The sequence below is a fragment of the Scaptodrosophila lebanonensis genome, unplaced genomic scaffold (genome assembly GCF_003285725.1).
Source record: "Scaptodrosophila lebanonensis strain 11010-0011.00,11010-0021.00 unplaced genomic scaffold, SlebRS2 tig00000110-arrow-arrow-pilon, whole genome shotgun sequence".
NCBI classification, from domain to species: domain Eukaryota; kingdom Metazoa; phylum Arthropoda; class Insecta; order Diptera; family Drosophilidae; genus Scaptodrosophila; species Scaptodrosophila lebanonensis.
In genome coordinates this window covers 678,834-823,012 of record NW_022060573.1, presented here as the reverse complement: position 1 = coordinate 823,012, position 144,179 = coordinate 678,834, and the positions used below count along the sequence as shown (strand labels likewise).

The window sequence follows — 144,179 nt, the reverse complement described above, 5'->3', positions numbered from 1 at the left end:
TTCTGGACGTTTCGAAGTAAAACTTCCTTTTAAACGAAACCCTGATTTGCTTGGTCATTCCTTTGAGACAGCAAAAAGGCGTTTCTTATCATTAGAGCGAAGGCTGCTTAAAGATGAAAGCTCACATGACATGTACAACAATTTCATGAAGGAATATTTAGATCTCGGTCACATGTCAGAGCTTGTTGGTACTCCTCCAGAACCACACTGTTATAGTGCGTTCTGAGGCCTGAAAGTAGCACCACTAAGCTGCGCGTAGTTTTCGACGCGTCTAGCAAAACTTCGTCACTAGTGTCGCTGAATGACATTCTTATGGTAGGTGCTACAATTCAGAGGGAACTATATGCCACTCTAATTAGTTTTCGGCTGCATAGGTATGTCGAAGGTAGTCGAAGTGGCTGAATCAGATCGCAACTTTCAGCTGGTTCTCTGGCGACAGAATGCCTCTAAAGATCTGAAAACGTACCGTCTGAACACGATCACTTATGGAACTGCTTCGGCGCCATTTCAGGCAATTCGATGCCTTTTCGAACTGAGTGATCGGTACAGCAGCTCGCACCCAATTGGAGCGCACGTCATAAAGAACGACTTTTACGTCGATGACATGCTCACAGGAGCTGACACTTTGGCAGACCTAAAAGTCATCTGCAAACAAGTGTCGGAAATATTGGAATCCGGTGGTTTCCAGCTAGCCAAGTGGGCAACAAGTCACGCTGAGTAGTTTGCCAATGGTGGCGACGAAAAGCCCTGCCGTTCGATATGTCAGAATCGGTAAAGGCATTAGGTATGAGATGGATGCCCCAACAAGATACTTTTTACTATTGTTTGGACAATACCTTTGAGTTGCTTAAGCCCACTAAGCGCAATATTCTGTCGGTCGCTTCCCGTCTATTTGACCCGCTTGGGCTGCTTTGCCCAGTTGTTACAAAAGCGAAGATATTGTTGCAAGAGTTGTGGAGGCAGAAACTTGATTGGGATGAGGCAATCCCAATGAGCTTGCATACGTATTGCGACACGTTCAAGTCAAATCTGCTTAAGCTCGACCAAATCGTTATACCGAGATATGTAGGTCTCGCCGGAAGTCGAACCATCCAAATACATGGCTTCGCAGATGCATCCAGCCACACTTATGGCAGCTGCATCTACATTCGAACCGACAATGGCAGCAATGTGGTTTCTGTCTTGTTGACGTCAAAGTCTCGCGTTGCTCCTCTAAAAACGGTGACAATTCCACGCCTTGAATTATGCGCTGCGCACTTGCTTGCTAAGTTGTGGGCTCAAGTGTCGCCTTTATTGTCCCAATTTGATATTTTTATTTTATTTATTTATTTATTTATTCCTAGTGCTACAAGAATGATTCTTACAAGTTAATTCACTAGTCACATTAATTAAATTTCCTTAGATATTATTAAAATTCAAGTGATTTCATTAGCGTACTTAACCTATTTATATTAGATACATTTTAATTATACATAAATTTAAAGTGTATTTGGTTCTTATTTTTAATGTTATTATTATTTTATAATCAGAACAAAAATGTTGCCTACTGAGTGTAAATGTATTAATATTGTGCTCTTACTTTATTTCATTTAGGTATTTTCTTGATAGTGCGCATGAATTCTATTTCTAAAATGCGTTTCATTGCTGATTGTTTTTAAGCCATGCGGTAACTCGTTTCACAGACGAACAGCAAATATAAAAAAGTGTTTTTCGGAACAAGATAATCTATATCTTATGCAGACTATATTATTTGTTCTTCTTTATGAGGTAAATGAAATTTTGTCATACAAATAATTCGGCTCTTTTCGAGTAATGGTTCTGTGTATAAAAATTAGGGTCCTAAGTTTAATCCAGGAGTTAAGAGACAAGTTAAAAATTAGTTTTGCGTATTCCGTTATGGGTTCTCTTCTTTTAATATCAAAGACATAACGTGCAATGCTGTTAAAGGCTACTTTTAGTTTGTTCTGGCTTACGGCGTCACAGTTTCCGAATAATTCTACTCCATAAAATAGTGAGGGTATCAAGTATGTCTTAGCAATAAGGAGCTTGAATTTGGCTGGGAGGAAATTCTGCGTCAAAGAGAGAAACCTAAGTGCACTATACGTTCTTCCTACAGCATTATTAACATGATTGTGCCATGATAGTGTCTCATTAATGATTATCCCTAAATTTTTTGCCTGCCTTACGTATTCAATATGTTTGTCTTTCAGTTGTAATTTCTCTAGATTAAGTAAGTTAATTTTCTTTTTATAAATTACCAGGCATTTAGATTTTTCCGGATTGACTTCCAGACCATTTATTCTCGCCCATTCACTGATTTTCAACAGATCGTCATTACAAGCACGTACACATTCTTTTAATCTATCTAACGGACGACTAACATACAACTGAACATCATCTGCATACAAGTGAATATCGCAGTTTGACACAGAACATGGAAGGTCATTAACATAAATAGAAAATAGCAGGGGCCCTAGCACTGAACCCTGTGGGACTCCACGTTTTATTAACAGAAAAGACGAAAAGATAGAGAGCGTTAATTTTTGGTCAGACTCACAAGTTACTTTGTACTGGATCAAACGAGATCCGTCTTCATTGTCCACATTTGTCGCCAATAGGGTTGCGGATATACAGGCAGCTGCAAGTCAAACGGTTTGGCGTCATGTACCGACCGAATGGAACCCCGCCGATTTAGTGTATAGAGGCACTAATGTTGACGAGTTGGTATCGTCCATTTGGTTTAATGGTCCCGAATTTTTACTACAACCTGTTGACCATTGGCCAAGCTTACATCGGTTTGAGTTAGCACCAGATTTAAAGTCGTCTGAGGATAAAAAAAAGTGTTTCGGCCTACACTGTCACTGAGACGTGCTTAAGCCCTATTGAGTCCCTAATTGAAAGGTGCTCAAATTTTAGAAAACTGGTTCGTATAGTGGCATACGTGAATCGGTTCTGTATCACTTCGAAATGCAATAGCAGAGGCTTGCTTACTGCAAGTGAGCTAAAGTTGGCCTTCCTGAAACTAGTAGAAGCAGTCCAATCAATAGAATTGCGCCAGGAGGTTGAAAAATTAAAGGCGTCCAAATTGCTTCAACCGAAATATCAGCGTTTAAATCCGTTCTTGCATCAGTACAAGCAAAACGGAGTTAACTTGCAACTTGTGCGAGTAGGCGAACGATTGCTCAACGCTTCGCTACCGTACGACACAAAATTTCCTTTGCTGATGCCACGAAATTCACGCTTTGTAATTCTTTTCGTTCGCGCCTTGCATTTTGAAAATCATCATGCAGGTGCCAAAGTCATGGTTGCTCTTCTAAGGCAACAAATATGGCTTATGAATGCTCGAGAGGCATGCACAAGGGCAGTAAAAAACTGCGTGCATTGCATACGCGACAAATTTCGTGGAGCAAGCAACGCTCTGAAGGAGCTTCGGGCAGCGTTCAGCGACCAGAAGTACGGGATGGTGTCGTACGCCGCACAGCGAGGGATAGACTGGGTGTTCATCCAGCCGCGAGCACCCCCCTTCGGAGGACTGTGGGAAGCAGCAGTGAAGGCCGCCAAGAGTCATCTTCTGCGAGGAGTCGGGAACGCCAATCTGACGCAGGCAGAGCTGAACACGCATCTGGTGGAAGTAGAGGCTCTACTCAACTCCAGGCCTATCGCCCCCCTCAGCAGCGATCAAAGCGACGGCGAGGCCCTCACTCCAGGCCACCTGCTAATAGGTCGGCCTCTACGTTCGCTGCCGCACGAATCCGAGCCAGGAAGGGCTGGCAGCAGGACCAGCTCCGGGTTGTTGAAACGGTGGCAGCAACTTTCGGCGCTCAAGCTGCAGTTTTGGCGCAGCTGGTCCAGGGACTACGTCCTCAGCCTACAGCAGCGAACTCGGTGGGACAAAGGAGAGCCCAACGTGGAAGTCGGCGCCCTCGTTCTCATCCGCGAGGACAATCTTCCACCCCAAAAGTGGCTGACAGGGCGCGTGGTTCGCACAACCGTCGGGCAAGACGGTAAGGCGCGTGTGGCAGAAGTTGGCACAACAACAGAAGTGGTGAAACGGCCAATTCACAAGCTGGCCGTACTGCAAATAAGTTAAAGCCTATCGCTTTAACGGGGCCGGAATGTTGGATCAGGAGTTCCTAATTATAAGTTTAATTATAGATTGAATTGTTAGAATGTAGTTATACTTATTGTAAACGTAGTTTGTAAGCCAGTGAATTTTAGTAAACGTAATGCATAAGCTTAAGTTAACATTGTAGCGTAAGGCGCGCTGTTAGGATGTAAGAAAAGCTCGCATTGTCGTAGGCCTAAGCACATGAAAAAACGAATATAACTGGCACTCGTGAAGCAACATCGAAGTAAGCAGCACAAATTTGTCAAAAATAAATTTCGCCTTTTCGCCAGCAACCCAACTGTCTCATTACCGCGGTCGAACTAAAATTTCGTTTGTATGTACATAAACATTAAAAGTTTATGTATATAAAATTGCAAAAACGCTTGCAATTTTACATTGGCGCCCGAGCAGGGACTTCGGTTTTGAGTGTTTCTCGTTGCAATAATTAGTGCATTCGACACTTATTTTGCATATTTCGTTGTTGTTGGGTTTGCTGGTCGCGAGTGGTTGCTGTTTCAACGCTAAGCTTGCTGGAGTGGACGAATTTCTGGAAGTTCCACTAACAAGACGATAGATGTCCCGTGTTGTGCCAAAGGCTAAGAGGGAAGTGTCGAAAAAATCCATGGACAGTTCACAGGTATTTCGTACTAAAAATTGAATGTTTCCTCGAGCAAAAAAGACAAACAAATACTTAGAAACAAAATAATTCAATTTTTGGTACTGTGAATTTTGCATGTTCATTATCGCACATATATTCATATGTATACGTTATATACGTGTATTAATAAATTGAAAAGAGGTTTAAGCCTGACGTTGGCACACTAAACTGCTAGCCCCTTCGCCCCCTTTTCCTTCGATCAAACGCTCTATATTCGTTGCACTTGCAAATCTCTTTGGCTGCTAGCGCGCTGCATAAGGTTTAACTTAGAAAGCTGCAAACTAGATACATACGTGCCTAAACAAACATAATTGTATTTATTCTTGCTCTTAAATCAACGCATAGGCGCGTAATTATTCTTGCACTGCTAACTCACTGTTTTCTTCGTTGGTTGCCGGTACAGTGAAGGCAATATAAAGCGGTCAGTATGGACCCGTCAAAGGTTAATGCCAAACTCACTTTAGCAGTGCAAAGGTACGACAGAGTCGTAAATAACATTAAAAATCTAAAAAATGGCTTTGAGCAGAAGACCATTTCATTTGATAAGGTTCAATTGAAGTGTCGTTTGGTAATTCTGACTGATTACATTGACAAAGCAATGGCAATTCAGGCAGAGATAGATACGCTAGATCCCACCAATGATAGTAGGTGTGCACTTGATGATATTTGCATGACTACGAAACACAATTGTTCGGCGAGCATTTCCCATGGCCACCATTCTCAGTTGCCAAAGATGCGCTTGCCCAAGTTCAGCGGCAAGCACGCTGATTTTAAAAGCTTCGTAAATTTATATGAAAATCTCGTGCATAGCGATCCGACGTTGACAAATGTTGAAAAGTTCAACCATTTAGTTTCATGTCTTTCCGATGAAGCGTTAGGTACAATAAAGGCATTCCCAATAACAGACTGCAATTATGAAAAGGCTCTTGCATGTCTTAAATCAGTTTATGACAATAACAACTTTTCGAAATTTCTGCAATGGCCAAACCGTCGGCATCAGGATTAAAACACATTATCGATACAGTTTCAGCTGTATACGCGTCTCTATTGTCAATTGGCGACGATAAAGAAATCCTGAACGCAGTCTTAATCCATTTGGTGATGTCTAAAGTAGACCATACCACCAAATCACGGTTTGAGGAGCAGCTCGATTATAATAAGCTGCCGTCTTGGGCTGATTGCGCAGCACAATTAAATAGGCGCTATCAGTACTTATCTGCAGAAGAAGCAACTAAGAGCAAAGGCAAGCCAAAGCCAGAATTAGTCAAGGGCCAAGCCAAATCGGCATTTTCTTGTGCAAAAAGTGAAACAAGATCTGCGCACAAGTGCAACTACTGCAACTCAGCAGACCACGACATAGCTGATTGTCAGCCTTTCGCAGCAATTCCTGTTGCAGAGCGATTCACTTTTATCAAAGCGCAAAAGTTGTGTATAAATTGCTTAAAAATCGGTCATGGTGTGTCGAAGTGTAAGGCTTCCAAGTGTCGAGTCTGTTCAAAGGCTCATCATACGCTGCTTCATCGGTATGAATGGCAAAGTGCCAATAATGCGGCAGCATCGCATCCGGCCAGTGGGTCCCAAGTCAACTTCATGTCGGAGTCGTTGGCTCAACGCTTGCGCCTACGCCGAGAAAATGGTGCGCTAAACATTTTAACAGTTGGCCAGTCGAACACTTCAGTTCGGCATAAAGTTAATACTTGTGTTCAGTCACGCACCACGGCATACAGCTTCGTGGCAGATTTTTGGGTACTAAGCTCAATATCTGCTTGTCAGCCAAGCGATGCCGTGCGTCTCGACCAGTGGAAGGTACCACCAAATGTCGAACTGGCTGATCCTGAGTTTTTCAGACCAGCTAAAATAGACCTGCTGCTGGGAGCTGAAACATATTTTGAGCAGCGTCTCCGCTCGACTGGGAACCCAGCGAAAGCGGCACGAGGAACACCCCAAGCTTAGGCAACCAGATGTACATGTGCGAAGGACACATCGTGGCCAGAGTCCAGATAAGCGGTCTAAGCATAGTTGCCACAATAGACACCGGGGCAACTCGCAGTTTCATCAGCGAAACGTACTTTGATACGCTGGCTCGACAAGATGAGATCCGCAGTGCCAGCACGAAAATTCGGCTTGCCCATGGTTCCATATGCGAGATAAACAACAGACAATCGCACTGTTCGCATGACATTCCTGGTTATGCCCAACATGCTCGATCCCGTTATCCTAGGCATCGATTTCCTACAGAACATTGGCACTATGATACAATGCGGGACCGTTTGCCTGAAACTTGGGCCAGGTGAACCAGAAGGCCCTAAGCACAACGAGAATCCTGATCTAGCCACTAGCCGGAGCAGAAGCACAACCAATATCGCATCGCCGCGCCCTGCACCGGCCAAGAATACAAGCGTACCAGTTACTAGCCTGCAAGCCATAGAGAGGTGTTGTCAACAACACGAAGACGACATGGAGATGGCAAAGGAGCCACAGAGTCCTTCAACGGACACGACTACGAAAGCCAGCCTAGTCGACGTCACTGAATTGACTAAAGAACCCGAGGAACCAGATTACGACTCGGTGTTACAAAGAAAACCAGCAGAACCATGGCCAGAGGACATACAGCCCAAAGCCCAACAGTTCCTGGATGAGGAACTACCAAGATTTGACGCGATCAGTGGAGTAACGCATATGGCGAAGCACTCAATCGTCATGAGAGATAATCGCCCAATCAAGCAGCGATACTTCCGAAGAAACCCGGCCATGCAACGTATAATAAATGAACAAGTGGATGAACTCTTGGAGCAAGGATTAATAGAGCCTTCTCGGAGCCCACACAGCGCTCCCATTGTGCTCGTTCGTAAGAAGAATGGCAAGTGGCGTATGTGTGTGGATTACCGACAACTCAATGAGTGCTCAATTCCTGATACGCAATTCTTGATACGCTCTGCCGCGCATTAACCATATACTAGAACGACTACGCAACGCGAAGTTTATAACCACGCTGGACTTAAAGAATGGCTATTGGCAAATACCCATGGCTGATGACAGCCGTGAATGTACGGCATTTACCGTACCTGGTCGTGGTCTATTCCAATGGCGCCTCATGCCGTTTGGACTATATTCGGCGCCTGCTACGTTTCAACGCACTCTCGACACAGTCCTGGGAACAGACATGGAACCTAACGCTTTCGCCTATATGGATGACGTCATCATCATCGGCAAAGATTTTGATGACCACATCAGAAACTTGCGCGAGGTCTTCAGACGATTACGTCAGGCAAATCTCAGAATCAATCCAGGACACGACTACGACACTTTCTTCCAACAGAGACTAAAATACATGTGGTCCATGTGGTCAACAACCAGGGCATTCACACAGATCTCGACAAAGTCTCTGCTGTACGGAATCTAGAGCCGCTAACGAACTTGAAGGAACTTCGCCAATGTATTGGGATGGCATCCTGGTATCGCAGATTCGTTCCAAACTTTGCTGCAGTTGTACAGCCAATGTCCCAACTACTCAAATAGGGAAGAATATGGCGTTGGGGGGAAGAGCAGCAAGCAACATTTAATAATTTGAAATCTTTACTCACCACAGCTCCAGTATTAGCATGCCCGGATTTTAGCCACAAGTTCGTACTTCAAACGGATGCTAGCAATCTCGGGATCGGTGCGGTATTAACGCAGGAGATCGATGGGCAAGAGCGAGTCATTTCATACATCAGTCGCAGACTAAGCAAAGCTGAGGAGAACTACTCTGCTACCGACAAGGAATGTCTAGCTGTCATTTGAGCAATCCGGAAGCTGAGGTGCTACCTAGAGGGCTACCGATTCGAGGTGGTGACTGATCACTTGGCACTCAAGTGGCTAAATACGCTCGAGAGTCCCCTAGGGAGAGTTGCACGATGGGCGCTGGAATTGCAACAATATCAATTCGACATTCTCTACGGGTCACAGGCATCGCCCACCTTTCTTCCAAAACTAGTTTATCTTACGTGCAAACCACACCTGTGGACCGGAATAAAATCTGCAAAAGCTAAAATAATAACAACCAATTCTATCTTTCACAGCAACAACAAATTTTGACAAGCCAAGTTGGAGAAAGAGAATGGAAGTAGTGCATGGCAATCGTCTCCAGAGCGGGAAGACGACAAGTATACGTCCCCGTACCTTCCCCAAGACCAGGACGGACAGTCATCGGATGACCCGTTCCCAGCCACCAACACCCACAGCAACGAGTGGCTCTCCTCACCGAAGCAGGAGTTAGAGAACAACCAGCCCGACACACGATTCGAGGCAACACTGCAGTGGGATGAGTGGGACTGGCAAGAGTCACCACCACCTCGCAGCCCCGACGGCGACACTACACCCGAAAGGCACTACACGGACGCGAGATCTATAATGAGGACGCTCTACCACACCGTTTCCGAGGTCCCTCGTATCCGCCCCCATTCCAAGATCATCCCGCTGAGCCACCAACTGAACTGGAACACTATACAGCCTGTCCGGCCAGCGAGCCCACCAGCGACGACGAGGTCACCTGTTATCGGGAACTAGTGGCGTCCACGGAAGAATATCACCACGCGGTCACGCCCTATGGCGGTCCGGTAACCAGCACCACTACGACCACCCTGGATATTTTCCTTCCCCCAGGAGAGACGATGGCCTCGGTGTTCAACCTGAACCAAACACCCCGAGAACTGGTGATGAGTCGCGAGGAGGTCCGGTGTAGCCCGCAGAGGCGGCGAACACGGCAACCACGACAACGCACACCACCCGAGACTATCCAACGGCTTGTCTGGGAGCCGGCAACGTCGGACGAAGAGGACAACCGTCCCCTGTTCCACCGTCGGTACCCCCAAACCACAACCAGAGAGCCAGCCACAGTGGAGTGGGTTACAGCACCGGCGGAGTCGAAGGTCGACACGAAGGACCGATAGATATCCTAGGCCCTTCTTGAGGACATCATGTCGGGCATATACAGGAGCACCCGAGCCCGCTTTACGAAGGAACTGGGCGGCAAACGGTTCCAGATAACACGGACAAAGGGAAGGGTCTCGATCAGTTCGGCCCCCGAAGAAAGGAGTGGGTGTGACGCAGTTAAATTCTGCGCCACAAACTATTATTATTATATTGAATTTCCTAATTTGAATATTTCACATTTTGTTATTAGCCTTACGATTTCACTATTATTCAACTAGGTCTAAGATTTGCTATTTTTATATTACACAGTTTTGAATAAGGCACGTTTTGTTACCTTATTGCACATTGAATATCGCAGACAGAAGTTAATAAACGGGCCTGCATCACCGCCCACGCTTGCATAGGGATTTTAGAGAAAAAGGGAATAAGGTCACACAAATAAAGGCGAACCATAAAGCAAAGCAGACGTACCTTCGACACCAGCTTTTAGCAACCGAGCACAAGAGTTAACCTAAGTTAACGTAGAGAGTAAGTCTGTGAAATCAAGCAGCGTAGGGCCAACAGTGTTTATATTATAAATAAAAGACAGTGTGCGAAATATTTCAGCGCGCATTGATTTATTTCTTGAATTATTCGTCCCTCTACGTGAGTACAATTTATATACAGCGGACATTAGCCGTGGTATATAAACTGTATCCCTCTGAGCTGAGTCTTGGTAGCTATATTTGCTAGGCCACTAACAGGCAAATACAACACCAAAACCATATGGATGTCGTGAGATCGGCGGATCAGACTGGCGACGTTTTAGAGTTGCTGGGCCATTAACCACAGTTGTAAAACGGCAACAGACTGGTAGATGAGTCGAACTTGCACTTATTGGGCATCAACCAGTGAGTACAAATTCCACGTGTCGCTGCCGATTGTCCCCTACAGTGTGCATCGAGCCCTTTGGTCGCCAGGTCCCGTTACTTACAAATTTCTTCTAAGGGATCCTGGACAGCTGAGCCATTACCCCAGCAGGAAAAATAACTTCTTTACAAATATTTTAAGTTATTATTTTATTATTACATTTTGCCATGATCATAGAAAGTCACCTTTTTAGGTTTTTGAAATAATAACCGTGAATTATATTTAAAAATACTATTCACTGCTTATTATACACAACTTACTTCTTTTTAAGTCAAACCTAGACTATTGCGCTGCATCAAAACTATATGTAATATATACCATTTCTGAACGTATACCTAGGTTAACAAAGTAAGAACCCTTTTTGTTTGTTCAAATGCTTGAAACGAAAACAAGAGGGAACGCTACAGTCGAGCAAGCCCGACTGTAAAATAGCCTGTACTCTCCACAAAAAAAGAAAATTAAAAAAATAAAAAATTATATTAAAATATTTAAAAAAAATGAAAAATGAAAATCAGAATAACAAAAATAAACTTGACCTGCCTAGGGCTTAGGAGATCCTGGATACCAAGGCAATTCTAGCTCTTGTACCTTCTGAGATCCTTGCGACATACGGACAGACGGATGGGCGGACATGGCTATATCGACTGGGCTTGTCACCTAGATCAAGAATATATATACTTTGTGGGGTCTGCCTCCTTCTGCCTGTTACATACATTCGCACAAAACTAGTATAACTAGAATAGCCTTACAGCCTTTGGGTCAGGCTATAAAAATCACAATTTAGTAATGGGTCATAACAATTTTACAAGCCCTTCACCTCATATTTTAAATTACACTAGCTTTAATAAATGTTATGCATAATTTTGGTTGCACAATATTAAATGATGTTCACATAGGATAGGTTAGGTTAGGTTGAAATGGCTGGGGTGATAACGTTCACCCGCCCACTTAGGCCTTAAGGCCCGTTGTGATACCATGTAATCCCTAATTGTGCTGGTCAGTCTTCAGCCACCCAGTGGTATTTAAGAATTTAACTAGATCCGCGAGCTCTACATTTTTCATTTCCGAGAGGTCGCTCAAGAATGGCTTCCCTAGGGTGTGTAGTCTGCGCCTGCTCAGCGCCGGGCAGTGGCAGAGGAGATGCTCCACACTTTCCTCTTCCTCTTCGTCTCTGCAGCTTCTGCAGAAATCGTTAAACGGGATGTTTAGTCTCGATGCATGTCTGCCAAACGGACAGTGACCCGTGAGAGTCCCCACCACCACGGCGATCTCACTCCTTTTCAGCTTCACAAGCTTTAAAGTCCTTTTTATATTAAGGGATGGCCAGGTAAGCTTAGCTCGAAAGCACGAGCTCGTGCTCTCCCAGCGCTGCTGTGCTATTTGACGTGCATGGTTGCGCGTCGAAAGCCGAAAGGATGCTAACGGCATTCCCATACCTTCCCTGTCGGGAAGGATGTCTGCGTTGGTTCCTTCCCTTGCCAGCTCATCTGCTATGCAATTACCTTCAATATTATGGTGTCCTGGCACCCATATAAGGCTGATACTGACTAGTTGGGCCATCTCGTTGAGGGATCTGCGACAGTCAGTGATAACTTTGGAGTTGTCCACATTGGAGTCTAACGCTTTTAGTGCCGCTTGGCTATCTGAATATATATATATTGGTCTACCGCCTTCCATATCAGGGGATAGGTGCCTTGTGACCTCTTGTATCGCAGCCACTTCCGCCTGGTAGACGCTGCAATGATCAGGGAGACGAAATGACCGTCGTATCTCCAGGTCCGGAGAAAATATGCCACCTCCGACTCTCTGTTCCAGTTTAGAGCCATCCGTGAAAAAGTTTATGGCGTCGTTTCTTCTGTGTGGTAGGCTATCCCACTCTGCACGAGTGGGAATCCTGACTGTATATTTCTTATCAAAAATAAGTTTTGGTACACAGTAATCCGTATGGGTCGGAACCCCGGGTTGAAGAAGGAGTATGCCTGCATGTCCTTTTGTCGTGCTTTTCCAGGCAGAGGCCTCTCTTAGCCTTAGGGCTGAGTTTGTAGCAAGTTCCTTTCCGACTATGTCCAGTGGGAGAAGATGGAAGAATATATTAAGAGCCTCCGTTGGTGTAGTACGAAGTGCCCCGCTAATGCATAATTCTGCCGATCTCTGCACCCGACTGAGTTGGGTGAGAACAGTTGATCTGTCCATCGCAGGCCACCATACTACGATTCCGTACAGAAGAATCGGTCTAACGATGGCCGTATATATCCAGTGTACAATATTTGGTGAGAACCCCCATCTGGTGGTTATGGCTCTCTTGCAGATGTAGAGTACATTTGTGGCTTTCTTCACCCGCTCTATTGTGTTGTCACTCCAGTGCAGTTTCCTGTCCAGGATGACTCCCAAGTACTTGGCACTGTGGCTGAATTTAAGAGGAACCCCTTTTAGTGTGGGCGGCTGGAGTTCCGGAATCTTGTACTTTCTTGTGAAAAGTACTAGCTCAGTCTTTGTAGGATTTACTCCTAGGCCGCATGTGGACGCCCATTGCGATAGCGATAGCAATAGCGCCGTCCTCATGAGGTGACAGAGAGTCTGTGGGTATTTACCACTGCAGATTATTGATACGTCGTCTGCGTAGGCTATGACTGCATGGCCTTCCACCTCCATGCGTCGTAGCAGCTGGTTCACCGTCAGCAGCTACAGTAGCGGAGACAGAACTCCACCCTGTGGGGTGCCCCTGCTAACGAACTTGCGGCAGGTTTGTCCCCCTAGTTCGGCACTTACAGCCCTGCTAGTGAGCAACTGACTGATGAAGCCTACCAGGGAGACATCTACCCCAAGGTCCGTCAACGACTGGGTGATTGCCGACGGTAATATATTGTTGAAGGCGCCCTCAATGTCCAAGAAGGCTACCAGTGAGTACTCCTTAACGTGGAGTGAGTTCTCTATTCTAGAGACCAGGGAGTGAAGGGCAGTGTCAGTTGAACTGCCCTTACTGTATGCGTGTTGTGAGTTCGACAGCAGATCCGGGTTGATAGACTGTCTGAGGTATGTTTCTATTAGCCTTTCCAAGGTTTTAAGTAGAAACGAGGATAGGCTGATAGGCCTGAAGTCTTTCGGCGTAACGTGAGACGGTTTCCCGGCCTTGGGGATAAGCACGACCCTTACCTCTCTCCTGCTTGCCGGAATGTGGTTGACTCTTAAACAACTTCTAAAAATTGTCAGAATCCAGGGCATAACGTGTCGCAGAGAATGTTGGAGTTGGGCCGGGACGATGCCGTCCGGTCCAGGAGATTTGTAGGGCTGAAAAGTCTTAACAGCCCAGCAGATGCGTTCTTCGGTAATGATATCTTCTATCAAATGGCTGGGTACCCCCGTTACGTGGTGGATAAGGGGTGTACTACTACTGTCGGTACAGCCCGGGAAATGTGTATTAGTGAGCAGATCTAGAGAATCTCTGCAGGAGTCCATCCACCTGCCGTCTTCCCCTTGCAGAAGAGTTGGTGGAGAGGATGATTTGGCCAGCACTTTTCTGAGCCTCGATGCTGCAGACGTTGACTCAATGCTTGAGCAGAAGTTGGCCCAAGAGGTGCGCTTGGCTCTTCTGATGGCCGACTTGAAGGTGGCAAGTTTGCGCTTATACAGTACCCAACTGGGCTCTGTGCTACTTCTTCGTGCCTCGTTGAATTGTCTTCTACATTCGACCCGAAGACCATCCAATTCAGTAGACCACCAAGGCGGTTTGCATTTTTCTTTATAAACTGTACTTGGGCAGGCTTTCTTGAGCGCACCCGAGCAGGTTTTTGTGAAGGTGTCCACCAACTTGTCCAATTTCTCTCCCGTATTGGGTTCAGAGCTTTGCAGGGGGGGTAGTTTTCTGATAAGCAATCTCAAATAATACCCCCAGTTGGTTTTTTTCAGATTGAAGTTCTTAATGGCGGCAGGGGTGTGGTACCCCAGCCTGAAGTGTATGAGCCTGTGGTCTGAGAATGAGTGGTCATTAAGGACCCTCCAGGCAAGGACTCTGCGTGCGAGAAAATCAGACGCCAGTGTGACGTCTAACACCTCGCTGCGGTTTTTTGTTACAAATGTGGGGTCGCTCCCTATGTTACAGACTAGAAGGTTGCTAGTCGTATACTGACTCACCTCTATCATTGATGTCACTGCTGCCCCATTGAGTATGGTGAGCATTGGCGTCTCCACCTAGGATCGTGCCTATTTTGTTATCGCCGCTATTGCCGACTAGGGCTCTCAACAGCTGCGAGGGGGGGCACCATCTTGATCATGGGCCATGTAGAAAGAAGCCATTCTAATGGTGGTATTTACCTCTCCATTTCTGACCCCCAGTCGTAGACTGATGGTGGTTAGGTCATCATCGCTGAATTGGGGGAGTAGAATGGCATTTAATTGTTTCTTAGCTAGAATACATGTTCTCAATTTACCCTTACCGCTTCCATAGAACAGGGTAAAATTTGGTGAGCCAAGACCCCGGATTGCGTTGTTGTTTATCCAGGGCTCTTGGATCAGGACTAGGTCCGCCTCGCCTGCTGCCAGACGAACCATTAAAGCAGCTGTTGCCACTTTACTGTGATGCAGGTTTATCTGGAGGACCTGCATCATCCGACTTGTCCGCCCTCTCCTCCGTGAGTGTCGCGTCGGCTTCTCCACTATTGTCTTCTAGAAGCTCACGCTCGGTATAGAAACGGCCCAACACATCTCCGTAGTCGGAGTCGGTCGAGATCTCGTCCTGTAGATCCCCGGAGGGTTCATCTACATCGACTTCCATCTCGTCCTCGCTGGGCGGCTCTATCGTGTTTGCGTTCTCGGCGAGATTATATAGTGATCCCATATCCGCCTTGTATATGTTAAGCTTTATCTTGTCAAAGCCGTAGTTTAGTCGGCCTTCTGCCGCATTCAGCTGCTCTACGCATTCGTTGTTTAGCATGAGGACGACCTGCAGAGATGCTCTTTTTGTCGCCTCTGTTTTTAATACCTTCCAGCCTTGAGTGTTAATCTTGGTATTGAAGAGCTGAATGAGTTCCAGAATCTTTTCCGGCTCTGCGGGCTTGGCCGGGATCCAGGCTCTGGCCCTCGGGCGAGATGGTATGTCCTTTGCGTCGACCACAGCAAGCTGTGCTCCCGGATAAACCTCTCCCACCCTACTGATGGCTTGCTTATAAAGCTCAGCCGACCTTTCATCGTCGCATGCTATGAGCTTAACGCCTCCTTGATACCACCCGGCGTCAGTACACTGTGGTGGTTCGCCAGGGTTGTCTTTCAACACCTCCACTGCGACCGTGGCTATTGCAACCTGAATCCACCGCCATTGATGTCTAGGGATCCTTCCCTCGTCACTGTTGCGGTCGATGACCCCTACGACCTTGCGGTCTTTGGCCACTTCCGCAAAGGACTTGGACCAGGATTTGCCTTGCAACTTCGGCCTTTTTGACACCTTATGTTGGTCTTCGTCCATTGAGCGCTGTCTCTTGGAGTTGCTGACCTCTAACTTGTACACGAAGTTGGGTAACACCAGCTTCGCCCATCGAATATCCGCTTGGATTCTTTCGAAGTCCTCCTTCGTTGCATGCTCCGGCGCTATTGGCGTGTCGGCATGACGTCGGAGGATGCGAGCCGCAGCGCGTCTCTCGCTGTATCCAGCTTTCTCTGGATCTGTCCTTAGCACGTTTGTCGCTCTCTTTAAGACCAACGCTTTCCCCTCGGGCGCGACCCTTGCAAGCGCACCAGCAGCCGAGGGCTCACTGATGGATGACATGCTCTGGCCGGCCTTTGGGTAGGCGGTGGAGGTTTGAGCTTTGAGACTAGGCTTGCCATTTTGGTTCTGCTTCGTCATGTTAACGGTGGGGCGTGTATGCGTCACGGCTCCTCTTGTTGCGGAACTTCCAGTTCCTTCCGGCCTTTGTGGAGGGACGGTCTCCAGTTTATTTTTATTTATCGTTTTTGGCGTTGAAGTATTCATTTTGTTTTATTTTTCTTGGGTTCCCACGAGTGGCGGAGAAGGGGCTTGACCACCCGGGCAGAGATCCGCGTACCCGGGCTAGGCTAAATAATCCGGGGGGGTCGCCAGGTACCCCGGATGCTCCGTGAGCGACTGGGCTATTTAAGAGGGCCCCCAGCCAGGCTGATCTTCGGCACGGGTCGCTTGACACCTTGATCCAGCCCTCACCTCGAAGCCATGATCAGGGATCATAGCCAGACAACGTGACTATTGAGGAGTTAGGTTGTGTGACTCTGGTCTCTGATCTTACCTGGACACCGTCAACCGACAACGTACGGGACAATTTGTAGCGCCATTACCAGTCGGCACCCTCTTGGAGGGTTCAGCACGAGGAATTTTTTGCCAACCAAAACACATAGGATGCTTTAGGTAAATTTTTGATGCAAAATACAGTGTTCATTATACCTGAAAGATGGACTATTTGCATACAATTCAAAATCTAAAAAAAAGGGTCAACTGTGAATGCATATATCTCATTGACTATAATTATTTTTCCGATTTCTTTAAGAGTAAGATTTTCTTAATCTCTGGGAAATTTACTTTTAGTTACGTGTACTCATAATCCCCAAAGCGTTCATGTAATTTTTGATTTTCGCAAGCTATTTCAGTGCGTCGTAGACGTCGGACGTATATAGTGCAATTAACGTCAAATTAACCAAATTAATTAGCGAAAAGACGCTCTGGGTATGCATGGGAACTTATGCTCGTGTGACCCATGTACATTGATCATATTTTGTGATTAGAACTAAGAAAAACGAACTAAATTTTGTGAAAAAAATAAAGTAATGCCAACAAGTACTTTTTTATGCGCGCACCCGATGTAACGGTACCAACAACAACTGCATTACTGATAACTGATAAAATAACAAAAACAGCAAAAACACTGTGCCAACTGAGGCGCTGAAAAACAAAAAATTCGCGATTCTCAGTTTACCTGAAGAAGAAAACGCTGAAATAATTAAGGCCAAGCAACTAAAGCCGCCACCTATTTATGTGGGTCAGGCAAATTGTGCAGAATTAGTTAAAAAACTCACTACTAAAATTGGCGAAAACAAATTCTATGTCACGTCTATAAAAAGGTAGCATAAATTAATCTAAAATACAAGTCAGTGATGAAAATAACTATCGATCATTGACTAAATGAAGAAATGAACTACTATACCTACCAACTTAAAAGTAGCAAGGGATTACAAATGGATATCAAACGAATCGAGCCAACAGTTCCAGTCAGCGAAAAAAAATATGGACTTAAAGACAGGGGCTTTGAAGTCAAAATGGCCATAAACAAAATAAATAGAAAGCAGTTTACAAGCTGCAATATCTACTGCACCGTAGAATCACCGCACAAACGAAATGGACCTGTTCAATGCACAAACTGCCAGGAATATGGATACACAAAAACCTAGTGCACCCTACGCGCAGTCTATGTCGCCTGCGGGCATGTACATCTCAATGAGGCCTGCCCTGTGAATAAGTGGTTTGTTGAGCCGATTTGGCGATGCTGTACCTTTTCCCAATTAATTTAACGTTCGCCAAAGTAGTTAGTGTGTATATTTGTTTTTTCTGTGGCGTGCGTGCCGAAATGACTGATACAATGGACGTTCGAAATGCGAGTGAACTTGTTACAAAAAGGGTCTAGCTAATAATGCGTTATGCAGCTATGAGTGCGTTTGTTCTCTTTCGCAGAAGAGTTGAGTGAAAACATAAGCAAACAACAAACGTTAATAAAGTTGCCAGATGGGCTGCTTAACTAAAGCGAGTGACGTTACTTTACATATCAAATAGCGCTTATGTTATTGTGTTGTCCTCCAACATCCTCCCCCCTTGAAAGGATCTACTTTCAAAAGTGAGAATTCGGTAACGGTGCGATCTTGTGAATAGGTCGACGAAAAGGTCCTTTGCTGGTTTTTAGGTCAACCACTCGAACCTTGCCGTCCTCTCCAGGAATAGCCGAAGTAACGCGTGCTAGCTTCCATGTTTGCGGGGGTACGTTGTCTTCATGTACAAGAACCAGTTGTCCCTGTTGAATGTTTGGCTGCGCATAAGTCCATTTCGTTTTCCTTTGCAACGTGTGAATGTAGTCACGATGCCATCTGTCCCAGAATTGCTGCTTTAGAAAGGTCACTTTCTGCCAGCGGTCTAAATAGCGTAGATTGGTAGTGTCCTCCTGATGGAAGAGGGTCTGCTCTGGTGCGGATATCAGCGATGTACCAATAAGAAGATGACCTGGTGTGAGTACGTCGCCATCATTTGGATCGTCTGAAACTGGGGCAATTGGTCGTGAATTCAAAATAACCTCCACTTCAGTAAACAGCGTTTGCAGCTCTTCGAAAGTGAGGTTGGCCTCTGCGACGTTTTTTATCAAAAGAGACTTTGCTGATTTTACTGCTGCCTCCCACAAGCCGCCAAAGTGCGGAGCCCTCGGCGGTATGAAGCGAAACTCAAAACCTTTACAGGAACTAAATTCGTTGATGCTGTGAGTTGCCTCTGAGTTAAGAGCGTCTCTCTTAAACTCAGCTAATTTTGCTGCAGCGCCAACAAAATTTGTCGCATTATCACAGTAAATGCGTTCAGGCAGTCCACGGCGTGAAATAAAACTTCGAATACAAAACAGAAATGCGTTAGTTGAGAGTTCGCTGATCAGCTCGATATGGATCGCTTTCGAAGCGAAACAAACAAATACTACTGCGTAGGACTTGTATGGCGCTTTTCCAAGCGACTTGTATGGCGCGACAAGCTCGCAAGCGATCTGCTGGGAGATTGCCCATTACTTGTTGCATGAGACGAGGCTTGTACTTAAAACAGTGTGTGCATGCTCGTACAACCTGTCGAGCTAACAATCTGTCGTTTACGATCCATACCTTTTCTCGTAAGAGAGAAACAAGTACTTTCGGCCCAGCATGTAAATTTTGACGATGTAAATACTCTACGTATAAGCGACTGAAACGATAGTCTCGTGGCAAAATGGCTTGGAACTTAGCATCATAGGGAATTTCGGCCTTAGCTAGCCTTCCGCCAACTCTCACAACATCTACAAACAATTCTCCTAGTTGCATTGTACAAAAAAATGGTGCAAGGCTTTGCAAGCTTGGCTTTAATTGTTTATTTTTCGCTAATAGAAGAATCTCATCACGATAGACTGACTGTTGTATGTGCGTTACAATGCGCCAGAACGTTACACATAATTCTGAGGATTGTATTTGCGAGATATCTTTAACCTTAAAGTGGCGATTAGCGGAAACTCTGTTGAATACGCGAAATACATAAGACATGATTGTTAGTATTCGTATGTATGACGATGAGCATTCGATGACAGTGTCAATGATTGAAGTTGTAGGCTGCAGCTCTTCTATGCAGATCAGTGCAGCTAGCTTGCGCACTTCTGTAGGTGCAGGCAATGGTTCCTTAAGTTGTGGCCAGTAAATTTCTTCTTTCTTCAATAAGTCGGGGCCGGTAAACCACATGTTGGTTTTCAGTTCCTCAATTGTGCATCCCCTTGAAATTATATCGGCAGAATTTTTAGCAGAAGGCACGTGCCTCCATTTTACGTCTCCAGAATGCGCCTGTAATGCAGCAATTCTATTTGCCAATCCACTGCAGCACAATCTTCGAGTCAGTCCAAAAATAAATATTGTTGACGTATTGGTCCAGTTTACTTTGAAATTTGCGAAAAGTTCTATTGAGCAGAACTGCAGCACATAGTTCCAGCTTCGGTAGTGTTTGAACCTTTATCGGCGCCACCTTTGACTTGGATATTACCAAATGCACGTTAGTGTCTGCGCCAATCTTTGTGCGTATGAAAATGCAGCAGCCGTAAGCACGTTCAGAAGCGTCTGCAAATCCGTGTATCTCACTTCTCGCTATCGGCGATGTGCTTACGTATCGTGGAATTTTGAGACTTGAACTGTTTTCTAAGTCAATCTTGAGTTCGTCCCAAATCTCGATGAACTTTGCAGGAAGTGGGTCATCCCAGTCGAATTTCCGAATGACCAAGTCTTGAAGAAATATTACGTTACAGTATTGAGCTGATAGACTCATAAGTCGTCTTCCTGATTTGATCTCCACAATATCATTTGAAATTGCCTGTCGCGATACATTTTCGTAATATCTCCTGACAGAGCATATTTGTGCAAGCGAAAAGCAAGAAGTGTTGTTATAAGATCTTGCTGTATTGTTGGTCCAGTCATTAGGCAATCGTTTTGTGATATTCCTAAGTTCGTCTTTGCTGACCCATCGAATACGACTCGCAGTTTTGTTGTCAAACTGTCTGGCCGTAATACACAATGGTGTGGGATGAAAAAGTGTTGTTTAGTACGATCAAAGTCAGGGATGCGTGTCATATGACCTAGATCCTCGTACTCTTGCATAAAATGAGCATATGCCTGCTTGAGTTTTGCATCGCGATTAAGTTTTCGTTCGAGAAAATTAAAACGCTTGCGTGCTATATCGTATGACTGAACAAGATCAAACGATTCGACTCGGAATGGAAGACGTACACTGATGCGGCCGTCGCTAAGAGCTGATACGGTTTTGACAAAGTGATTTTCGCATTTTTGTTCTTCATCAGTGAATTTGGCTGGTGAGCTCGTATACTCCTCGACATTCCAAAACTGTTGGACAATTTTATCTAGCGGTGGCTCTTCATTCACGACGTAACATGAATAGTTTTGGTTTCTTGGCTGAATGCCTTGACCGCCTACTATCCAACCATATGCAGTGTTTAATAAACATGGCATGCTGTCGCCTAGCGATATTTTGCCTTCGCGAACCAGCATTTGGCTGGTTACTGCAAATTGACTTTATTACGGCAAACGTTGGTGGCCATTCGAAGTCCGATAGACGCGATTTCAATGTTGTTTGAACTGTGAAGTTTATCCTTTGTGGAACTTCCGAAATACCGCATACTGAGCTTGAGACTCGACTTTTCTCTAGCTTGAGCCGTTTAGCTGTTTCTTCAGTCATGAAACTTACTTCTGAGCATGAATCTAGCAAAGCGCGTACTATGTGATTTGCATTTGCTCTTGATTTGTATTATTGCAGTTGGGAGAATGCCTCTAGTAGCAGCTCGAACTACTAACGATACATTTCCTTGTTGGGCCGATGAAGACGGCATAAACGATGGCGTCGTAAATGATGACGGCATAAGCCCGCTACTCTGATGGACAGCAGTTATGCTTGATGTAGAATTTAAAAACGTCGACTCAGAAACAGTTGTTCGCCTTTTCTCGTTGATAAACGTGACAATAGCAGTTTTTGTTGCGATGAAAAGTTCTTCAATGTTGATGTCCTCGCTTTGTGTTTGTATCTGCATAATCTGACGAAAATAGGACTCCAGTATTTGAAGGTTGCACTCAAGAACTGGTAGTTCAGAACCAGCTCCAGTTGTGGTTATCCTGGACTTTAAACTTTCGATGTTTCTTTCCATTGTAGTTCTCTGCACACGAAGTTTGATCAACCGGGGATCGTTGACGTCGACGGCCGCAGCTTTCGTAATGTGGCGACGTCGGCTTGACTCATTTTAAGTTATTTATCCAAATTAACTACACGCAAAATTTAAATAACGCAGTAACACAACCTCAACAGGTCACCAATAATGCCACTTGAAGCTAAATCTCTTATGCAAATAATTTATTACAAATTTTACTAAGTTTGTGCCACAACAAGAATCACAGCCTAACGGATCTTTCTAGCGAGTACAAATTTGCAACAACAACCACAATATTTGGCTGTACATTAGTTTTAAAATGCAAGTGTATTAATGTGAGCGCGCATCTTACAATTTTCGTTGGCGGGAACAATATGTGGGTTGGTGAGAGGGGATGTGCGGAGCGGCGGGTGTAGACAGTCGAACGGTGCAATGATGACGTCTCTGTGGCTGTTCTATCCATCGGCGTGCCCTTGGTACAGCGACTATGTTGACCACCGTGCCTTGTGCACTAGTCACAGTTGATTTATGTATATGTAGTAGTTACAGATGCAGATTACTATAGCGTTCCAATAGTGTTTGGTAATCTGCATAGCAACTATACGATTTCATGAAATCGGCGAATTTGAACATAAAAATAAACATAGGAATAATGAATCGTCACACATCGCAACAGGGCCCAGAAACTACCACCAAACATATCAAATCCATCCCATATGCCTAGTGGGATTGAATCAATTATGGCAACTCTAACAAATAGAATGGTAGCAATACAACAAACGCTGCAGGAAATTATGCGCAATCAAAATCTCATCCTGGAATTACTAATCAAACAGAAATCTACTTAAATGGATTCACAAAAATAAGTTTCTGGAATGCGAATGGCATTTCACAGCACAAATGCGAGCTCTTGCAGTTCCTCAATCAACATGACATTGACCCCATGTTCATATCAGAGACACACCTAACAAGCAAAAATTATTTTCATCTCAATGGCTACAACTTCTATGCGACCAATCATCCCAATGGTACGGCTCATGGAAGTACTGGCATCCTGATAAAGCTTTGCATCAGGCACTATCCGTTACCATCGTTTGCTACAACTTATTTACAGGCCACAGCAATTCATATCGAAACACAAAGCGGCTATTTAAGCCTCGCCGCAGTATACTGCCCACCGCGCTTCTCCGTTTCAGAGGCAGAATTTGTACATTTCTTCGACCTACTACTTGATCGCTTCATAGCAGCTGGTGACTACAATGCCAAACACACACATTGGGGATCCCGACTCATCAACTTAAAAGGAAGACAACTATATAACGCTATAATAACACCACAAAACAAGCTTGACTTTATTTCTCCAGGCTGGCCTACATACTGGCCCACAGATCCAAAGAAGCAACCTGACTTGATTGATTTTGCTGCTACAAGAAGAGTGCCACAGGCTCAGATTTGTGTGGAGCACTTAACAGATCTATCATCGGATCACTCGCCAATCCTTCTTCACTTTAATGACCACCCACAGTACTCGGAGCGCCCACTTTTTTTAACTTCTAGAAAAACTGACTGGCTTAAATACAGGAAGTACGTAAGTTCCCATATTAATGGCTGCCCCAACATTAACTGCAAAGATGACATAGATACCTCATTTGAAGCATTAGGGTCTGTAATGTCACTGGCGGCAAAACATTCCACTCCAGCAATCACAGCTTATAAGAAACTCTCCCCAAATAGCAAACGATTCCCGTTGTGGAAAGCTAAATCAGGCGTATGTCCACCAATTGACAGGGAATCACCATTATGTACACAAAGAGAAAAGTGGGCTCGCAGCAACGCAGAGAAGTCAAATCTATTTGCCGCCCATTTAGAAAAAGTCTTCAAACCACATCCGGCAACAAATAGCTTTGTGCTCCCACTAACCAATCATCTTGAAGCTACCACGCCTACCGTATTCCAAGCAGGAGAAGTTACAAGAGTCATTAAGAGCTATGTTTCAAAGCAAAAACAAACGCCGGGCCACGATTTAATTTCCCCCAAAATGATCCTTGAATTTCCGAGCTGTGCAGTATATTTTCTCACCATCATTTTCAACAGTATGATAAAATGGGGCTGTTATCCTCAACAATGGAGAAAATCGGTCATCACAATGATTCATAAAGCCGAAAAGGACAGGTCTTAGCCATTATCATATCAGTCTCCAGCCATGCCTATCGAAGATATTCGAAAAACTGCTCCTGAATCGCATCAAACAGCACCTACACACCAACAGTGCAATCCCAAATCACCAATTTGGTTTTCGCGAAAAACATGGAACCATTGTACAAGTCAACGGAATAACACCTCAGATAGGAAATGCATTTGAAAAACGAGAGTATTGCTCCGCTGTTTTTCTGGATGTCACCCAAGCCTTCGACCGCGTTTGACTAGATGGCTTAGTTCACAAAATCAAAATATTACTTCCACAGAACACCCATAAAATACTGGAGTCATACCTACAGCAAAAAAGTTTCGCAGTTAGATGCAAGGATTTGCTCTCCACAAGAGCCATAGAAGAATGGCTAGCAAACTGGCACATACATGTAAACGAGCAAAAGTGCAAATGTCACATTTACCCTAAACAAACAAACTTGTCCTCCATTGTCGCCAAACAACTACAGTATTCCACAAAAAAAAACGATGTAACTAACCATTTGGATAGACGGCTTACTTGGCGTAAACACATCGAAGCGAAGAGAGATCAACTGAAACTAAAAGCTATTAATATACATTGGCTTAGAAACGTCAGTTCACCACTAAAACTGGAGTACAAAGTACTCTTGTACAATGCAGTTCTAAAACCAATTTGGACATATGGCTCTGAACTATGGGGAAACGCTTCCATTAGTAATTTAGAGTTAATCGAGAGAGCTCAATCGAAGATACTGAGAACCATCACTGGGGGCACCCAGGTACATACGGAATGAAAATATCCGAAAAGAATTAAATGTGGGACCTGTTAAAGATGAAATCGCCAAGGTGAAAGCAAAGTACCAGCTTAAGCTTCGGAACCATCCAAATAGACTTGCGCAGAATTTAACTTGGCAGGCTAGCCATACACGACTACGGCGAAGAGACCTCGCAACCCAGCAATAACAGTTAGGGCCATAATTCAAATATTTAATTGTAATTAATTAAAGAACTATATTAGATTAAGATTTGACTACTTATCGTAAGTCTCCGTGAGAGAAGAATCGATAAATACATAAAACTTGAAAAAAATTATATACAAGGTGCGTACCAAAGTAAAGAGGACTTTTTGAATCTAGCGCCCCCTGGTGGCGCTATCTATATGTCGGATGGTGCGTTATAATCTGCTATCTTTATCGATTGTCCAGTGACATTTCATCGATTGGAAGTGAAGTTATTGCGTTTTAAGTGTCAGTATTGTCACCCGATAGAGACATCGAAGAATATTAAATGATCTGGCATCGCGATTCTCATGCTACTCTTTAGTCTGCAACTTCTGCAGAGGAATAGTGTATAGCCGACGTCCAGGCTAAAACATCACTAAATATCATATTACTTAATCTTGTATTATTAAGAATTAATCATTAAATAATTAAAAGTGTTTTAATGTTATAGCTGACATTATCAGATTTGAGCTGACATTATCAGATGTGGGGTGTTTAAATGTTCTATCCGACGTCATGGCAGCGTGCAGCGTGCGGTATAATAAGAATGTAATGAACGTGTACGGAAAAGTGGATACATACATACAGATTGGAATGTGCGTGCGCCGTGCACAACGAAAAAGAAAAGAATGAAGTAAAGAAACGGTTAATGTATGTACATATGTGTGAGTTGACAAAGAAAAAAATGTGAAAATGCCAGGCCAAAAATATCAAAACAAAAAGTCGCTACAAACTAAATGCAGATTAGCGGGGCTTTCGACATCGGGAAACCGAGAAGAGTTAATAAAAAGATTAAGTGCGTTAAGTGACGAGGAATATGCCAATTTCGAAAACCAATCTATGCAAGAAAAAGTTAATGAGTTGGAAAAAACAGTGCGTGAATTGCACGGACGATCGTTTCAACCGTCGCTAATTTCGTCACCATTGCCGATCGCCACGAATGACCTTGGTAAAGAAAATATGCAGTGCGAGACGCTTCGCGAAAAGTAACGGTAGCAGAGGCTGTTTTGCCGACGATGACGCTTAGGAATGCCGAATACCAACCAATTCAGTACAGTGCCGTGCAGGCGGTAGCGTCACAGCAGCAAAATTCAAATGTATTTGTATTTTCACAACAACAACCAATCGTTCACTCTCGTATGCATACGCCCGTCGGTCATGTGGTTGCGCACCATGCGGGAACGTCTTATGGAAATACTATTGCTTCCTCGCAACATTATATTTGTCGTCCCGCTATGATTTTGCCTGACGAAAATGCAGCGTCGTTCCAGCCGCATTCGGCAGAATATAGTGCAAATATTGCGCCGCCTGAGCAATATGTCCGCATCATGGAAATGTTGTTTCGTCTCAGCAACATTTGCGTCGTCAAGATATGTTGTTGCCTGTCGTTAATTCGCCGTCGTTCCAGCCGCATTTGGCAACATATAGTGGCAATATTGCGTCGAAACAGCAGTACGTCCGTCGTCAAGAAATATGTTTGCCTGTCGACAAACAACAACAACAAATTATGGAAATGTTGCTTCGCACCAGCACCATAGCTGTAGTTCAAACACAACGACTTACCCTCGTATCGTAACATCGTCTCAGCAACATGTAACAGCATGTTGCGGAAATCTAACGTCTCAGCAAGATGTAGCAGCATGTTGCGGAAATTAAGCGTCGTCACAGCAACAGAATATTGCAACGTCTCAGCAACACCACATGTATCCAACGAATCATCAACCAAAAATTAGCAGTTCCCCATATGAGCACATACATAATCCATATGGAAACGTAAAGGAGATCGTGACCTTGTTTCCCGAATTTAATCCGTCGTCCGATAAATCTCTGTACCCTCAACAATTTGTAAAACGTATTGAATCCCTACGAAACGCATATCATTGGGATGATCGCGCTCTTATTTTTAGTGTGCAACAAAAGATGCTAGGCGCAGCACGGTATTGGGTCGATACAACCGAAGAAGTCATCCAAACGTGGTCGGACTTCGTAACGAAATTCCTGAGAGATTTTCCATGCGTCGAGAACATGGCTGATATACACATAAAAATGTCAAAAACACGAAGAGCGAACGAGACAGCTCAAGACTACTTTTATAAAAAGGTGAGTTACCAGATTCAGCCATTGCTACACATATCATAAATGGGTTCAACGATTATGACTAAAACGAAAGATCTCCAATAATTATGCATCTTGTAACGAACTACTACGCGATATATTAGCATACGAAGCTCATAACGAAATCAAGCATAGTACTTTCAGCACAACCAAAAGAGAATGGAAATTGCAGAGTGGAAAATCAAATGTAATACCAACGCCCCAACGATGAAAAGGGTGATAACGTAAAATGTTTTAATTGCAGAGAAGTTGGACACTATGCCTCAAAGTGCCCACAGCCACAACGTAAACAACGATGTGCCGTTTGTAATCGTACAACACACGACACCGCAAACTGTTCCGAGAAAGCAAAGACAAGCACTAAAGTAACCCAGATCGTCGAAAACCTCGAAAATGATATTTGTACTATAAAGCCATTTCGGTAAATGGCAACGGTACAAACGCTTTTGTAGATCCTGGTAGTACGCGCACTTTAGTAAGAAAATCGTTTGCCGAACAAGCGGGAGTATCGCAAAGCTGTGCGGTAATACTGAACGGGTTCGGTGGTGGAAAATTCTTCTGTACTCGAAAGCTTGTAGCGAAAATCGGAATTGATGAGAACACTTTTGAAATCGGAATGTTGATAGTCGATGATAACTTGCTTACCGAGAACGTGTTATTGGGCACAGATATTTTGTGTCGCGACGGTAATAAACTAACTATACATGGAAATGAATGCTTCGTTAGGAGAATTCGGAAAATACGTACCAGCGGAAATCAGGTATCGGTCGAGAATAATGTAATTGAGCACGTGGTAACCAAGAATGCTATATGCTTCGCGAACAAAAATGCTCTTTAATGAAAATGGAAATCGAGCTTATGTCCAACGTCCCGGTTTATACGAAACCGTATCGCATACCCTTCGCAGTAAGACCTGCTGTCGCAGAAATCATATCGTATCTGCTTGATGCTGATATTATTCGATCCTCAGATTCTCCATATGTTTCAGGTATCGTTCTTGTCAACAAAAGCAATGGTGAATATCGTCTATGTGTGGATTATCGCAAAATTAATAGCATCATGGTTAAAATACCCTTCCCTATGCCGAATCTGGAGGAACAATTTGCACAATTGTCAGGTAACGCATATTTTACACAACTTGATTTACGTATGGGGTATCACCAAATCGAAATCAGCGAATCATCGAAAAAGTATACTGCTTTTGTGACATCGGATGTGCATTACGAATATAACCGAATGCTTTTTGGGCTCGTAAACGCTCCAGCAGTTTTCCAATGTGTCATGAACGAAATCGTAAAGCAAATGGAACCGGGCGAGGTTCTGGCGTACTTGGATGACGTAATTATTCCAAGCGATTTATTAGAGCGATTTTTATCTATTATTCGAGATAGCAGCATTTTTGGGGCACGTCGTGAATAAAAATGGTATTACTCCGGGAGAAAATAAAATAAGCGCAATTCGGAACTTCAAACGGCCAACCAACATTACAGAAGTCCGTCGGTTTTTGGGTCTTACAGGTTTCTTTCGAAAATTCGTTGAGAATTATACCCTAATCTCACGGCCACTGACCAAACTCTTGCGGAAAACCGAACAACACAATTTTAAATGGACCAATGAGCAACAAGGAGCGTTTGACGAACTCATTGGCAAACTGTGTTGCGTACCTGTTCTTGTCCTGTATGATTTCTCAGCTTTTCACGAGGTTCATACTGACGCTTGCTCAACCGGACTTGCAGGCGTTTTGCTGCAGTCACACGATAAAAATAAGTGGCAACCTGTTTGTTATTTCAGCCGTCATTGTACGGATACAGAAAGTCGATACCACAGCTATGAACTCGAGATCTTGGCAGTAGTCGAAACACTTCAACGATTCAGAGTTTATATTTTGGGCATGCCTTTTCGATTGGTTACTGACTGCTCTGCGATTGCCAAGGCTAAGGCAAATAAGGAACTTATTCCAAAGGTGGCCAGGTGGTGGGTGAAAATTTTGGATTTTGATTTCGACATTTTACATCGCGAAGGTACGAAGATGGCTCTTGTCGATGCGATGAGCCGAGCTCCTGAATTATCGTCATAAAACGAATAAGTAAAAGTTGTAATAGATAACGTCGATGATTGGCTCTTAACGATGCAGTTGCAAGATCAGGCACTCGAAGAGATTATTGGTATCCTGAAGGGTCAACGTAAGAGCGAAAGATTGAAACAAATACAGAACGACTATGTTATGCGGAACAATCGTCTATATCGGAAGATCAACGAAACGTTAGGATTTGTCGTACCAAAAGCCGAAAGGTGGCGTATCGTTAAATTATGCCACGATGATGCTGGATATTTTGGTCTGGATAAAACAATTTCGAGAGTACAACAGAGATTCTGGTTCCCAAAAATACGGAAGTATGTAAAATATTACATATCGACATATATCCAATGCTGTTACTACAAATCAAAGGGAGGTAAACCTGAAGGACGTTTGCATTACGATGATGACGAGCCAATACCGTTTCGTCAATTACACTTGGACCATTTGGGCCCTTTTATACGCAGTAAGCGAGGAAATACTCATATTCTCGCAATTTCGGATTCGTTTAGCAAATATCTGATCGTGAAGGCAGTCAAGAGCACCAAAACGTTACCCGCCCTCAACGTTTTAAATGAAATATCGAGCTACTTCGGCCTGCAGAAAAGTATAATTACAGATCGTGGAACCGCATTCACATCAAAACAGTTTAAAGAATATTGCCAAAATAATCAGATTCAACATATAAAAACAGCCGTTAGAACTCCCTGCGCTAACGGGCAAGTTGAGCGCGCAAACCAAACAATGCTGACTTCGATAAGGACCATGACAGAAGCGCCAAAAGATTGGGATTTGACACTCCACAATCTACAATGGACGGTGAACTCACAGCGAAACGAAACATCAGGGTTCAGCCCAAATAATCTAGTGTTCAACTTCAAGGCGACCGACATCGTGCAAAATCAGCTGACGGCCGCTATACATGCTGATTTAGAAGTCCAAGCTGATGGCGAAAATATTATTGAAAAGCGAAACCAAGCAGCCGTTAATATCGCATCCGAACGATCGAAATGGAAGGAACGGTTCGACCGTAAACACTCTAATCCGTTCTTATATTCCACAGGAGATCTTGTCGTTGTAGAGAACGAACCAGCAGCTACTGTTGAGTCAAGAAAGTTGGAGCCACTCTACCGTGGACCATACCAGGTTACAAAGGTCCTCGGTAATGATCGTTACGTCATTGAAGATATCCCTGGGGTGCAGATTACAGCGCGTAAATATTGCTCTGTATATTCGTCGGATAAGATGAAGCCATGGTGTGCTAGTGTTCCGGAACTAGATGTACAATCCGACGACGACAGCCGAATCGAGGACGATTCTCTGTCAGGATTGGCCGAGCTGTCATCCGATAGAGACATCGAAGAATATTAAATGATCTGGCATCCCGACTCTTGCTACTCTTTAGTCTGCAACTTCTGCAGAGGAATAGTGTATAGCCGACGTCCAGGCTAAAACGTCACTAAATATCATATTACTTAATCTTGTATTATTAAGAAATAATCATTAAATAATTAAACTAATATCCACTGACTACATATTATTTGACCGAACATTTGGGATTACGAAAGGTATGTGCACGGTTTGTTCCGCACAAAATTGACTGACGACCGAAAATTGCTCTCATCGATCGACGCTTCTGATCGATTATTTGACCAAAAATCACATTTTAACCATTAAACACTAGCCGTATTCACCTGATATGGCACCGAGCGACTTCTACCTTTTCGGAAAAATGCATGTGCCCATGAAAGGAAAGCGTTATGCAGACGTAGAGGCCATTCAAAAGGCGACCATACCGGCCAACGAGCTAAAACATTCGTTCGACATGCTTTTGGATAGTGCAAAAAGCTGTATTGAAGCAGAAGGAGACTATTTTGAATAAAATAAATTGATTTTGCCGAAAAAACCATTTGCTCTGTTTTTTTTTTTCTTGAAAGTCCTGTTTACTTTGGAACACACCTTGTACAAGTATAATCTGAATTAAAAAGACAATTAATTACATATTCAAAAATATATAAATTTATCGTGAAGCTAGGGCGTATCAGCTGATAACTACAAATATTGGAAGCGTTAACATGCTTTTTTGTATAAGTTATTTAGAAAATTCGAATAACAAAGTAACTGTAACGTACCCAATATCAGTTTAATCACAATATACAATATACAATTATGTTAAAAAAAAAGATCTGAAACAGTACAATTTCCAGAATTGTTTTAGTCTTGCTGATATTTGCATGTCGCTGATAAAGGAATTGGGTTAAATCCCATTTATAAGCTGAGTGGGTAATATAAAGTGCGTGTCAGGGTAGCTTTATCCAACTAGAATCATAAGTGCTGATATTCGTTCATTTCATACATCGTAGGCATTGCACCGATGTGCAGATGTGAATAAGTCACGACAGTTGGTAACGGAGGCATTTGTGCAACTGTGACCGTTTCTGCGGGGTTGAGGCCATTACTGTCTGTCACTGAAGTTATTGCAACACTATGATGAAGCTGTCGTTGATGATGTTGCAGGCTTTGATCCTGTAAAGTGGATGGTATAGATGAGTGTTGCAATTGGCGTTGATGCAGACTGTTACTGCTCGGCGATAGTTGTTGCTGTTCGTGGATATGCTGTGGCGTGGTTCCACCATGTTGTGAACACTGACTAGGTATTATATTGCCATCTATTTCAGAATCACTAGATGAGTCAAGATGCTGTTTTTCCGTTGAACCACTGTAAAATGTTTTAAAATAAATTTTTAATTTTCAAATCGTATTATATCAAAATCGTTTAAAAAAGACCGTGTAAAAACAGAATTAGGTGTATTAGGTTTTTGCAAGGTATGTAACATGCAAAAGGGAGCATCTGAGACCCCATAAAGTATATCTATATATATAAACCAGTTTGTATTACTGACTGACTGACTGACTGATTGGTGATCAACTTACAGCCCAAACGGTAAAAGCTAGGTGCGCACTAAGAAGGGATTTTCGAAAATTGGAGCTCCAAAATGGAGGAAACAGGCTCCAAAGTTTGTATGCAATTTCTACAATTTGCATCTGTATAAATAATTATATAAAAACTACATACTTGGTTTTTTTAAAGTTTTTCTTGGGGCCTGAAATATGAGTGTTTTTCTGTAAAAACAAGAGAGAACTCTACCGTCGAGCAAGCCCGACAGTGAAATACCTTGTACCCAGGTAAACTTCTGGCACTGAGATATATACGCGTCTAGCAGAAGCAAAAGAAAGAAGAAGAGCGAACTTGAAGTACCGAAGTAAAATTATTTCGCTAATAACTTTTCTTAGAACCAACCGATTTAGATTAAATTTAAAACAAAAGTAGATAATCATATATTCAATCACGGTTTTACACGAACGTGAAAATGCGACAAAAATAAAAACTACACGACCAAAATATAATTTAAAATTAGGATATACTCTAATAATTATTCCAGTTTATATGTATGCATATGTATTTTATTGTTGAAAAAATCAAGGCATTTGGAGAGCATATCCAAAAAATAATAATGTTAATGTTAGCCACATTTGCATAAAATAAATAAATATTTTGCGAAAAAGTAAAATATTATGTAAATTAAGAAGTTCCTGACGTTGGTGATTATTATGTTCGACCGACTAAGGATTTATTATTCAATTAACACAGTGCATTGTTGCACTAATAAAAGACAAGAGCTCGTGTATTCCGAACGGTTTAATATCCAAAAGTCAACTAACTACTAAGAACATTATTTCTTATAACTAAAGCTAGCCCTGTACCTCAAACATGCTGACACTGCGCCTCGTGCATGGTGTCGCATATCAGCTGCTTACATCGCGGAGCGTTTCACTCCTTGTGCAATATCCGTGCTATCCAGCTCTGCTATGTCGATTTGGCAACTTCTTTGTCGCTGAGTGGTCATGTTAACTCCTCCCCCACTTAAGTGGGGGACGTCCTCGGACTTCTGATAACAATCGATGACAGCCAGGATGTCTTGTTGACTTCGAAACGCCTGACGCTTCTTGTATAATTTGAAAGAGGCGTAGCAACAAACCAAAAAGGTAGTCACAGTCAATCCAGATATTATGGTCTGCTTTATCGGTTCATTCGATTTCGCCAATGTAATGCGTGTTTTCGAGACTCAGTCTTTATAAGTATGGTAGGCTTAATATCTCCTGGTGGGATTTTATGTTGACCAACATTGACGCTGCTGGGCCAGGATACACATATCTCTTCAGGTTACGGTATAAAGAACCAAAAAGAAATCTTCGTCGAAGGTAAGGAGGAACGTGCCGGTTACAATTTGCACTTCGTTATCACTAGTCGTGATAGCCGCTGTTTCGTCTTTGATGATGATGACGCCGTCGTCGATGACCGTGCATGACTCGAGATGGCTGGGTCGAGTGGTGCAATGGGCCGTGCCACCAGAGTGTAGTTGTTGAGCGCACGTAGTATAGGGCAATCTTCTACAGAAAGTTGTTGTGAGCGCAGCGCTGCAGTTCCCGATTGGAAATATTTCATTCCCGCAATCGGCTATGATGTTTTCGTCAGCTATGTTAAGGATGCTGTTATTGTGTTGTACAGGGTACAAGGGAATCTTCTTACATATTAAACTTGGCTTAGGGTATTTAATTAGAAAATGTAAAAAATTATTACTTAGTATAACTCTGATTTGGGCTACTTCCATCAAGTCAGCAATGGTTATGTTCGTAGAACGCTCATTGATTATGTTATTTAAATGATTAGTGTCTAATATTGCTGGGTTAGTAATTCCAATCTTTGTGAGTGTAACAGATAACATTAAAGTTTTAAGTTCCGAAATTAATATTCTATTTCTTGAGAGCAAAGTTTCGTATAAGTGTTCTGTGTTTATATGGCTATTCTTTGAATTCTTTATTAGCATGTTTACTGTGTCTGTTAACTTATTTAGCTGTCATTGCGTTTTTGTATTAATATTTACCTATTTGCAAATTCAATGAGCTCCTGTTGCGTCAGTTTCAATTTTTCAAAGTCGTCAAAATCTGGAGTCCCAGCTATTACCTTTAAAACAGTGCCTAACATATTAATGCTTCTTGAGTGCCGATGGTGAATGTCTATTATTGCTAAGAGTGTTCTCGTGTGTAGTATGTCCGAGTCTAGTATCTGTCTCATGTGTGATTAAAGAAAATGATTCCTCAACTTCTCTGTTTCGCCCATCATTTCCGCGTACATTGTTAGATTAGTCGAGTGTTTTAAATATTGGAAATCTTTCCAAATTGTTGTGTCTCCGTCCATGATTGGTATGTAGTCCGCATTCGAGTAGTCAGTCAGTTTAGCGTTTGTCATTGTGACAAGAAGTAGCATAGTCCAGATCTTAAGTAAGAAAGGAAACCCACATTATAGTTACCTTATATTATCCTTATGAACCACCCTCCCTTTAATCAAGACTGTGTTCCCCAAGTCTGCTTCTACCGTTTCTTCATTGTACAAGGATGTTAGTTTATTTCCCAGTCTCCTATTTGATCTTACGAGGACTCTGTCCCCTACTTGGAAATTTCTATTTTGTCTTACTTCATTTAACCTTTGCATTTGTATATTCTGTGCTTTAAGGACTTTATCTCTCATTTCTGCGTCAAGCTCTGGAGGAGAAGAATGAATCACATCAATAGGTCGTTTGAATGTATTGTCCGGTTGTATTCTATAGTTGCCTGAAGTATTAGTTCGGTTGTATCGGCAATATTTCTTTCAGCTCTCAGACATCTTGCGATTTCAACAAGAGTACTATGGAATCTCTCTACCTGTCCATTCGAAGTGCTATGAAGCGGTGGTGCGTTTACAACCTGAACGTTAAATCGATTATTTAGAAGTGATTTTATTGTTTCTGATTTTATGGAAGGTTCGTTATCGCAATATCTTGTTTTAGTGTACTTGTAGAAGTTCATGAGCTGCAAGATTGCCGACTGTATGTCTATTATTGTTTTGGAGGCGATAGGTTGGACAATCGAAAACTTTGAAAGCTTGTCTATACAAGTGAGGAAATATTTCTTGTCAGTTGAAAATATGTCGACGTGCAATATCTCGCCCACACGCAATGGAATAGGTGTCTCTCCAAGTACCTGCTTCTGAGGGTGCCGATCATACTTCTCTTTTTGAAAAATTCTGCAATATGCAACCACCTCGTTTGCAAGTTGGGTCATCTTGGGAAAAAAATAATCTTGGAGAATCTGTTTACGTTTTCTTGAGCGGCCCTATGAGCTCTATTGTGCTCTGTGAAAACTATTTCTTTCTTCTCGCCCTTATTCAAAATATCGGTTACCATATGTTTTGCATAACGGAATGTCGTCGTAGGGTATGTTTCTATTAGTTTATGTTGAATGAATGCTAGTGTTGGTAGTTCACAGAAAATTGCGTTTACTACGTCCTTCTTGACCGCGTTACATACCCTCTGAATTAACGTTTCTCTACTTGAGAAATGTATGAGGTGACGAGTTTTCTCACCAAACATAATAACAGTCCTATCTGAGGCAGATCCACCTTCTTCTATTACTATTTGATTTCGAAAGCAGTTGACTGGTTTGTCTGTTGATTCAACAGTGTAAGTGAGTGACAACTCGTTTTGTATCGTTGCAATATCGGACTGTGCATCTTCCTCCAAAGCGTGGATGCCTTGTCTTGACAATGCATCTGCAACGCAATTTTCCTTCCCTGGCTTGTAAAATATTTGAGCATTATGCTCGTCTCGGTAGCAAGGAGTTGTTCCTAAAAAATTAACTTGGTCGTACACTACAAGGTCATCATTAATGTCATCTGCCTCTTGGTTTGCGTCAGTCTGGTATTCAAAAGTGTCTGGGTCCGGCAGAGAGTCATCTTGGATCAAATGATTCATTCTTTGGTGTTTTGGTCCCGTAAACCTTGCAGTTCCACTGTTTGGTCTTTTGTCAGCCTGTCCCTGAGTGTTAGTATTACCCTGGATTTGATACTGCATGACTTGTCTAAACCTTGATGAATTGTCTACTTCCATTGGTTGAGGTTGTTCTTGCCTCTGAGGAGGTCCGTTAGGAGGTGCAATTCGTTTACTAAAGTGGGGGTTTTTCCAATATGTGTTATTACCGTTTTCCCCTGCCGGTATTCTGTCTCTGGCTTGTTGCCTATGTTCGTTCCTTTGGGCCTTTTCCTCAATACTTCGAGCATAATTACTGGCGAATGTGTAGCGTTCGTGATTAGATTCAACCTCTTGGGCCACAGCCAAAGCGGAAGGAAGATCTTTCGGTCCTGCCGAAAACAGAACGTTGCTCAAAGATTTCTTAGTTCCTGAAATGAACACTCGTAAAGCATCCATTCTATATTTTTCATTCAGTGCGACAGCTATGGTGTTGTCGTAAGTCATGATCGTTTTGTTCGTTAATAAGGTGAGTTTCTGTTCTACTTCGTCGTAGTACTGTAGGAGTGTCAAATTTACCTGTTGGAGTGTCGACATTTCTTGCTCTATTAAATATATGGGGCGTTTGTCCGCATACGTAAAGTCAAGTCGTTTTATAATCGCTTTAAAATTCAGGGGCGTGTCGAATGATGCTAGTACCATGTCAGCTGGTCCCTTAATCTTGTTTCTCATTATACCTAAATGAACTACCGTCATATTTTTCGTAAGTTTTATAGGCGGTGTGTGCCGCTTTCCTCCATGAGACGTACGTCTCATTTTTTCCTTCGAAGTCCGTGAAAGATTTCACAATGTCTAATGTTTCACTGCACTTAATCATTGCATGAATTTCTGCGTCCTTGTATTTTTCTACTTCTGGAGCCCCAACACAGACACTGCCTAAACGTTGGTTCAGATCTTGTATCTGTGCATCAAAACTTCTTTTTCGAGCGGCAAGTACATTGTTGACTGCCGCTTCCATTACTGTCTGTAATTGCTCTAAAGACATAGCCATACCTAACTCTGGTTTGGTTTTTTACACGGACTCTACTATCAAGTTTTTTAAATTTGTCCAGCAAATCTTCTATGTCACTGTCACACATAAGTTTTGTCACTACGCAAATTGGTATTTTAACTTTGTAACAAATTTTATTATATTCTTCTTTAAATTTGAATTGATTAAAAAAAATTTTTTTAATTCTTTTTTTTTATTATGTATTTATTCTTTTAGTTTGTAAATTATCAATGAGCGATCTACTTACATGCTCTTATCTAGATCTAATTCTAGTGTTGCCGCCGCCGTCGGTGTTGCCGTTGCCGCTTCTGTTGCTATTGTTGCCAGTAGAATTTCCTCTTTATTTTGTTGCTGCCGTCGGTGTTGACGCTGTATGCTGCTTCAGTTATTGTTGTTATAACAAATTTTATTTAAACACTTTATTATTTAACTTTTGTTTTCTGTTGCTGCCGTCGGTGTTGACGCTGTATGCGCCTCGTGCATGGTGTCGCATATCAGCTGCTTACATCGCGCAGCGTTGCACTCTGCGATGACGGTTTTCGTTGTGCAATATCCGCGGACGTTGCTGATCTTGCACTATTATCACGCCAGCTCTGCTAAGTCGATTTGGTAACTTCTTTGTCGCTGAGTGGTCGTGTTAACTTGTACATATATCGGTCCTTAAATTTGGACTACCATATACAGATGTATACAATCATAAATTAAATATCGACTTTCTCCTAATTGTTTGATTTACAAAGAATAATTTGTGTACTCATTCACTGCATACGGATCAGTGTTTTTTTTTTTACAGCCAATTACGTGATCGGATCTGACGAGCCGAAAAAAAAGTTGACACATGGCCATCTCTAGCATCTATGTACATCTCAACGTTGCCAGACGTCTCGATTTTTAAATCAAAATTAAATATCCCGCGTGGGACAGGCTCAAAAAGCTGTCAAATTGTAGGTGAGCACCAAGAAGTGGTTTTAGAGAATTCGAAATCCGATTAACTTTAAACTTGGTTTATGTATCTACTCTGAGAAAGAATACAGAATAAACTGCGTTGTATTTTTGTAACCTTTCATTAAAGAGTAGAAGAAATAATTATGATATATGTGAAAATTTATATGATTTTATATAAATTGTTAAAACAAAGAAAAATGGGACGCTTGCTTTAAACTACTTTAATACGGAAATTACGAATGATTTGGCGACGAATGTGCTTCTATTTAGCTCTAGTTTACAACTAACTTCAAATTCGGCTTACATGCTAAACTAAGCCTAGGGCGGCAAAAAAAGGGCGCGAGGCGACGTCCGCAAACGGCCGCTCTCGCGCTCTCTTTTTGCCCTAAACTAAAATTCAAATATTTCTCTTAAACTATCTTAATCTAAAGCAGCATCTGCGCCAACACCGGCCCCATTGGAGGGACATCGTCCTTCAACGGGCAATGGCGCCAGCCGGTGAATCGCCCTCCATAGATTGCCACTACTCGTGGCGACGTCGGCCACCCGCACCTTCCCGTCTGTCCCGGCGTGAGTCGTGGTGACCCTGCCACGTACCCACTTTTGTGGCGGCACGTTGTCTTCTGCCGGAAGATTTTCCATTACTTGGGAGGCCAACTGAGGCTTCCATTTGAAGCAGAGGATGCACGAACGTACTGTTCGGCGACACACTTCCTGAGCGTTAACCAGCCAAACTCGCTCACGAAGCAGGCTCATCAGCGATCTAGGGCAGCATGGCAATTTGACACATGCAAATAAGATACGTACGATCTTATGAATTGCGACTTTTTAGAAAGCAACAACGGAAACTTGGCTTCGTACGGGATAGGAGCATTTAATAATCTTCCCTCCACTCTCAGCAAGGAAAACAAGAAACCGACTTCACTAAACTCATGTAGAAATGGACTCAGACGCTGTAAGTTAGCGTTAAGTGTTCTCTTTTTTCGAACCCTGTCGATTTCGTCACCGAACTCATTGTCCTGGATTACTTGAACAATTTTGTTGAATACCAAATTGAGTTCGCTTGGCTTGGCTATAGGATCGAAGGGCTTCGAGACTTTTCGGCACCTTTGTATAAATCGAAAAACCCAAACGAACACCCTCAGCAATTTTAAATGTGTGCGAGTAAAACTACAGCAGACTTACGAATTTCTAGGGCAGCTGAATTTTTAGGCGGTTCGAAGTGAGCATTCACAGGCCAATTTTCTTCCGATTCCATGAGGAAGGCTGGCCCTGTAAACCAAATGGAGCTACGCAACTCGTCTACATTACATCCTCTGGACACGATGTCTGCTGGGTTGGATTTCGTTGGGACATGTCGCCACGTTGCATTCTCGGACCACTCTTAGATGTGAGAAACCCTGTTCGAAACGAACACTGACCATGCCGACGGATGTGAATTTATCCGTTATTTCCGAGTCAGTCCACATAACTATCTTGTCTATTGGAAAATTAAGCAACGGGCGGAGTTGACGAAAAAGATCTGCGAGAAGGTAAGCTGCACACAGCTCAAGACGAGGCAAAGTTTTCGTCTTGAGTGGAGCTACTTTGGATTTTGAGGTCAAAAGTGACACTTTCCAACCATTCGCAGTCGAAACACGAACATAAATACAGGCGCCATAAGCTCGCAATGAGGCATCGGCGAACGCATGTATTTGAATGGGTGACTGCGTATCTGTATGGACGAATCTAGGAACTTGAATACCGCTGAGGTTCAACAAATTCTGCTTAAATGAGTCCCAAACTGTATGAAGCTGCTCGGGGATGGATTCGTCCCAATCCAGTTTCTGTAGCCACAAATCTTGCAGCAATATTTTTGCTTTGGTGATCAGCGGGCAAAGAAGGCCCAGAGGATCGAAAAGCCTGTCAGTCACCGATAATATGTTCCGTTTTGTCGAGCGGAGATCTAGGAAAGAATTTTCCAACTGGAACTGAAATACATCTTCCTTCGGCAACCACATAACGCCGAGCGTTTTGGTTGGGTTTGAGTCGACTGTGGCTAATGGAATAACTGTGCTATCAAATCACTTTGCCAATTCGAAGCCTGCACTTTGGGGAACGTGCGACATTTCTGCTCGAAGCTTTTTTAGCTGTTCAACGCTTTCAGCACCAGTTAACATATCGTCGACATAAAAGTCGCTCCGAATAACTTCAGCAGCTGTTGGATGTGAAGAACGGACCATTTCATTTCACCATCACCTGACGTTACATTTTTTTAATATCTGCCGCTAAGGCGAACTTTCGCAAACGAAAACAAAGCAGCGTAGAATAAAGCTCCTCCTGAATTGTTGGACCGACAATTAAGGTATCATTCAACGCAATCTGAGTGGACGTGCGGCAAGAGGCATCGAAAACGACACGCAACTTGGTCGACGTGCTTTGAGCCCGCAGGACACACTGATGCGGAATAAAATAGTGTGGAGTATCTGGAATTTTGTTGTCCGTTGATGACATGTGACCGAGCAAAACATACTCGTCCATAAATTCCAGATACATGCTTTTCATTTGACGGTCTTTTGACAACCTCCTTTCAAGCGACAAAAACCGACGTTTCGCAATTTCATACGACGAGTCAAGACTTTTTGGGTCAGATTTAAAAGGTACCTAAAATCGACCAGACGACAAGGTTTTGTATTATCAACAAAGTGTTGTTCACAAAGCTGTTACTCAGGTGAGAGAACTTTCAAATTATTAGGCACGTCCTCAATGGACCAAAACTTTTGTAACGTTGAGTCGAGTTGAGTAACGAAAGTAATTGTTCTTCTTGGCAACTTAAATTCACTGCTCCTTCTATACTCGTTGTAGGTTGAGTAGAGCATCTGCCTGACACTATCCAGCCGAGAAGCGTTTTTTGTAATGTGGGAGACTCAGGGCCTTGTTTTATCTGGCCTACTGATAATAAGTCGAAGAATGACTCTGCTCCAATTAGCATATCAGTTTTTTGCGGTTTATGGAATTGAGGATCGGCCAATTGAACATTTTTGGGGACCCTCCACCCGCTGTTGTTCACCGCTTGATCGGGATGATAACCAGAAATCGATCCAAAGATCCAAAAATCTGCCGAAAACTCGCTACAATTGACACGCGACTTCACCACTGTATGAATTCTTTTCTTGGCACGCGCATTGGTGTCTCCAATGCCGCGCAAGACCATTCACGTATCCTCTCGTCTGAGCTGTAACTTTTGAGCTAGATCCTCAGTCACAAAGTTGACTTGTGACCCAGAATCTAACAATGCTCTTGCTAAAACGAAATCGCCGCTTTTCGTTTTAACGCTCACGACTGCTTTTGCAAGAACCACTCTATCCGAAGCAGTCACATGCATGGCATGCGAAGTGGAAGAGCTATCTTGAAGATGTGGTGGCTGAGAGGGTGGTGGTAACGCAAGATTTGTGCTAGCAGTATAAATATGTAGCAGTGTGTGATGAGAACGTTGGCACACGCTACATTTCTTTGCCTTACACTTCGCTACTGTGTGGCCTCGTCGAAGACAGTTTATGCACAAAGGCGCACCTTTAGCGAAGTCAAACCTTTGCTGCACTGGCAAGGCAATTGCCAATCGAATGGTCAGCTGAATTGCAAAACTGACAAAGGTTATTTTGTTCGTTTTTGGCAGCAACGAACGAATGATTTATCCTGCTAGCATTTTTGACTTTTTGAGTCTGAGTGTTATTGCTCGACTGGCTGCCCTTCGCTTGAGCTTTACTAGCTTCTTCAGCAACAATGTGCTGGTAGCGTCTGTTAAGAGCCGTCTCACAATCTCGCCATAGTGGGAGCTTTGTGTAGTCGAGCTGCTCTTCCCACTTCTTTTTTGTGGTAGGATCGACTTTGCCCATAACTAAATAAATTAAAATGGCATTAGCGATTTTCTTGTCGTCACCAATTGACAGAAGTGAGTCATAGGTGGCCGACACTGTGTCGATCAGGCTTCTCAAAGCTGACGCAGATGGCTGGGAAATCTTTTGCAGATTGAAAAGTGTCGATATGTTATCGAAAAATATTAGGCAGTCATTATCGTACACCCGCTTTAGACTTTCAATGGCTTTGCTATAATTATCTTCCGTAACTTAGAAGGCGCGAACTGTGCCTAAAGCGTCACCAGCCAAACATGATATTAAGTGATTGAATTTTTCAATATCATGCAGTGTGTCATCATTGTGAACAAAAGTTTCAAAAAGACTCATGAAATTTTTAAATTCAGAATGCTTGCCGATAAAAGTTGGAAGAGCGACCGCTGGCAATCGACACCTTGGCTTTTTTGAAGTAGACGGTGCAATACCGTTTGCCGAACTTGAATTGTCGATGCTTTTTCTTCTTAGTTTTTCCAGCTGGCCTTTTAATAAGGATTTGGTCATAATGCAAGTTCTTCCAACTCTTCACGGTAGTCATCTTTTGTATCTTTCGCTTCAATTTTGCTTTGCAATATATTTGCAGTTTCTATATGAGTTGTTAGAAGCTCTAACCTGCATTCTAACTCGATTGGCTCTAACGAAATCGAGCCTTCTTTTAATTGCCGTTGCATACGACATATACTCCTCATACAGCCCTCGCGCTTCCTTTTAAGTTCTTCGATCAAGTCCTTACTCATATGGATTTAAGGTTTTAGACTTTGATCGAACGAAAATTGTCGACTGACAAACGAGAAATCGAAAATAATATGCTGTTCTCAGCAAGTGTAGGAGAGCGCAACAGATGGTCGTCTAGCAGTGCGAACGAAAACGAGAATAACTGCAGTTGACTGACCGTCGAAGGCAATACTTTTGGAAGCAGCAGCAAAAGTGGCGACAAACGAAAAGAATAATTCTAATGCAAATGCCTTGTGTGCGTTAGCAGAACAGCTAATTCTTATGCATGTATTATGCGAAACGCAGGCAAACAAAAAATGCAGCAGCTTAAGCGCGAACACGACAGCAATGTATTAGCTAAGTTATGAATGCGAGTATGTCGGTATATATGTAGTAACAACGGCAACGGCGAATTTGATGAGAACGAGAGCAAGCAACAAACGAAAACTGCCGACGGTTGGCTGAGATTGACGTGGGGGGGAATGCCGTATGTAAAAGTGGCTATGTATATTTATGTATGTATGTATGTATGTATGTATGTATGTATGTATGTATGTATGTATGTATGTATGTATGTATGTATGTATAACAAAATCAAACGACAATAAATTGGCACTTTAAATAATTTCCTATAGCGGTTCACTTTTATTTAATATTAGTACGACATGCAATTTATATTTGTGTTAATTATGCTCAACTATCTACCGTATTATATTATGGTCACGTATGTTCCAAAGGTTGAAAGTTGAAGGTCGAAATAAGCAATTCGCTGGTTAAATTTCACTTTCAAACTTTAGCATAGTACCTTTGTCGACTTTGGCTCAGGAACTTCCCTTTGGTCGACTTGACTCATCCTCCAATAATCCAGTTGACGTGGCAGCAACACAACACAATCCCCAGTGCAGCAACAACAACACGACCGACGCGGTTCCGCACAAATTAAAGTTTTTAATTAAAAAAAACTAGCAAGTCCCTGCTCGGGCGCCAATGAAAATTTATATGATTTTATATAAATTGTTAAAACAAAGAAAAATGGGACGCTTGCTTTAAACTACTTTAATACGGAAATTACGAATGCTTTGGCGACGAATGTGCTTCTATTTAGCTCTAGTTTACAACTAACTTCAAATTCGGCTTACATGCTAAACTAAGCCTAAGTCGGCAAAAAAAAGGGCGCGAGGCGACGTCCGCAAACGGCCGCTCTCGCGCTCTCTTTTCGCACTAAACTAAAATTCAAATATTTCTCTTAAACTATCTTAATCTAAAGCAACATCTGCGCCAACAATATGTACAACTATATATACATATGTGTGTATGCTCATTTAAATGTTGGGCAGTTGCATAAGTTGACTAAATAACTTTGCCAAATTGTACAGCTTTTAATTCTACAAATTACTTGCCTTGATTTATCCCTATCATACTATATACATAAATATACATATGTATGATGCAGTATTTATTGTACTTTATGCCCTAGCTCTCAAATCGTACCAAAGTAATTTGCTATTTGCGAAATGAACTCTTTAGAGAGTGTCGGAAGAGAAATATCATATAGTAAATAAGCTTACAATTGTAAGCACAAATACTAAGCCCAGCAAAGACGGGCAAGACTTGCTGTATAATATGAAATACATGGTCTACCTGTGGCCCAGCCTAGGGCTAAGAACCTGGCTGTCCGAGAGTGGCCATCACTTGCTACCTACCCGGTCAACAAGGCACATAAGTTTGTTATATGTACATACATATGTACATACACGCTCACATACGTAAACACACATATGTATGTATGTATATATACAAAATACATGCCTGTGGCTCGCACAGAATGAGACAAAAAGGCAAACCCAGGGAAGCTAACAGAAAGCAGCATATAAACAAAAATATCGAATTACAAAAATTTTCAAAAAGGGAGATATTTTGTTGTGTGCAAAACTTATTACTACAGCCAGAGCCAATACTCCTCTTACTCGTAAATACACACATTCACATAATCATACTAGGTCTGTTCGAAAGAAAAGGTGAATGTTGAATTTTCGCGGGATTTATTATACTCAGCACATGAAATGTACGAGAGTATATTAGGTTTCCGCGAGCTGAAAAATGTAACACGCAGAAGGAAGCGTGGCAGACCCCACAAAGTGTATATATTCTTGATTAGCATGATAAGACGAGTCGATCTAGCCCTTTCTGTCTTTGAACACCTAGATCTCAGAGACTGTAAAAGCTAGAGACACCAAATTTTGCACAAAGATGCCTTATCTGTGTACGGTGTGAAAGTTTGTTTTATTTTTTTGATTTTCCCCCCTATGGGGGTTTTCCCGATTTTCCATTCGTATAATCGCCTATATCTCGGAGACTATAAGACCAAGGAACACCAAATTTTAGTCCAAGATGCCTTTTGTGATTACGCAAAAAATGTGTATTTTGGAATTTACCTCCATCCCCCCTCTCCCAAGCAAATCGTAACTCCCGTAATTCTTCGAATTTCGAACGCAAATTTTGCATATACCCCCAGTTAGTGATTATGAGTTCGTATGCCATGCAGTTTCATAATGATTGACCGATTTAACAGGAAGTTATAGCCATAAATATATTTGGTGCCCAAGCGCTGCTTGCAGCTATTATTGATGTTGGTGATTTGCACGGGCACACGAGACATACACAGTCACACAAACACACACATACACGCATAATTATTCTACACATATGTACAGAGTATTTCAAAGTCGGGACACCCGACTTTAACTTCTCTACTTGTTTTTGTTATGTTGGTACACATATGTTTAACATTAGTTTATAATATTTCTCAGATTTTTGACTTTAAAAATAAAATGGATCAAAGAATATGTATTAACAAAAACAACAAATCAATACTCCGTAATCATGCCTCAGGGAGGGAAATTCCACAATACACATTTTCTGCGTATTCACATTAGCCATCTTGGACACAAATTTACGAACGGAAAAGCGGAAAATCCCCCATGGGGGAGAATTAGGGGGGAAAATAAAAAAAATAAAACAAACTTGCACAGCGTACACACATAAAGCATATTTGTGCAAAATTTGGTCTCTACCTCTTATAGTCTCTGACATCCAGTTGTTCATACAGACGGACAAACAGACAGACATAGATCTACTTGACTTGTCATGCTGATCAAGAATATATATACTTTGTAGGGCCACGCCTCCTTCTGCTTGTTACATTTTTCAGCTCCCGCAATCCTAATATACTTGTAGTACTCTTGTACATTTCATGTACAGAGTATAAAAATTCAAAATTCACCTTTTCTTTGAAACAAACCTTGTACATACGAGAATGTACATATATATGTACTTATAACAGGAATGTATATACTAAAAACAAATAAATACATTTATGTTACATATAGTACATATGTATGTATGAAAAGAAAACTTCTGTGGCATTTCTACTACTTATAAAGAATGTCCAAACATACATATGTATATATTTTGGACGATTTTATCAAGTGTTACAAGAGAATTTTGGGCAGTGGTTTTACTCTTCTTTTCGCATTTGCTTTGGAGCATGTAATGTAGAAAAACAATTTCTTTTCAGAACTACAAACTGAAGCGTCAAGTTCGCTATTCTATAACTCAGTGGCGGAAGTTTGTTCGGGTACAGGGTATCGATCAATTCGAAGAAAAGTTATTATCGAAACAACTTCACTCCAGTACTGCGCCCACAAGCTGCAGCATCAAGTGCGCTCTTCCTTTTGCTTCTGCTAGAGTCCACGTACCATGTTTGGTTAATGTGCGCTCAGCCGTTTCCAAAATCCAGGCGTTCATCCAGACGGAGGGACAGACGGACACGCTTTCTGCACTCTATCTCTAGTAAAATAAAAAGTCAAATACCGTTTCTTATTCGTCGTGCTAAAATACGTCCACCCATTAAGCACCCCATCCACAGGCGAGCATGTTGCCTGAACTTGCGCGGCAGCACTAATACATTTTCCCACTAACGTGACGAACATTGTTTCCGAACATCACTTGAGAGAAAATTTTGACAAGTGCGGAATGGATAAATGAATACGGACGAAAATACAATTTTGGCCTTAATGTAAATTCAAGTATGTATTGAGAAACAACAAGAAAAAGAAAATGGTGGGCAAAAAAAGGAAGCACAGTATGTGGATGAAAAAGTGGTACATGAAGCGTATCTAACAATTTCTTCATATCCCACGCTGTAATGCGCAAATGCTTATTCTTATATTCCCCGCTTTTCTTTTTCCACAAAGACGGCTCATTGTGGAAGCATTCTATAAAATCGAGCAATAATTGCTTGTTCATTTTCAAACGTCTATGCTTCACAAATATTTTTTCAAATGATGCTCGGGCCACACTGCCATCAACTGTCAAATATGCTCGCACGAACAGTAGCAAGATAGAAACATTTCTATTCTATGCGAGCAAAACGTCGAGCATTTAAATTCACCCGAGAATCCTCACTAACGTCGCACAACAAGTTCAGGCAAAATGCTCACCTGTGGATGGGGTGCTTTAGAAAAGCTCCGTAATATAAATTACTTCAAAGTTAAACTGTGTTTATAATACTCTGCAAATGAAATTTACATGTATTAAGTTTGCGGAATATGAAAAATGTAACAGGCAGAAGAAGGCGTGGCAGACCACTCAGACCGCGATCTAGCCGATCGATCTATTCTGTCTGTCCGTCCGTATAAACCCCTGAATCTCCGAGACTATAAGAGATAGAGAGACCAAATTTTAGTCCCAGATGTCTTAGATGAATACGCAGAACACACACATATACGCATAGACTGTATAGACTCACACAGACACAATTCCTACGTAAATGTGCAGTTTTGTACCCTTTACGTGAGTTCGAATACCAAAGGAAGTAAAATGTATTAAAATTTTATCACTATTTTCATAATATTTTTAATTTTTATACTCTGTACATGAAATGTACAAGAGTATACTAGGTTTGCGCGAGCTGAAAAATGTAACAGACAGAAGTAGGCGTGGAAGACCCCACAAAGTATATATATATATTCTTGATCAGCATGACAAGACGAGTCGATCTATGTCTGTCTGTCTGTCCGTCCGTCTGTCCGTCTGGATGAACGCAAGGATCTCAGAAACTATAAAAGCTGGAATAACCAAAGTTGGTATCCAGATTCTCCTAGGTCCGAGAAAGGACGAGTTTATTTTATTTTGAAGTGAAACTTTTTACTTCAGGGTTTTGTCGGCTCGAACGAAAACATTTTCTGTAACACAAGTGGCGCAAGTGGTAACACAAGTGGCGCAATGGTAACACAAGTGGCGCCACAAGCAGACTGATGCAAAAACAAAATACACGTAGTTTTGTGTCGTTGATAGTTTTTCCGTAGAATTTACTCATAACTTTACAGGTGAGTTTTGTTGCAGATATTGTTGTGGTGCTTCCGATTACAAATTTCGTTGCATTAAAATAATCACGCAATCATCAGCAGTCGATTTGGTTTCTGCTTATTTATGACTACCTGGTAGGTTATGATTTTTAAGAATCGCTGTTTCTTGTTTTTCGGTGACTTTTGATGCCAAATTATACTATGTTTTTCATGAGGGCATGCGGTAACAAAGAGGGACAAAGCTGAATACAAAAAATGGTAAAAAGCTAAAGTCGGGTGTCCCGACTTTGAAATACTCTGTACATATGTTTTACATAATTATAATTATTATAATCTCGGTATTCGAACTCACGGGTGTATAATTAAACAATTATAAAAGTGCAGGCGAACGAATTTCGTAAATACCCCCAGTTAGTGCTTATGGGTCCGTATGCCAAGTTTCATCATGATAGACCGATTTAGCAGGAAGTTATAGCCATAAATAAATTTGCTGCCCAATCGCTGCCCGCAGATGTTGTTGATGTTGCTGTTTGGTTGACTGCAAACATGCTTACACAGACACGAATAGACGCGCATAGGCATACATACATACACATAGACGCATTTGCTTTGTAAATGTTATTTGTTATCTATCACAATTCTATATATAATGTAAAATTACACGGTAATACGACACCCATTAAGCTACATCAGCGTTTCTGTTTGTGTAGCTTTTTTCTGTTAATGTAATTTAAATGTGTTTTATAGGGAGAACCCCATTGTCATGCGCAGTTAAAGGAATACTCGCTTGTGTCTTTAATGCTCTTTCTGAGAATTTGGGAGAAATGAGCTCGTGTGACAAAATTCCGACGCCTGCAATGCATTCAAACAGCATAATAAAGTTTTTAAGACTAATTCTTATATACAAGGAGCGTTCCAAAGTAAACTTTTTGAATCTAGTGCCCCCTGGTGGCGTTATCTATATGTCGTATCTGGTGCGTTAGAATCTGCTATCTTTATCGATTGTCCAGTGAGAATTTCATGACATTTCATCGATTGGAAGTGAAGTTATTGCGTTTTAAGTGTCAGTATGTTTGTGTTGTCGGTGCGAAAATGAGCTTCGAACAAAGAGCCAACATTAAATTTTGTTTTAAAATTGGTAAAACTTTTACCGAAACGTTTTAATTGATGGAACAAGTTTATGGCGATGATTGCCTATCCCGTAGCAGAGTGCACGAGTGGTTTCAACGCTTTCAAATTGGTCGTGAGGACATAAATGACGATCAACATGTGGGCCAATCAAAATTCGTGATCACCGAAAATTCCATCGAAACTGTGCGTGAATTCATCAAAAATCAGCCGAAATCATCATTGAAATTGATGGAAATGGAATTGAACATCTTCAGAACATCGATTTATCGCATTTTAACCGAACATTTGGGCTTACGAAAGGTGTGTACACGGTTTGTTCCGCACAAAATTGACTGACGACCAAAAATTGCTCTCATCGAGCGACGCTTGTGACCGATTATTTGACCAAACATCACATTTTAACCATTAACAACTCGCCGTATTCACCTGATATGTCATCGTGGATCGTGGAAAAAGCTGTATTGAGGCAGAAGGAGACTACAAGTATTTTGAATAAAATAGATTGATTTTGCCGAAAAAACCTATGGTTCTGTATGATGTTGTTCTTGTATGATGTTGCAGCGTATTTGTATTTAATTCTTTTGAACCTTGAGTTCTCATGAAATAGTACTATCATAATGGTTATTAAATAATGAAACAACGTTAATCAATACAATTTTACTGAAACAAAGAAGCTTTACGTCCTTTATGACCCTGTATGTTTTGCGGGCAAATATCCGAGGGGTCGTTTTAAAGTTCGCATAAATAGGGGGTAAAAAGAAGAAATAAATTTACAAATTTATTTTTCCTTTTTAATTCGTTAATCTGCAACCCTTGTACAATTTTCTGATCTTTCAATTAACATATGTATGTATAAAATTCTTTTTATTTCTCTGAAAAATACCCTGACAATGCATCTTTCATTCCTTCCCCAAGAATTCCTTTTTTCAATTTTGGGGATATGTAATATTTGTAGGAAGCCAGGTCAGGCTGTAAGGTGGGTAAGCCAGAATTTCGAATGCTTTTTTCTGCAGGGCAGCCATCGCGACACATATTTTGTGAAAAGGCGCATTGTAACGTAGATGGAGGACACCTTTGGTCAATTTACCCTTTCAATTTTCTGCGATTGCTTCCAAGCCTAGTATTCTCTGGTAATGAGACACCTTTATATTTGATCAAGAAGATGCCTTTTGAGTCTTAAAAGACATTGCCATGATTATCCCTGCTGACTGTGACACCTTAAAATTCTTCGGTGGTGGTATGCCTCTTTTGTGCCACTGCAGAGAGTCCTATTTGGATCCTGGTTCATACGGCTAAGCACAAGTTTCATCCCCAGTAACAGTATGGGTGAATATTCCATCTTTGTCCTCATTACGAAGGTCGAAAATCTCGGCATTCATGGTGTGCTCAATTTAGTAATGTCAGTGATGGTGTAGAATTTTAAAAATGGTTGTGCCTAATATTCGAACCATTTCTGCGAGTTGGTTTTTCTCCAGAAGGGAGTATGTACAAGCAGAAGGAAGCATCTCCGACAAGAGATCGATCTAGACATGTCCGCCTGTTCAACCCTATCGTTAGATTTGTTCTGCATAAAGTGTAATTTATAACTACCCGAAGGCATAGTATATGTATATAGTATGTAATCTGTAAAACAATAAATATTGAAACCAAGATATTTTGATCCCCTTTTTCGGTATGTTACACACATTCGCATATATATTACTAGCAGGTATTGCCCGTCTTAACCCGGCTCAATATAATGTTTCCAATTGTATTTATTTTGTGTGTGCATAACCTACCCATATGTTTTCACCTTATTAGTTATCAGTAGGAAGGCATTTAAGGTATTTAAATGAACATTTTCTGTTCTTGACAAAAAATTGTTCAGTAGTCCGTTACATTTTTGTTCTTGCCAAACTATTTCGTTAAACGAACATGACCACTATAACTAATATTTTTTAAAGCTCGTTTTCCCCCCTTTGGAGCTAGAATTTTCCAAAAGCCTTTCTTAGTGTGCTCCTACACTATGATGGATACTATGAAAGGATACTTGAGTCCAAATTTCATCTTTTAGCGTTTGGGCTGTGCGTTGATTACCAATTAGTCAGGACAAACTGTTTTATATATAGAGATAACGCAACGTTTTAAGATAGACTATGTGCAAAAAAGGGCAATAATTATAAGGGTATATCCTAATTTTAAATTCACATTTGAGTCTTTTCGTGCCATATTGAGTCAATACGGTCACGCACAAACTCGAAATACGAAATACGGCACTCGTGTCAATGCCGTGCAGCGATGAGCTACGATCAAAAAGCACTGACAGTTCTCATCTCAATTTGCTAGAGTAAAACTTTCGATAGTTGAAGCCACCGATGCCATCAAAATATCGAAGTTTGAATGCAATAAGCAGAATATTTAAATAATAAAATCTAATTATTTATTGAGATCGATAAGAACAAATCATATACATACATACATCTGCCCGCAATGCGAAGCAGAATATGCGTAGCTGCGTTATTCGGTTTCTGCTTTACTATCGCTTACGCAGTCGTTGCCTAGCGACGGTAACTGTAAACTTTTGGCGTTTTGCCTTTGCAATTAACATTAAATGGTCACAACGAAAGAAGAAGAGCGAGCCAATGACTTGCAGTTGTTGTTGTTTTTAGAGCATTATTTTTTTTACAATCAAACAACTGTGTTCGATTGCCCCTTGTATACATTAATACGAATGTATATACATGCTATATTCATACACAGGCATACATACATACATACATATGTATGTTTCTCTTTACTTTTTCAATCTTACGTAGAGAACCGCACACATAGACACGAACTGTTGCTTGTTGTGTGAGTGAATGTGTGTATGTGATGTCCCCAATTATTTGATATTTGTTGTTGCTGCATAAAGTTATTAATGAAAACCCTAATGCCAAATGCACTAAACAAAGGAAAAACAAGATAGAACGCTACAGTCGAGCAAGCCCGACATTAAAATAGCCTGTACTCTCTACAAAAAAGAAAAATTTAAAAAAAAAAATTAAATTATTATAAAAAATGAATGAATTAATTAATTAATTAAATTAAATTAGAATACGTGTTTATGTTCAGCCGACAGAGCTGCAGGCAGCGCATGAGCAGCGATTTTACTTATGGCTATAACTTTCTTCAGAATTGACCTATCATGATGACACATTAGTACTAACTGGATGTACCTACCAAAATTGATTTCAAAATTCCGAGAATTACGGAAGTTATAAGAAAAAACACGAATTGCGGGGGAGTGGGGGGTGCATCGAAAAAAAACTCAAACTCGTACTTTCTCGGTCTTAGGAGAATATGGAAACCAAGTTTGGTTATTCTAGCTCTTATACTTTCTGAGATCTTTGCGTTCATACGGACAGACAGACAGACGGACAGACAGACGGACGGACGGACGGACAAGGCTATATCGACTCGGCTTCTCACCCTTATCAAGAATATATATACTTTGTGGGGTCTGCCACGCCTCCTTCTGTGTGTTACATACATGCGCATAAAACTAGTATAGCCTTTCACCCTTTGGGTACAGGCTATAAAAATTACTTTTTAAAATGTTATATAATTTTCAATTAATTAACATTTCTTGCTCTTTTAGTGCAAGACGAATGTACATACATACATATGCAGATACATATGTACATACATAGATTTGCACATATGTATGGACATTCACACATTAGTGTCTCACACGCTATTTCAATCGTTTGCATGCAACTACACGAACAGCTGCTTGTATGTGTGTGTGTGTATGTATACTTAGTTGTCCCCAACTGTTTGATATTTTGTATTGTTTGTTCTGCCTGCTTTTGTAAAATGCATATTTTGAAAATCCTTGAATGCAAAGTTGTAGATTTAGTTACTTAGATTACATTACCCAAATTTTAAATCGATCGGACTAAATTTATAACACAAACTTTTCATTTGAAATAGTGAATAAATATTAAAATCCCAATAATTCAAGCTCCAACACAAACTGCACAAATATGCAGTTTTGTTTGTATTCTTTAATTGATTTTAGAAACTAAGTTTTAAGTTGATCGGCTAAAAAATGCGGATTTTTCAAACAAACTTTGGAGCTCGTTTTCCCCCCTTTGGAGCTCGAATTTTCCAAAATCCCTTCTTAGTGCGCATCTACACCATACTTGAGCCCAAATTTCAGCATCCTAGCTTTTACCGTGTGGGCTGTGGGCTGTGGGCTGTTGACGCGGTTTGCTTTTGTGCCCCAACATTTTTTTACAGGAAAACTCCCATATTTTAGGCCAAAAAAAAATATCAAAAAACCAAGTATACAGTTTTTCTTGGAATTGTTCTGAGAGTATACAAATTAAGTTTGAAGTTAAAAGAGGTAAACTGTAGATTTTTCATACAAACGTTGGAGCCTGTTTTCCCCCCTTTGGAGCTCGAGTTTTCCAAAATCCCTTCTTAGTGGGCACCTAGACTATGAAAGGATACTTGAGTCCAAATTTCAGCTTCCTAGCCTTTACCGTTTGGGCTGTGCGTTGATCACCAATCAGTCAGTCAGTCAGTCAGTCAGTCAGTCAGTCAGTCAGGACAAACTGTTTTATATATAGATATATAGTGTGACAGACCCAACAAAGTGTATAACGAGTTTATATATGTAGCTATGTTCGTGTGTCCGTCCATAGAAGAGCTAGAATACACTAACTTTCTACCCAGGTTCTCCAAAAAATAGAAACAATTAGCCGAAAAATGTTGTTATATGAAAACCGTCAACGAGCTTGGTTTAAATAGTAAATTAACGAAAGAGAACGCAGTCGAGCAAGCCCGACAGTCAAATACGCTGAATCTAGGCAAACTTCCGACGCATGATGCCCCCCTAGTAGAATTAAAAAGAAAATGATGAAGAAGCGCGAACTGGATGCTGCACTTTGTGGGCGTATTACTATAGTGAAGTTGTTCCTCTAATCATTATACTCTGTACATGAAATATACAGAAGTATATTAGGTTTGCGGGAGCTGAAAAATGTAACAGACAGAAGGAGGCGTGGCAGACCCCACAAAGTATATATATTCCTGATCAGCATGACGAGACGAGTCGATCTAGCCCTGTCTGTCTGTCTGTCCATCTGTCCGTCTGTCCGTCCGTATGAACACCTGGATCTCAGAGACTATAAGAGATAGTCCCCCCCCCCACTTCCCCCCTATGGGGGTTTTCCCGATTTTCCATTCGTATAATCGCCTATATCTCGGAGACTAGAAGACCTTGGAACACCAAGTTTTAGTCCAAGATGCCTTATGTGAATACGCAGAAAATGTATATTTTCGAATTTCCTTCCCTCCCCCATCTCCTCTGCAAATCGCGATTTTCTCTAACTCCCGTAATTATTCGAATTTCGAACTAAAATTTTGCAAATACCCCCAATTAGTTATTATGTGTCCTTATGCCAAGTTTCACTATAATAGACCGATTTAACAAGAAGTTATAGCCATAAATATATTTGCTGCTGCAGCGCTGCTCAAGCGCTGCCCGCGGCTGTTGTTGATGCTGGTGCTTTGGTTGACTGCACACATGTTTACACAGACACGAATAGATGCGAATAGGCATACATACACTCACACAGACGCAATTGATATGTAAATGTGCAATTATACACCCTTTACGTGAGTTCGAATACCGAGAAAGGTAAAATTGAACCGATTTTTTTTTTTTTAATTTTTTTTATTTTCTATAATTGTTGCTTAGCTTTTTTACCTGATTTTCTTAGAATTGACCGATTTGGATAATTTAGAACAAAAGTAGATATAAGTAAAAAGATTACCTGTGCAAAGTTTGGTTTATGTATGTTTGAAAATATGAAAAGTGTGAACTGTGAAAGTGTTCGTGAAATTCTGTAGCGGGGAGTGGGGAGGAAAAATTAAAAAAAAATAATATAAACTCGTATAGACAGGAGACTAGGAGCGTCTATATACCAAGTATGGTTAATGTATCCTCAGCCGTTTCCGAAATTCAGGAGTTCACCCAGGCGGACATACATATATGTATATACTTTATGGGGTCTGCCACGCCTCCTTCTGCCTGTAATATTTTTCACCTCCCGCAAAACTAATATATGTACATATGTACTCTTGTACATTTCATATACAGAGTATAATAAAAGTGGACTGTGAGACATGAAAGTGTGATAGTGTAACGACGCACGTTGCTGGTGGATGAATAAAGGACATACGTACATATACTTTCTGGTAATTTGATACTCTTGGAAGCTACCCTTCAGCCAACTGTGACATTCAACGAATGCAGATGCACAACGATGACTCGCAGAGACGGCAGACCAACAGCCAGTACGATGTCCAAACATACTTATAATAAGGGACAACGAGCAACGACATCTATATATATAAAACAGTTTGTCCTGACTGACTGACTGACTGATTGACTGACTGACTGATTGGCAATCAACGCACAGCCCAAACGGTAAGAGCTAGGAAGCTGAAATTTGGACACAAGATCCCTCTTATAGTGAAAGTGAGCACTAAGAAGCGGTTTTGGAAAATTCGAACGCCAAAGGGGGGAAAACGGGCTCCAACGTTTGTATGAAAAATCTACAATTTTCATCCAATTAACTTCAAACTTAGTTTGTATACTCTCAAAAAGAATGCAAGAAAAACTGTATACTTGGTTTTTCACCATTTTTCCTGGGGCATGAAAAAGGGGGGGTTTTCCGTGGAAAAATTGAAACACAATCAACACCCCACAGCCCAAACGGTAAAAGCTAGGAAACTGAAATTTGGGCTCAAGTATCCTATCATGGTGTAGATGCGCACTAAGAAGGGATTTTGGAAAATTCGAGCTCCAATCGGGGGAAAAGTAGCTCCAAAGTTTGTTTGAAAATTCTGCATTTCTGAATCGATCAAATTTGGTTTTTATAATCTATAAAAGAATACAAACAAAACTGCATACTCGGTTTTTCGAAATTTGTGTTGGAGCTTGAATTATTGGTTTTAATATTTATTCATTTTTATAGCCTGTACCCAAAGGGTGAAAGGCTATACTAGTTTTGTGCGCATGTATGTAACACACAGAAGGAGGCGTGGCAGACCCCACAAAGTATATATATTCTTGATCAGGATGAGAAGCCGAGTCGATATAGCCTTGTCCGTCCGTCCGTCTGTCTGTCCGTCTGTCTGTCCGTCTGTCCGTATGAACGCAAAGATCTCAGAAAGTATAAGAGCTAGAATAACCAAACTTGGTTTCCATATTCTCCTAAGACCGAGAAAGTACGAGTTTGAGTTTTTTTTCGATGCACCCCCCACTCCCCCGCAATTCGTGTTTTTTCTTATAACTTCCGTAATTCTCGGAATTTTGAAATCAATTTTGGTAGGTACATCCAGTTAGTACTAATGTGTCCGTGTGCCAAATTTCATCATGATAGGTCAATTCTGAAGAAAGTTATAGCCATAAGTAAAATCGCTGCTCATGCGCTGCCTCTGCCGGCAGCGCTGCCCGCACCTGTTGTTGTTGCTGCTTTGGTTCAACTTTGTGCTGCATACATACACGCATATGAACACGCATAGGTACGTGATGTAAATGTATGCTGTTAAAACTAAACATAAACATATATTCTAATTTAATTTAATTAATTAATTCATTAATTTTTTTTAATAATTTAATTTTTTTTTTAAATTTTTTTTTTTTAATTTTTCTTTTTTGTGGAGAGTACAGGCTATTTTACTGTCGGGCTTGCTCGACTGTAGCGTTCTATCTTGTTTCAAATGAAAAGTTTTTATACTCTGTACATGAAATGTACAAGAGTATATTAGGTTTGCGGGAGCTGAAAAATGTAACAGGCAGAAGGAGGCGTGGCAGACCCCACAAAGTATATATATTCTTGATCAGCATGACGAGACGAGTCGATCTAGCCCTGTCTGTCTGTCTGTCCGTCTGTCCGTCCGTATGAACACCTGGATCTCAGAGACTATAAGAGATAGAGACACCAAATTTTGCACGAAGATGCGTTATGTGTGTATTCTATACGAGTTTGTTTTATTTTTTTGATTTTCCCCCCCACTTCCCCCCTATGGGGGTTTTCCCGATTTTCCATTCGTATAATCGCCTATATCTCGGAGACTATAAGACCTAGGAACACCAAATTTTAGTCCCAGATGCCTTATGTGAATACGCAGAAAATGTATATTTTGGAATTCCCCTCCCTCCCCCCTCTACCCCGCAAATCGTAACTCCCGTAATTCTTGGAATTTCGAACTAAAATTTTGGAAATACCCCCAGTTGGTTATTATGTGTCCGTATGCCAAATTTCATTATGATAGACCGATTTAACAAGAAGTTATAGCCATAAATATATTTGCTGATGCAGCGCTGCTGCAGCGCTGCTCAAGCGCTGCCCGCGGCTGTTGTTGATGTTGCTGTTTGGTTGACTGCGAAAATGCTTACACAGACACGAATTGATGCGCATAGGCATACATACACTCACACAAACGCAATTGCTATGTAAATGTGCAATTATACACCCTTTACGTGAGTTCGAATACCGAGAGAGGTAAAATCGATCAAATTTTTTTTTTTATTTTCTTAATTTTTTTTATTTTCTATAATTATTGTAAACATATGTACAGAGTATTTCGAAGTCGGGACACCCGACTTTAGCTTTTTTACTTGTTGTTATAAATTTTGTCCGATCAATTTCAAATTTGGGTAATATAATCTACGTAACTAAAATTACAACTTTGCATTTAACGATTTTTAAAATATGCATTTTACAAATGCAGTCAGAACAAACAATACAAAATATCAAACAGTTGGGGACAACTAAGTATACATACACACACACACACATACATACATACAAGCAGCTGTTCGTGTAGTTGCGTGCAAACGGTTGAAGTAGCCAAAGCAAAATGTGAGACACTAATGTGTGAATGTTCATTTGTACACATGTATGTACATACATACATACATATGTACAAAAGTACATTCGTCTTGCACTGACAGGGCAAGAAATGTTAATTAATTAAAAATTATTAACATTATAACATAAACATTTTGATGTTATTTTTTCTTTGTTTAGTACATTTGGCATAAGGGGTTTTTAGGACAACGGACTACAAGGGCGTACGCAGGTTGGGCAGGGGGGACATTGCTCCACCTAGAAAGAATTTCGCATTATGAATTACACCAGCACCATATGTATTACATACGTACATACGTCTGTATGTATAGTATGTACATACAATGTATGTACATCAACAAGTATGTATGTACGTTCATACATTCCTATATACATATATAGGTTTGTATGTATGCAGTGGGCCATCGAACACTGTTGTTTAATTGTAATAAATAGTGTTCTATGTTTTCAAATCAAAATGTTTAAAACAACAACAAGTTATTGGCTCGCAAATCTTCTTTCGTTTTGATAATTTACGGCTGTTAATTGCATACGCAAAATGCCAAAAGTTTACAGTTACCATACACATACAAATACATTTGTATGTATGTATGTACATATGTGTACAGTGAACAATCGAATACAGTATTATAATCAATAACTCTCAAACGATGTTTTTCGATGTATTTGTATTCGACATGTATTACGATATATCAACACAAGTATTTCAATAAATCTATATATATAAAACAGTTTGTCCTGACTGACTGACTGACTGATTGGTGATCAACGCACAGCCCAAACGGTAAAGGCTAGGAAGCTGAAATTTGGACTCAAGTATCCTTTCATAGTCTAGGTCCCCACTAAGAAGGGATTTTGGAAAACTCGAGCTCCAAAGGGGGGAAAACAGGCTCCAACGTTTGTATGAAAAATCTACAGTTTTCATCTGATTAACTTAGTTTGTAACTTAGTAACTTAGTTTGTATACTCCAATTCCAATTCCAAGAAAAACTGTATACTTGGTTTTTTGATATTTTTTTTGGGGCCTAAAATATGGGAGTTTTCATGTAAAAAAAATGTTGGGGCACAAAAGCAAAACGCGTCAACAGCCCACAGCCCACAGCCCACACGGTAAAAGTTAGGATGCTGAAATTTGGGCTCAAGTATCCTATCATGGTGTAGATGAGCACTAAGAAGGGATTTTGGAAAAGGGGGGAAAACGAGCTCCAAAGTTTGTTTGAAAAATCCGCATTTTTCAACCAATCGACTTAAAACTTAGTTTCTAAAATCAATTAAAGAATGCAAAGAAAACTGCATACTCGGTTTTTTAAATTTTTTGTTGGAGCTTGAATTATTTGGGTTTTCTTGGGGCACAAAAGCAAACCGCGTCAACAGCCCACAGCCCAAACGGTAAAAGCTAGGATGCTGAAATTTGGGCTCAAGTATCCTATCATGGTGTAGATGCGCACTAAGAAGGGATTTTGGAAAATTCGAGCTCCAAAGTTTGTTTGAAAAATCCGCATTTTTCAACCGATCGACTTAAAACTTAGTTTCTAAAATCAATTAAAGGATACAAACAAAACTGCATACTCGGATTTTGTGTTGGAGCTTGAATTATTGGGGTTTTAATATTTATTCACTATTTCAAATGAAAAGTTTTTGTTATAAATTTAGTCCGATCCGAGTCCGATTTGTGTTGGAGCTTGAATTATTGGGGTTTTAATATTTATTCACTATTTCAAATGAAAAGTTTTTGTTATAAATTTAGTCCGATCGATTTAAAATTTGGATAATGTAATCTACGTAACTAAATCTACAACTTTGCATTCAAGGATTTTCAAAATATGCATTTTACAAAAGCAGGCAGAACAAACAATACAAAATATCAAACAGTTGGGGACAACTAAGTATACATATACACACATACAAACAGCTGTTCGTGTAGTTGCGTGCAAACGATTGAAATAGCCAAAGCAACATGTGAGACACTAATGTGTGAATGTCCATACATATGTGCATATCTATGTATGTACATATGTATCTAGATATGTATGTATGTACATTCGTCTTGCACTGACAGAGCAAGAAATGTTAATTAATTGAAAATTATATAATATAACATTTTTAAAAGTAATTTTTTCTTTGTTTAGTGCATTTGGCATTAGTGTTTTCATTAATAACTTTATGCAGCAACAACAAATATCAAATAGTTGGGGACATCACATACACACACTCACACACAACAAGCAACAGTTCGTGTCTATGTGTGCGGTTCTCTACGTAAGGTTGAAAAAATAAAGAGAAACATACATATGTATGTATGTATGTATGCCTGTGTATGAATACAGCATGTATGTACATTCGTATTAATGTATACATTGGGCAATCGAACACAGTTGTTTGATTGTAAAAAAAAATAATGCTCTAAAAACAACAACAACTGCAAGTCATTAGCTCGCTCTTCTTCTTTCGTTTTGACCATTTAATGTTAATTGCAAAGACAAAACGCCAAAATGTTACAGTTACCGTCGCTAGGCAACGACTGCGTAAGCGATAGTAAAGCAGAAACCGAATAACGGAGCTACGCATATTCTGCTTCGCATTGCGGGCAGATGTATGTATGTATATGATTTGTTCTTATTGATGTCAATAAATAATTAGATTTTGTTATTTAAATATTCTGCTTATTGCATTCAAACATCGATATTTTGATGGTATCGGTGCCAGTGCTTTTTGATCGTGGCTCATCGCTGCACGGCATTGACACGAGTGCCGTGTTTCATATTCCGAGTTTGTGCGTGGCCGTATTGACTCAATATGGCACGAAAAGACTCAAATGTGAATTTAAATTTGCACTCAAGTATCGTTTCATAGTATCCATCATAGTGTAGGAGCACACTAAGAAAGGCTTTTGGAAAATTCTAGCTCCAACGGGGGGAAAACGAGCTTTAAAAAATATTAGTTATAGTGGTCATGTTCGTTTAACGAAATAGTTTGTCAAGAACAAAAATGTAACGGACTACTGAACAATTTTTTGTCAAGAACAGAAAATGTTCATTTAAATACCTTAAATGCCTTCCTACTGGTAACCTTTAAGGTGAAAACATATGGGTAGGTTATGCACACACAAAATAAATACAATTGGAAACATATTGAGCCGGGTTACGACGGGCAATACCTGCTAGTACTTGTATATAAATGTGAACGCTAGGGAGCATGGAATAGGTATTCGGAATTACGCATGGCCATGGAATAAAAATTTCTGTCCGGTTTTTTTTAACACATCAATATCAAAAAAGGTGTCCAGAGCCAAGGCTTGCACAAAACACTCAGACATACGTATTATACTCTGTACATGAAATGTACAAGAGTATACAAATTAGGTTTGCGCGAGCTGAAAAATGTAATAGGCAGAAGGAGGCGTGGCAGACCCCACAAAGTATATATATTCTTGATCAGCATGACGAGTCGATTTAGCCCTGTCTGTCTGTCTGTATGAACAACTGGATGTCAGAGACTATAAGAGGTAGAGACCAAATTTTGCACAAAGATGCCTTATGTGTGTACGCTATACTAGTATGTTTTACTTTTTTGATTTATATAATAATATAATTGCATATTTACATAGCAATTGCGTCTATGTGAGTGTATGTATGTTTATGCTCGTATATTCGTCTCTGTGTAAGCATGTTCGCTGTCAACCAAAGCACCAGCATCAACAACAGCCGCGGGCAGCGCTGGAGCAGCAAATATATTTATGGCTATAACTTCTTGTTTAATCGGTCTATCATAATGAAACTTGGCAGACGGACACATAATTACTAACAGGGGGTATTTCCAAAATTTTAGTTCGAAATTCCAAGAATTACGGGAGTTAGAGAAAATCACGATTTTCATGGGATAGGGGGAAGGGGGGATATTCCAAAATACACATTTTCTGCGTATTCACATAAGACTAAAGTTTGGTGTTCCTAGGTCTTATAGTCTCCAAGATATAGGCGATTATATGAAAGGAAAATCGGGAAAACCCTCATAGGGGGCTGCTCAGCGTACACACATAACGCATCTTTGTGCAAAATTTGGTGTCTCTAGCTCTTATAGTCTCTGAGATCCAGGTGTTCATACTGACAGACGGACAGACAGACAGGGCTAGATCGTCTCTATATATACTTTGTGGGGTCTGCCACGCCTCCTTCTGCCTGTTAAATTTCAACTACCGCCAACCTTATATATATTACTCTTGTACATTTTATGTACAGACAAACATATTTCCATATTTCGAAAATCGTTGTATGCCAATTTATATGTGTAGGTATAACACAAACTTTTCATTTAAAAAAAGTGAAGAAATAATAATTCAAGCTCCAAGACCAATTTAAAAACCGAGTATGCAGTTTTATTTGTATTCTTTTATTGATTTTAGAAACCAAGTTTTAGGTCGATCGGTTGAAAAATATGGATTTTTCAAGCAAACTTTGGAGCTTGTTTTCCCCCTTTGGAGCTCGAATTTTCAAAAATCCCGTCTTAGTACACCCCCACAATATAATAGAATACTTGACCCTAGCTTCCTAGCTTTTACCGTTTGGGCTGTGCGCTGTTGACGCGGTTTCTTTTTGTGCCCCAACATTTTTTTACAAGAAAACTCCCATAATTTAGACCCCAAGAAAAAACCAAGTATGCAGTTTTTTTCTGAGTTTACAAGTAGGATGAAGTTGATCAGATTAAAATTGTAGATTTTTCATACAAACGTTGGAGCCTGTTTTCCCCCTTTGGAGCTCGAATTTTCTAAAATTTCTAAAACTTTCTTAGGGGGCACCTACACCAAAGTAAACAGGACTTTTTGAATCTAGCGCCCCCTGGTGGTGTTATCTATATGTCGACTGGTGCGTTAGAATCTGCTATCTTTATCGATTATCCAGTGAGAATTTCATGACATTTCATCGATTGGAAGTGAAGTTATTGCATTTTAAGTGTCAGCATGTTTGTGTTGTCGGTGCGAAAATGAGCTTCAAACAAAGAGCCAACATTAAATTTTGTTTTAAAATTGGTAAAACTTTTACCGAAACGTTTCAATTGATGGAACAAGTTTATGGCGATGATTGCCTATCCCGTAGCAGAGTGCACGAGTGGTTTCAACGTTTTCAAATTGGTCGTGAGGACATAAATGACGATCAACATGTGGGCCAATCAAAATTCGTGATCACCGAAAATTCCATCGAAACTGTGCGTGAATTCATCAAAAATCAGCCGAAATCATCATTGAAATTGATGGAAATGGAATTGAACATCTTCAGAACATCGATTTATCGCATTTTAACCGAACATTTGGGCTTACGAAAGGTGTGTACACGGTTTGTTCCGCACAAAATTGACTGACGACCAAAAATTGCTCTCATCGATCGACGCTTGTGACCGATTATTTGACCAAACATCACATTTTAACCATTAACAACTCGCCGTATTCACCTGATATGTCATCGTGGATCGTGGAAAAAGCTGTATTGAGGCAGAAGGAGACTACAAGTATTTTGAATAAAATAGATTGATTTTGCCGAAAAAACCTATGGTTCTGTATGATGTTGTTCTTGTATGATGTTGCAGCGTATTTGTATTTAATTCTTTTGAACCTTGAGTTCTCATGAAATAGTACTATCATAATGGTTATTAAATAATGAAACAACGTTAATCAATACAATTTTACTGAAACAAAGAAGCTTTACGTCCTTTATGACCCTGTATGTTTTGCGGGCAAATATCCGAGGGGTCGTTTTAAAGTTCGCATAAATAGGGGGTAAAAAGAAGAAATAAATTTACAAATTTATTTTTCCTTTTTAATTCGTTAATCTGCAACCCTTGTACAATTTTCTGATCTTTCAATTAACATATGTATGTATAAAATTCTTTTTATTTCTCTGAAAAATACCCTGACAATGCATCTTTCATTCCTTCCCCAAGAATTCCTTTTTTCAATTTTGGGGATATGTAATATTTGTAGGAAGCCAGGTCAGGCTGTAAGGTGGGTAAGCCAGAATTTCGAATGCTTTTTTCTGCAGGGCAGCCATCGCGACACATATTTTGTGAAAAGGCGCATTGTAACGTAGATGGAGGACACCTTTGGTCAATTTACCCTTTCAATTTTCTGCGATTGCTTCCAAGCCTAGTATTCTCTGGTAATGAGACACCTTTATATTTGATCAAGAAGATGCCTTTTGAGTCTTAAAAGACATTGCCATGATTATCCCTGCTGACTGTGACACCTTAAAATTCTTCGGTGGTGGTATGCCTCTTTTGTGCCACTGCAGAGAGTCCTATTTGGATCCTGGTTCATACGGCTAAGCACAAGTTTCATCCCCAGTAACAGTATGGGTGAATATTCCATCTTTGTCCTCATTACGAAGGTCGAAAATCTCGGCATTCATGGTGTGCTCAATTTAGTAATGTCAGTGATGGTGTAGAATTTTAAAAATGGTTGTGCCTAATATTCGAACCATTTCTGCGAGTTGGTTTTTCTCCAGAAGGGAGTATGTACAAGCAGAAGGAAGCATCTCCGACAAGAGATCGATCTAGACATGTCCGCCTGTTCAACCCTATCGTTAGATTTGTTCTGCATAAAGTGTAATTTATAACTACCCGAAGGCATAGTATATGTATATAGTATGTAATCTGTAAAACAATAAATATTGAAACCAAGATATTTTGATCCCCTTTTTCGGTATGTTACACACATTCGCATATATATTACTAGCAGGTATTGCCCGTCTTAACCCGGCTCAATATAATGTTTCCAATTGTATTTATTTTGTGTGTGCATAACCTACCCATATGTTTTCACCTTATTAGTTATCAGTAGGAAGGCATTTAAGGTATTTAAATGAACATTTTCTGTTCTTGACAAAAAATTGTTCAGTAGTCCGTTACATTTTTGTTCTTGCCAAACTATTTCGTTAAACGAACATGACCACTATAACTAATATTTTTTAAAGCTCGTTTTCCCCCCTTTGGAGCTAGAATTTTCCAAAAGCCTTTCTTAGTGTGCTCCTACACTATGATGGATACTATGAAAGGATACTTGAGTCCAAATTTCATCTTTTAGCGTTTGGGCTGTGCGTTGATTACCAATTAGTCAGGACAAACTGTTTTATATATAGAGATAACGCAACGTTTTAAGATAGACTATGTGCAAAAAAGGGGAATAATTATAAGGGTATATCCTAATTTTAAATTTACATTTGAGTCTTTTCGTGCCATATTGAGTCAATACGGCACTCGTGTCAATGCCGTGCAGCGATGAGCTACGATCAAAAAGCACTGACAGTTCTCATCTCAATTTGCTAGAGTAAAACTTTCGATAGTTGAAGCCACCGATGCCATCAAAATATCGAAGTTTGAATGCAATAAGCAGAATATTTAAATAATAAAATCTAATTATTTATTGAGATCGATAAGAACAAATCATATACATACATACATCTGCCCGCAATGCGAAGCAGAATATGCGTAGCTGCGTTATTCGGTTTCTGCTTTACTATCGCTTACGCAGTCGTTGCCTAGCGACGGTAACTGTAAACTTTTGGCGTTTTGCCTTTGCAATTAACATTAAATGGTCACAACGAAAGAAGAAGAGCGAGCCAATGATTTGCAGTTGTTGTTGTTTTTAGAGCATTATTTTTTTTACAATTGTATGGGCATTTCATGCCTTTATACTTAAGTATAGATTTAAGTTTGTTGAAATAATCTGAATTGTAGATATAAGTTGTTTGAATTATTATTGAATTGTAGACTTAAGCCGTTTGTGAGTAATTAATTGTAAGCGCTCATAAATGTTAATTTGTAATGACAGCTGTTTATGTTAGTCTCTTGGTCGCTGTTAAATTAATGTCCACATTATGTTATGCGTATGCTAAGCCTTGCATGGCTAGCAATAAAGCACTTGAAAATTGGAAGTCGATTTGTGCAGTTTATTTTATTTTGTTTCGGTGCTCTTCAGTGCGTTCGTGCATATACATAAGTACAAGGGTTACTTATATACATACATACATCTTTGGTTGGATCGTCGCGACGAGGGACCCCTTCACTTTTGCCTACCGGCAACTTTGGATGATCTGATCGATCATTTTGGCGCCCCCGGGTGGACTCATCGTGGTGACTTGTTGTACACTAGACATTGGGTCTGGAGTTATTGCTGCCATCTGGTTGTGTGTTCTGGAGATTTGGTTTGGAACTTTCCTATTTGCGGTAGTGCCCGTGCAGGGAAGTTATACACAGGTAACGAGTGCAAATTAAATAGCGGCCAAATCTGTCTGATTGGAATTGGCACATACATATGTACATCCATATGTTAATTGTCTATAAAGGCACATATGTATGTGAGGGTATGCGTTCAATGCTTTCGCATGACCAGGCCGCAATTTACATGTTGGCATTCGATTTGTTTGTTACCATATACCATATACATACAGTAAACTTTTAAATAAATAAAGTTTAATATACATTTGTTGGTACATGAGTGCATAATTTTCATTTGGTCGTACATACATGCAAATTTGCCAACATACATACATATATATATATATATATATATATATATATATATATATATATATATTATATATATATATATATATATAGATATATATATATATATATATATATATCTATATATATATATATATATATATATATATATATATATACATATATATACATATATATAAATACCTATGTATATACATTTGTGCTTGTACATACATATGTATAACTGCTGTACTTTGGACATTTGTTATACCAACGTACCGCAAGAATTTGAAAGCGCCAAAGTTAGAGTTCAGCGCGTCTTTCTTCTGTGCCGTTTGATTTTGGATTCTGCCTTTTGCGCTCTCTTCGTTATTGCCGCACTGGTCGAGCAACTGCAAGCTAGAGTCAATTTCGCTTGCTTGTGCTTTGTTGTTGCTGGACTAATTGCTAATTGCGCTGTGGTTCTTGTTGTTGTTGTTCTAATTGATCTTTGCGCTGCTTGCAAGTGCAGCCGTCGACGTGCGTCGCTCAGCTAGCGTCGACGTCATTTCATTTCCCTTACGCACATATTGTTGTTGCGTGGGTTCGCTGCTATCGTGCAGTTTGCAATTATTTACCATACAAAGTTAAACCTTTGCGCCTGCGCTTTCTTGCCAATAGTATACAGTGTATACATTTGTGTATATTTTTCTGGACATAGTCCAATTATACATTTATACACTTTTAGTCTTGTGCAAACATTTAAATACTCGCTACAAACATGCCATCAAAACGCAGCAAGCAAACTTACGGCAAGCTGTCGGATGATTTGGAGTCGAGCAATTCGATGCATTATTGCAATCACACAACAATGTTGTCAGAGATATAGAACGCATTAAAGATTCCGGGCAAAATGCCACTAAGCCCATTGAGTCTGTTGAAATGAAGGGCCGGTTGAAAATTTTAACCAGATATATTGACAGAGCGTTCAATCTGCAGGAAGAGTTGGATCAAATCGATCCGGCCTTAGCCTCAAGAGCAGATTTAGAAAATTTGTGCGTCACGACAGAAACGCTGCCCATGAGTAAAGGTGTTCGGCCTAAGCCTCAGAGGGATAGCCTGGCAAACTCTACAATGTTTGGATCAGGTTGCCATAGCAAGCAGCTGCCGTCGATGAAACTCCCAAAATTCAGTGGCGATTATTCGGAGTACAAAAATTTCATTGGTCTGTTCGAAAAATTGGTTGACCATGACGCATCTCTGATGAACATAGAGAAATTTAATCACTTGCTATCTTGTTTGGACAAAGAAGCGGTTGGCACAGTGAAAGCTTATCAAGTGACTGATGGCAATTATCCAAAGGTGCTAGCAGCACTAAAACGAGTGTATGACAATAGTTGCCTAATCGTTTTCGACAGCGTGTCCAAGCTGTTCGACTTGCCCAAAATGCAAGGGCCGTCTGCTTCATCTTTGCGCTCCCTAATAGATAATGTAAGGGCAATTTATGAATCGCTGTTGTCATTGGGTGATGAGAAGCAAATAGCAAACGTCATTCTCATACATTTGGTTATGGGTAAAGTTGACTCCATCACTCGACCCAAATGGGAAGAGGGCCTCGACTACAGTCAACTTCCATCTTGGGAAGCCACTCTTAATAAACGCTACCAGCATCTATCTGCTGAGGAGGCATCGCCTAGCCGGCGTATGAAGCCAAGTTATGGTGGGTCAAAAAGGAATGGTAAAACGGCGTTGGGAGTTGCACAGCCAAGTCAGCCATTGACCCCTAAGTGTCCGTTTTGTCAGTCGACCACTACATACAAGTATGTCCTCAATTCTCAGCTATCGCTAGAGATGAGCGTTTTAAATTTGTGAAACGGGTCCAGTTGTGCATAAACTGTTTGCGAAAAGGTCATACGACTAAATCCTGCAAGTCTGGTTGTTGCAGAGTCTGTTCGCAGCCGCATCACACGCTCTTGCACAAGTACGAATATAGTTCGAACATTTCGCAAGCTGCGGCTTCTAGTCATACGTTGGTAGCACAAGCGGCAGTACCAACGCAAACGTCGGCGGTAAACCACGCCACGACAGTGACTGACCAAGTAATTTTAGCAACAGCAATTGTTAAGGTAATGGACCAGTCAGGTTCCTACCAATTAGCCAGGGCACTTTTAGACTCTGGTTCGCAGGTCAATTTTATGACCGAGGACTTGGCCAGAGTCCTGAAGCTTAAGAGGGAGCGCATAGGCAAACGAAAGTCTGAAGTACGTCATATCGTTCAAACTTCTATAGCTTCTCGAATTGACAAATTTGAGCTGACGGCAGAATTTGCAATTTTGAATATTTCTTCGTACCAGCCTGAGAAAGTGGTTGTAGACGTTGACGTGCCTAACGGTTGTGACTTGGCAGATCCGCAATTCCATCGGCCGCAACGCATAGATCTGCTACTTGGGGCCGATGCATTTTTTGATTTGCTATGAGAAGGGCAAATAAAGGGTACCAGTGACTCGCCGGCTTTGCAATTTACGGCACTTGGCTGGATTGTAGCTGGCCGTTGCCGTTCTGCGGGGTCAACTGAGCTGCCGTCAACATCGCTCGTGAGCTTAAATCAAAGGTCTTTGTCAAATCCAGAATATCAGGAACTAGATAGTCTCATCCGTAAATTCTGGGAGTTGGAAGAAGTTCCAAATTTGTCCGATCAGAGTTTGTACACCCCAGAACAAGTGCTTTGCGAGAAAACATTTCTCGAATCGGTCAATCGCTTACCCCCGGGCAGGCTGACTGTTTCGTTGCCATTCAAATCCAGTCCCAAAAGTCTCGGAAATTCGTATGAGACAGCCTTAAGGCGGTTTTTGGCTCTGGAAAGAAGAATGGCAAAGCAGCCTGATACACAGTCGATGTACATTACCTTTATGAAAGAGTACATTTCGTTGGGCCATATGAGTGCCATTGAGAATAGTGTACCGAGAGAGCCGCATTATTTTATACCGTACCAATGCGTGCTAAGGCCACAAAGCACATCAACAAAGTTGAGAGTCGACGCGTCTAGCAAGACGTCGTCACAATTGTCTTTAAATGACATCCTGATGGTTGGTCCAACCATACAGCCATGTCTATACTCAACATTGTTGCGATTTCGACTTCATCCATTCGCCCTGTCGGCAGACATTGCAAAAATGTACCGACAAGTCGAAATCAACGAATCGCATCGCAATTTCCAACTTATTATTTGGAGAAGCAACTCCACTGAACCACTCTAATTGTACCGTTTAAACACGGTAACATACGGTACTGCTTCGGCACCTTTTTTGGCAATTCGCTGCTTAAAGTTCCTGAGTGAGCTACATGCAGTTTCGCATCCTTTGGCATCAAAGTCGCTGGCTAGCGATTTCTATGTAGATGATCTGCTATCTGGAGCAGACACAGTGGAAGAATTGCGAATGCTACGGAATGAGCTAGTTTCAGTCCTCGAATCGTTCGGTTTCACCCTAACGAAATGGGCATCAAATTGTGAAACATTTAAAGCGTCGCCTTCTGACGAAATGGTGATCGGCCATCAGGAGGATACGAAGACGTTGGGGCTCATTTGGAGCCCGCGTGAAGACGCTTTTAAATATTCGATGTCGAACATTTCGATAGACATTGCCCCCACCAAGCGCTCGATTTTATCGTTTATATCCAGATCGTACGACCCGATTGGTCTACTTTGCCCGATTATCACTCGACCAAAAATTCTGATGCAAGAAATTTGGCTTCAAAAATCTGCTTGGGATGACCAAATTCCTGACCATTTGCTGTCAGACTTGCAATCAATTACGCAGTCATTTCATGAAATTGAGGCGATACGCATTCCCCGATATGTCGGCGTCACCAAAGGCACAAAATGTCTTTGCTAACGCATCGACAAGGGCTTATGGGTGCTGCATTTACCTCCGAAATGAGCCGGAGCACACAGTAACTGTGAATTTGCTGACTGCAAAGTCGAAAGCAGCGCCTCTGAAAACAAAGTCGGTGTCACGCATAGAATTGTGGGCAGCACACGTGCTCGCAAAATTGTGGGAAAAATTTCGGCATCTTATCCATGAGCCTGTTGACCAAATTGTATTTTGTATTGTATTTGTATTTTGCTACCATACAGGAATTGACATCAGACGCCACTTGGCGCCATGTACCGACTGCAGAAAATCCAGCTGACTTAACTTCGCATGGTTGTACCACTGCAGAATTGATTGATTCACATTGGTTTGGTGGTCCAAAGTTTTTACAGAATGACCAGAACCTTTGGCCAACTAATTCTCACATTAAGTTGACCAAAGAGCAATCAGTGCTGGAGAAGCGGAAGAATGCGACGGTTCTCATCGCGGCCGATAATGCTTCAAATCCAATTTTGGATTTAATTGAAAGGTCGTCGTCGTACTTAAAAATTCTCCGCATAGTGTCGTACATGTTTCGATTTATAAACGGAAAGGGGTCAGGACACGTATCGCTTGTGCCAACTTCGACTGAATTGCACTTCGCCTTTTTGGCTATTGTGCACGTGATCCAGCATACTGCTCTCGCAGCCGAAATAGTCAAATTAGACAAGTCGGTGATCCTGCAACCGTCGTACCAAAAGCTTAATCCATTTCTGAGTCCGTATCAGTATGGAAAGCGAACTTTGATGTTGGTACGAGTTGGCGGCCGTTTACTCAAAGCGCCGTTGCCCCACAATGCGAAATTCCCATTACCCATGCCAAAAGTATGGCGATTTGTTAATTTATATCTGCGATACTTGCACCTTACCAATTGCCATGCAGGCCCCCGTGCGCTCTTGGCTATTCTTCGCCAGAATACTTGGCTGGTAAACGTTCGGCAGTGTGTGCATTGTTTTCGATACAAGCCAATACTAGCCAACCAAATAATGGGAAATTTACCTGCTGATCGGCTACATGGATGTAGGCCGTTTGAAGTCAGCGGAGTGGACTTTTGTGGTCCAATTCCAGTCACGCTGGGAATACGTGGGAAAGCGCCAGTTAAGATGTAAGTTGCCGTCTTTGTTTGTTTTACGTCCAAAGCTGTGCACATTGATATCGTTTCTGACTTGACTGCTAATTCTTTTATAATGTGTTTATCCAGGTTTGTGGGTCGCCGTGGAGCAGTCAAGCGGCTATATTGCGACAATGCCACCAATTTTGTGGGTGCAGCGCGCTTGCTGGAGGAGTTCCGGGCCACTTTCATCAGCAACCAGAATGCCATCAGGTCGTATGATGCCACAAAGGGAATAACGTTCCAGTTTATTCCCCCTCGAGCGCCGCATTTTGGCGGCCTATGGGAAGCGGCGGTAAAGTCGGCAAAGGGGCTCCTCCTCAAGGCAATAGGAAGCGCCAAGCTGCGGCAGGACGAGCTAGCAACCGTACTAGTAGAGGTGGAGGCCATCCTCAATTCGCGGCCAATCGTGGTGGACGGAGCGAATCCCAACGACGGCGAGGCGATAACTTCAGCTCACCTACTCGTAGGCGGAACGCTCGTGCCGCTGCCAACCGGTTCAGGGCAGCCCGTGAGAGACGACAGGCTGACCTACTTGCAACGCTGGCAGCTGATCTCAGGCATCAAGCAGCGGTTTTGGGCAGACTGGTCAAAAGACTATTTGCTGAGCCTGCAGCAGCGCCAAAAGTGGGCAATAGGTTGGCCAAATCTGGAGACCGAAACAATCGTACTCGTCCACGAGGACAACTTAAGTTTGTTGAAATAATCTGAATTGTAGATATAAGTTGTTTGAATTATTATTGAATTGTAGACTTAAGCCGTTTGTAAGTAATTAATTGTAAGCGCTCATAAATGTTAATTTGTAATGACAGCTGTTTATGTTAGTCTCTTGGTCGCTGTTAAATTAATGTCCACATTATGTTATACGTATGCTAAGCCTTGCATGGCTAGCAATAAAGCACTTGAAAATTGGAAGTCAATTTGTGCAGTTTATTTTATTTTGTTTCGGTGCTCTTCAGTGCATACATAAGCCAGTGCGTTAGTGCATATAAGTACAAGGGTTACTTATATACATACATACATCTTTGGTTGGATCGTCGCGACAAGGGACCCCTTCACTTTGGCTTACCGGCAACTTTGGATGATCTGAGCGATCAACAATCAAACAACTGTGTTCGATTGCCAAATGTATACATTAATACGAATGTACATGCATGCTATATTCATACACAGGCATACATACATATGTATGTTTCTCTTTACTTTTTCAACCTTACGTAGAGAACCGCACACATAGACACGAACTGTTGCTTGTTGTGTGTGTGAGTGTGTGTATGTGATGTCCCCAACTAGTTGATATTTGCGTTCTTTATAATTTTTTAATAACACAAACTTTTCATTTGAAAAGGTGAATAAATATTAAAACTCCAATAATTCAAGCTCCACCACAAACCCGAGTATGTAGTTTTGTTTGTATTCTTTTAGAGATTAAAAAAAAAATCAAATTTAAAGTTGATCGGTGCAGAAATGCAGAATTTTCAAAAAAAAATTGGATTTTGTTTCCCCCCCTTTGGAGCTTGAATTTTCCAAAATCCCTTCTTAGGATAGGATCCTTGAGTCCAAATTTCAGCTTCAGAGCTCTTGGCGTTTGGGCTGTGGGCTGTTGACGCGGTTTCCCTTTTGTGACCCATTACATACAAGAAAACTCCCATATTTCATTTTCCAAAAAAAAATTTCAAACAAGATAGAACGCTACAGTCGAGCAAGCCCGACAGTAAAATAGCCTGTACTCTCCACAAAAAAGAAATTAAAAAAAAAATTAAAAAAAATTAAATTATTAAAAAAAATGAATTAATTAATTCAATTAAATTAGAATACATGTTTATGTTCAGTTTTAACAGCATACATTTACATCACGTACGTGTATATATGCAGCACAAAGTTGAACCAAAGCAGCAACATCAACAACAGCTGCGGGCAGCTCTGCCGACAGAGCTGCAGGCAGCGCATGAGCAGCGATTTTACTTATGGCTATAACTTTCTTCAGAATTGACCTATCATGATGAAACTTGGCACACGGACACATAAGCACTAACTGGATGTAACTACCAAAATTGCTTTAAAAATTCCAAGAATTATGGAAGTTATAAGAAAAACCACGAATTGCGGGGGAGTGGGGGGTGTATCAAAATAAAAAAAACAAACTTGACCTGCCTAGGGCTTAGGGGAACCTGGATGCCAAGTTTGGTAATTCTAGCTCTTGTACCTTCTGAGATCCTTGCGCTCATACAGACGGACGGACGGACATGGCTATATCGACTCGGCTTGTCACCCTGATCAAGAATATATACAGACGGACAGACAGATAGACAGACAGGGCTAGATCGACTCGTCTCGTCATGCTGATCAAGAATATATATACTTTGTGGGGTCTGCCACGCCTCCTTCTGCCTGTTACATTTTTCAGCTCGCGCAAACCTAATATACTCCTGTACATTTCATGTACAGAATATACACATTTTTTTGTGGGAGTAGGTACAAGGTATTTCAGAACTGCGCTCTCGACTCTAGCTTTTCATTCTTGATTTTGATAAAATGGAAGCGGTATTTTGCAGTTGCATTTGTCGTCTCGTCATGCTAATCAGGAATATATATACTTTGTGGGGTCTTCCACGCCTCCTTCTGCCCGTTACATTTTCAGCTCCCGCAAACCTAATATACTCTTGTGCATTTTATGTACAGAGTATAAAAAGATTAAAAATATATATACTTTGTAGGGTCTGCCACGCTTTCTTCTGCCTGTTACATACATTCGCACAAAACTAGTATACCCTTTAACCCCTTGGGTACAGGGTATAACAAGTAAAGAAGCTCAAGTCGGGTGTCCCGACTTTGAAATACTCTGTACATATGTGTAGAAAAATTATGAGTGTATGTGTGTATAATAAAACAAACTTGCACAGCGTACACACATAAGGCATCTTTGTGGAAAATTTGGTGTCTCTATCTCTTATAGTCTCTGAGATCCAGGTGTTCATACGGACGGACAGACAGATAGACAGACAGGGCTAGATCGACTCGTCTCGTCATGCTGATCAAGAATATATATACTTTGTGGGGTCTGCCACGCCTCCTTCTGCCTGTTACATTTTTCAGCTCGCGCAAACCTAATATACTCCTGTACATTTAATGTACAGAATATACACATTTTTTTGTGTGAGTAGGTACAAGGTATTTCAGAACTGCGCTCTCGACTCTAGCTTTTCATTCTTGATTTTGTTAAAATGGAAGCGGTATTTTGCAGTTACATTTGTCAAATATTTATTTTCTCAATTATGTTATACATAAAGCACAAAATGTTGATATATGTGATCAAATATATATAAATACCTGATGGGTCGGTAAGTTTTTCAAGACTTTTTAACTAAATACGAAGCATAGCGCCATGCGCATATAATCAATTGTTGATGAGATAGCAGTTATAATTACTCTATACCGATCAATATACATGGTGACAAACAACAAATACTTTCTATTTGTAACTTGAAAGCTCCATAAATTTGCAACAGCGCCTAGCAGATCCCAATTCTGTGAGAATTCCACCAAAAACTGGTTTTCGCTCACGTATTGGAATATCCCGTAATAGAAGATAACAACCATGAACGGATAGAGCACGGGCAGCAAAATGAAAAAAAGCAAGCCACAGGTGTATATGACTTTAAGTAGCGTTGGGAACGGCAGAGGTTGCATCCAGATGTCGAAAAGATGTTCCATTAATGGTTCCATGTAGTAAATCAGGCGGCCCGACCAAGTAATAGTTTGCCACTAAGTCGGCATAGGTATATTAAAAAGAGATACATAGTAAGTACATTGACTTACAATTTTGCGTTTATGTAATGGTTTGTTCCATGTTTTATGCATTTTTACGACTAATTTTTCTTACCATGGAACAGATAAACTGTTAACAATTTAGTTTACATGACTTTGACTAAAACAGGCCTACTGATTTGGGGATTTTTATACCCTGTACACAAAGCGAAAGCACAAAGTATATATGTATATTCTTGATCAGGATGACAAGTCGAGTCGTTATAGCCGTCTGTCCGTCCGTCTGCCTGCCCGTCGGTCCGTCCGTCTGTCGGTATGAACGCAAGGAATTCAGAAAGAATAAGAGCTAGAATAACCAAACTTGGTATCCAGATTCTCCTAAGGCCGAGAAAGTACGACTTTGAGTTTTTTTTTTCTATACACCCCCTACACCCCCGCAAATCGTAATTTTCTCTAACTCCCGTAAGTCTTGGAATTTCGAACTGCTTCGAACTGCTTCGAACTGCTTTCGAAATACTCCAGTTAGTTATTATGTGTCCATGTGGCCAAGTTTCACTATGATAGATTTAACAAGAAGTTATAGCCATAAATATATTTGCTACCCAAACGCTGGCCGCAGCTGTTGTTGATGTTGGTGCTTTGGTTAACTGCAAACATGCTCACACAGTCACGAATAGACGCTCATTAACATTCATACACTCACATTTCATGTACAGAGTATAACTATTACTCAGCTATAAAAAACTTTTTAAAAATTTTACTTTTGCATTTATTTATTTAATATAAATGCATGTGTATTTATTATTAAAGAAACAAATCCCAAATATAATTTACTTATTTGTTATTAAATAAATGACTTACTCCTTATGCTCCGCTGCACGATCTCTTTGCCGGCGATTTTTAAACCAATTGGAGACCTGAAAATATGTTTTAAGTATTACCATTACATTAGACAAGAAACAAGAAAAGAATGCTCAATGGGCTCAACTCTTAAATACCCTGTACCACCCTACAAAAAAGGTATTAAATTAATTTAATTAATTAATTAATTTAATTAATTAACTAAATTAAATATAAAACATTCCATACATGCATACATAAATTTACATTTACATCAGAATCGTGTCTATGCGTGTTTGTGTACTTGTACATATGTATGTATGTGTGCACTACATAATTATGTCAAAGCAGCAATACAATTTGGGCCTGGTTATATGGCTAAAGCTTTCTTTCAACCTATCATAATGAAACTTGATATACGGATATAAATTCACTAACTGGATGTGACTACCAAATTTTAGTTCAAAATCTCGGATTGTCATCCTGATCAAGAAAAAAGTATATATTTGTGGGGTCTGCCATGCCTCCTTCTTTATTTTAGCTCAAGTATCCTATCATAGTGTAGGTGAGCACTAAGAAGGGGTTTTGGAAAATTAGAGCTCCAAATGGTGGAAAACGGGCTCCAACGTTTGTATGAAAAATCTACAATTTTCATCTGATTCATCTTCAAACTTAGTGTGTATACTCTCCTAAAGGATACAAGAAAAACTGCATACTTGGTTTTTGGGTCTTGGAGCTTGAATTAGTGGGGTTTAAATATTTATTCACTTTTTCAAATGATAATTTTGTGTTATACATTTTGTCCGATCGATTTAAAATTTGGGTAATATAATCTACGTAACTAACTCTACAACTTTGCATTCAAGGATTTTCAAATTATAGAAATACTATCTCGCTTTACAAATGCAAGCAGAACAAAAAACATAAAATGCATATCAAACAGTTGGGGACAACTTAGTATACATACACACACACATATAGTATATACAAGCAGCTGTTCGTGTAGTTGTGTGCAAATGATTAAAATAGCCAAAGCAAAATGTGAGACACTAATGTGTGAATGTACACACATACATACATATGTACACATCTATGTATGTATGTATGGTCATTCGTCTTGCACTGACAGAGCAAGAAATGTTAATTCATTAAAAATTATTTAACATTTGGCATTAGGATTTTCATTAGTAACTTTATGCAGCAACAACAAATTACAAAGAACGCAAATATCAAATAGTTGGGGACATCATATACACACACTCACACACAGAACAAGCCACAGTTCGTGTCTATGTGTGCGGTTCTCTACGTACGGTTGAAAAAGTAAAGAGAAACATGCATGCATATGTACATAAATATGTATGTATCTACAAGTATGCCTGTGTACGTACATATATAGCATGTATGTACATTCGTATGTAACAATCGAGCACTGTTGTTTGATTGTAATAAATAATGTTCTATGGCTTTAAATCAAATTTTTAAAACAACAACAACTGCAAGTCATTGGCTCGCGGTTCTTCTTTCGTTTTGATCATTTACGCCTGTTAATTTCAAAGGCAAAATGCCAAAAGTTTGCAGTTCGCTAGGCAACAACTGCGTAAGCGATAGTAAAGCAGAAACCGAAAGCGGACCTACGCATATTCTGCTTCGCGTTGCGGGGAGATGTACATATGTATTGTAGTAGTATAAGTATGAGTATATACGTAAGCATATGTGATATCGAATGATCGAATGATATGTAACATCGAATGATTTTGAATACTAAAGGACAGTATTAAACAGATTGGCAAACGGAGCGGTCGTGTGTTTTACTTGTGGTGCAAGCCCCACCACAAATTCAGAAGTGAGATAATACTCAACAAAGCCTACAATTTTCAAGTCCAATGTGTGAGAATTTGCTTAATGCATATAAAAGTACATTTTAAACGACAAGAGCGACTACAGCGCAAAGCAATTGCGTCCAGTCTTTAAGTTCGTCCAAAAGCAGTGCCTTTAAATAATATCCAATGCACAACTAAGGAATGCCGCCGAATCGTCGCCAACAGTAAACGATTCGCGCGAAAACCCAAACGAGTGCGAAAGAGATAACTATGGTGCCGCTGACATTGGTGTGTATGTGTCACAAAACGTACAGTTCGAGAGCAACAACAACAATAATGATCGCGAAAATTCTTCGACAGACGCCAACGGCCAAGCTGACAACATAATAACCGTTGCAGCTCTGTAGAAAAAGATTCACCTTCTAGAAAAAGAAAATGAAGCATTGAAAAAGAAACAACTTGAAAAAACCGATAACTCGATTTCAAATTGTCTTGTGTTCAACATACTGGCCGATGCAGTGAAAGAGTACGATGGGAATGACGCACCAGATGCTTGGATTAAGCAAGTCAGAAATGTCGCAAAAATTTTTAAACTCAACGATGGACTGCTACGTGCAGTCATACTCTGCAAGTTAAAAGGAACAGCATACGATTGGTTACATGCTGGTGACAACACTAATGTTTCGGTGGATCAACTTTTGCAAAATATAAGAGACACGTTTGGCGTAAAAGAAAGCAAAAGTGCTTTCCAACGCAAGTTTGAGCAACGAGAGTGGCTACCTACCGAGAGTTTTAACAGCTACTTCAGCAACAAGGTCTCACTTTCCATAGGCTTCCAGATCGATTTAGATGAAATGGTCGAGCATGTCATTGCTGGTATACCAAGTGAACAACTGCGGATGCAAGCAGATCTCCAGGGAATCACGACCACGACACAACTGATGCATATCTTTAGTGGTGCAAGCCTACCCAAACGATCGGAAACCCATGAGTGGGTGAGTGAACACGTGGAAGAACGCCGACCACTGCACACTGCTTTTCGACGGACAACATCAAAGCAAGCAGTTCGCCAAACAAGCAGATCACCAACACGTCAGGCAGTTCTGTGGGAAGTTCGAATATTCCCTACTGAATATATAATTCGGATGTGTTTAAATAAAACAATAAGTACTTTATTAAAGGTTTGCTGTAACGGCGTACCAGCAAGCTTGCCTCGTGGAGATCGTTTGTCCATCATAATATATCGGAACTAGGTGTTCAAATTAGTTGAGTATGATTAGCAAAAGATGGCGATGTTCAGAGTCGCCACAGTTCGTACCGTACAGCTCCCTCTTGCGCCAACTACTGGAAACATTTTTGGCCACCCAACAGAGCGCGCCACTGATCGAGAAGATGTGGCTTCTCTGAACAGCGCCATCTTTTGCTAATCATACTCAACTAATTTGAACACCTAGTTCCGATATATTATGATGGACAATCGATCTCCACGAGGCAAGCTTGCTGGTACGCCGTTACAGCAAACATTTAATAAAGTACCTATTGTTTTATGTTAAACACATCCGCATTATATATTCAGTAGGGAATATTCCAACTTCCTACATTGGTGACCCCGTTAAGAAACACTCAGTGCTATCGCAATTCTTTTGTTTACCACGCGTGCTACCGCTTTCCAAAATCACACAGCACACAAGTGCGCGTCATAAGTGATTTGTTGGAAAAACACACAGCGTTTAGTGTACGCAACAGCCTCGCTATAATTTGCGTTCTCTAAAACCAAGGAAGCTGATCTTCGAGAGAGAGAACTCTAACGACATGCAAGAAGACATGAATATGGCCAACAACGACAAATTGAATTATTGCAAGCTATTTCATCTACTAGTGTACCGCAAGCTGCCGCCCCGGCAGTCACGCAACGTGCTGCAATTCATCTACCAAAATTCACATGCAACAACCCCCACTTGTGGTTTGCCCAGGTAGAACGCTCTTTTCGCCTATATGGAATCAACGATGACGATGACAAGTTTGATCACGTAACTGTTAATCTCAGCGCAGATGTGGTTTTGGCCGTAGAGGATCTGGTGATCCGCCCTCCTATTACAAATAAGTATCAAGCTTTAAAAAATCGTCTTCTTGAAAAATATGCAGAATCGGCAGAATCCAAACTACGCCGTTTACTACAAGGAGGAGAAACGTCCGGTTTAAAGCCATCGGAAATATTAACACATATGCGCCGTCTTGCTCCGGATCCAAGCAGCGAAAATATTATTCGCACGCTTTTCCTCGCTGAGATGCCACAAAATATCCGACCACTGCTGACAGTATGGGAGGAAAATGATTTAGACAAGCTCGCCAAAATAGCTGACAAAATGCTTGACACAGTCAACGCAACGTCAATGTTTGCCGTCGCCTCTTCTCCACAGCCCGCAACCACTGTTAATGCTGTCGCTTCCACAGGCTCTTCATGATATTGCAGACTCATTACGCTCACACTCCCAAAAGTTTGATAATCTGCAAAAGGATGTAAAACGCATTCAGTCAGCCGAACGATCGCGTAGCCAATCACGAGCCCAGTCCGATCAACGGTTCCACAGCCAATCCAGTGATGCATCGCAGCAGCCAAACGGAGAGCAAAAACTATGCTACTACCATCATCGATTCGGCGATAAAGCGCAGAAATGCAAGCCACCATACGCTCGCGCCCAGTCTTTAAACTAGAACAGCTGCCGTCCAACGCGCTGGTGGCCGACAGTGAAACAATTGACAGCGACACAAAACCAAAGCCTATAGTCATACAAGAAAGCCGTCTGCACATCATCGACCGTAAATCACACATGCGTTTTCTGATCGACTCCGGATCAGTAGTATCTGTCATACCACGATCGTTGGTTAGACAAAACATAAAACAAAACGATTTATTGTTATTGTTATTGTTTGGTTTAATAGAGTTTTTATATATGCCCTTCGGATTGAAGAATGCTACGCAGACATTCCAACGATTTATGGACGACATATTTCGTGGCGTTGATTTTGTGTATTGCTACATTGACGATATTTTAATCATGTCCTACTCAACTTTCAAATCCTGCGCAAATACGGACTTCGGATTAAGCTGAGCAAATGTCAACTTGCAAAACCAGAAGTCCAATTCCTCAGTTATGTCATCAACAAAGATGGCATCAAACCACCCACCAGTCGAATCGATGCCATTGCCACCTACGTGCGTCCTGATACTATCAGCCAACTCGGACGATTTCTTGGCATCATAAATTACTACCGTAGATGCTTGCCCCATGCGTCACAGGAACAGGCGCCACTGTCGGAGCTACTTAGAAAAGTCAGAAAGAACGACCAGCGCAAAATTTAATGGACACCAGAGCGGATATCGGCTTTTGAGGCATGCAGGCGGAGTATTGCCGACGCAGCACTTGTGTCACACTCGTCTCCAAATGCAAAACTTGCTTTGATTTGCGATGCCTCTGATGTTGCCATAGGAGCCGCTTTGGAGCAGTACATAGACGACGCTTGGCATCCTGTTGGTTTCTCAGAAGCTCAGCTCAGCAATGCCGAAAGAAGTTACAGCACGTATGACCGAGAACTTCTATCAATATTTGAAGCCATCAAGTATTTCAAACACTGGCTCGAAGCACGTGTATTCGTCATCAAGACTGATCACAAGCCTCTTGTATTTGCATTCAAGCAACGGCCTGAGAAAGCATCACGACGTCAACTCCGACATCTAAGCTACATTTTGCAATTTTCTACGAATATTGTACACGTCAAAGGCACGGACAACGCTGTAGCCGACGCATTTTCTCGGTTATGCGCAATCTCAATGCCGGTGTCTATTAAACTAGAACACATCGAGGAGGCGCAAGCGGAAGACGCAGAGCTGGCAAACCTGATGCAAGGGACAACATCCTTAAAACTGCAAAAGGTTCGCTACGACAACAACGTTTCGCTCTACTGCGATCTTGCAAATGGATATTTGCGGCCGTAAATACCCAATGTGCTGCGGGATCAAGTCTTTTCGTCTATTCACAATCTGTCTCATCCAAGTGGCCGATCAACTCTGCACCAAACAAAGCAAAAGTTTGTTTGGCCGTCAATGAACAAAGATGTCATCAGCTGGTGCAGAAATTGCCTACCATGCCAACGCTCGAAAATCAGCAGACACAGCCACCTGGTGCCTAACAAAATCAGCGTTCCGAATGGAAGATTCGATCACGTGCACTTAGACATCGTAGTCATGCCGCTGCATCAAAACTACCGATATTGTCTCACTATGATCGATCGCTTCACTCGATGGCCAGAAGCAATTCCGCTTACTAACATTACCGCCGAGACTATCGCGTAAGCATTTTGGACTCACTGGATTTCACGATTTGGAGCACCTAAAACCATAACCACGGATCAAGGCACCCAGTTCGAGTCTGCTTTGTTCAAAGAACTGGCTCATCTCGTTGGTAGCGAACACATTCACACTACTGGCTACCACCCGCAATCAAATGGAATTCTTGAGAGATGGCACCGATCATTCAAAGCTGCTTTAATGTGTAATGCTGACACGCCATGGCCTCAACTGCTTCCACTTGCATTTCTTGGTTTCCGAACTTGCTTTAAGCAAGATTTGAATTCTTCAGCTGCTGAAATGTTATATGGCACCCAAATTCGTTTACCAAATGAATTTTTTGACGAGTACTGTGGCGACTCTGAACAGCGCCATCTTTTGCTAATCATACTCAACTAATTTGAACACCTAGTTCCGATATATTATGATGGACAATCGATCTCCACGAGGCAAGCTTGCTGGTGCGCCGTTACAGCAAACCTTTAATAAAGTACCTATTGTTTTAAGTTAAACACATCCGCATTATATATTCAGTAGGGAATATTTGAACTTCCTACAAAGAAAACAGCCAAGTGCGCTGCTACAATTGCAACTCTCGCAGCCACATGGCCGCAGAATGCCGAAAACCCAAACGCGACTATGGTGCATGTTATGGTTGTGGCAGTGTACTACACAAGGTCGTCGAGTGTCCCAACAGGAAGGAACTACCCAAAAGCAATAAGAGTCTAAATAAATGCGTAAGATACTTTAAAATTTACATGTTAAGCAATCCCAAAATATCATTCACTTCAGCATGCTTAATGGATACTGGCAGCCCGATAAGTTTTTTGAAGCGCTTTTTTCTACCGTCTGAAATTACATTTGAAGTTGAAAATGATAGTAATGAAAACTATATTGGAATAAATAAAAGCAAATTAAAAGTTCTTGGGAAAGTAATTGTTTTGTCGTTTTAAATAGTGAACGCGTACAATTCAGATCGCTTGTCGTGGCTGATGGTACCATGATCTACAATGTTGTATAATATTGAACTAAGATGCAAAAATAATTATTTACGTGGTAAATTGATAGATATTCAAAATTCTTATCTCTCCGGTCTTTTTCTTAACCAAAACTATTGGAGAAACAAATTCAGATTCACTTGGCCTAATATACTTTTTGCTTATATACTCATCGATCAGTTCTTGGAGTTTATTCTTTTCTGTAAATGCTAAGCGTCTTGGAGCGCAATGGAGCGGTTTAATTTCACTAAAATTCAATTTCATTTCGCACTTTATAACCGGTGTTTCAGGTGTGTTGGGCTTTATATAACAATTTGTAATTAGGCTTTCAAATCGCCTAATGTTTTCTACGCCGACTTTGTTATCAACATTGTGTTCTGGCTCTTGGCAATCATTAGTTAAATCAATTTTAAAAATATTCTACAGAACATTAAATAAGGTGCCTCTAAAAGATAACTATCCTATTCCACTGATCGACGACTTGATAGATAGGTTGGTAGATAAACTAATATTTATTAAATTGGATTTGAAAAATGGTTTTTTTCGTGTTTTCATGCATGATGAATCTGTAAAATATACATCGTTTATAACGCCATTAGGGCAGTTTGAATTATTACGGATGCCGTTTGGTTTAAAAAGATGGTAGATTGCACCCGGTATTTTACTATTCCAAACGAACGACCGACGCAGAGTCAAGATACCACAGTTATGAACTGAAAACCCTAGCATTAGAAAGGTTTCGTATTTATTTATTCGGCCTAAAGTTTAAGATAGTAACAGATTGTCACGCACTCACTTTGACGCTAAGTAAGAAAACCATAAATGATAGAATTGCGAGGTGGGCATTAATTTTGCAAAATTACGACTATGTTTTGGAACATAGACTAGGGAACCGCGTGAAGCATGCAGACGCATTGAGCAGATGTACAAATATACTGACAATTGATACAAACACGTTCGAGGAGAATTTAATAATATGCCAAGGAAAAGACGAAACACTGAACAAATTGATAGAAGACCTACAAACGAGGGAGCATAAACACTATGAAATGCGCAATGGTGTGATTTATAGAAAGAGAAGTGACAAATCGATAGTATTTTGTGTACCTAAGGATATGGAGGATCATGTACTCTATAAGTACCACAATGAGATGGGGCATATAGGAATAGACAAAATGACAGATGTAATTTCCAAAAGTTACTGGTTTCCCAACATTAGGTCTAAGGTCTAATGTTCATGTGAAAAATTGTTTTAAAAGTATAGTGTATTCCCACAAACATGGAAGGGAAGAAGGACTTCTTCATAATGTTCCCAAGGGCTGTTTACCTTTCGAGGTTATACATATTGACCACTATGGCCCCGTAGATGCTGGTAGATCTAAAAAACACATTCTTGTAGTAATTGACGCCATTACCAAGTTTGTCCGACTTTATACTACAAAGACTACGAGTACAAACGAAGTTATAATTGCTCTGAAAGACTACTTTAGGGCCTATAGTCGACAAAAGAGTGTTGTATCTGATCGTGGCAGCTGCTTTACTTCAGGTGATTTCGAAAAGTTCATGGAAGAACACGATATTAAACATATAAAGATAGCAACAGGGTCTCCACAAGCGAACGGACAGGTCGAAAGAGTGAACCGAAACTTAGGCCCAATGATAGCAAAACTAGTAGACCCTGATAGAGGACTATATTGGAATGTAGTCATTGAAACGGTAGAATATGCCCTGAACAATACATTACAACGAAGTGTTCAACAATATCCTAGTAAAATGCTGTTCGGAACTTAACGAAATTACAGAAGAGTGTAACATAGAAAAAATAAGAAGAGCAGCCCAAAAGAGTCAAGAAAAATCTCAGATATACAACCAAAACTATACCGATAACAAGCGTAGAATATCAACAAAATATAAAGTCAGGGATTATGTTGTTGTGAAACATTTTGATTCAACTTCCGGTGTTTCAAGAAAACTTATTTCAAAATTTACGAAAATTTTAGAAAATGGTAGGTACGTTTTGAAGGATGTGGATGGGTTCCAACAATCACGAGTGCCTTATAATGGTGTTTGGGCAGTAGGGAATATAAAACCGTGGCTCGATAAACAAAAAACAAAAAAATTATTAATGAATAAATAAACTAATTGTAAGATAATGCAACAAAACTGTAAATTAACTGTTAATTAATTGTAAAATAATTTAAAATATTGTAAATATTGTATATAGTATATCTAAAACAAAAAAAAAAAAGAGAAAAAGAAAAAAAAGGACAAAAGATCGGGAGATCTTTACCGGTCAGGATGGCCGAGTTCTAGTAGTATAAGTATGAGCATATACGTAAGCATATGTGATATCGAATGATCGAATGATATGTAACATCGAATGATTGTGAATACCAAAGGACAGTATAAAACAGATTGGCAAACGGAGCGGACGTGTGTTTTCTTGTGGTGCAAACCCCACCACAGTATGTTTGTATATGTATGTTTGTATATGTTCTAATTGATCTCAATAAATTATAAGATGTTATTATTTAAATTTTCTGTTAATTGCATTCAAACTTCAATGGAATTATTGATTGTATCGACGGATTCAACTATCGATAGTTTTGATGCTCTAGCACATAGAGCATCCGGCACATGCCCATCTCTAGCATCTCAGCTGATCGCATATTTACAACGACTTGCCGTTTTAGTGTTAGCTAACAGCGCTACAAATGTATTCTGAACAAATCTAAGAGTCATTCATCAAAAGCTGTCGCTTTTTTGTTCTGTTTCCTGCTATTTTGTTTACTGATAGCGATGTTTTGGTTTTGGCGGCCGACTCACCGCTAATATTTTTGTCCGTTTTAGTTTTAGGAGGTAATGTTTCGGTATTTGCAGTTACAGTGGAATAAGAAATGCCAGAAGTTGAGGGTAATTGCAATAATTGCAATATTTGGCTGTGTCCCAGAAGTTGACAGCTTTTGCAGCGCATGGGGTTGGGAATATATTCCCCGACTTTTTCAGTGTACCATGAAATGTTTATTTAATTGCATTGATAATTTCTTCGTCAGGGATATTGTTTAAATATGGGGCAAAAACTGTACCTTTAACGCTATTTAGGGTTTCGTGGAGTGTAATTTCGCAGATACCCGGCAGAAGAGTAGAGGGAAAACTGTTTCTATGGAGGGAACACTGATTTTCCCTCGGATCAGGTGGCCCAGAGGCCATGGCTCTTCTTTTTTTCGATCCGAACACGTTTAGAAACAGAAGCAAATCAAATAGAAGAAAAAAACAGAAATAAGACTTGTACTAAGCGAGCTTATTAGCGAAGACGTCTGTACCCGTGCAAAGTTAGTCGGCGACTGTCTGTAAAAGATATTTAATGTTTTATTTTGTGGTAGCAATTTAAATTGATTTTCAGGAGCTCCGACCCGTGATAGGTCAACATACAGTAAAACATTCCTACTAATTCGAAGGCTTGGCATTGGACTACCGGAAATTGAAGCCATATAAATGATCAAATGAGATCATCGGTATCCTCGGTATCCTGGTTATATGAGCTAGTTGACCAGTTGCCGGGCCGTTGATAATAGTTGCTATACCTAAATTGTCCTGCAATTCCTTAATAAGCAGCCTCGTCCCATTGCACATGCTTGGAAGGCTTCAATTTCTCAAAAGCATGATTGCAATTCCGGATTTTACCGTCAATTCATGTGGCGGCAGTCCAGAAAGGTTTAGTGAATTTAAATGTCTTCAATAATAATCACGGTGTCGGTCGATTTGTAATCTTTCATTTGGCTGGGGGCTTTTGAATAATATTGCCTTAATATTTAAAGTTACAATGTTTCGAGGATAATTCTGAAATAACAGCTTGCTATTCAGGAGTTTTTTAAGGTAATTTTTGTACACCTTTGGTTACATTATTGGCGTTTTAGTAAGGATTCCATTCTTTTTTGCAAATATAATATGGCCCATGTTCACCGTCGATAGTGAAGCTTCCCAACAGTGAAAGAATCCATTAATTTCGTCCAGTAGATTCGGAGCCTTTTCAATTCAAACAAACAAACAAACATACAAACAAACAATCAAATCTTTCCTCTTTATAACATAAGTATAGATAGATTAAGTACGATTTAACATTTTCAAAAGTAATATTTATTTGTTTAGTACATTTGGCATTATTTATTTATTATTTAAATATTATTTTATTATTTATTTTTTGACCCCCTGTGGAAAACCTGTATGTACATACATGTAAGTACACTTTTATTCTTTCGTTCACATTTTTTTACCATTGTTATCTCTATATATATCAAGCAGTTTATCCTGAATGACTGATTGATTGGTGATTTTTGACTCAAGTATCGTTTCACGCTATCTATTACAGTGTAGGTACGCACTAAGAAAGGCTTTTGGAAAATTCGAGCTCCAAAGTAAACGAGCTTTAAAATATATTAGTTATAGTGGTCATGTGTGTATACGTTTAACGAAATATTTTGGCAAGAACCGAAATGTAACGGACTACTTGTAGCGACCTCATCGGCTCATGAGCACATTTCTTTAGCGATAAGATAGTTTTTATCATCTCTAGCGACACCAGCGCGCGTACACAAAAAGCTTAATTGTATCAATTCGTATTAATAAATAGTAATTTAGTTGTGTTAATATACACTTGCAGTGTTTTATCTGCAGCTAACTTACACTGGTGACCACTCAGTTAGAAAAACGCACCGTTGGATTAAATTAACCGAAATTTGGCAATTGCTAATTTGGCACACGCACATGGTGCCATTAGGATACATACGCATCTGCACATTTTGCCAACAATTGTAAATTCGGCAATCCAACTTGGAAAACATGAATCCTACTGAGGAAAACCAAAATGCTAACCAGCAAGCCTTGGACAATAACCGTGAACTTCAAGTTGTGCCCAATCCTGAAATATGCCGGGTAGGCATTAAGCCACCGCTGTTCTGCAAAGAACAACTCGACCTTTTCTTCATACAAATGGAATCACAGTTTGCAATCTTAAGCGTCACAACTGACAACACAAAGTACCATCAGGTAGTTGCCTCGTTTGAACCCCAATACGTTGCAAATGTTGCGGACATAGTTCGGATTCCACAACTGCTCAACAATATAACGCAATTAAAGCAGCTTTAATTGCGGAATATACTGATTCCGATCACCGAAATTGGGAAAATTTATGCATGAGATTCAGTTGACCTGAAACCCTCACAACTGATAAGGCGCATGAAAGACTTAGCAGACACATAAATTTCTGACGAAGCATTACAGCAATACACTGCAAGCTGAAATTGACGAGCTCCGCAAGGAATTGCAACATCTTAAACCAATTTCATCAAGCAAAAACAATGTCCCCAGCACGATCTCCATTCTGCTATTACCGCAGCAGATTTGGCGCCAAAGCCAAAAAATGCATAGAGCCGTGTGACTTCAACAAACGTAATCCGGAAAACTAAAAGCCACTTTGTCCGAGACGTCAGGCACAGTGGGCGCTGCTAAAAGTCGTCGACTATTCATAACTGAACAGTCATCCAAGGTTAGATACCTCATCGACACAGTCGCCGATTTTTCAATTCTCCCACTACTAAACCGCAATGTCCAGTCCAAAAATACTTTGTACGCAGCAAACGGCACACAAATCAAAACATACGGCACTAAAATTGTTACAGTCAACCTCGGCTTACGTAGAAAAATGGGCTGGCAATTTATCGTCGCGGATGACACAAAACCAATCATATGGGCAGACTTCCTACACGAATATGGTCTTGTTGTCGATCTTCGCAAATGCTGTCTTGTTGATAGCTCTACAAAGCTATCGGCAAAAGGCACAGTGTGATGCATCCAATGGGAAAAACTGCACACAGTGAGCCCAATAAGCAGCGACCATTTTGAAATACTTCTACGGGAGTATAGCCAGCTAACTAAACCATATAGGTAGACAAGCTCAGATGTAAAAACTCAGGTGCAACATCACATTTTTACAAAAAACCAACCAGTAGTTTCAAAAGCACGTCGCCTCATCCCAGAAAAATTAAACGAGAATTTGACTACATGCTCAAACAAGGCATATGCATTCAGCGCAGCAGTCAATGGGCAAGTCCTCTGCATATAGCTCTAAAAAAAAAAACAAAAATGAATGGCGTTCTTGTGGCGATTACAGGCGGCTCAACCACATAATAAAACCAGACAGATACCCTCTGCCGCATATCCACAATTTCGTACAAGCTTAGCGGCAAGTCAGTCTTCACTACTATCGATCTAGAACGACCCAATCGCACCGGAGCATCGCTGCAAAACCGCAATCATCACAACCATTTGGCCTGTACGAATTCAACGTGATGACATTTGGTTTATGCAACGCAAGTCAAATTTTCCAGAGGTTCATGGGTCAAATACTTCGCGATATGGATTACGTAATAGTCTACATAGACGACATTTGCGTAGCCTCAGAAAATATCGAACAACATTTTCTACACGTGGAAAACGTCTTCGAAAGATTACGACAGTACGGCTTGCGCATAAATGCCTCCAAGTGCACTTTCGGACAACCACAGGTAGAATTTTTAGGCTACCTTGTCTCACAGGAAGGCATCGTACCATCAAAAGATCGCATTAGGGCGATTGAGGAATTCAAAAAACCAACTCTGACACACGAGCTCAAAAATTGTTAGCGATGTTAAACGTGTACAGAAGGTGCTCACTAAATAGTGTGGAATGCTGAAGCTGAGCGAATGTTCGAACAGAGCAAGACAGGCTTAGTACAAGTAACAGCACTGGCACACCTTTCCGCGAAGCTCATTCTGCATGTCGATGCCAGCAATTTTTTCGTGGGCGCCGCCTTAAATGAATTGCAATGAATGAAATGAACGCTCAGGCTTCTTGGATTCTTCTCCAAACGGTTGTCAGTCTAAAAAAAAAAAAATAACAAAGTACGTACGATCGGGAATTACTAGCAATTTTTTTTGGCAGTCAAGCATTTTTCCTGCATGATCGAGTGACGAATCTGTACAGTTCTAACCTATCACAAGTCACTCACCTTTGCTTTCCAGCAAAACCCTGAGAAGGCAACCCCTAAGCAAACTCGGCAGCTCGGCTCGGCTGTGTACTCGCTACACAACGGACATCCAGCACATCAAGGGTACCAGCAATATTGTTGCCGACACGCTCTCTATGGTGGAAGCCGTTTACAACGACGATCAAATCGATTTCGAAAAACCGGCGCTTTGAACACATCAATATCGACCTTATTGGCCCGTTGCCGTTGTCCCAAAACTTCAGGTACTTTCTAACGTGCATCGATCGATTTTCTCGTTGGCCAGTCGCAATTCCTATATCGGATATCAGCGTGAAAACAGTAACTAGGGCGCTGTTGCACGGATGGATTGCGCACTTTGGAATGCCATACTACTGGTCGGTGGTGATGTAGTAGGCAGGCAATTCGAGTCCAAATTGTTTAAGGTGCTGACACAGCTAACGGGTTCTAAGCATCTGCGCACTACCCACAGGCGAATGGTTTGATAGAGAGAATGCACAGGACATTAAAAAACGCAAATAAAATGTCACACTGACTCCGAGTCGACTGAAAGTCTTCCCATTGTACTTCTTGGCCTCTGGGGTACGATCAAGGAAGACCTAAACGCATCGCCGGCTGAAATGGTTTATGGCACTACGCTAAAATTCTTCAAAAACATTCTGATGAATACATCGAAAGTGACTTTATTAAACGGCTACGCACCACTATGGCCGAACTTAAGCCAGTGAACACTTCAAACCAAAGCGCCACCAGCGCGCGTACACAAAAAGCTTAACTGTATCAATTCGTATTAAAAAATATTAATTTAGTTGTGTTAATATACATGATGCATAGTCTATACGCATCAAGTGAAGATCACCTAGAGCAAGATCACTCGCTCCGCCAGAAGGCTTAGAAATAAACACACGCTTGAATTTCCAAAGATGATCTCAATTTATTTTCGGCAAATGCCGGGTTTTTATACAATTTTCACTTACGATCTACATTAAAATTAGGTTCTACAATTGTCTTATCAGCTATTGCTTATTCATTATTAATATAATTTCTGGAATTTCTGCATTGAATATAAGTTTTGTGTCAATTAACATTGCGTGTGCTTCTAATAGATTATAAATTTCTCTTATTTCAGCGCTTGTGCCTGAACCTGGTAATTTCATGCGTTGGGGTAATTTTCCCCTAATAATTTATATTTCCTTGCCTAATTGTTCTAATGTTAATAGTTTCGGATTTATGTGTCCTTGGTTTAGATCGACCAGTCGATAATGGCATTTACTGTTTCTTCACAATAGTCCATCATTAAGTTTACTTGGGCTACCCCTACTTGTATTGTTGAAACTACACGGTTCTCATTTCTTTCTTGAACTACTTCTTTTTCAATCGAGTTAATTTGGTTCCCAAATAATTTTAATCCATTATTAAACTCAGTGGTAGCCTTCTGCACTAAATTTATGGTTGCATCAATGATTGAGGTTTGCTTCTTATGAAGTGTGACTATGTCTTCCTGATTTTTAAAAAGGTCACGCATATTAGCTTCTATATCACGTCGATCTTGTGCGTCCATTGATCCAAATAACACTCGATGTAACGATCCGATCATTTCAATTGCTCTTTTGTTTCTTGTAGTGTTTGTTAAGGCGTGTCTCATCAGGAATTCATTTCCCTTGTCTAACCGGTGAAACCTAGCCTTTGTTATTAGTACTAACGAGATGCATGCGTCTTCATGAGTACCCGCTCTTTTACACAACTCCATTAACTTTTCCGCATTATTATCTACACTACGCATTCCCTCAAAAAATGTTGTTAAATCATAATACACTATTAGGTTCCATTTTGAAGACACAATATCCATTTCCCGGATTTGATCCATATAAATCATGGTGTTGCTGTCCAATGCTGTTATTCTATCTGACGTGTTAATAGAACCTGCGTCAATTGTTATCGGTCTTATTATGCTAGTTGCTAAGAGTATCATGATATAATTTATCAGTGGCATTTCCTGAGGTTCTTTTGGTGGTAGTTTTGGCCTTTCATTTTCTGTTTCCAGTGGGCATAGTTTGGCTATTGGTCTTTTTACTATGCCGTTCTGAGTTTTTATAGAAGCTATTCTTACTTTCCCATCTTCCCCTGGATGAATTACTTCTATTCGTCCTCTTTACAAAAACTAATTGCCCTACCTCCAAATTTGGTATGTTCTTGGTCCATTTGAACCTTTGTTGGAGGGTCGTTAGATATTCCTCCTTCCATTTTTTCCAGAAATTATTTTTCATTTTTGTTAATAATTTCCATCTGTCTAACGATGACACTGTTCTATAGTCGATTGGTTCTGGGGGGTCTAACATGGGTTTGCCAGTCAAGAAATGACCCGGAGTTAAAATGTCGTCAAACTCGTTGCTGTTATCTATCTTGTATAGTGGCCTAGAGTTTAAGACGGCTTCTATCTGTGCTAGCAAGGTGCTCATTTCTTCAAAGGTCAGTGTGGTGTCGCCTATTACTCGTTTTAGGTGATATTTTACTGATTTCACACCAGCCTCCCAGATTCCTCCGAAGTGAGGACTTGCCGGGGGAATAAAGTGCCATTGTACGTTTTCTGACTCCCATACTGGTGATATGCTGTTTTGTTTCAATGCGTTAGTAAAATCCAAATGCATTTTTCTATCTGCGCAAATAAAATTCGTACCGTTGTCTGAATATATATGAGAGCATTTCCCTTTTCGGGCTATAAACCTTTTGAATGCTGCGAAAAAGGCTTCAGTTGTTAAGTCGCTGACTGCTTCTAAATGCATAGCTTTTGTGCTCATGCAGATAAAAACTGCTACATATCCTTTGTAGGATTTGTTCCCTCTACCTTTCGAAACACGAATTTGAATGGGGCCCGCATAATCAATCCCTGTGTGCGTGAAAGGGCTTGAAACTTTCACTCTGTATTCTGGCATTTGACCCATTAGTTGCTGTGCAGTTTGTTGTCGATACCTCGTGCATTTTATGCATTGCCTTACGCATTTTTTAATTTCGTTTTTCAGGCCTATTATCCAATATTTTCTTCTAATTCTTGCTTCCATTAATCTGTTGCCTCCATGGAGAGTTTCTTCATGTAAACACATGAATGTATGATTAGTTTCGCCAGATGTGATTTGTTCAATATAATTGGATGTTTTTGACTGAAACTTATGTCAGCTAACCTCAGTAGGGGGGACCTAAGGATTTCATCTTTGTCGAGAAACGGGCAGAGTGAGACTAACTTACTCTTTTGGTCAATGTTTCTATTTCTAGTTGTGGCGTTAATTTCATCTGCAAACTCTACCCTTTGGTGGTGCTTGTATATGAGCGACTCTGCTTTTTCTAATTCGGTTATTGTAATTTTCTTTGTTTCTGATTGTTTCCTGCAAAGTCTTGTGAATTTCATCACATAAGCTACGACTCGAATAAGTTTTCCTAATTGACTGCATCTATTAATAAGGCTGTCTAAGAAATGAGATTTGGTGTGTATACACATGACCGTTTGCTTTTGCGTTATGTCTTCTTTTGGCCACATCTCTTGATTTTCTTTCAGCCATTCTGGACCTTCCCACCATAGTTTATTTCCTTTTAATTTTTGTGGTTGAAGGCCTCGTGACGCTATGTCTGCAGGATTTTCTTTGGAGCCTACATGTTTCCATATGGCTTTCGGTAGCCATTTATGAATTTGTTCCACCCTAGTTCGGACAAACTTGTCTTTGCTTCTCAAATTGTTGATCCAACAAAGCGTTATCGTAGAGTCGCTCCAGGCGTATATCTGCCCCGTTGTATTTATTATTGCAATTGTTTTTTGCAGCAAGTTTGAGAGTAGGTGCGCTGCACATAGCTCTAATTTCGGTAATGTTTTTCTATTTTTAATTGGATTCACTTTCGTTTTGCTTGTGATAATTGTTATTCCTTCTTCCGTTTTTCCGTAAACGACCGCTGCGTAAGCTAACTCTGATGCGTCTGCAAATCCGTGGATTTCGATGGGTCTTTCCTTCGTTGAATATATACACCTCGGGATTGTAATTTCTTTAATTAATGGTAATCCTTGCAAAAATTCATTCCATTCTTTGGTCATATCTTCACTTAGTTTGGCGTCCCATTTGTATTGTGAGAGCCATAACCGTTGGATGAACAGCTTGGCTATTATGGTTATAGGTGCTAACCATCCTAACGGGTCGAATATTCTTGCTAGTGACGATAATGCTTTCCGTTTGGTAATTGTCGATGATATGTCCACGTTTATGTTGAATGTGAAGTTGTCTTCCTTTGGATTTCATTTTAGTCCTAGAGTTTTAATTGAATCTTCGTCCTTGATTTCAAATGGTTTATCTTCCCCTAACTCCGGTAGCTCTGATTTTATTTTTTCTTCATTTGTCGCCCATTTTCTCAAATGAAGCCCATATTTGTTTAGTTTGCTCGCGATTTCCTTTTGAATTTGAATGCATTCGCCTATGCTATCAGCTCCTGTCATTAGGTCGTCCATATAAAAATCTTCTTTTATTATTTTCTTTATTGTTTCGTTTTCGCATCGATTTGAAATTTCCAGTAATGCTCTAGTGGCTAGGAAAGGAGCCGACGCTGTGCCATATGTGACAGTTGTCAGTTTGTATTCTTTCAAAGGTTCTTGGTTATTCCTTCTCCAGAAAATTCTGAGGTACTCTTGATCCTCTGGATCTATCTTTATTTGTCTGTACATTTTCTCTACATCTGCTGTCAATACATATTTAAATCCTCGCCACTGCATTATAAGTTCCATAATTGTTCTTTGTAGATGCGGCCCTATGTGTTGAATGTCGTTCAAGCTTTTTCCGTTTGAAGTTTTTGCCGAGGCGTCGAAAACTACTCGTAGTTTCGTCGTAACGCTTTCTTCCCGTATTACGGGTTGGTGCGGCAAGTAATATTTCCCTTCCTTATTGCTTTCTGCTTCTACCATGTGTCCTCTATTAATATAGTCATCCATAAATTCTACATATTGTTTGCGCTGTTTTTTGTTTGTGGCTAATCGTTTCTCTAAGTTCATCATTCGAGCTATTGCTTTTTTCCTTGAATCTCCTAATACCTCCCCCTCTATAAAAGGCATCTTCACTATAAATCTTCCCTTGTCATCCCTTCTAGTTGTTTTCTCAAAAAGGCACATGCGTTTTTCATCATTGGTTACTACTGTGTCTTCAGAAACCTCTTCTAACTCCCAAAACCTTTCCAAATTAACCGCTACTGTGGCTTTTACTTGTCCTGCTCTTGGAATTTTTTATTTATTTATTTATAAAAAAATCAACAAATTTACTGTCAATAAATAATTGATAATATTAGAAAGTAAAATAAAGATATTAATAGTATTACATTATAAGTTAAACTTAAAAGATAAGAAAGCCTAAGGGAGAGCTATACAATGACGTCTATTAATGCCTCCGACACGTTGGGGGAATTTTATTTGCCAGTTGGCCAGCTATGCCCCGATTCACAGCCAAATGTGGTCAGAGACATTATAGACCTAACAAACTAAACAAATAGCAAGTAGAAGAGAAGAATTAATTCTACTTAAGAACTAATTAGAAAAAGTAAGGTGTAGAAAGAGGAAGAGGAAAAAGAAAAAAATAAGAGGGAAAGAGAGATACAAAGACAGAGAAAGAGAAAGAGGTAAATCTCCAACCCGGTGGGGGAAAATTTAAATGCCAGTCCGGCTAGCTATGCCCCGACTCACAGCAGAAGTGGTCAGAGATTTTCCCGAAGATAATTATAAAGAATAATCTTTACAGAACAGAGAGAGAGTTCTGTCGAAAGTAAATGTGAAAGATCATTATAATTACTGCAAATGACCCGAAAACGATTGTGCAAAGCGTAATCGGTTGTGCATCTAGCCAATATGAACGGCAAATAATTCCTTGTTGGTCTACAAGGAACTGAAAAATTAAGGCGACCTAAGAGGGCAGAGGAGTCAACCTCACCGATAACTAACTTGTGGAGAAAAACTATTCCAAGAACAGTCCTACGATTTTCTAAAGATGGAAGGTTTATAAGTAATAGTCTACTTGAATACGATGGCATCAAAACATTAGGATCCCAGTTAAGTCCGCGTAAAGCAAAAAGCAAGAATTGCTTCTGAACAGATTCAATACGCTCCTGATACTTTCTATACTGTGAACACCAGACACAAGAGCAGTATTCAAGCACAGGGCGTACTAGAGACGTGTACAGAAGTTTGGTAGTATAAGGATCAGTAAATTCCTTGGACCATCGTTTAATGAATCCAAGTACACCCTTAGCTTTATTTACAATGCTAGAAATGTGAAGATTGAAGTTCAATTTGGAATCAAAAAGAACCCCAAGGTCTTCAACAGTCGATATACGCTGCAATGGCACATTGTCAATCGTATATGTGACTAAGAGGGGCAAAGTTCGATGAAAGGTCATGAACTTACATTTAGAGCAATTGAGGTACAAGCGGTTTACTATGCACCAAGATTGCATGCAGTTCAGATCATCCTGCAGGCGTTGAAAAGGAAGAGGGTTTTTGTAAGATAGAATAAGTTTCACATCATCAGCATACATAAGTATATAAGAGTGTGCCAAGATAGAGGGGAGGTCATTAATAAATAATGTAAAAAATAAAGGGCCAAGATGACTACCTTGAGGCACACCTGATGATGCATAAACGGGCTTAGAGATATGCGACCTGAGCAAAATTCGTTGGGTCCTGTTTTTTAAATAGGACGAAATCCAACGCAACAAATCGGCAGGAAATCCTATGCGGCTAAGCTTAAAGAGCAGAAGGTCATGGTTAACAGAGTCAAATGCTTTACTGAAGTCAGTGTAAATGACATCAGTCTGCATTTTTAGAATAAATGCCTCATTTACCAAAGAAGTAAATTCCAGCAAATTGGTCGTAGTAGACCGTCTCTTAATAAAACCATGTTGAGCAGGAGATATGACAGATTTGCAGAGATGCTGCAAAGTGCCGCAAACTATTTTTTCAAATAATTTTGGTATAGCGGACAACCTTGCAATACCTCTGTAATTCGAAATATCAGACTTACCACCCTTTTTATATAAAGGAATTATAAAAGATTCTCTCCAAATAGCTGGAAAGATTGAAGAACTAAGCGACAGATTAAAAAGTATAAGCAATGGTTGTAAAAGAGAACTAGAACATTCCTTGAGTACACAACTAGGAATGTTGTCTGCTCCAGGAGAGTACGAAGACTTCAAGGATTTGATAGCAAAAAGTAGACAACTATCAGTAATTATGGGAGCGTAAATAGTGTGGGAAGATGAAATGCTATAAGGATAAGAGGTATTACTAATAGAGACAGAGGAATAAGTTGACTGGAAGAAGTTGGCGAACAAGTCAGCAGCTTCAGAATCATTGCTGGCTTTCTTGTCACCAAGGAAAAATGATGAAGGTAGCGAAGCAGTTTTACGTTTAGAGTTAACGAACTTATAGAACTGTTTAGGGTCCTGTGCAAATTGTATCTTACATCGGGCAAGGTAATTATTATAACACCGTGAGTTAAGAAGAACAAAAATGGATTTCGCTATAGAGTATTTATAGAAGTCAATAGATAGGCCCGACTGCTTATACTTTTTAAAGCATCTAGATTTAACATTTTTTAAGTTTGAAAGTCTTGGCGAAAACCACGGAGGTTTTGATGACGCAGACGATATGACACAATTTGGGATACAGACATCAAAAAGAGCATTAATAGTGTCATAGAAAAACTTAACGGCTATGTTGATATCAACCGCACTATACAGAAAAGACCAATTAGTTGCTAAAATAAGTTCATTAAGCAAAGAAAAATTTCCTTTGTGAAAGCAACGACTTGTTTTATTAGAATTAAGTGTAGGAATTAAGGTGTGATTTGAAAATGATAGAGAGATTTCTAAAGTAGGGTGGTAAGTATCTTCAGGCACTGACAGGGGTGAAGACCTAGAGACAACTGCGCTACTAGGGTCAGTGACATAGACGAGATCAAGCATTCTACTAAGGTGATTAGGTATAGGATTAATTTGAAACAAAGAAAGGTCCAACAGGCAATCCAAAAATTCATGGTCTGCAGAGGGCACCAAATAATTTGATTCATTGAGGTATGACCATTCTATGTTGGGCAAATTAAAATCACCTACCACAACAAACGCGTCGCTGTCACGAAGATGAGTAAAAATTTCTTTAATACAAGTTATATGTTGCATATAAACCTGAACATCAGAAGAGGGAGGTATGTACGAGCAAGTGATGTATAGAACAAAAGACGGAAAAGTTACTTTAACAGCAACAAATTCAACATCATTTGGCACATCTACATCAATGATTTCCGACCGAAGGTTGGATTTGACTGCAATCAGTACGCCTCCACCTCGACGACTCAGACGATCACGACGAAAGATACAAAAGTCATCTGATAAAATTTCGTTATCAAAAATCGTAGGGTTTAACCATGTTTCTGAAAACGCAATAATATTCGAATCGAAAGAAAAACTGCTCAAAAATAAATTGCCAAGCTTGGACAAAAGACCCCTAACATTCTGATACAGAATATTAAGCGAAAAGGATCGCGAGCCTAGTTTTTTGAAGCCAAACTTGACGTTGGTTTCGAAGAAAGATTAGACTGTAAATCAACAGGCAGTGACGAAACTCGTTTTTTCTGCCTGAACTCATGAACAATCATATGTGGAGGCCAAAATTTTGGATCACATATAATTGTAAAAGCTTCCGGCGGAACACTTATTTTAAACGAGGCTATTTCACGGGGCTCAGCAAAACTAAACTTCGAAATAGACACACTAGCTGTCGATTTACTAGCAATATAGGCTGCTAAGGATTCACAAGTGGTATCAGAAGATAATCTAGATACAAAAACTTGTTTTCGGGGAGCTATCACAGTAAGAGACGGAGGCTGAGGAAGAGCTGGAATTGACGCACTTTCAGCAGTAACTGATGAAACTACAGGGGATAGTGCAGGGGATTTGGCAGTGCAAGCTTTTTTAGAAGATTTTTTAGAAGCTTTCGAGGCAACTGCTGACTTGCTTACTACAGGAGGTTCCATTAATGGGGCTACTGCGACTTCAGCAGGAGAAGGCATAGGGGAAATTTCAAACAAATTTCCAGGGGAAGCAGACAACGAGATTACCGGCGATAAATCGAGATGCCCTGGTGAACATGGGCGTGATGAGGTTGACGGGGCCGAGCAAGGCGGTACCTCTAAAAATTGAGGCTCTAACCTACGCTTGGGCGGAGACACAAACCAATATTGACTAAGCAACTCTTCACCAGAGTCAAACTCAGTTGAGAGTTGCTTAGTTATTTTTTGCAATTTAAGAAATTTATCTCTCACGTTATTATACATACGTGAGAAATTAAATTGGGTGCCAATGCATACAGGGCATGACCACTTCAAACCACCACAGCCTTTTTTAGGTGAGTAGATTCTGTCGAGGTCACGACCATTTAATCCAGCACATTTAATATGCATAAAATTCTCACACAACCAACAGCTAACAAACCGAAGTTGATCGGAATCAATTGCATCTTTAAATGTGCAAGACTTGTTGCAGCACGACATTATGGGCGGAATAAATACGAGTGTGAATGATTTAAATATGTGAGATAGCGCAAAGCGTAAGAAAAACGGTATAAGCACAAACAGAGAAAAAAAAAAAAAACTAAGCGGCACTGAGATAAAGCTTTTAGGTACTGCAGCAAACAAGCAACAACAACAAGGCTGAGTGGGAGCGAAGACGCACAAAGAGAGGGCTACCGCGAACACACACACAAACTTTTTGCAAGCAAAGATAGCTGCTTAAAAGCAAAATGCAAAATAATTGCAAAAACAAAGTGCAGTGCACTGACGCCGAAACAATAAAAGTATTAAATAAATACCTGTTAAATGCACAACCAAAAAACTGAGCACAATAATGGTCTAATAGATAAAAAATTCACAAAGTAAAACAATAATGCACAAATTAAATACTAGCAAGCCCAAAAATTTTCTACACTCTTTTATTTGGTGACCACTAAATTTGCAATGTACGCATTTCTCTATTTGTGTTCTTTGCTGATATTTAAAAGACACCTTTTGGGTAGGATTCAATGTTTTTATCGCTTGTAAGTGCTGTTCTAAAAATGCATATACATCATCTAATGATTGTATTTCTTTTGTTTTCCTTGTGAATTGCTCATATTGTTGTAGCCCTATTCTATCAAATTTCCTCAACAGGATTCTCGCAATAAATATTCCGTCATTCAAGGCGATCCCCATTCCCTCTATTGCATGAGCGCATTGTCTGGTTGTGTCCAAGAACAACTGTACACTTCTGTCGGATTCACTATTCATCATGGGTTGGTCCATGATTTTATCTAATTGGTACGAGAATAGTTGCCGTCTGTTTTCATATCTATCTTGCAATATTTCTACTGCTTTCTCATAATTTTCTACTGAGACTGGGAGGTGCTGAATTAAGCATTGCGCCTCACCCCTTATCAACTCTTTTAGTCTTAAAAACTTTTCTATTTTTGTATACTTGAAATTATTATGTATCAAATTGCTAAATAGGTCATAAAACGTTGACCATTGTTCTAAACGACCATCAAATGGATGGATTTCGATTTCCCTCATTTTTATGTGATCGTTAGTCGTTTTGTTCCTATTGATATTTTGAATTTCCTTAAAATATAGTTCTTTTATTTGTTCAAATTTATCCTGTATTTTTCTTCTTTCTGTCCTATTTTCTGCTGGGATTTTGTCCTTAAGCTCTTTATGGACTTCGGTAAAATATGAAAATTCCGCTGTTAAAAATCTTTTATGTTCTTCTGCTTCCATCTCTTCGAACATACTATGCCTTTTCTCAAAGGTGTCTGCGGCTCTATAAAAGATTCTCTTGTCCTCATCCCAAAGGTTGTACACATGCTTGGGAGACTCACTAAATTGCACTGAGATATCGGCTTCCGCATCTGAAGGTTTCGGCTCGATTTGTTTACCGTTCCCCTGTCTGTTTATTCTATCTGTAAAATGGCTTCGTGCTATTTTAATTCTAGCATACGCATCGGATGAGAAATAATTATTCTCTGCGAGCGTATCCTTATACTGAGTCAGTAAGCTATGGTTATTGTTAAATTCCGCCCATAGCTCCTCGATTTTCTTTAATTTTTCTGGCTGACCATCATTTGAATTTAACAGGTCGTTCAATTTATTAAAATTCGCCTCTTGTTTAAGAAGGGCTTCATTTAGTTTTTCCCTCGTATAGACCATTTTTGATGACAAAAATTTCAACATGTAAATTTTAATTATTTATTTTGTTTTTTTTTTTCTTAAATTTTTTATCTTAAGTTTAATATTTTCGGACTCTTTTAAATAACTATTCTGTTCTTTCCCTTTAGTAATTAAAACTAGTTGGAAAGTTTCTTTTAATTTCTTTCTCAACTGCACCCTTTTGCCACCACGTTTTTTTTTTTTTGGTGGTTTTGGAGGCTCAATTATTTTTTTGTTCTTGTTTCTGTTTTTGTATTCTTGTATTGTTAGTTTCTGTGGCCCCGCGTTGGGTTCAGCAGCTGCTTCTAAAAAGGGCTTTGCTATTTTTATAATATTATTAAATGCCCTATTAAACTCTTCCATTAATCTTAGTAATATTAGTAAAAGTAATAGTTGCACAGTGGCTTGAAGTGTGGGGCGGCTTCCTTATGGTCTTCAGCTGCGCCTTCTTCCAATTTTGCGTTGTAGCACCTGGACTTGGGCTGCTCAAATCGACACTCAGACCTGGCTTCTGGTCTGAGTTCGTGAGTCGTTAACTGGACTCGGGTTCTGGACTCGAGTTTACTCGATTTGTTGTAGAGTGAGTGTCAGACCTGGCTGGTCCTGAACTCGGGTTACTTCTGACTGAGTGTCAGACCTGGCTGGTCCTGAACTCGCGTTTCTTCTTACTGAGTGTCAGACCTGGCTGGTCCTGAACTCGGGCTTCTTCTGACTGAGTGTCAGACCTGGCTGGTCCTGAACTCGGGTTTTTTCTGACTGAGTGTCAGACCTGGCTGGTCCTGAACTCGGGTTTTTTCTGACTGAGTGTCAGACCTGGCTGGTCCTGAACTCGGGTTTTTTCTGACTGAGTGTCAGACCTGGCTGGTCCTGAACTCGGGTTTTTTCTGACTGAGTGTCAGACCTGGCTGGTCCTGAACTCGGGTTTCTTCTGACTGAGTGTCAGACCTGGCTGGTCCTGAACTCGGGTTTTTTTTGTTTTCAATTTTTCCTATTCATTAAGCTGTTCTAGCTTAATGTCACGCTAGCAACTGTTATATTGCCTGCTGATAAGGCTGCCCGCGTTTTCACGCTGATTCACCTTGTTCAAAAAGGTTTCAAATAAGTCGAAGGACCAAATGATGCATAGTCTATACGCATCAAGTGAAGATCACCTAGAGCAAGATCACTCGCTCCGCCAGAAGGCTTAGAAATAAACACACGCTTGAATTTCCAAAGATGATCTCAATTTATTTTCGGCAAATGCCGGGTTTTTATACAATTTTCACTTACGATCTACATTAAAATTAGGTTCTACAATTGTCTTATCAGCTATTGCTTATTCATTCTTAATATAATGCTATCTTTTACAAGTATATATCAATGCTATGTGTGCATATGCGCACCCTTCTTATCGTCTAGTTGTCCTGCTGCTATTGGTCGACCTCTATTTCCCCTTTTCCTCACTATCTAGTCGTTGAGCGTCCTATATCTACATGCGACTGTGACATTTCTTGAGGCTACCTGCAGTGCGCATGTGTGCGTGCGGCCCAAAACGTTGTATGTTTGTTCCTTCGTATTTTAAGTGGACTGTATATTTTTAGATTGTTTATGACTGCCATATGTGCGCGCAGGCTTGGTCTAATTTCCTTGGGATTGAGTCTCACTATCAGCTCATATTTTTGAGTGTGGCAACAGTACATAAAACTATGTTCACTAGTGAACAATACACTTGGAGTGTTTTATCTGTAGCTATCATAAATACTGAATAATATTTTGTCAAGAACAGAAAATGTTAAGTTAAATACAATTTAGCAAAGTAACTTGGTCAACTTATGCAACTGCACAACATTTAAATGATCATAGTGAAGTGTGCGAGGTGTAGTGTCAGAGAACATGTCCCACACTAGTGTAGCGTGCAGGGGTCAGTGTTTTTAAGCAAGCCCATAATTGGGAGCAACTTGTGAAGCGGAATATGAGTGTACGAATGTGCACTACGTTCTCTCACTGTGCTATGGAGGATTCGAGGCGTGCAATTCATGCGTTCCTCTAACTCAGCTCATCGGACGGGGCGGGGTTCTTTCTCCTCCTACCATAGCGGACACACCACTGCATGAAAATAAGTGCACTAAACAGAAACTATCAAAACAAGAAAATTGAGTATTCGAATGTGTTCCCACAACCAGTATAAAAGGGAACAGACAAACTAATGTAAAGAAGATTGCTCCTAGGGTATTAGATGTTGTTCTACCATATTTTTACCCACCCTACCATGACATACTGGAAATAATGATCTTGGTCGGTAGCCCCTATAGCAACTTGATGCTACTTTTAAGTTTGGTTTCGCGGTGACATCATAGTTAGTGTTGGACCAGCAAAAGGAAATTTACGACTTCTTATCAAAGTTAAAGGCATATATTATCATCATTATAATCCAAAATCATTCTCTTATATATATTAAATAGTTTGCAACATATTAATTTCGAAAGTAAATAATATTCCAAAGTAATGCTCAGGGTTACGTTATTCAAAAAAAATAAAATAAAATAAAAAAAAAATAAAAAAAAAAACACAAAAAATGCATTTAATTTTCAATGTTAAAAGTGAAATCGAACGTAAGTTGCAAATTAAATCAGATTTGAAAGTATGATGTCAAAAGATCAAATAAAAATTTAAATTAATTACCATGCACTGCCGTTGTTGAGCTCAAGAGGACTTGCTTTTAATGATCTGTAACGATGATACTTTGCCGCGGGTATACTCGCTGGCAGGCTTACGTGGACGTTATTCTTCAGCTTGGAGCGCCTGCTTTGCTTGCACCGACGCTTGACCACTGGCCTGGTTGTGCTGGCGTAGCCGCTATGGCTGCCGCTGCGGACAGCGTTGCCTCCGTTGTTGTTGGCACCTGTACATGGGGCTGCCGCCGTCGCCACTACTGCCTTCATCAACGTTGTTGCAGCTACTGCTGCACGGTTGCCGCAGCTGTTAATGTCGCCACCGCTGCTGACGTTGACGCCGCTGCAGCCGCTCCTATCAAGTCGTTGTTGCTTACGCGTCATCGCACACGACGCTTCGCCGCTGCCTCTGCCAACTCTGTTCCCGCTGCTGGTCTGTCGCTGATGCTGACGTCACTGCTGCTATTGCTCCGCTGCTATTGCTCTGCCGTTTTGGCCGCAGCGCATGCATTTAACATGCACATGTGCCGTTCTACCTCTACCGCGGACTGGTCGCAAGCGCACTATGACATCCCACGTTTCCTCCGCTGGCCTGGAGTGCATCTTGCCCGCTACCAGCTGCTGCTGGGCCTTATAGCGCTTGCACAACCGGCACTGGCGCACATACTTTGCAACGTCGCGATATAGACCAGGCCAGTGACATTGGTTTGCGACGCGCGCACATGTTCGACGCACTCCCATATGGCCGTCGCCGTGGCATTCTTCATTCTTCTTCTGCATAGCGTAGTCGGGATATTTGTCGGGGCTCTTCAACACTGGTGCAGTCAGTCGCTGCAGCCATTTGCAAGCCAATGCTGCCTCCCGCTCCACGTGGAATCGACCGGCCACCTGATGTGTCTGCCGCTCGTCCTCGTCCCGCAGGTCCAGTGTCTGGCAACCCAAGATCACTGCACCACTGGCTCTATGGATATAATCCAGCCCCAGTGTGAGCTCATGGATGCACCCAGGGAGTGTCAGCAGCGGCAGCACCACACGGCTGTTGCCAACCGTTATCGCCGCCATCGTCTCTTCACGGACCGTATTTTGTGTCCCATCAGCCATCGACACAATCACGCCCACGGACCACACATTTCCTCCGTCCGTCGCCCGCAAGTGCTGTGCCAACAACGGACTCCCGAAGCTACGTGTCGCTCCTGTGTCCACGACCGCATCCACTAGCAAACCGCCGCAGTCCACCTGTAACACGGCCGCAAATGTGCGCTTTGCTACTAGTTTGAACTTGCCTGCGTGGGCGTTTTCCGCTATGTGTCGGCAGCATTCGTTCGCTCGCACGCCCAGCCGGCCGCAGTCGAAACCATAGAGCCGTTGGGTATTCGGACAAGCATCCGCTCCTTGTCCTCCCATTCCGCAACGCCTACAAATCGGTCCTCGTCGTTGTGTGTCCACTGGAACTGCCGCCACCGACTGTACCGCCTGTGTGTCCGCAAGAGGCGGCGGTGGAGTCGGTGCCGGTGCCCAGCCAACTGTTGGTCCATGGCCGACATGTGCGCCAACAGGAGTAGCTGCCGGCACCGTGATCTGTTTAGACAGTCTCTGGAGACAGTTTTCTAGGGCCTCCATCAACCGTTGGGTATGCTGCGCTAGCGCCGCTGGAAGCGAGTCGGCACTTCTCGTGTCAGGTCTGCCGTAGATGACACTGGGGTCGCCGCTGGCGCCGCTTAGGCTGCTATGGGCGTCGCTACGGCTGCTGTGGGCACTGCTGGAGCCGCTATCGATATGTTTGGCACCGCCGCTCTCGCCTGTTTTGGAGTTGCCATGGGCGATCGTATCATCGTAGATACGCACGTTTTCTTAAAATCGCTACTACAATACACGGAATAACCTCCACCTATGTGCCTTTGGGGTCCCTGCTCGGGCGCCACTTGTAACGATGCTACTCTGCCGCGGGTATACTCGCCGGCCAGAGTGTGCTGAAATTTAATTTATGGGCATCCCAAAGTGCAAACAGTAAAGGCGCGGTTTCCAAAATATATGTACTTTAATTAATAACCATGGCCTTTTACTACACGTCCACTCCTGAACGCCTCCAGACTCCAACTAACCAAAAACTAAACTCAAGCCACGTTTCTTACTTACACTACTACAGAACTCAATATACTAAACTTATGATCTAGGCTTACAACTACATCCACGCCTTATGCGTCTACAACCATCTCGCTCTTAACGACGCCCTGCGTGTAGCAGCATCCAGCTAGCGCGTCGTTACAGATCTTAAGCTACATACATATTTCCTAATCGATATTTAGGTTCGATTACAAAAAAAGAAAATTAAAACTAGATCATTGTTTTAGATAAAAAAAAAATTATATAGAGATAATTATTAATTCATCATAAGTTGTTGCCAATGATATACATGGTTGCACGCGAGTAACTTTTAGTGGCTTTTTGTGTCGCAGAAGAAATTAGGTAAGAACTTGCAAATTCTTCTTTTATAGGGCCATGGTTTATGCCTCAAAAAAAATCTAACAAAAAATTGTATGTATGTGCGTAACACATAATTGGAAAACTAGCAGCTTGTCTTTGGAGCGGCAATGAGAGTCCGTTCTTCGGAATCTGGTCGGCATAAAGAGCTTGAAGTCGCCACCGTAGCAAATAGTACAGCCGTCAAGAAAACAAAGCGCGGAAAGTTTCCGAGGCACTAATAATTGGTCCAGCCAAAGCACGATGGATTGCCACAACCAAAAGTTCGATTTTAAAACAGCCAAGCACAATCGATTTGGCTCTGCCAAAAGGTATTTGTGGCCCAGCCAAAAAGGATACAGGCTCGAGGCACTGTGAACAAAAGAAATCACAGGACTTTCTGGCCGACTTGAACATACTTCGATTACCTGGCCAAGATTCCCAAAAATGCACAACAATGAAATTAAGAATGCTTCGTTCCTTGGCTCAAATAAAACAGGAACCACTTGCACTGAGGTGTTGCGTAAAGAAATATACGTGAGCACAACTCAATAGTCGCTGTACTAATGTTCGATCGACGCGCCGCTAAGTAACGTGAAGCTGCACCTAGCCGAAGCCGAACTTACTAAACCAACAACAATGCTATGTATATGTGTGGGCGGCAATAATAAGATAAAAATCAACGGCATAATCGTAAGAGCGCGATAACGTTTGCCAAAAATAAATGCAGCAAATGCAACAGCTTGCTAGGGCAGTACCTCAGTAGGAAACTGGACATTACAATACACACATATGTACATATGTATATATATCATAAATATTTCTTCTACTCTTTAATGAAAAGTTACAAAAATACAACGTAGTTTGTATTCAGAGTAAATACATAAATGTTCACAAAAGTGAACAAGAGATCAGAAATGAGCATGAGCAACCAAAGCAGTAGGTAGTCTCAACAGAATCTCGGCCTAAAAATAGCCGCATGCAGCAGTGCTGCAGACAAATGCATCGTAGGCATGTGCATATGATACGTTTAAGGGTGGGTGCGCAATGTACTAGATAAGAAAGGCTTCGAATAAGTACATATGGAGGGAAAAAACACTTGACACAATTAGGATAGAGTAAGACAAAAAATGTAAAATTAGAGTAAGTACAATGTTTAGAAAATAAGGAAGAGTCAAATATTGAATTATTAGTACATAAGAAAAAACTAGTAAATAAGACAAAAATGTATAAATACTGAAGGAATTTCAGGAATAAAATTGGAATGAAATTGGAAATTTAAGCATTGGTTTGTTTCCTTTTTGTTCTCCCAGAGACGTTTCGCAAGTTGGTTGCAGCACCTGGTTAAAAAGAATAGTTGTGAGCTGTATAGCAAGCGACTATTCACACACATGAACCAAGTTTAAAGTTAGTCGGATTTCTACATTTCTAGAACCTCTTCTTGGTGTTCACCCACACTTTGACAGCTTTTTAACTCTTACCATTTGGGCTGTGCTTTGATTGCACATACGTACCCACATACATACAAGTATGTACATAAATATGTACATACAATTTTTTTTCGCGCACCAATAAAGCCCCAATGCAATCAAGAAAGGAATGCTAAAGTCGAGCAGGCTCAACTCTTAAATAACATGTAACATGTACCACCCACAAAAAAAATTATTTAAAAAAATTAATTAATTTAATTAATTAATCAAATTAAATATAAAATATTCCATATATACATATTGCGGATACAGCTTGGGTCTGGTTATATGGCTCTAACTTTCTTTCTGATGAAATACGGATATACAATCTAAATGGATGTGACTACCAAATTTTAGTTCATATTTCCAAGAATTACGGGAGTTATAGAAAATCATGAATAGGGGGAAGTGAGGGTATGGATCGGAAAAAATGAACTAACTAGTCCTTTTTCGGGCTTAGGAGAATCTGGATACCAAGTTTGGTTATTCTAGATCTTATACTTTCTGATATCCTTGCGTTCATACAGACAGACGGACATGGCTATATCGACTCGGCTTATCATCCTGATCAAGCAGGTAAAAGGAGGCGTGGCAGACCCCACAAAGTATATATATTCTTGATCAGCATGACAAGACGAGTCGATCTATGTCTGTCTGTCCGTCTGCCCGTATGAACACCTGGATCTCAGAGACTATAAGAGATAAAGACACCAAATTTTGCACAAAGATGCCTTATGTGTGTAAGCTGTGCAAGTTTGTTTTATTTTTTCGATTCCTCCCCCCCCCCACTTCCCCCCTATGGGGGTTTTCCCGATTTTCCATTCGTATAATCGCCTATATCTCGGAGACTATTGTAATGCAAATTAGTAGTGCATAGTTCAAACTGCGAGCTTGGCGCTCAAGTATCGATCTGCGCTTATCGATACGCCCACCTGCGCCACCTATCAACAGCTGTTTTTACAAGATCCATGCTGCCGCAGCCAACTTCAAGGCTTCAACCGCAACTAACTTTAAGGAGTTGTTCTCTTCCTGGTGTGCGCTGGACCGACACGGTTGTGTTCTCCGCTGGTGCGGATCTTTTAAGCATCTCCATATGTGTAAATTAAATCCTTAAGTATTTGGGCCATCTGCCTGTTTTGATCGCCATTGAAGGCTAATAAAGTGAAGTAAAGGAAAGCTGAGTTGAACGGCGCAATTATTTCTTTGGCGCTGCTGTTAATTCTTTGAAAGTGGGCCCTTCTCTGACAAGCGTCGACGAGCGCCACGAGCATCTCCGCTATACAGATTTGTTGCTGCAGCCACTTCGCCAGCCGCCACGCTGCCGGTCCCTTCTGCTTTACACACCTGCCCGCTATTGTTTTGCGTAGCGAATCGCCGGTCACCGCTCGGCCAAAGGGCGATTTACGCTACATTGGTGTCAGATGTGGGGTTATGTTCGATCACCGCGAGGGATCCTAGCCACACAAAATGCCGAAAACTAAAAATAAAGCAAACGATAAGTGTTGGCAAGCCATCAATAGCTTGAGCCAAACAGTGAAGGCCATGCACGAGACATGGCGAGAAGTTACCCAAAACATGCTACGTGTTTTAATAGGAGTCCTCGCTGCGCTTATGCCGAACACAGGAGGGAATGATCAGGAGTCTGCCGAACCGCATCTGGCTGCTGCTTTAAACACTGACGTGCCAACCAGAGAGGCCACTCAGGCAGCAGCCCATGCAATGCTCCAGCGGTTGGAAATACAGCCGCCGTCGTCCTATTCAACGTGGACACGTGGGAACCAACCTGTTACGCAAGGAAGGCAGCTGCCAGCGCCCACCGCGTCCACGCCGGATCGAGACGCGCACCAGCACCAAAGTGCTGGCTCCATGGCGCACGCGGCTATATCGGCCGCGTTTAATGCTGCGGCCCACGCTACGACCACCGAACAGACGATGGGACAACGGATGGTAATAAACGGAGACACTCTGGCTGAAAATGTGTCTCCGGAACCGCAGCGCGCCATGCATTTGCCCAGTCAACTTTTGTCGACGCTCGGACGCCCACCGCTGTCAAACAACGCTCCGGCCACAGGAGAGAGGACTGTGCGTAATGACTGTTACCAATCGAAGACGCCGCAAGCGGCTTGGTCTGCCGTTGGCCCTGAATGGCAATCCGCTGCACATCTGTCGCCACCGCAGCCCCCACTAGCAAATGACCGCTTTCCACAGGGCCGCCACCCATCGCGCACAGCCTCACAATTCCCCCACAGCGCTGCTAGATCAGGCAGACCCTTTGAGTTATATTTTGACACTGTTGGAGGTCAGCGCCCTCCGTTCAGCCCCAGTATGCTGCCCGCCTACGATGGCAACTCGCCGTGGCCGGACTATGAGCGCATAGTGGACACGTTGGCCGAATTTAATGGCTGGACTGATGAGGAGAGGCGGATCGGTGTCGCGTTGAACCTCAAAGGACGCGCACTAAAGCTATACAACACATTGCCCGGCTGGCCAGGCCCACCCTATGACACATTTTGCACAGCCATGCGAAGATGGTTCACGCCCAGTCAGGAGTCATACCTTCAACAATTTTATGGTCGGCGGCAGAACCTGCGCGAGACTCTGGAGGATTTTGCGCTGGATCTGGAGCACTTGGCACAAAGAGCGTTCGGCAGCGTACCTGAAGCGCTGCTTAATTTGACACTCGTGCGACAGTTCGTAGAAGGAGTTCGTGAGTTGGCTTTGCAAAGCACCTTGGCCGCGCAAGGGCCCCGCGACCTGGCGGAAGCCCTCGGAATAGCTAATCGGGTGTACACTCAATGCATCCATAAGACAAGTAAGCCCATATTCCAGATCGAGCAAAGTAGGCCACCAGTGTTGATACCGGCACGAAAGAGACGTCCCCGGAAAGGTAAACGTGAGGCTGCCCAACCGCCTCGAGGAAACTCGGCGGGAAATGTGCGGATGCCAGTTCTCTGAGGCGGGAATTGGCATCTTTCATCAGCGCCTCGCCCGTATCGCAGCCGCCGCCAGTTGATGTAAAACCTGTCATCGTCGATGCTTCCGTTCCTGTAGTAGGCACTTCCCTAGCACCTGTGTCAGACAGCATCCAGGAGAAGGAAAGCGTATTGGCTGCGCTTTTCCGAGAGGCCCACGAGGTCAACAATAAGGCAGCTGGCGAGACGGAAACTTCCAGTCAGACCGTCGAGTATCAGGCACCAGCTTCCGTGGCTACGACAAGCGACACACCAAAAGTAGCTTCAACTCTATTTCCAGTCCATACGCAAGGCAGCCAAAGCCTGCACTGCGTCGTGATCCTACAGGATCGCCCCGTGCCTATGGTTGTAGATACAGGAGCCGCCGATTTCTTGTTGGTGGCGACACACCCACCTTGCTCGGCATTGATTTCTTGCTACAACAGAAGGCCGTGGTGAGTTTAAAAAGGCTGTGTCTAACATTTGGCGGCAGCGCCATTCCTCTTTTCCCCCCAGGGCGAGCCGTGGACAACATGCTGTACCTTACATCGCCAGTTTGTCTGCCACCAAGCTGGGACGCATCTGTGCGAATCATCGAACCTCAAGGGAGCGTGATTATAGAGCCGGCTGCCCAGTCTGAGCTGCCGCCTGGCGTTATGGTTGGCCGCACGCTTGTGGATACGACTAAGGGAGATATGACATTGCGATTGCTGAATTTGACTGCACAGGAGCAAGTACTTCCGGCTTTTGCTGCGCTGGGCCGCCTGGAGCCAGCAAGTGTGCTGCACGACGATCCGCGGCCCGCGGTTCCTCCTGACATCGAAAACTGGGATTCTCTAATTGACGATGGGCTGCCGCCATCTCTGCGACAATCGTTACTGGAACTACTGCACAGATATCACCACGTTTTCGCGTGGAAAACCAGCGATTTGGGACGCACCGGCTCCACCAAGCACAACATTGACACCGGCCAAGCGCGCCCAATAAAACAGCCATCTCGTAGAATTCCACTGGCCCGTAAAGACGTGGTCTACAAACTGGTTGAGGATATGAGCGCTCGGGGTGTTATTCGACCGTCTACAAGTCCATGGTCATCTCCCGTAGTGCTCGTCAAAAAGAAAGATGGGTCCATCCGTTTCTGTGTAGACTATCGCCGACTTAAATGGACGCACAGTCGCGTCCAAAAACGGCTTTTGCGTGCGACGCTGGACTTTTGGAATTCAACGTCATGCCGTTTGGGCTATGCAATGCCCCCGCCACGTTTGAGCGTCTGATGGATGGCCTATTCTCAGATGTGGCCTGGAAATCCATCTTGGTCTACCTGGACGACGTCATCGCGCATTCGCGTACCGAAGAAGACCACTTAAAGCATCTGGAAGACATTTTTCGTCGCCTTGCAGAAGCTGGACTGAAGATGAACCCCCAAAAATGCAACTTCTTCCAATCTGAAGTTGACTATCTTGGCCACGTGGTTGGTCGCAGTGGCCTGAAGGCCAGCGCATCGAAAATTGAAAGAGTGGTCACATGGCCAACTCCGTTAAACAAAACCGAAGTCAGATCTTTTCTAGGACTCTGCTCATATTATCGCAAATTTATTGCAGATTTTTCTACCATTGCACGACCGCTACACGCGTTGACAGAGGCTAAGCGTGACTTTTTATGGGACGAAGCAGCTACTGGCGCCTTTGAGTCGCTGAAAACTAAGCTGACATCGGCTCCCATACTGGCGTTTCCAAGTGAAACTGGCGAGTTCATACTGGATACTGATGCCTCCGACAGCGGCGTGGGCGCAGTTCTTAGCCAAATCCAAGAAGGCGTTGAACGTGTCATCGAGTACTACAGCAAAACCTTGCAGCCGGCCGAGCGCAACTACTGCGTCACACGACGAGAGTTACTAGCGGTAGTGAAAGCCACCAAACACTTTCATCACTATTTGCATGGGCGTGAATTCTTACTGCGCACGGACCATGCTTCATTGATCTGGCTGTGCAACTTCAAAGAGCCAGAAGGACAGATAGCCCGTTGGATCGAGCGACTGCAGCAGTACAACATGCGCATTCAACACCGTGCTGGTATCCAACACGGTAATGCAGACGCTCTATCACGGCGGCCATGCGGGGATTGTCGTACTTGTGAGCGAGCTGAGCGACGCGATGGACACTTCGTGCTGTTCACCCAAATCATGGCAGCCAGTTATGGGCAGCAACAAGAAGCTGACAAGACACTCGCCGTCGTCCGCCAGTGGGTATCCAGTGCAAAACGCCCACCAAAATCAACCTTGTGGGGCAAGTGCCCTACCCTGAGAGCATTCTGGCACCTTTTTGATCGCTTGCAGCTTGATCAGGGTGCACTTACGTTGAAGACGACTAGTGGTGTTCCCGTGCTCGTGGTTCCTGAGGCACTCATTGATGACAGTATTCGCAGCATTCACAACTCTACGACCGGCGGACACTTTGGTGTAAAGAAAACTCTGGCCAAAGCGAAAGCTCGATTTTTCTGGATTGGCCAAAGCTCGGATGTCGCACTCTGGTGTGCACGATGTGACGTTTGCGCCGCTCGTAAGGGCCCTTCACGCAAAACCATCGAGCAATTACAGCCCAGCGCTATCGGCAGCCCATTCGAACGGCTGGCGATCGACATGCTGGGGCCACTGCCACTCACCCCACGCGGCCATCGCTACATTGCAGTGGTGATGGACTATTTCACTAAATGGCCCGAGTGTATTGCACTACCAAACCAAACTGCTGACACAGTTGCACGCGCACTAATCCAAGAAGTCTTTTGCAGGTTTGGCGCTCCATTTATTCTCCATTCAGATCAAGGTTGCAACTTCGAGTCGGAACTTTTCCAATGCTGCCTGCGCCTCCTCGACGTGGAAAAGACACGCACCACGTCCCTACATCCTTGACGGTATGGTGGAACGATTCAACCGTACTCTTTTGGACTACTTGGCCAAATTCGTCTCTGCTAGTCAGCGTGACTGGGACGAACTCTTGCCCCTTGCTATGTGGGCATACCGCTCAGCAACCAACGAAGCCACCGGATTCTCCCCGGCTATGCTGGCGCTTGGCCGTGAACTGCGGCTCCCTTGTGAGTTGACTTACGGCCTGCCATGTAATGACGAAACGCCCTACCCTATCTTCGTGGAGAACTTGCGCGAACAACTCAAAACGGTTCACACTGTGGCCCATCAGCAGCTGCAATCAGCTGCCGCCAACAACAAGATGCGATACGACATGAGAGCGAATCCCAGGGAGTTCGTGCCCGGCGACAAAGTCTGGTTATATGCACCCGCCCGCAAAGTGGGTCGTTGCCCCAAGCTGCAGTCGGACTGGATTGGACCTAGCCTGGTCGTGCGTCGCATATCGGATCTTGTGTACACGGTGCGCCTGCCTGGCAAGCGATCTACAAAAACTGTGCACGTCAACCGTCTCGCACCCTATGGAGGAGATGGTCAAGATGTACTCGGCCAGGAGTCTCGAGTCTCAGCGGGGGGTAATGTAATGCAAATTGGTAGTGCATAGTTCAAACTGCGAGCTTGGCGCTCAAGTATCGATCTGCGCTTATCGATACGCCCACCTGCGCCACCTATCAACAGCTGTTTTTACAAGATCCATGCTGCCGCAGCCAACTTCAAGGCTTCAACCGCAACTAACTTTAAGGAGTTGCTCTCTTCCTGGTGTGCGCTGGACCGACACGGTTGTGTTCTCCGCTGGTGCGGATCTTTTAAGCATCTCCATATGTGTAAATTAAATCCTTAAGTATTTGGGCCATCTGCCTGTTTTGATCGCCATTGAAGGCTAATAAAGTGAAGTAAAGGAAAGCTGAGTTGAACGGCGCAATTATTTCTTTGGCGCTGCTGTTAATTCTTTGAAAGTGGGCCCTTCTCTGACAAGCGTCGACGAGCGCTACGAGCACCTCCGCTAAACAGATTTGTTGCTGCAGCCACTTCGCCAGCCGCCACGCTGCCGGTCCCTTCTGCTTTACACACCTGCCCGCTATTGCTTTGCGTAGCGAATCGCCGGTCACCGCTCGGCCAAAGGGCGATTTACGCTACACTATATTACCTACGGACACCAAATTTGAGTTCCAGATGCCTTATGTGAATACGCAGAAAATGTGCATTTTGGAATTTCCCTCCCTCCCCCCTCTCCGACGTAAATCGTAACTCCCGTACATACACTCATATAGACGCGATTGCTTTGTATATGTGCAATTATACACCCTTTACGTGAGTTCGAATACCGCGACGTAAAATAGATCCCATTTTTATACCCTGTACCCAAGGGTATATTAGTTTTGTGCGAGTGCACATGGAACACACAGAAGGAGGCTTGGTAGACCCCACAAAGTATATATATTCTTGATCAGCATGACAAGCCGAGTCGATATAGCTATGTCCGTCTGTCTGTCCGTCTGTCTGTCCGTCTGTCTGTCTGTATGAACGCAAGGATCTCCGAAAGTATAAGAGCTAGAATAACCAAACTTGGTATACAGATTCTCCTGAGCCCGAGAAAGGACGAGTTTGTTCATTTTTCCTGATCCAGCCGCCCACTCCCCCCCCTATTAACGATTTTCTATAACTCCCGTAATTCTTCGAATTTTGAACTAGGTCACATTAGGTTAGTGATTATATAGCCGTATACCAAGTTTCATTATGATAGAATGATCGGAAAGAAAGTTATAGCCATATAACCAGGCCCAATGCACACATACATACATATGTACAAGTACACAAACACGCATAGACACGATTCTGATGTAAATGTATGTAAATGTATTCCATGCATGCATGGAATATTTTATATTTAATTTAGTTAATTAATTAAATTAATTTAGTTCATTAAATTAATTAATTAATTAAATTACTTTTTTGTGCGGTGGTACAGGGTATTTAAGAGTTGAGCCTGCTCGACTTTAGCATTCCTTTCCTGTTTTTTTTTTAATTTTCTTAATTTTTTTAAATTTTTTTATAATTATTGTAAACATATGTACAGAGTATTTCAAAGTCGGAACACCCGACTTTAGCTTTTTTACTTGTTTAAAGTAGACTTTGTGCAAAAAACTGGAATAAATATTAGAGTATTTGCTAACTTTAAATTATATTTTGGTCGTGTTGTTTTTGTTTCTATGCAAAGTTCACGTTCGTGTCCTTTCGTGCTTTATTGAGTCAACACGAACACGCACAAAATATGAATATGAACGAATATGAAACACGGCACTCGTGTCCACGCAGTGCAGCAGTTCGTTTGTGTCTGTGAGTGTGTCAGTAAGTTTGTTTATGTGATATCCCCAACCGGAGCTCGAATACTCCAAAATCCCTTCTTAATGCGCACCTTCACTATGATAGGATACTTGACCCCGAATTTCAGCTATCTAGCGCTTATTGTTTGAGCTATGGGCTGTTGACGCGGTTTCCTTCTGTGCCCCAAGAAAGCCCCAATAATTCAGTCTCCAAGAAAAAATTAAAATAACCGAGTATGCATTTTTATTTGTATTCTTTATTTGATTTTAGAATCCAAGTTTTAAGTCGATCGGTTGAAAAATGTGGATTTTTTATACAAACGTTGGAGCTTGTTTCCCCCCTTTGGAGCTCGAATTTTCGAAAATCCCTTCTCAGGTGGCATCTACACGATGAAAGGATACTTGAGTCCAAATTTCAGCTAGCTTTTACCGTTTGGGCTGTGCGTTGATCACCAATCACTCTGTCAGTCAGTCAGTAGGTAGAGAACCGAGTATGTGTAGTCCGTCAAGGGAAAACAAAATTCAAATTTTGATTAAACAATGCACGATACGTTTAAATAATAATTTATGCATATGATTTTTTAACAAGTAAAATAGGTAAAGTCGGATGTCCCGACTTTGAATTACTCTGTACATATTTTTAGAATATTTATAGAAATTAAAAAAATTAAGATAATTAAAAAACATTTTAAATCGATTTTACCTTTCTTGGTATTCGAACTCACGTAAATGGTGTATAATTGCACATTTACTTGCGTCTATGCGAGTGTATGTATATCTATGTGCGTCTATTCGTGTCGTGTCATGTTTGCAGTCAACCAAAGCACCAGAATCAACAACAGCTGCGGGCAGCGCTAGGGCAGCAAATATATTTATGGCTATAACTTCTTGTTAAATCGGTCTATCATAGTAAAAGTTGGCATTCGGACACATAATCACTAACTGGGGTATTTGCATAATTTGAATTCGAAAATCCAAGAATTACGGGAGTTACAGAAAATCACGATTTGCTTGGGAGAGGGGGGAGGGACAGAAATTCCAACATACACATTTTCTGCGCATTCACATAAGGCATCTTGGACTAAAATTTTGTGTCCGATTGTGGCGATTATACGAATGAAAAATCTGAAAAACCCCCATAGGCGGGAAATGGAGTAGCTGTTCGTGTAGTTGCGTGCAAACGACACTAATGTGCCTTCCTTGTTTGAATTCTTTTATAGATTACACAACCGCAGTTTGAATCCAATCAAATGAAAATTGCAGATTTTTCATACAATCTATGGAGCCCGTTTTCCCCCTTCTTAGTGCTCATTTTCACTATGAGAGGGAACTTGTGTCCAAATTTGGGCTTCCTAGCTCTTAAAGTTTGGGCTGTGCGTTGATTGCCAATCAGTCAGTCAGTCAGGACAAACTGTTTTATATACATACTAGCAGATATTGCCCGTCATAACCCGGCTCAATATAATGTTTCCAATTGTATTTATTTTGTGTGTGCATAACATACCCATATGTTTTCACCTTCTAAGCTACCAGTAGGAAGACGTTTAAGGTATTTAAATGAACATTTTCTGTTCTTGACAAAAAATTGTTCAGTAGTCCGTTACATTTTTGTTCTTGCCAAACTATTTCGTTAAACGAACATGACCCTCTATAACTAATATTTTTTAAAGCTCGTTTTCCCCCCTTTGGAGCTAGAATTTTCCAAAAGCCTTTCTTAGTGTGCTCCTACACACTACCGTTTGGGCTGTGCGTTGATCACCAATTAGTCAGGACAAACTTTTTTATATATAGAGATAACGCAACGTTTTAAGATAGACTATGTTCAAAAAAGGGCAATAATTATAAGGGTATATCCTAATTTTAAATTCACATTTGAGTCTTTTCGTGCCATATTGAGTCAATACGGTCACGCACAAACTCGGAATATGAAACACGGCACTCGTGTCAATGCCGTGCAGCGATGAGCCACGATCAAAAAGCACTGACAATTCTCATCTCAATTTGCTAGAGTAAAACTTTCGATAGTTGAAGCCACCGATACCATCAAAATATCGAAGTTTGAATGCAATAAGCAGAATATTTAAATAATAAAATCTAATTATTTATTGAGATCGATAAGAACAAATCATATACATACATACATCTGCCCGCAATGCGAAGCAGAATATGCGTAGCTCCGTTATTCGGTTTCTGCTTTACTATCGCTTACGCAGTCGTTGCCTAGCGACGGTAACTGTACACTTTTGGCGTTTTGCCTTTGCAATTAACATAAAATGGTCAAAACGAAAGAAAAAGAGCGAGCCAATGACTTGCAGTTGTTGTTGTTTTTAGAGCATTATTTTTTGTACAATCAAACAACTGTGTTCGATTGCCCAATGTATACATTAATACGAATGTACATACATGCTATATTCATACACAGGCATACATACATATGTATGTTTCTCTTTACTTTTTCAACCGTACGTAGAGAACCGCACACATACTCGAACTGTTGCTTGTTGTGTGAGTGAATGTGTGTATGTGATGTCCCCAACTATTTGATATTTGTTGTTGCTGCATAAAGTTATTAATGAAAACACTAATGCCAAATGCACTAAACAAAGAAAAAATTACTTTTAAAAATGTTATATAATTTTCAATTAATTAACATTTCTTGCTCTGTCAGTGCAAGACGAATGTACATACATACATACATATGTAGATACATATGTACATACATAGATGTGCACATATGTATGGACATTCACACATTAGTGTCTCACATGTTGCTTTGGCTATTTCAATCGTTTGCACGCAACTACACGAACAGCTGCTTGCATGTGTGCGTGTGTGTGTATGTATACTTAGTTTTCCCCAACTGTTTGATATTTTGTATTGTTTGTTCTGCCTGCTTTTGTAAAATGCATATTTTGAAAATCCTTGAATGCAAAGTTGTAGATTTAGTTACGTAGATTACATTACCCAAATTTTAAATCGGTCGGACTAAATTTATAACACAAACTTTTCATTTGAAATAGTGAATAAATATTAAAACCGCAATAATTCAAGCTCCAACACAAATTTGATTTTAGAAACTAAGTTTTAAGTCGATAGGTTGAAAAATGCGGATTTTTTAAACAAACTTTGGACCTCGACTTCCCCCCTTTGGAGCTCGAATTTTCCAAAAACCCTTCTTAGTGAGCACCTACATTATGACAGGATACTTGAGCCTAAATTTCAGTTTCCTTACTTTTACCGTTTGGGCTGTGGGGTGTTGATTGTGTTTAAATTTTTCCACGGAAAACCCCCCTTTTTCATGCCCCAGGAAAAATGGTGAAAAACCAAGTATACAGTTTTTCTTGCATTCTTTTTGAGAGTATACAAACTAAGTTTGAAGTTAATTGGATGAAAATTGTAGGTTTTTCATACAAACGTTGGAGCCCGTTTTCCCCCCTTTGGCGTTCGAATTTTCCAAAACCGCTTCTTAGTGCTCACCTACACCACTGAAGACAACATGTTCAGCCTCCTAGCTCTTACCGTTTGGGCTGTGCGTTGATTGCAAATAGCTTTTCGTTTACCGAATTTTCCACCGAAAAATCATTATTATTCAGGCCACAGGAAAAATATTGAAAAACCAAGTATACAGTTTTTTTTGTATTCTTTGTGAGAGTATACAAACTAAGTTTGAAGACGGATAAAAATTGTAGATTTTTCATACAAACGTTTTAGCTCTTTTTCCCCCCATTTGGAGCTCGAATTTTCCGAAACCCCTTCTTAGTGCTCACTTTCACTATAAGAAGGATCTTGTGTCCAAATTTCAGCTTCCTAGCTCTTACCGTTTGGGCTGTGCGTTGATTGCCAATCAGTCAGTCAGTCAGTCAGGACAAACTGTTTTATATATATAGAGATAGAGTCGACAGTCCTTATATATGCGGTTAAGCAAATTTGTTGATATTTTTGGGGTTTACCTGTGTAGTAGTGAGTCCAGTTGCTTCTGCTAAATCACGTTTTTCGCGGGGTGATGGATATGGATTGTGCGCATACCAGTCCCTTAGTACCAATCGAGATTTTTCCTAAAAGTTGGGACACGACATTTTAAGTTAATAGGTTTGCAATTTATTATCTGTTTATCAATCCCGACCTGCCCGGATTGCTGACATATTAAATCCGATACAATTAAAATAGAAATACTCTGTACATATGTATGTGTAGAATAATTATAGAAAACTAAAAAATTAAGAAGCTAAAATCGGGTGTCCCGACTATGCAATACTCTTTACATATGTGCACAATAATTATTCGTGTATGTATGTGCGGAGCCTGCATGGCCATATATACATATATAGCTATAACTTCCTGTTAAATCTGCCTATAAGTGATTGCTGGGGGAAGGGGGAGGGAGGAAAATTCCCAAAATACACATACACACACATTTTCTGCGTATTCACATAAGGCATCTGAGACCTAAATTTGGTGTCCCTAGGTCTTACAGTCTCCGAGATTTAGGCGATTATACGAACGGAAAATTGTGAAAACCCCCATTGGGAGGAAGTGGGGGGAAAATAAAAAATATAAAACAAACTTGCACATTGTACATAAGGCATCTTTGTTCAAAATTTGATGTCCATAGCTCTTATAGTCTAGATAGTTTGAGATACAGGTATTGATACGGACAGACGGACAGACAGACAGACTGGGCTAGATAGACTCGTCTTGTCATGCTGATCAAGAATACTTTGTAGGGTCTGCCACGCCTCCTTCTACCTGTTACATTTTTCAGCTCGCGCAAATCTAATATACTCTTGTACATTTCATGTACAGACTATAAAAATTCAATCCATACATATGTATAAGAAGATATGTTTATGTATAGTTTCAACAGCATACATTTACATCATGGTTTCTATGCGCGTTTATATGCGTGCATGTATGCAATACAGGAATAAGTCAAAGAAGCAACAACCACAACAGCTGCAGGCAGAGCTTCGGCAGAGAAAATATTTATGGCAATAACTTTCGTGTTAAATTACCTATCGTAGTGAAACTTAACATGCGGACTCATAATCTCTAACTCGAGGTATTTGCCAAATCTGAGTGCGGTGGAGTGGGGGGAGAGTACTTTCTCGGACTTAGGAGAATCTGGATACCAAGTTTGGTTATTCTAAGCCTTATACTTTCGGATATCCTTGCGTTCATACAGACAGACGGACATAGTTAATCGACTCGTCAATAATATATATACTTTGTGGGGTTTGCCACGCCTCCTTCTGTGTGTTACATACATTCGCACAAAACTTCTATAGCCTTTTACCCTTTGGGTACTGGCTATAAACATGCATATCTTCCACTACAATTAAATTCAAATGTGTCAATAAATTCATAAGAGACTGTACGTATCTGCTTACCTTAAAACAATAGCTTGTCTCCTCACCGTCCCAAATAGTGCGCGGCAGGGGAAATTTCCTGCGAACACGATATTTTCCAACTGCACCCAAAGGTCTTCCTCGCAGCTTTTCGGCTTCCACATAATGCGCTACAAAGAAAAAAATATTTTTGGGAGTTCCAGGCAGAGGAGTGAGTGTGTTCACCTTTTAACCACAAAGCTTGTAGCTTAGAGTGATTTTGCGGTGAAAAGTGATGGTGTTCAAGTAGTCGATACAGCTCCTTGTACTGCCCTCGATGAAATGCCACGACTGCTTTTGCTTTTAGCACAGATTCATTAAATTGCAATTTATCACATTGTGGCAATGACCAAAGAAAACGACCCAATCTTTCAAGATTACCAGCTTGTTGAAGCACCTGTGAAATGTAAAAGGCACCTCAATTATTTAAATGTCATTTCATCCACTACCCGCTTACCTCACACACACATGCAACTTGTTCTTGCGTAAAGCCGAAACTTGGCAAGCTTTCACGCCCATTGCCAGTCCCTTCTTCTTTGGTGCTTTGGTTGTTCCTAAATAAATCGCTATTGCCTCCATTGTGTGGTATCATATCCAACTTGTTGTTATTGTGATTATTGCTGTTAATATTATTATTGCGTATAGCCAAACCACCACTTGAACTAGTAGAACTATAGGAAGCCGAGTGTCGTACGTTCAGAATGGCGGAGACATTCGCAGTTGCCAAATCATAAAAACCCGTGGCCGTATGTTTTATCATTCTTTTGGATTGTGATTTCGCAATCGTTCCTGTCAGAGAACTTATTCATCAAATACTTTCCCTATGGGCGCTGAAATTTCTAAATATAAGTGTCACAAATAACTGCAATGAAATAAGTTAAGCTAATAAATAAGCAGTCCATGGGCGTCAGTTCAGGTAAGTTTTTGTAAGAGCAACCGCACATGATGTACTACCCACCAGCCTATTACATATGATCATTTCCAATCTGACGCAACATTCGTACGACAAAATATTAAATAAATAAATGAAAAAGTAAAAATGATTTTTTTTTAAATTAGAGTAGTAAAACAATTATAACATTCAACCGTCAAGATAAAAAGATATAAGCCAAAAAAAGCCCCGTTACAAAAAAGGCAGGGTTTTGACTTGAATTGCAAAATTTGCAAAAACTCTAATTATATAATTAAACAAATCTTACTCGTTTTTTGTACCCTGTACCCAAACGGTAAAAGGGTATATTAGTTTTGTGCGAGTGTACATGGAACACACAGAAGGAGACATACACAGATACACAAATACACACATACACTCATAATTATTCAACACATATGTACAGAGTATTTCAGAGTCAGGACACCCGACTTTAGCTTCTCTACTTGTTATACTCCGTCAAATTTTGCAAATGCCCCCAGTTAGTTCTTATGTGTCCGTATGCCAAGTTTTATCATTATAGACCAATTTAGCAGAAAGTATAGCCAAAATATATTTGCTGCCCAAGCGCTGCCCGCAGCTGTTGTTGATGCTGATGCTTTGGTTGAGTGCAATACTTTTTTTAATATCTATAATTATTCAAAACATATTTACAGAGTATTCCACCGCTCTCAGTAGAAGAAATGCTGGAATTTTCATTACATTGTCAAAATACCCAATGTTGAGAAAACAAATTATCAGAATATACTTTTGAAACCAATTGTAAAAAAGAATTTAATAATCCACTTAGAAGAAAATCAAATATTCCTGTTCAATGATGAAATATAAGTTAGCAACACAAACGCGCACCGGAATATTGCTGACGCTAGGTCTGGATGATTCCCAGTGCACGCCCAAGTGCAGTGCCACTTCCAGCAAAGAATTCCTCGGAAACAACAGGCAACGTCGAAGTCACAGCTGCTAACGACGCCAGCAACGCGGCCAACACCTCTGCGACGGCACGAAGCTTTGATAAAGCTAAGATAGCTTAAGTTAGTTTAGTCTTGAATTTGCATTTAATAAATAAACAGTTGGCTTATGCCAAGATAACAAATATCTATTTTTCATGACTCATAACTAATATAAACTTAATTGACGCCCAACGTGGGGCATCGGCTGAAATCGCTAAAAGTAAAAGGATATAAGTGCACCTAAAGAAGCTCCATCCTTCGCGAGTGTTGTATTAAAAATTCAGTGCAAGTTCAGCATCTCGAGAAGCTGCATAATTCCGCGCGAGTGAATAAAAAAATCGTGGTAAGTGCACCCTAAGGTTGCCCTTCGAAAGACAATACGACAAGTGATTCCACCGGTGATACGTTCGCAGTCACCGTTACGGGAGTGCTGAGAAAGGGTACCTCATTAGCAGCAGCAAGCCGGATTCTACCCACCAGCCGGTGATGAAAAAATGTTCTTGATTTTATTGTAAGTAGAGTTAAGAAATTATTCAAATATTACATTGTGAAACAAAAAGATAAGAGAGAAGTTGTGAGAAATTATAAAAAAAAAGCCCGACAGTAAAATAGCCTGTAAACTTGCTCGACTGTAGCGTTCTCTCTTGTTAACTATTCCATTCGGCCCCTGCTTATCTATCTTGTGTGCGTAGAACTTTAGAATTTATTCACCTCCATATCAACAAAAAAAAACAATAGTTATGGCCAATCCGAATAATTTGATTAGGCCACCTGTACTTGGTGCAGGACCAGTAGTCCACAGGCAAACCAGCAGGTAGAAGTAGGCATTAATTTACCACAGCAGATTAGCTTACAAGATTTAAATACTTTGGTAACAAGAACCGTGCAGGCACTAGTGCACAGCAGTTGGTGGATCGGGTTATTAATATAGGCGCAACCAATTTTAACGAACTGGATAAAATTCCAGATGTTGCTAGAAGCCTTCGAGACTTTTCAGGGCAACAGGGAGAATTTAGCTCTTGGAAGAAAAGTGTAGAACGCATATTGAAGGTTTACACTTCAATACAAGGTACTGCAAAATATTATGGCATCTTGAGTATGATCAGGAATAAGGTAATAGGAAAAGCAGATACTGTACTCGAGTCGTACAACACGCCTCTAAACTGGACTGCAATATCAAAATGCCTGACTGAACATTACGCAGACAAACGCGATACACGTACTCTCGAATATCAAATAACAGCGCTTATACAGGGTAGCCAAACAGTGACAGAGTTTTATCAGAAAGTCTATACCTATTTGTCTTTAATATTGAATAAAATCTCTTGCATCGAGATGAGCGGAGAATCTTTGGAGTTATTGAGCAAGTCATATAGGGACAAGGCCTTAGATACTTCATAAGAGGTTTAAATGGCGACCTCCAAAGATTACTCGGAACTGTAGAACCAGAAGAATTGCCCCAGGCACTTCAGCTTTGCCAAAAGCTAGAGAATCAGAAGTTTAGGACTAATTATGCTCAAGGCATAGTTAAAAGATACATCGGAGCACCAACTCCACCACCGCTTCCACGGTAAATAATACAACGGCCAATGCAGCAACCAAGTGGTCAGACTAACTACCCTCATTTGGCTCATCTGCCACAACAAATAATGCGTCCACAGCATTATCAGAGGGCGCTTCCAAACAATAACTTTTTCAATAATTAGCAACAACCACAACGTCCGTTTGCACCAAAACCACAACCAAGGCCAGAGCCTATGGAAGTGGATCAGAGCGTACAATCCAAAATAATTAATTATATGAATAGACCTAATTTTCAAATAGCCGTTAAAAGACCAGGTTTTAATCCAAACCAATGCGATAAAACACAACACAATTTTTATGTAGTAGCAGCAGAAGAGCAGGAATATATCGAAGAAATAGACCGTTACGATCAGGAAAAGCCTGACGAAGAAAGCCTCTCGGAATATGTCGAGAATGTTGAGCAGTACGATAGGGAACAATTGGTTGACTTTACTGACATTAATTTTTTGGAATGACTCACTCTTCATTGCCATACATACAATGCAGAATGAGCACCGGAGAGATGATAAAAATTCTGATAGATACAGGTTCGAACAAAAATTATATTCAACCAAATTTAGTTGAGAAACTAATTCAAAATGAAAATCCGTTCTCAGCTAACTCTGTAGGGGGTAAAGTACAGATAACACACCACACAATAACTAACCCTTTCGGACTTAAAGACAGTAACATAAAATTCTACGTTTTAACATCGCTGACCTTATTTCACGCCATAATAGGAAATGACACTCTCAGAGATTAAAAAGCAGAAATCCATATGCAGGAAAATTATATAAAAATCTGCAATTCCATAAAAATTCGGTTGAAACAGAAACTCTCGAGAGAGGTCAATACAATAAATATACGACTCGATCACGTAACAGAAGCACAGAGAGCCAAAATGCGAAACTTGAAAGCAAGCTATCCAAACCTATTCTGCGATCCGGGTGAGAAATTAACTTTTATCACCGAAATGGTCGGTGAGATAAGAACACAAAATGAAAACCCAATTTATTCGAGATACTACCGTATCACGGTCACCATATAATTCTCCTATTTGGGTCGTCCCAAAAAAATTAGATGCCTCTGGACCAAAAAAGTACAGAATGGTTATCGACTACAGGAAATTAAATTCGGTCACCATTGCGGATAGGTACCTTGCCCCAGATATCAATAAAGTTTTCGCGCAGTTAGGAAAAAACAATTTTTTCGTTTTAGATCTGAAAAGTGGCTACCTTCAGATTCAGCTTAAAGAATCTGACAAAGAGAAGACATAATTTTCAGTTAATAACGGCAAATATGAATTTACACGTTTGCCGTTTGGCCTGAAGAATGCGCCTTCTATTTTCCAACGTGCTCTTGATGACATATTAAGAGAACATATTGGAAAAAGATGTTTCGTCTGCATAGACGACATAATAATTTTGAGCGAAAGCGAAGTAAATCATCTACGCAATGTAAAACAAATTTTCGAAACTTTGGAAAAAGGCAATATGAAAGTCCAACTCGTCAAATGTGAATTTTTAAAAAAAGAGGTTGATGTTCTCGGATTTATAGTGGACATGGAATTAAAACGAATCCAAACAAGGTAAAATCGATACTGGTATTCCCAGTACCAAAAACGATTAACGCTTACTTTCATTTTTAGGCCTTTCAGGATATTATCGCCGATTTATAATAGAATATTCAAAACTGGCGAAACCCCTGACAGTCCTTTTAAGAGGGGAAGGTGGACGATCGTCAAGACACGTCTCCAATAAAATCCCAATTGCCCAATAAGCTAAAACGTTCACTTGCAGCAGAAGAAGTTATGTTGACATACCCTGACTACAGAAAAGACTTCGAACTGACAACAGACGCATCTGACTACGCTATAGATGCAGTACTAGCTCAGAATAGTATGCCGATTATGCTCATATCTAGAACTTTAAACCAAACTGAAGAGCATTACGCAACAAACGAAAAAGAAATGTTAGCCATTATTTGGTCATTGAAAACTTTAAGAAGGTAATAATATTCACTGATCACCAACCATTAACTTACGCACTTATCCACAAAAACCACAACAACAAAATGAAGAGATGGAAGCGATATTAGAGGAGTATGACTATGAGTTAAATTATAAACCTGCCAAAGCAAACATTGTCGAAGGCGCCTTAAGCAGGTCACCACATGCAAAAACTTCTGAACTTTATTCAATAACAGCCACCGTGCACAGTAGCAACATCTCAGCCGAGAAACTTATACAAATGGCAAGCGGGCCAGTAAATGTTTTTAAGAATCAAATTTTTCTAGAAATTGGACAGACTTCTTCTTACAGATTCAAAATTGTTTTCCCAAGTTATCATAAGCATACCATTGTTGAACCAGAATTTGACACTCAGAAAATGATAAACATTCTTTAATAACGTCTCAATCTATCAGTAATAAATGGCCTACATTGCGAAGAAAGAATTCTTGGCCAAATTCAAGAAATATGCCCCATTCACTTTAATTCATATAAGCTTAGATTCTCTAGTACAGTTGTAACGGACCTTATCAGCGAAAATGAGCAAGAAAATGCAATCATTAGGTAACATAAACGAACACATACTTGTAGAAACAGTAGAGAAAACAAAGAACAGATTATTCAGAAATATTACTTCCCACAGATGAATGCAAAAATTTAAAAAATAGTCAAAGAATGCAAAGTTTGCAAAGAACAAAAATACGAAAGACATCCCAATAAACCGATACTTCATAGCACACCACTACCACAATACCCAGGTTATATCTATATATATAAAACAGTTTGTCCTGACTGACTGACTGACTGATTGCTGATCAACGCACAGCCCAAACGGTAAGGGCTAGGAAGCTGAAATTTGGACTCAAGTATCCTTTCATAGTCTAGGTGCCCACTAAGAAGGGATTTTGGAAAACTCGAGCTCCAAAGGGGGGAAAATAGGCTCCAACGTTCGTATGAAAAATCTACAGTTTTCTGTTTAACTTCAAACTTAGTTTGTATACTCTCAGAACAATTCCAAGAAAAACTGTATACTTGGTTTTTTGATATTTTTTTGGGGCCTAAAATATGGGAGTTTTCCTGTAAAAAAAATGTTGGGGCGCAAAAGCAAACCGCGTCAACAGCCGGTAAAAGCTAGGATGCTGAAATTTGGGCTCAAGTATGCCATCATGGTGTAAATGTGCATTAAGAAGGGATTTTGGATTTTTCGAGCTCAAAAGGGGGGAAAAGTAGCTCCAAAGTTTGTTTGAAAAATCCGCATTTTTCAACCGATCGACTTAAAACTTAGTTTCTAAAATCAATTAAAGAATACAAACAAAACTGCATACTCGAAATTTGTGTTGGAGCTTGAATTATTGGGGTTTTAATATTTATTCACTATTTCAAATGAAAAGTTTGTGTTTTAAATTTAGTCCGATCGATTTAAAATTTGGGTAATGTAATAATACATATATAGCATGTATGTACAATAATGTTCTATGGTTTTAAATCAAATTTGTAAAACGAAAAACAACAACAACTGCAAGTCATTGGCTCGCGCTTCTTCTTTCGTTTTGATCATTTAATGTTAATTGCAAAGGCAAAACGCCAAAAGTTTACAGTTACCGTCGCTAGGCAACGACTGCGTAAGCGATAGTAGAGCAGAAACCGAAAGCGGACCTACGCATATTCTGCTTCGCGTTGCGTGCAGATGTACATCAGAGAACTGCAACAAGTATGTTCGAATATGTTCGACCACCCTTGCTGAAAATTCAATCAAATCAGATATTTGCTTGGCTGCAAACGAGCTCGAACGAGTTGAGTACTCTCAGCATTTTTCTTACGATCGAACTTGCATGACCAATCTTTCTATTTTTACGAACAAGCACCGGTCTTGATTGGTTTGCTTTCAAACACTTCAGGCTCGGTCACTTCGTTTAAGATGACTGGGTCCTGATCAAAGCAAACCCGACATTGCAGAATGAGCGTCTGATCGAACGAGTATAGTGCCGTTCTTGGTCGAGTATTGTTCGGGTATTGCGCGAGCTATACTCGGGTATTACTCGAGTATTGCGCAGGTTTTACTCGAGTATGTCTCGAGTATTGCGCAGGTTTTACCCGAGTATGACCGTATAAAATATGCATGTATGTACATATTTATGTATTTGTGCGTACATGTGTTTTTTGCAATTATGCGCAAACATGTGTATATGTATGTAGGTATTTTATTATAAATAAAGAGGTACAGAATTAAAAGAAAACATAAGTATATTTTTATACCCTGTACCCGTAGGGTAAAAAGGGTATATTAGGTTTGTGCAAAGTATGTAACATGCAGAAGGAAGCATCTCCGACTCCATAAAGTATATATATTCTGAATCAGCATGACGAGAAAAATCGATCTAGACGTGTCCGTCCGTCCGTCTGTCCGTCTGGATGAACGCAAGGATCTCAGAAACTATAAAAGCTAGAATAACCAAAGTTGGCATCCAGATTCTCCTAGGTCCGAGAAAGGATGAGTTTATTTTTTTTTTTTAATTTCCCCCCCTTCCCACGCTACAGAATTTCGTCAATAGCGTCCACATTTCAAATGCTACCTAAACCAAACTTAGCACACATAATTTATATATAATTGTCTACTGTTGTATAAATTTATTCAATTCGGTCAATTTTAAGAAAAGTTATTAGCGAAACCAATTCTCGCCAGTACAACCCCCCACAAACTGCAGCAACAAGTTCGCTCTTCTTCTTCCTCTTTTTGCTGCTGCTATGGGCGCATATAACTCAGTGACGGAAGTTTACCTGGGTACAGGGTATTACACTGTCGGGCTTGCTCGACTGTAGCGTTCTCTCTTGTTTAAGAAAAAGAAAGCAAAAAGAGGAAGAAGAAGAGCGAACTTGTTGCTGCAGTTTGTGGGGGTTGTACTGGGCAGAATTTGTTTCGCTAATAATATTTCTTAGAATTGACCGAATTGAATAAAATAAAATAAAAACAACAGTAGACAATTATATATAAATTATGTGTGCAAAGTTTGGTTTAGGTAGCATTTGAAATGTGGACGCTATTGACGAAATTCTGTAGCGGGGGAAGGGGGGGAAAATTAAAAAAAATAAAATAAACTCGTCCTTTCTCGGACCTAGGAGAATCTGGATGCCAACTTTGGTTATTCTAGGTTTTATAGTTTCTGAGATCCTTGCGTTCATCCAGACGGACAGACGGACGGACATGTCTAGATCGATTTCTCTCGTCATGCTGATTCAAAATATATATACTTTATGAGGTCGGAGATGCTTCCTTCTGCATGTTACATACTTTGCACAAACCTAATATACCCTTTTTACCCTACGGGTATAGGGTATAAAAATTAAATGCAGAAGCATCCCCGGCGCCCCTTTAATTGTGGGCCCGCTTGCACTTTGTTTCCGCCTTCTTCCTTTCTTTACTTTATGATTAATTTCTTATCTTATTTACCTCAAAATATACTTTCTTAATGGAGACTATGAAAAAATTATGTTGGTTGATGGGCACAAGGAAGGAAATAAACATTTCTTTGAATAGATCGTCGTACAATAATGTCTTATAGGTTTCCACTGTGAGAACGACATTTTTTTCTGCCACTAACGCAACAAGAGAGAACGCTACAGTCGAGCAAGCCCGACAGTGTAATACCCTGTACCCAGGTAAACTTCCGTCACTGAGTTATATGCGCCCATAGCAGCAGCAAAAAGAGGAAGAAGAAGAGCGAACTTGTTGCTGCAGTTTGTGGGGGGTTGTACTGGCGAGAATTTGTTTCGCTAATAACTTTTCTTAGAATTGACAGAATTGAATAAAATTTTAAACAGAAGTAGATAATCACTTATAAATTATGTGTGCAAAGTTTGGTTTAGGTAGCATTTGAAATGTGGACGCTATTGACGAAATTCTGCAGCAGGGGAAAGGGGGGGAAAAATAAAAAAAAAAAATAAACTCGTCCTTACTCGGACCTAGGAGAATCTGGATGCCAACTTTGGTTTTTCTAGCTTTTATAGTTTCTGAGATCCTTGCGTTCATCCAGACATACAGACGGACGGACAGACGGACGGACATGTCTAGATCGATTTCTCTCGTAATGCTGATCAAGAATATATATACTTTATGGGGTCGAAGATGCTTCCTTCTGTATGTTACATACTTTGCACAAACCTAGTATACCCTTTTTACCCTACGGGTACAGGGTATAAAAAGGAACTCAAATATCTTAAAAAATAGCAAATTAATACAAATTAAAATAGCATAACTTTTTGTAATTTAAATAAAAAGGAAGGTATTTCTTTTCGCTAATAGTTTTGTTGGCTTCTTTAATTTATTTACATATTTGTATACGATGTTAATATTTAACTAATAGCCGAAAAAACAATAGAAAATGTAAGTGCACGTGCACCCGTCGATATCATTGGTCATTTCGGTCATGCGCGTATGATTGTAATTACGACGTTCGATCATTTCTTGCACACAGGCAACAAGTTTCGGTCACCGCCGCTCATTCTGAGTCTTTGCAGTTGTGAGTCGAACTGACTGGTTGGCGAGCGTTCGTTCACAACCGGTCTATGCTTGCATTCATGCAAGAAGTTTCGTGCACAACCGCTCACTTCTGAGTTTTTGCAGTTTTGATTCGAAGTGAGTGTTCGTTGAGGGCTCGTTCGCAACCAGTCATTGCTTGTCACTATACCCAAATGAAATAATCATACCGAGTATGGGTAAATACTCGAGTATGACCGAAAATGTAGTTCTCTGATGTACATAAATACATATGTATGTTTGTATATGATTTGTTCTAATTGATCTCAATAAATTATAAGATGTTATTATTCAAATTTTTAGTTAATTGCATTCAAACTTTGATGGAATTATTGATTGTATCGAAGGATTCAACTATCGATAATTTTGATGCTCTAGCACATAGAGCATCCGACACTTATTTACAGCGACTTGCCGTCTTAGTGTTAGCTAACAACGCTACAAATGTATTCTGAACAAATCTAAGAGTCATTTACCGTTAAGCCTATTTTGTGAGTGTATTTATGCGATTTACAAAAGCAGAAACACACCTTTTACATTCACAACAATCATATTTAGAATTGAAGACACAAATTAGTGTTGAAAATTAAAAAATTTAATACATACCTTTATATGTATGTATGTATGTATGTATATAGGCGGATAACGCCCGCACGAAAAATTTAAATGTATGTACATATCAGCGTTGCCGAACGCTCCAATTTTGACGGGACGTCCCGATTTATAAATCAAAATTAAATGTCCCGCCTCGGACTTTTCGGGGTTAACTCGACTGTGCGTACAACGTGCTGAGGAAGCACACAGTTAAGTCAGGACTGGCAGTCCGCCCGGTGCGTACAAGTACATATGTATGTATGTACGTATAACCATACATAGTATTTATTGTACTATATATTCCAAAAAATAAAATAAACTCGTTCTTTCTCGGATCTAGGAGAATCTGGACACCAAATTTGGTTATTCTAGCTTTTATAGTTTCGTAGATCCTTGCATTCATCCAGACGGACAGACGGACGGACGGACACGTCTAGATCGATTTCTCTCGTCATGCTGATTCAGAATATATATACTTTATGGGGTCGGAGATGCTTCCTTCTGCATGTTACATACTTTGCACAAACCTAATATACCCTTTTTAACCTACGGGTACAAGCTCTCCTGATTACGGAGACTTTCAAATAGTAAAATAAAAAATTAACAATGCACTACAAAATAACAATAACCCGGTAATAATAAACACTCATAATATAAAAAATTAACAATTTAACATACACCACTCAGCAGCTAGCTAACAGTTTAGGATTTGGATAAAATGCACAAAGAGAAATGAGCATGATCTTAATGTACCAGACTCAAATGCTAAAGGAAGAAATAATGAATTTGAACCATGCGGTGCAATTGGCGGAAGCCGATATAAACAATCCCTATATTCTTAACGAAGAGAAAATAAATAAAATTAAAGAAATATAGTAATAGATCAAGAAAAAATTTCATACATCAATATAGAAGACGCCTTGCAACTTCCCGATGTTAGTATAGCTAGCAGTGGCTCACTTCTGATTTACATTATTAAAGTTCCTGTTACAAACACAGAGCTGTGTGAAGAAATACTTATCAGACCGGCCAAAATGAGCAAATTTATAAATAAAATCAAAAATTAAAATCTAATGAAAAAGAAAAGTATATATGATAAGAAATCCATGTAAAATGCATAGTAAAATTAAGATATGTAGAACTAAAGATATCTTAGATATTAGCAACTCCACCTGCGTGCCAAATCTACTAAAAGGAAGACTAACAACGTGCGTCAAGATCAACAATCAACACATTCCCAACACCGAGCTCATTCAAAATGGTGTGATGTTACTAAATCAATTCGAAGGAATCATCAAACTCAACGACGGTCCAATCCATTTAAATGGGACATTCGGCATAAACTTCCTTAATGACACCATATAGATCAATGGTCGGACGTATACCTCAAAAAGTACACACACCTATAAGCCACTCCCCGCAATTCTACAGCCAGAAGTCACAGTCAGAAAGTATGAAGAAATACTAACACTAGAGGCTGTAAAAGAGATGAATGTAAACAATACACATGGAATTGCTGAACCTATCATCCTACTCCTTGGATGGTCTGTTCCTGTTCGCCTTAATAGCTGGCTTGAGCGTACCATTGATCAGGTACCCGTTGAAAACAAAAGGAATTCTCAACGTGACCAAAGCTGACCCCACCATGGAGTCAACACCCAGTAGCAAAGAAAGAGGACGTTTGAATTTAAGAGTGGAAGAGTTAACAACACAAACGTTTACTTTCCGATGACTATGACTCATAACTAATATAAACTTAATTTATACCAGATACAAAAAAAAATTTTTAAATTATTGTAAACACAACCATATGCGATAAAAATCAAATTGTTAATTTAAGAAACTCAAATTGTGGAATAATACTGGCAATCATCTGGAAGGCAGCTATTTGATCCTTTTTGAGAACGATACTGTGCTCATTTGAGATAAGGAATTCAGAAAGTCATTATGAAGCCTGGGACGCCCGTCATGCAAATAACACCACAAGCTAAGCGACTTAAGGTGCTGTCCCTAGAAGCTTTGGAACATATGAAGACAGAATCCGAGATCACTAAGGGTATACTGGCTTTTTGTTCTCCCTGGTATTTATACTCTGTACATAAAATGTTCAAGAGTATATTAGGTTTGCGGAAGCTAAAAATGTAACAGGCAGAAGGAAGCGTGGCAGACCCCACAAAGTATATATATTCTTGATCAGCATGACGAGACGAGTCGATCTAGCCCTGTCTGTGTGTCCGTCTGTCAGTATGAACACCTGGATCGCAGAGACTATAAGAGGCAGAGACACCAAATTTTGCACAAAGATGCGTTACTTGTGTACGCTATGCAAGTTTGTTTTATTATTTTTATTTTCCCCCCACTTCCCCCCTATGGGGGTTTTCCCGATTTTCCATTCGTATAATCGCCTATATCTCGGAGACTATAAGACCTAGGAACACCAAATTTTAGTCCAAGATGCCTTATGTGAACACGCAGAAAATGTGGAATTTGGAATTTTGAGAAACACTTGAGGACAAGCGTCAACTAAAGGGGGAGGAGTTAACTACCAGGTTGTTAACTAGATTGACGACCGATACCTGTTGCAACATAGCCAAAATTGCTTAGAACCAAATTCCTTAGAACTAGACGATCACACAACTCGTTTCACTGTTACGCTGTTACGTTGCAAGCTTAGGGTTTGTATAGGTATAGATTTGATTTAAGTTTCAGATCCATTCAAACACTCAAATAAGCGAGACGTATTTTCGTGAAAGTTTTTATTTTATTGACTTTGCAGGAATTCACTTGTATGCTGTTGAAATTGTACACAAATGTGTGTATGTGTGTATGCATGTGTTAAATATGTTATATTTAATTAATTTAAATAATAAAATATCTTTTTTTTGTGGGGTGCCACCCTATTTATGAGCTGAATTCGCTCGGCTTTAGCATTCCTTTTCTTGTTTTATACTCTGTGCATGAAATGTACGTTTGCGCGAGCTGAAAAATGTAACAGGTAGAAGGAGACGTGGCAGATCCCATAAAGTATATATGTACATACATACAAACATTTATTCTTGATCAAGGTGACAAGCCGATATAGCCATGTCCATTTGTTTGTCTGTATGAACTCAAGGACCTCAGAAGTTACAAGAGCTAGAATTACCAAACTTGGTATACGGGTTCCCCCAAGCCTTAGGCAGATCAAGTTTGTAAATTTTTTCTGATGAATATGTATACTAGAGCTGGAAAAACAATCAATGGCACTATCGATTTATAGATGTTTTTTCACTTCTGAAAAACATTTATTTGTGCAGAAATAATTGGTAGCAGTTTATCTTTGTGTTCTGTGTTAATTGTTGTAGATAACGATGAACAATGGACAAGTACCTTCGAAGTAAGTTTAATTTTTGCAACTACGGTATCATCAGGAACCAAAGAAAATCATGAAGAAATTTCCAGCCTAAAGTAAAAGAGGGGAATTTCTGTGGTGTAGCAGTTTTTTATAAAATGCAGGGAAAACCAAATGACCATTTGCAAAGAATGCGGTAAGCAATATAAGAATGGAGGGAATACCACGAACCTTTTGGAACACTTAAAGCGAAAGCACCCCAATTTATGAAAGAGCAGTCGAATGATCACTCTGACATTGATCGATTTTTATCATCGCAAAAAATGTCCAGGATCGCCACCATTCTCGACCCAAGATTAAAAAAATATGGGTTTCTGACAACGCCGAACAAACAGCAAAAGCTTTGGAGGATGAATTGTACATAGAATTATCCAAACATCCACAGACCTCACACCCAAAGCCACCAAAAGCAGAACCAAAACGATTTTCCTTTATGAAGGATAAACTCCATAACAAAATACAAACTAATACGACTGATGCTTTAATTCTGATGAGGCAGCATTATGAGAAAGAGACTGAATCTGAAGAATGCATTCCCTTAAAGTGTTGGGAGGTAACAATTTGTTATTTATATTACAAAAATATATACTACTAGCGTCCTGCTCCTTCTTCGCAGGGAATTTTTACAAAAATTTTAAAAATTAAACATTTTATAAGACCCTTTTTTTGTTAGGAGTTACTAAGAAGGAGTAAAATTTATTTTGGATATTAATATTTTAATGATTTTTTGTTAATTTTTAGATTTTTTGTTTCGTTATTCTTTATTAGGTCAAAGGTTCTCTGTAAAAGATATTTGAAGTTTTATTTTGTGGTAGCAAAATAAATTGATTTTCAGGAGCTCCGACCCGTGATAGGTCAACATACAGTAAAACATTCCTACTAATTCGAAGGCTTGGTTTTGGGACTACCGAAAATTGAAGCCATATAAATGATCAAATGGGATCATCGGTATCCTCGGTATCCTGGTTATATGAACTAGTTGACCAGTTGCCGGGCCGTTGATATTTGCTACACTTAAATTGTCCTGCAATTCCTTAATAAGCAATCCCGTCCCATTGCACATGCTTGGAAGGCTTTAATTTCTCAAAACCATGATTGCAATTACTATACGAATTTTACCGTCAATTCATGTGGCGGCAGTCCAGAAGGGTTTAGTAAATTTAAATGTCTTCAATATTAATCACGGTGTCAATCGACTTGTAATTTTTTATTTGACTGGGAGCTTTTGAATAATATTTAATATTTAAAGTGACAATGTTTCGAGGATGATTATGAACTAACAGCATGCTATTCAGGAGTTTTTATACCTTGTTCCCAAAGGGTACATTAGTTTTGTGCGAGTGTACATGGAACACACAGAAGGAGACCCCACAAAGTATATATATTCTTGATCAGCATGACAAGCCAAGTCGATATAGTCATGTCCGTCTGTCTGTGTGAACGCAAGGATCTCAGAAAGTATAAGAGCTAGAATAACCAAACTTGGTATATAGATTCTCCTGAGCCCGAGAAAGGACGAGTTTGTGCATTTTTCTCGATGTACCCCCCCCCCCCCCCCCCCCCCCCCCCCCCGCTATTCGCAATTTTCTATAACTCCCGTAATTTTTGGAATTTTGAACTAAAATTTGGTAGTCACACCCAGTTAGTGATTGTGTGTATGCCGAGTTTCATCATGATAGGTCAATTATGAAGAAAGTTATAGCCATAAATATAATCTTTACCCAACCTCTGCCCGCAGTTGTTGTTGCTGTTTGTTGACTTAATTCTATACTGCACACATATGTCTCCACTTATGCATATATGTATTGAATATCTTTTTATTCATTTATTTAATTCAATTTTTGAATGTCATACGCATTCAATGTACACAAATAATAAATGGCTTTACAAATTATAAAAAATAACTTAATTTGTAAAAATATTGAAATTTTTTTATGTATGCTCCCGTGTTGTACTGAATCGATTAGAGCACACTTAACTCCCTGAATATCCGCCATTATTCGTGATGTTTATTTCGATTCCTGCACCCATAAACGATACCAACTTCTTCTTCTTTACAATGTTCTCACATTTATTATTCTGTCCAGGTGTGCATGTATATTGATTCATAAAGAAGTAGGATATATACATATGTACATACATATGTAATGACAGATCTAAACATAAAGCATGTCGCATCTTTGTTGTAAGCTGTGTATCTGAATTGCCAGGTCAGGAGTATCAATTAGCTAGATCATCAAATAAAACATACTCGTATTAGACATACATATGCAAGTATTTGAACACACATTAGGTAAAATCTAAGTTAATATTCATACTTATAGTGTGTATTTCGCAGTTAATAAAGTATGTTGCTTTATGTATGCATTTAGTTAGTATGCTTGCGTTCAGCTTGATCCATCGGTTTTTTAGGTTTGTTTGCATAGTAGTACCTGCTATTTTGTTTCGAAAAATAGGAAAATGGATTTTTGTATCAAGAAAGGGAATAGGCAGCAGGCACCTGATGTCACGCGAAAAATAACAATTTAATTGTAAAACAAGAAAGGAATGCTAAAGTCGAGCAGGCTCAACTCTTAAATACCCTGTACCACCCCACAAAAAATAAATTAATTTAATTTAATTAATTAACTTAATTTAATTAATTAACTAAATTAAATATAAAATATTCCATACATGCATACATACATTTATATTTACATCAGAATCGGTTCTATTCGTGTTGGTGTATTTGTACATGTGTATGTATAGTATTGGGCCTGGTTATATGGCTATAACTTTCTTTCTGATCAACCTATCATAATGAAACTTGGTACACGGATATATAATCACTATCTGGATGTGTCTACTAAAGTTAGGCTTAGGATCTAGATCCCAAGTTTAGTTATTCTAGCTCTTATACTTTCTGAGATCCTTGCGTTCATACAGACAGACAGACGGACATGGCTATATCGTCTCGGCTTGTCATGCTGATCAAGAATATATATACTTTGTGGGGGCTGCCACGCCTCCTTCTGTGTGTTACATGTACACTCGCACAAAACTAATATACCCTTGTACCCTTTGGGTACAGGGTATAAAAAACAGTATGTCAGTTGCACTGAAACCTTTCATGCAAGCGGTTCTTTAGCTCCGGTCGACTGTGTTTGTGATAAATTTGTTTTTTTTACTAAGTCATATAAATAGTGTTGGTTAAGTAGACTTTTTGCCCGTGATACTGTTTAGCGCGAGTGCCATTGTAGTGTATTTTTTCCTCCAGTTTACACTTAATTTATAGTAACGGTAAAAGTGAACTTCCTTTAATTGCTAATGCACCTTTTCGATGTTAGTGTATACAATTTTTGTTAGAAGGCTTGCGCCAATTTGTCTGCCTCCTTATTTATGCTTGCGCATACATATATATGAACGTACGATACCAATGTACATTTTATGTAAATTTAAACATTTTGTCCGCTTTAAAAAAACATTTCCATTTAAACCGTCACGTAAAGTATTTTTTTTAGGAAATTACATAACTGACCCATTTTGAATAAGTCTTTTTAAAGACTACTTCCCATTTTTAAAATCAAATTTTAAAATTATTTTCTATTTTTTCGTTTTAATTATTTGTATTTCTATATTATTTTATATTTCATATTTAATTTTACATATATTTATTTCTTAATATATTATCATTTTTTAAAATAAGATGCCCCGACTTCATAGACAATCTGCATGAAATATGGCCGAACGGCAAAGACAGAGAAACCAGCTAAAAAGATCAGATTTAGAGTACAGACAAGCCGAAAATGATACAAATAGTAATTCACAGAGAGCTCGTTGGGAAAATTTGCAGAATAGAGAAGCTGAGCGTCGGCAAGATAGTCGAGAACGTTCAGATGGGCGAAATTATGCAGAAGTTAGAGTACAAGAGCAGGCAGTTGACACAATGCGTCGTGAGCATAGTAGACATGACTCAGTAGTCAGAGAACAGGAGCAAGTAGGTGACACTATGCGACGCCGATCCCGCAGACAGGACTCAGAAGTCAGACAACAGGAATAAGCAGTAGACACAATACGTCGTGCTACTCGTAGGCAGGACTCAGAAGTCAGACAACAGGAACAGGCAGTAGATACAATACGTCGTCCAACTCGTAGGTAGGACTCAGAAGTCAGGCAACAGGAACAGGCAGTAGACACAATACGTCGTGCAAATCGTAGACAGGACTCAGTAGTCAGACAAGAGGAGCAAGTAGGTAATACTGCAAGACACCGATCCCGCAGACAGGACTCAAAAGTCAGGCAACAGGAACAGGCAGTAGACACAATACGTCGTGCAAATCATAGACAGGACTCAGTAGTCAGACAAGAGGAGGAAGTAGGTAATACTGCACGACGCCGATCCCGCAGACAGGACTCAGAAGTCAGACAACAGGAACAGGCGGTAGACACAATACGTCGTGCAACTCGTAGGCAGGACTCAGTAATCAGGGAACAGGAGCAAGTAGGTAACACTGCACGGCGCCAATCCCGCAGGAATTCAGAAGTTCGGGAAATAGAAAGAGAGCATGATCGTATGCGACGATCTCATGCTAGAGCAGACCCAGTTCGCAGAATTATAGAGCAGGCGCGCAACATATAGTACTTGCAAGGCGTAATTTACGTTTGCAGACAAGACAGGAGGGCTTGATCGCTAATAGGAATTTAGGGCGAAGAGTTAGACAGTTCGGAAATATTGGACAATGTAGAACAGAGAAGAGCAGAGAACAGACAAAATGCATCCCAAAATAGGCAAGAACGAATGAATACCGAACATAATGTCCATATAGAATTAGATTCTCTTATTCGCGCATTTAATAGGACAGTAAAGAAAGATCCTGATCAGATTTGCCTCTGCTGTAAGGGCTTGTGGTTTCCAAAACAAGTCCAAAAATTAAGCCATGTTAGCATTGAAAGGACAACCCGTTTTAGTACGGAAATATTATTTCTATCAAGTCAGTTTCCTTCTTCTGATGACACTTACATTTTTGGTAAAACATATTATTATTCTATTAAGGGTGGCAGAAAACCTTTAAGTCTGATTACAAACAATTTAGATTTTCCAGCGCTTCCCGAATGCCTCAATCTTGACGGAATTAGAAGAAAGATTAATTTCGCCCCGCCTTCCATTTATGATAATAAAGTCGCTAGGCTATGAACGCCAAACAGGGCTAAAAGGAGCTATAGTTAATGTCCCTATTCCTGTTGCAAACGTAGTTTCTTCTCTTCCGAGAGCTTTTAATGAAGCCGAGGTTGTTCAGCTCCACCTCAAACGCAAAATGGAATATAGGCATTCTTTTATGGTGGAAACCATACGACCATCGAAAGTTTATGCAGCAATAAACTATTTGATTAACACAGAGGTATATAGAAAACATGTAGTTAGCATTAATGAAGAATGGATGGCTTCTTTTAATTCGGATGTGGTTCCATTTATTGCGTCACCACTTGATAGGGAACTAGTTCAGGAGTTAGCAAGCACACGGTCAGAGCAACGCGACCAGGTTGAAAGTCTAGAAAAGGAAGAATTAAATCCTGGTGGGCATGTTACATTGCTAGATTATATTCCTGTAGAGAACATAGATATTGGTAGGCTAATTATAGCAGCTGGTGAAGGTTAAAAGCCTTTAAATCTTATTACAGATTCCCATTCTAAGGAGCTGGCTTTTCCGACTATTTATGCCGGTAGTGAAAGGAAAAGCTCAAGAAGCTTAACGCATATAGTACGTTCAGAACTAAGGAATATAGATAGAAGATCCTGCAGGCCAGATAGCTTATTTTATGACTATAAGTCTTTAGAAATGATTAATATTAGGAATAATATATCTACTTGCTTACGAAAGCATAGCGCCATTCAAGGCATAACGGCTGGAAATGCCCTTAATGAGGAAAATAACTCAGAAGAAAATCCGGCTGTGTTAGATGATAGATTTCGAGTTTTAGGCTTGCCAGAAATAAATTCTCAGTTAAATGTTCTAAATTTAGAAACAAATAACGAAAATTCAGATTTGTGATAATAATGTCCGAGTAATAAAACTTCCCTCTTTGATTTCGTCTGAAAATTTATTGAATATTATTAAGTCCCTTAATTTGAAGCAGAGAGTTTACTTTAACCACGTCATGCACAATATGAAAACAAAATCAGTTTTTCTGGAGATTGTTGGGGGTGGTGCTGGCGTTGGTAAAAGTCGTTTAATTTCAGTTATTTTTCAAGCCCTTTCAATATACTTTAACAAAAAGCCAGGTTGCAATCCGACATCAACTAAAATTCTTCTGTGTGCACCTACGGGAAAGGCTGAATTTGGCATCAGCGGTTGCACACTGCACTCAATGTTTTCTCTTCCGATTAATCAGTCCGGTTCCAACTTACATTCGAGATTAATTGATCTCAAGTTACTAATAATTGACGAAATTTCTATTTCACATTTCGAAGATTTTAACAAAGTCACTCATCTGAATAGCGCAAGCAGGAGTCGGATTTTAGAATCTATAAACAGTTTCAAAACTTCTGAAACGCAGGGCTTAAGTAAATCTCTTATTTTAAAAACTAGCGCTAAATATATGATGACGGTCAATATAGACACTGCAGGTGGCCTTGTTAATGGAGCAACAGGCATCCTAATGCAAATAGACTTCAATGAATCCAATAGTCCTATTATATTGTGGATAGACTTTTTGGAAGAAAGTGTAGGTGCAATAGCTCGTTCAAAATGCAGAAATCTTGCACAACCTTCTTGGACTCCAATTCAAAAAGCTCTTCGAAGCTTTCAATATAAAACAAGATAGAACGCTACAGTCGAGCAAGCCCGACAGTAAAATAGCCTGTACTCTCCACAAAAAAATAAAAAATAAAAATTAAAAAAAAAAATTAAAAAAAAAAATTTAAAAAAAAAAATTAAAAAAAAATTAAATTATTTTAAAAAAATGAATGAATGAATGAATTAATTACATTAAATTAGAATACATGCTTATGTTCAGTTTTAACAGCATACATTTACATCACGTACCTACGCGTGTTTATATGCGTGTATGTATGCAGCACAAAGTTGAACCAAAGCAGCAACAACAACAACAGCTGCGGGCAGCGCTGCCGGCAGCGCATGAGCAGCGATTTTATTTATGGCTTTAACTTTCTTCACAATTGATCTATCATGATGAAACTTGGCACACGGACACATTAGTACTAACTGGATGTACCTACCAAAATTTATTTCAAAATTCCAAGAATTACGGAAGTTATAAGAAAAAACACGAATTGCGGGGGAGTGGGGGGGTGTATCAGAAAAAATAAACAAACTCAATCTGCCTAGGGCTTTGGGGAACCTCAATGCCAAGGTTGGTTATCCTAGCTATTGTACTTGCTGAGATCGTTGCGCTCATACAGACAGACAGACGGACGGACAGACGGACATAGCTATATTGACTTGCCTTGTCATCCAGATCAATAATATATATACTTTGTGGGGTCTGTCACGCCTCCTTCTGTGTGTTACATACATTCGCACAAAACTAGTATAGCCTTTCACCCTTTGGGTACAGGCTATAAAAAAGAAAGCTATAAATGTGATGTTTGCCCGAGCACTGACACTTGTTGTTGTTGCTGCTGCTTTAGTTCAACATTGTACTGCATACATGCTCACATGGACACAAATAAACACGCATAGACTGCAATGACGCCCTGCGTGCCGCATCATCAAAATGTGGGGTACCCATTAATTAAATTTCAGAACACTCTGACCGCCGAGTATACCCGTGCCAGAGCATCGTTGCAAGACATGCATACACTCACATAGCCATAGTTAGTATGTAAATGTGCAATTATACACCCTTTACGTGAGTTCGAATACCAAGAAAGGTAAACTAGAACAAACAATTTTTTTTTCAATTTTTTTAAATTTTTTAAGTTTTTTAAATATTATATGCATATGTACAGAGTATTTCAAAGTCAGGATACCCGACTAATTCAAGGGCTTTAATATTTCATCACCTTTTTTAAAAAGTTTATGTTATAAATTTTGTCCGATCCATTTCAAAATTGGGGTATATAATCAACGCAACTAGATCTACAACTTGGCGATTCACTTTGACGATTTTCAAAATATGAAAATAAGGTTTCCACTTCGTATATGCAGCAACTAATAAAACAAATATCGCCGTACCTCCTTTAGAAACTTTAGAGAGCGTTGGAAGAGAAATAGAATATTGTACATTTTATATGTACGTATATATTTTACTACA

The 144,179-nt window shown here is 40.6% G+C and overlaps 2 protein-coding genes across 2 annotated transcripts; both read right to left on the bottom strand.

Annotated features, from left to right (window-relative positions):
* Positions 1–31,586: 31,586 nt before the first annotated feature.
* Positions 31,587–122,715, bottom strand: LOC115628177 (protein sine oculis). Its single transcript, XM_030524164.1, has 6 exons — positions 122,413–122,715; positions 122,142–122,352; positions 121,959–122,086; positions 120,522–120,626; positions 76,358–76,413; positions 31,587–32,096 (listed from the first exon to the last, which is right to left on the bottom strand). The coding sequence occupies exons 1-6, from the start codon at positions 122,713–122,715 to the stop codon at positions 31,703–31,705; spliced, it is 1,197 nt and encodes a 398-aa protein (XP_030380024.1). The 3' UTR covers positions 31,587–31,702.
* Positions 75,071–75,603, bottom strand: LOC115628178. Its single transcript, XM_030524165.1, has 2 exons — positions 75,548–75,603; positions 75,071–75,493 (listed from the first exon to the last, which is right to left on the bottom strand). Exons 1-2 carry the CDS (start codon positions 75,587–75,589, stop codon positions 75,089–75,091), a joined length of 447 nt encoding a protein of 148 aa, XP_030380025.1. The 5' UTR covers positions 75,590–75,603; the 3' UTR covers positions 75,071–75,088.
* Positions 122,716–144,179: the final 21,464 nt, after the last annotated feature.

Bases quoted from the DNA above. Each gene is read 5' to 3' on its own strand.
- LOC115628178 (XM_030524165.1), bottom strand. From the start codon at position 75,589: ATGCATAAAACATGGAACAAACCATTACATAAACGCAAAATT. The intron at 75,494-75,547 runs GTAAGTCAATGT...ATGCCGACTTAG, and splicing joins CATTACATAAACGCAAAATT to TGGCAAACTATTACTTGGTC.
- LOC115628177 (XM_030524164.1), bottom strand. From the start codon at position 122,715: ATGATAAAACATACGGCCACGGGTTTTTATGATTTGGCAACTGCGAAT. The intron at 122,087-122,141 runs GTGAACACACTC...TTTTCTTTGTAG, and splicing joins ACAAGCTTTGTGGTTAAAAG to CGCATTATGTGGAAGCCGAA. The intron at 32,097-76,357 runs GTAAGTCATTTA...AACATTTTACAG, and splicing joins CGTGCAGCGGAGCATAAGGA to TGGTTCAACGGAAAAACAGC.